At 37.8% G+C, this 121,896-nt stretch overlaps 1 protein-coding gene across 12 annotated transcripts; it reads left to right on the top strand.

The window, feature by feature from the left end:
* The first annotated feature begins 1,481 nt into the window (after positions 1-1,481).
* On the top strand, positions 1,482-93,396 carry LOC131693278 (uncharacterized). 12 transcript variants are annotated; one of them, XR_009306206.1, is made up of 17 exons: positions 1,482-1,549; positions 30,926-31,176; positions 42,045-42,260; positions 42,325-42,447; positions 42,508-42,786; positions 42,844-43,050; positions 43,112-43,222; positions 43,407-43,510; positions 43,651-43,709; positions 61,444-61,586; positions 61,655-61,748; positions 80,669-80,856; positions 81,164-81,467; positions 81,554-81,818; positions 92,144-92,296; positions 92,396-92,496; positions 92,741-93,396. XR_009306206.1 is itself a non-coding variant. In XM_058980987.1 (15 exons), the coding sequence occupies exons 1-15, from the start codon at positions 30,874-30,876 to the stop codon at positions 92,760-92,762; spliced, it is 2,571 nt and encodes an 856-aa protein (XP_058836970.1). In that variant the 5' UTR covers positions 30,558-30,873; the 3' UTR covers positions 92,763-93,396. The 12 variants fall into 12 exon arrangements, 1 of the variants encoding a protein (XP_058836970.1); XR_009306205.1 differs by having other exon boundaries at positions 1,525-1,611; XR_009306203.1 differs by having other exon boundaries at positions 1,525-1,891.
* The last annotated feature ends 28,500 nt before the right edge of the window (positions 93,397-121,896 follow it).

Raw genomic sequence — 121,896 nt, 5'->3', positions numbered from 1 at the left:
TTCGTGATTAATTCTCTTGGAAATAATTACGGAGAATAAAATCAAAGCATTATTTGGCGGCTTGGTATCTTCGGTAAAGTTGTTAATAAAGATGTTAAAAACAACTTTTTTAAAAACACAAAAATACTCATAAAACCGATCCTGACGTACTAGAAATAAACGGAAAACGCCATTTTTTCTTCTTTCCGATAATCAGTATGTGGTCTCAGTATACTTTTTTTCTGTTTTGTCGAGTAGTCTCATTTTACGAGCCTCCAGTCACTGCTATCGACCTTTGAAGTGTTTTGTTTATTTTGGTAAACAGTGTTAAGAAAAAGAACAAAAGGCATATGCAACATGGTTAAAAGACATGGCTCTACAAATGTCAAAAGTATAATAAAACTAATAAAAGCGCGTCTGTTAGTCAATATTGAAAAACTTAAGTGTGCAAAGTAGCCCCACTTATCCAAAGTAGCCCCGCACGACGGTACATCAAGTATTCCATCAGAAATTATAAACAGCTACGCACTTCTATAATGGGTATATTGTGGAGTATGTACATTGAAATTTTTGCTACTCTGGACAATGTTCCAATAATGAACGTTTAACCTACCCTACCTCAATATTTCTCCTTCTTGATGAATGCACTCATTATCTTCAAACAACAGCTGGCAACTATGAAGGACAGATTACACTGTCTGAGTAGACTATAGCATAGTTGGTAAGTCCATCACACTGTACACTGCTCACCTGAGTTTATGTTTATTACCTTCACCAACCAAATTCGAACGCATATAGTGTGTTAGCCCGTTTGCCTCTATCAGTCAAATAGGTCAGAAAAACAAATAACAGCAACGACACCTGGATGTAGAAATCCGAAATCATCTTTGTTGGCCATATATTTTGAATCCCACTTATCATTTTTTGATCATACTCATACTCGCCAACTTACTTGTTCAATTAAAGGGGCCCTGAGTTCAATAGTGCCCAGGGGCCCCGCGTAGTCTTAGGACGACCCGGATGAAGATTCCAGCGCGCCCTTCCTAAGATTGGCGCCCTTGGTAGAAGCCAACCCAGCGAACCACACTTCAGCATAACTTATTGACCCGAACCCAACCGAGACAATGAGCTAGGTAGTATGGTCTACAACAGTCGAAGGGTTCCTTATTCCTTTGGGAATGGAGAATTCATGCAATCCTTTCATGTGTACAAGGATATTCGAAAGAGGTCTTCTCATTTCCAGGGTACATACAATAAATATGAAGGATATTGTACAATTACATGCAATCCGGTATAAATTTGTCATTATATTTTAGCAGTTTTACGCTTCGTAAAGCATCCAAAACACAGCAAAACGTGCACCCATTGCCTCCGAATGCCTCTCATAGCAAAGAAATCGCGAACCGTACTGGTAAATACTAAAATTATCTCTCCCCAAAAGCCCCAACTTGTTTGTGCGCTCTCTCGCGCTCCTCATATCGTCCACGATCGCACGCAGTGGGGATTATTTTAACTTGGTCGTAGCTTGAAGCTCAGTCTCTTTTTCATCGACACCAGCAACACAAGACATGTGAGAAGAGCTTCTTACGATCAGCCGAGTATCGAAGTTCTTTTTTTTGGCTTTTTTCGTTGGTGAATTTATACTGTTTTTGGTAGTCGCGAAACTTTTCCTCATTTTTCATAGCGCCCATCAGCAACCTCTCTTCGAAAGTAGTTTCTGCGTCGTCGTTCGGGATCCACGCACAGCGCGCGTCTTGTTAGTTTTATTTGTACAGCCGGGACCGAGCGGGCACAACCTTCACGTGGAAGGACACCAATCAGCTGGAGCCGAACGGAGCTGCTATTTAACGGCTCTCCATCTCGGGCTGACTTCATCGCCCGTCATGCGGTCGTTGGTTTAGTGCCCTTTATAGTCAGTGTCACGAAAATGTGGAATGCATGAGCAATCGGTGGAAGTGGTTTTGATTTCTAACGTCGATGATGGTCGATTGTAACGGAATAATCTAGTTCGAACAAACGGCATCTGCCTCGGGAGGAATATGATTATTTCTTACGTCCGTCCAAGCAGGGAAAAAATTGTGTGAAAAAGTTAAAAATATGACTAGTACGAAAAATTTCCTCCTTGGTCACTTGTCGTGTGGGGACAGAGGAAATCGCTAGGAAAAGCGAAAAGCCGACGAGGAAAATGAGCAACAGTCGAAGTGAGAGTGAGAGCAAAATATGTGACAGAGGAAATTAAAGAGTGAAGGGGAAATGTGTGTAGTAGTAGCTGGTGGGACCGAAAAGGAGTAAAACGGGAATACTACTAACAACTATTATTAAATCTTGATTGAAGAGAAAACAAGGTTTCACACATCTGTACGAAGCGGAAAATTGCCTTACACAAACGAACGACACGAAAAGCGGACATTCAATACCGAAAACGACTAAAAGAGACGGGAAAAACTCGTGAAATGTATTGAAGATATGTCAACCGGTGAGGATTACACATGCCAATCGAAAACGTTATTCTGAAATGAGCTTCTGACCGAAGCAATATGTTCGACAACGGATTTAGGTCACATTGATTGTGAATTACTTCTTATCAGTGTAATAGTCAATTTCACAAAAAATAGCTAGGTGTAAGAAAAGCGTGTTTCGTCGCACCCTTTGAAGTACAAGCTTTCATTGAACCATTTATTGTTTACAAGTTATTGGAGAAGTCGGCGAAGATTGTGTCTTGGCCGTTCGGAGTTCGCAATGAAAAAGCGAGGTTAACCAAACCCCTTTCTATGAGTTTTAGTTTGCCAACCTTGTACAAAGTGTGTAAAATATTGAACCGCAAAGCACCCATACACAATCTACATACAAGTATTCAAACAGTCCGATATGATTAATCAGATGCACCCCTAACAGCAGTTCACCTCCTCATCACCATCGGTTAGTGTCTGTATAAGAATGTATGCAATGTTATTTGTTTATTTGTTGAGTTCTGACCTCACCACTCGGGTAACGCGATTCGTAATGCTTTCTTGTTGACGCTACTTTTTGCTGACTCTCTATGTAAGTATCTCTTCAGAGAGGGAGAGCAAAAAATAGATGGATTGAATGTGGTTTTGAACAGTGCTCTAACGAAGATAAAAACTACTAACACCCGCTAAGAAATAGAGTTATCTACCGAGTACAGTCTAGAAGAATAGTGAATAGAATATTCGGCCAGAAGTTTTTTTTTAATCCTAACCCTTAATTATTTGGCTCAGGAACCTTTCGGAGTTAATGAGTCGGGGTGTCAAATGCAATACATTGTTATAATATGTATATATCTAGTAAACTGTTGAATCTGGTATGCTCTGGCGAGTGGTAAGTGCAGGTGGTGCATCGGCTTGTGGAATCCTCGAATCGTTGTCGCTTTCCATCTTGTTGCAGTATCCGGTGCTTGCTGATCAGTGTAGAACATCGTTCGTTTTTTAATTTCGTTCATTTGACATAGCTCATAGCGGTAGCTTAACGGAGCCGTGGATCTTTCATGTGTTTACAATATGGAAAAATAAAAACAAATATTATCAAATATTATTGATTGTCCGTTGGGGTTGGATCTCGTGCGCGCAACTTTTTATTGCGAGCGGAGACCTTCTTTGGCGGCATGCCATGGGGACCATTTAATTCTCTCCTCTTCTCCACATAAAGGTTATCATCGTTAAAAGTGCCTTGGTGCTCGCGACCAGATGTTCTTTCCTGCTTCTTGCACTTACGGGTGATCAATGTAAATCCGTCGTCATTGTTATTATCTTCTTCACCGATGTTGCTTACAGTGTTTTTGAGATGCTGGATGCTGCTTTGGCAGTTGTCAATATGGACTGAACAGCTGCCACAAATTTGGCAACCGTTTGTGCTTCAGGTATTGGTATTGAAAACTCTTTTTGGGTCGGTTTACCGTGGATGCGTTGGCAATCGGTAGAGATGAATTCTCCTCTGTATCTTCCGCGCAAGGTGGTGCGCTGTCTGATTACAATACTTGCACGTAGGAGTTTGCCCCTCAAGGATGCATAACGTAGTTTGGTTAACAGTAGCTTTGTGGGTTTTTAGTTTTATAGTTTAGTGGGAGGGGATAGGTCTTTCGATCCGCATCCTCACCACAAGAACACCGTTGGGTGTACCCGGAAAGAAATTTCTCCACGTATCAGGTGTAACAGATTCTACTTCTCCGTATTGCGACTTTTATTTTGCAATCAGATCAGGAGGGGTAGTGGTGATAGGTCATGTAGCTTTACATCTACATAGACTTTTTCTATACACACGGGAATCTTAATTCCAACTTTATCACTTTCAGCCACGTGCTTCAAGTTGTTCTGCAAAACGAAACGTTCGGCTTGGGCGAACGTGTTGAATTATATGAGTACTACATTGCGAAGATGATGATACTGTAGATACATAACCTCCTCGAGCCTAAGCTGCGTCTTCACTTCACGAAAACTCAATCTTATTGAACAGAATTAAAAGTCAACGAACGCTGTGTTGGGTCGGAGCAGATATTTTTCGTCAACTTTGCTCATGATGGCAAGAATAAATAAAAAGTTTCCTTTGTTCTCGAGACAATGCACACTAGATTGAGAGGTTGCTAGATGTTGTTCACTTGGTTCGATTGTACCAACATCGTTCGTTGTTGATTCAAAGTGTTGTTGGTCCAGTGCAATTCTCTCGTGAGTGCTGATGCCGAATCTCGTCACAGATGGTGTATCTGTAACAAGGAGATCCCAGTTCCCGTTACAGATATGGCATCTGTAACGAGAACTGGGGTGAAGGGATACTAGTGTTGATATCTGCCGATGAAGTTTTTCTCAAGTTGTCAGGGCGTCCCGGATTGACATATCTGGCTGCCTTCCTTGCGCTTGTAGAACTCTATTAAGTTTTGCTCTGGCTTCACGATGATCGAAGCCAGGCTCTGAGTACGACCAAACGATATGGTCAATATCTTGGTAGCCTTTACCACAATCACAAAGGGCACTCTCGGCAAGTTCTATACGTGAGTGGTGATCATAACTATTGTAGTGATTTGACATTAGTCTTGAAGCGAAACGAATAAAGTCTCTTCATTTCCCTAAATTGAACAATGTGCCGGGACCCACACAAATGTCACGTGGGATGACTGGTCGACCAGAGCACAAAGAGTCCTTCGCATTTCCAACAGGAAATGCAAAAGGTGTTTGGCCGGTTTCATTGATTGGAGAGCCTCAATGGAGCTGAGACTGTCAGAAAAAATAAACTATTTGGCCGAAGGCAGAACCTTAACTATACCAAGAGCACAATGTATTGCTGCCAACCTTGCAACATGCACGCTACACTGCTCATCCAATTTGCGAAAGATACTATATTTTAAGTTGAATACTCCAAAGCCTGTTGATCCATCAATACTTGACCCGTCTGTGAAAAATTGCTTTTCTTGATCGATATGACTATAGTTAGCCGAAAAAATAACTGGTATAATCGATCGCAGATGATCAGGGATACCTTGTGGGAGATGTTTCATCGTTAGATCAAAAGTAATCTGTGAGTTGTTAAACTGCAGCGGGATGTTTTCTTCATGATTTAATATTGATGGGCTAGGTAGCATCAAGTAGTCATAATAGGGAGACATGCACTTCTAAGCTGTGCAGCACTTCGAAATTGTTGATTACAACTGGATTCATTACTTCACTACGTATCGGAGTGAAAGTTCATAGAACCGTTCAGAAAAAGGAAGCACCCACCTCACCTATCACCTCAAGGCTCATCGTGGGAGTAGAATGCATGCAGCCAAGAGCTACACGTAAATACTAGACTGTCCAGAAAAATGATTTTTTGAAAACTCAATCGGCCCACCCCTGACTCGATTCCTAGTCCCACCAGGAGTACTTGCTCCAAATTTGAGCAAATCAGACAAGTATAGCTAGCGGACCAACGTACCTCAAGTTTGTATGACATTTTTCGACAAATTACTTGGAGAAAACCCACTAGCTCGCATTTTCACCACTGGCACTGTATGCATCGTATTCTCACTGTAAGTGAAAATAAGAAAGATAATTTAATTGTCTACAACTTTGTCGAAGACGGCTAGTCAATTGGGCGTTGTTAAAAGAAGTTATTAAACTTTTACCGAAGTGATGTCTGAGTCAGTTTTGAATAGGGCCTAGCTGGCTGTGTATCAGTACCCGATTCCCACGAACTAAATATTTTTGTGAAATAGCGGTTAGATTTAGCTCAATAGCTTATTCAGAAGAATTATAGTAAATAATACGAGTCATATTTTGGTTAGAACTTTTTAGTTCCACATTATTCCATAGAGGGCGCCAACACTAATTTGTCAATGGAGAGAGATAAAAATTAGGTGTCTTCTGCAAAGTTGTAGAACAGGCATTTTGCAGCAATTCTTCCTAACATTACGACAGTCTATCTTTCTTCTATGAAAAGTTAGTGTTGGCGCCCCCTATGCGGTCACAGGTGGAACTAAAATTTTCTAACCACAACATGACTCGCATTATTCACTATAATGCATCAGACCATACTATTGAGCTAAACCTAACCGTTATTTCAGAAAAATGTATAGTTCGTAGTAATCGAGTACCGATACACAACCATACCCCCCATGCAAAACTGACTCAGACATCACTTCGTTAAAAGTTTAATAACTTCTTTTAACAAAGTGGAATTGACTAGCAGTCTTCGACAAAGTTGTAAATAATTAAATTGCCTAATTCTTATTTTCACTTACTGCGATAATAGGATGTCCAGCGACGAAAATACGAGTTAGTGGGTTTTTCTATGTAAATTGTCGAAAAATCCCATACAAACTTCAGGCACGTTGGTCCGGTAACTAGACTGGTCCGATTTGCTTCAAATTTGGAGTAAGTACTCCAAATTTCCCTAGGTATTTGAAAAAACATCGAATTGGTAATTGGATTGCCGCATAGCAGGATCGCGCTTTTTCGAAAAAATTACCATCTCTGACTTTATTTTCTTATTATTTTGATAGACCCAGACATTAATCATACTGCACTCGTTGCTGTGGGACATAACATCTACAGTATTAAGGATTTACACCTAAAAACTTATATGTTGCTTTTGCTTGAGTCTAAAACTGACTCAGTTCTGGAATTTGGGTTGGGTTCTACCCTGAAGTATATTACAGGTTCGCTCCCATCCCCGCTGTTTGCGAAAACCTAATTCAATTTCATCAAAAACATTTGTTTTCTGGTTTCGTTCCTAGATTCTCAGACGAAAACGTCGATAGATCAATTATGAGACTTCAAGGAATCTATGGAAATGCATTTTTTTTAATTCGGACTCTGAACAGCTAATACGATTTTAAAATATGTAAAGCCTAGGAACGCCCGTGTTATGAAATTATGCATGCTTGCGGAAAGGCTAAGATTGTTTCTTAATTCCGCGGTCTAAACCTGCGCTGAAGATGTCTTATTTATCTTATACGAAACAATCTGAAAAGGGGCCGGGATCACAGGCCCCCTCTTTTCTTTTCATTTTCGAACTACGTCTAAGTTAGTTCATTCAAAGGTCTCAAGTCTCTGCGATGAATATATTCTAATTTATTTAAATTTAAAATGCCGATGTCGGTGGCGCAGTGGCAGTGTTGATAGAAATAATGAATTTCCGCAACCACAAGTTTTAAAATCGTTATACCCAGTTGTGAACAAAGGTTTGAACTATTGTTTTATAAAGCTGGATTGCCGAGAAGCAATATACCACTCCCAAATTTTGCACGGGCATTTAGGGCTACAAATACAAAAGGAACTCAAAAATTGCTGTGCTGAAAAATGACATATGTCGAGCCACTCTAATATCCAGGGACACTTTCAATGGCCACTTATTTTTCCAAGAATTTACACTCCCTTCTGTTTATCAATGCAAATGAATATTGAGAAATATCTATCTGTCTCCTTCACGAATCGCATTCTCTCTTTCTCTGTCGCTTTCTGTTAAGGTGTTTGAAAGCACAGTAAATCATATCTCATCTTAGTATTTCAATTTTTGCGTTAAAATACTGAACGTCAGTACAAAAGCCCTAAACATAAGTATTTATTAATTATGTCATGTTTAAAAATCTTTTTATGAGTCACTTGTTTGTATGGAACCTTCCCATAGTGCGGTGGCGATTTGACGCTAAATTTATATTATTTTCAGAAATCTGTGACCAAAGAGACATCTTAGAATTCCAAAACAAATTTAGCGTGCCAGTTTTTTGATAGCTAGTTAGGGACCATTCATTAATTACGTTACGGAAAAATTGCCCAAAATTGACTCCTCCCTCTCCCATGTAATAAAAATTGTCACAAATTTCTTTATCCCCCGCCTTCCCTATTACGTAACAAATCCATTAAAAAATCTTTTTTTCTTCGGTAAAAACATGTTACATAACGTTCTAGCTTACCTTCTCTTCCCCATATGTCACAACATGTCACATTTTGTTTTACCCCCTCCCCCAATCCTCCTTTCTAATTCTCAAATTCGTACAATTCGTTTTATTCATTTACTTTATTTGAAATCATTTTTTTTTTCAATTTCATTCAAATTCATTTAGATTTTACTCCTTTTGTTTATTTTATTATTTTGAATATTTGACTAATGTTAAATATTTAATAATTTCATTCAATTCATTCATTTCATTCAATATTCGTTTCATTCACTTGGTTCGTTTTATTAATTTTATCTAATTTCTTCGTTTTATTCTGATCAGTTTATTCATTTTATGCATTTTATTCACATCATTCATTTAATTTGTTTTATTCACTGCTTTCATTTTATTGATTTTATTTATTTTTTAGTCACTCATCCAAATTTCTAATTCGACATAATTTAATTCAATCAAAAATTATTGCTATTAATAAGATTATAACCATATAATTATTAATGTCGTTTAGTTTTTCATGTTATTTATTTTTTTATTTTTTATTTTATTCAGTTTCTTAGTTATATTGATCCTTTTGATGTTCAGCTATTCCTTTTATTCATTTCATCCAATTTGTTAATTCTACTCAATTCAATTTTTTTATTGATTTGATATATTTTATTCATTCTATTTATTTAATGAATTCGATAACTTTTTTTATTACTTTGCTTTATAGATTGTTTCATTACCTTTGTTTTATTGATTTATATAATTTAGTTTATTCGAGATTTTATTCGTGCAGTACTGGAAACTATGTTCATCCCCCCTCTAGTTGAGTGTATACTTCGCGTGAGTTCTGCAAACTCTGCAATAATCCTACAGTGATATGTGTAAGAAATGTTTCATGTCACTCCTAGGTGTATTAAGTCGTGGTTTTGGTTAGGAATAATCTACTGTGAACTTTTCAAAACTTCTTTTTTCAGGCTTCACTGATTATTTGTTACATCAGCTGAAGTCGTAATAACTAATTATATTGTGCATTATATTATTTCAGACCCCCTCCGAAGCAAAATCTTGGCTACGGACCTATTCCAAGATCCGCTTAGCTTGCTTCATTCGACTTCATTCTTAGTAGTGCTTATTTTTGCAAATTATATCTTTTTGGCAAATAAACAAACAGGCGGGATGAAAAGTCACAACTTGTAACCCAATACACAGAATCAGAAATAATTTGCCTAGCTGCTCGGCTTAAGGGGTTACAATACTGAAGAATTTTTTAAACGTCGGGTTTTGCATTAGCCTAAAATATGTTCAGAAAAAATAATTTGGTCAAAATTATTTTCTTCATTGGGCAATTTTTTGTTAAGCAATTTTGTGTCGATTTTTAACAGATTTTCAGTGATTTTCTATAAAAAGTGTGTCAAACGCGAAAAATTAAAATATCGGAAAATCGTGACTTGCTATCATTTTAAGGAATAGAACAGACTTTGGTTTTTAGCTATAGGTTCAGATAGATGTCTGGCCGCTAGCCATAAACGTTAATTCGCCGCGGCGAATCTTGTGATGAAATTACCTGAAAACATTATTTCTTGCACATCGCAATTAGTATTATAAATCCCATTCTACAGAATCTTGATTCATCTCTTCAGAGCGTTAAGAAAAATTTCCGAAATACAGTCGTAATTCGCTGGTTGGACCCTTTTTAACTGGACCGCTTTTTAGTTGGACCTCCGCTAGTTGGACCATTGTCCAACTAAAAAGCACCTGAACGTCAAAATCTCATGTCAAATCGACTTTGACAATCTATCTAGCAATATTTTACACTACTAATGACTTCTTTGGAGAGTTGTTAACATTTGTCAGTCGGTCCAGCTAGCGAATTAAATTCGTTAGTTGAACATAGGCTGTGTTCCAACCAACGAATCACGACTGTATGCCTATTTTTCGTGCTCTACACTGCAGTGGTGTAACCCCTTAATGGCGTTCGGCCATAAAAGGCTGGATTCACGGAACCATTTAAGTAGAAGTTTTTTCACTTCTTCATTTTAAATCATTTATGGGCTTATGATAATTCTTGAATTTTATAACCCTATTCGTGTTTTACCTATCTTATAGGTATTATGTTTGAAATCTTAAACGGTCACTCTCGCGCACTTCTACATATTTACAAGCAATATATGTATAGAGAAAAAGACTCCCTCGATATGTGCATCTGACACTCTCACCTGCAATAAAAGGAAAACTACTCTTTCAGAGAAAACTTGGTGAAAATATCTCTCGGATCGCACTTCAAAACACACAGTCAATCTTTCGTTTGTTGAGCATTCATAAGGGACCATTCATAAATTACGTAACGCAAAAATTGCCCAAAATTGACTCCCCCCTCCCCCTATGTAACAAATTGTCGCAAATTTTTCCATCCCCCCTCCCCTGTTACGTAACAAATTCCAAGAAAAAAATTTTTTTTCTTCGATGAAAACATGTTACGTAACGATCTAGTTAACACCCCCTCCCCCCTATGTCACAACTTGTCACAACTTGTCGTACCCCCTCCCCCCCCTAAAAGCGTTACGTAATTTATGAATGGTCCCTAAACACATGTATTGTCCTCGTACACATATAACACCTGTCTGCAAACAAGTGTACCATATGTACGCCAGACGCCGATAATTTGGACCGCTCATACTATAGCGGTAGGCCAGCTTGTCTCTACAACGTGTTGATCGTGGAGGGCACAAGTTTGGACCAAGAACCACCCACCGTCTTCATCAACAAGTAGGTAGGCACAGAAACCACTCGCTCAGTCGTTGCCACGTGCACTTTTCAAAACATTCTGCCAAGCACGATAAAAGCGCATTTCATAAATTTTATTTTATGGAAACCGGCTTTCGATACAAAAAGACTATTTGATTTATAATTGTGTTTATCGAGAAAGATTAGAAAGAAGAGACGTGCCGGAACGACGGTAAAATCGTTTATCGGAATTGTTATTGCGCACATTTCGCACCGGTTTTTTTCGTTTCGGAACGAAGCGTTCGGGTGTTAGAGTGTCGGCTATAAATATGCTTCGAAATATCGAGCAAAGCAATTGAGCTAAACATTGACGATAGGCGAACTCTTGCTGATTTCGTCTAGGTTTTAACAAATTACAGTATGGTCCGTAAAATAATGCGATACTCTTAGTAACACTTTGAAAAGGCATTTTATTCGTGAATGTTGCTAAACACTTGACTTCTAGTACGATTATTTAACGTGTCTGCTTTAAGGAGTTTCTTTCGAACTGTCGCGTTAAATAAGGTGATATTTTTTTATGTCGCAGTATGTGAAATAAAGTGGCATATTTCGGAAACTTTTCCTGGCAGAGTAAAGAGATGATTCGAGGTTCTGTAGAATGGAATGATGAATTTCTGTCTCTATCACCAAACAATTCGTAATCACCTGAAATTGTTTTATTGCTTTATCGTTTATTTCGTTCAATGGTACGCTAATTAAAAACCCGTAAAAATGAATAGATCTCAGAAAACGTGAAAACCCTCCACGGTGTCTCTGGTAGAAAATATTTAAACAAAAAAATCAGTATCGCCAAAACACTCATTAATCGAAAGCTTGGATGCTCCTCTTTCATCTGAGCATAACTTTAAAATGTTCTATCGGGGGATCTAGAACATTTATTTTTTTTTTTGACATTTTGATGAATTTTTAGGTAATTTTTCAATGAGTAGCTCAAAACATACATCTCCCTTAAGGGGTAAAATCAGTGAGCACACACTGTCAGAGGAACGGACTTGTAACGTTAATGAAATGCTTCGAAGACACCATTTAGACAGCTTCGCATTTGTGTCGCATTTCGGGTCTTGAAATTTGCAAAACAAATCGTTTTCTTCAATTTATTTTTCTTCGGAATATATTTTTGCTCGGGGTTTCTTTGTAACTAATGTTACATTCAAAATTCTGTCATTGGTCTATGGTTTCTTCGAACAATTTTAGCACAACTTGATTTGTTTTAGTTTTTAGTTTCCTTGAAAAACACGATCAACAGACTCTCCCTTTAAAACACATCGGAGCAGTGGTCTACATTTTAGCAGAAAATTATATTTTCCGCAAAATCATTTCATACTATCTGATTTGGGGAAGGCGAGAAAATGTTTGATAGCAGTAGGGTGTTTAAGGGATTGTTTATTGGTTCAAAGTAGCAATTCTATTATAGCAAATATGGGATAATTGAAATTTTAAAGTGCACTTTATCAAGTATTTTGATTTAATTAGTCAACGAAACAAAGGATCCAAGTACATGAAATAAAGGTAAAATGTTCAGAGGAATCTCAAAATGATATAATTTTGACTAAGACAAGGGTCGGAAAAGAATTCCGAGTAAAAAATTCTATTATCATAAAATGAAAACAAAAGGGTTTTGTTTTGCGGATTTGAAGAAATTCTAAAAAGTTACTATAATTGGTTTAAACCCTATGTTGGCCCAAAAACTCAATTATTTAAAATAAATTTAAAAAAATTAATTTAAATATTTTCACAACTTGATAGATGCGAAAAATTGTAAAGTTTTCTATATTGTAGCATTTTTAAGGCAAAATATAGAAAGATGTAATGCATTGACGCAAATCCAAAAAAAAATCAAAATTTCAGCCTTTTTCAGAAGATTAATCTACAAAGACAGTTGCATCTCACTTACCATGGAAGTAGGAAGCAGATGTTAGTAAATAGGAAGCAGATATTAGGCCAATGTACTTATAATAAGTGTACTAACAAACACTGTAATCTTTGAAATTGGTACACATCAAAATGACTTCTCGCTCAAAAAAAGCTCTAAATTTAAGTATTAAACAATACTTACACATAACTAATTGAATTCAAAGAACACAAATAAATCATTATATAAGAAATTATTTACTGATACTAATTATTCATCAATTTTCAAAAAAAGTTAGTTTCATATATCGACATATAAACGAGTAATGAAGTATCCACATGTATATAAACATAGATATTTATTTTTCATATTAAAAAAAGTTCTAAAGCCTTAGGAAAAACAATTCAAAACTTGTCTCGTTTAAAATAGAAGCCAGTTTCCGGATAGTAAGTACTTCAATGATATTGGTTTGTTTGTGGTAATATTGTTCTGCCAGAGACAAAAAAATGCCCCGTGTAAAAATATTATTCAAATTTTAAATTTAAATCATCCCGAAATTGGCTAAATGTCGGACATTGGTGTCTTCGGAGGTATTCATTAACGTAACAAGCCCCTCTTTTTGATACTGTATGTCCAAAGATCCATCCCATAAAAGTGATATGTCTTCTGAAAGCTTTTCATTGAAACGCAATTTTCAAAAATAATCATCAAAATGTTAAAAAAAATATTGTTATAGACCCTCCCTCCCCCCGATAGAACATTTCAAATTTAGTATCAGATGAAAGAGGAGTATCTAAGCATTAAATTAGTGAATTTTGCAGCGATGCCGATTTTTTGTCTAAATATTGTTCTACCAGAGACACCGTGTCCCATATATGATTTAGTCTATTCCGGGCAGAGCCGTCAATAGGGAGCACATAAGTGACTCAATAAAATACGTGAAGTTATAAATAAAGGCTCCGCGTATCCGTTTCAATCATTCGTTACTCGCATGCCAAACGAGCAACATCATGACTACAATATCCGGACGATACAACAAGCGGTATGCGCTATGGACCTTTGGTAGTATTGGCATTAACCCGCGCGCAGCCAAACCGTGTACGAACCCGTCGGGTGTCAGTACTACTCGCACACGCCTCCCCGCTGTGTACAAAGTCAATCGTCATGCAGTTCGACCCATAACCTGGTATACACAAACGAGTATAGAAATGCGACAGGTTCGAGTTGCGAAGTGCAAAATGATTTGCAAAGTGGATGGACAGGTTGGGTTCAGATTGAGTTCAACACTGCAGAGTGCAATGTGTGTGCGCTGCTTGTGAGCCTACGTCGTGTTATTGTTATGTTGGTATGTGCGTTGGATTTGAATTCTCATGCCAAAAATGTTTTCGGAGATTTCTACGTACGAAGTGTAATGAGCACACATGTTTCATCTTTCGGATACACGTGATGCTTTTTTAATCACAAAGGTATCTTACACAATAGCGTAGCCAGAAATTTGGTTTAGGGGGGAGGGTTGCTAAAAATAGTGGATTTTTCGAAAATGTTCAAATTTCATGTAAGTTTGACAAATTATTTAAAATTCAGAAACAAAATTAGTCTAACAGATGCCTTTTACAATTTTTTTAAATATCAAGTCAAAGTATGAAAATACAAAGTGCACTTCTAAAGTGGAGTAAATGTTCGAAAACTCTTCTAACGGTCAATATCACATAATTTCGAAAGCATAAAGGTTGGATTTTTAACAACCTCGGAATAGCTCATTTCAACTTTTGTTTTAATTGTAAGCTTCAGAGACTGCCTTGAATAGAATGTGAATTAGGTTATTGTTTTTACAGAGCAGATGAGATTTGTCAAATACAGTAACCAGAATAACTTAATTTAAAGGTTTTCTTTCACATATAGTCTGATATATTTCAATATTCTGAATACACGTAGTATTCATGTGTTCAACAAAATTAGTTATGGAATGTCCTCAACAAAGTTTTTTGTTTATTTTGATTATAGAGGCTTTAACCTTAGTGCCTTTTGGCTCTTTTTTCGGTTAGAAAAAAATCTAGCCTGACGCGCTGGGGTTGGGAATCGAACTTAGGTGAGCTGCTTACAAGGCAATCGACTGACCAACTACGCTATGCACGTTTTATTCAATAAAGTTGTTTGAAATGGCGATTTTGAAAACTTTGCTGGAGATATTAAATATCGAACTAAATATGTTTGAAGAGTATTTTTTTATAATTACTTCTAGGAGGATTGGCCACCAATTTTTTTAGATGAGGTGCAGCTTTAGGTTGTATTCTTCAAAGATACTAAACATCCACAATTCATAGTTTCGAAATAGTGTGATTGTGACCGCAAAAAATGCGTTCGATCATTTATTTTACTTTTCTTCTGCTTAGAGGCTATTTACATAATTGACAATACAAAAAAATAAAAGCCAATAAAAACTGATCCCGATCTGCTAAAGACAAACGGAAAACGTCATTTTTCATAAATTTCTTTCTAATTTCTAAAATATTATCGTTAATCACACAGAGGATTTGTCTCAATTCTACGAATTCTAAAAAAAAAAAAATTTTTAGCAAATATCGAATTGCATGCAATTTTTCGGTGAGCAAATTTAGATTTATAAACATCAAACTGCGCTTTCCATTCGAATCATTGTCCTTAATCCAAACTTCTTAGCATCTCTTCGAAAATGAGCTCATGATAATTTGATAACTATAGGACCTCGGCTAAGAGATAAGTTACAAGCTGCGAATCCTACAATTTTCTAAAAGTCTTCATGATGCTTAAAACAATAGGTTCTCAATGCAGTGATCAGACAATATACATCCAAAATTATTATTGCGCAATATTTAATTAAATTAGTGAGCATCAGCAATATTTTTATCAATGCAACTAATTTTGGTTGGGGAGGTGTTTTAACCCTCAAAATCCTCCTGACTTCGCCACTGATCTGACAACATTCCTCTGTAGGTATTTTCATAGCACGGGCGGACTGAACCTAATTTACGCCTACTGAAAGGTGAGTGTTAGTTGGAGATTTTTGTGGAAAACGCTGAATCCCTCTGGTATAAAAATTCGCCATCTCTATCGTTTGTTTACCAACGATATTGTGGATCCCAATAGATAAATTTCATAACAGCATCACGAGAATGTAAACCAGGAGCTATCAAGATTTGTGACCAGATCGAACGCAGGTTCAAGCCGGACTGGTTGTCTAAGCGTGAAGTATATCGTTCTCGTTACTAAGAGTAACAACCGAAAACCAATACGATGTTTGAGCATCCATTTTTTCCAGTTTAGCTGCTAATAGAATAGTTTTGCACAACTCACGTGGGTTCGGTGCTCAAACCACAGACATGGGAATAGTCAGGTGCTTTTTAATTCAGAGAAAGGTATTAATAGTGCAATATCAAAATAGGCTCATCGCCATATCAGTACCGAAATTAAAAAAAAACATAAACTTTTATCGAAATGTCAAATCGCTCATCTACGCTAAATTGTGCCTTTTATAGTTGCACTTGCAATCACACACTCGGCTGAGCAAACTGAAAGAGATGCAGGCGGCTAAGTAAAGCGTAAATATAGGTATCAGGATGATATCATCGAACATCGAGTGCATCAGCCTTCCACCCAACCATAAATTGTCGATACTCGATTGGATGGCTGGCTGACTGCGTTCAAGTCAATAACGAAAGGTGCTAAATTACCATACGATGACGTGCGGTGAGGCAAGCTCGTAATAATCAAAAATAACCATACCTCACTCGAACTGATCAACTACACGTAACAGGCAGTGTTTTCATTCAGCTGATTAGAAATGATTTGAATTACTCTCGAATTATGTACCTTTCTAGATCAATCTATACTTATGGTATCACTGATATGTTGAGGTGCGGAAAAATAGGAAGAAACTTGAATTTTTTTGAACGTATGCAGCCTAGCCATTATTTTTTATTGAATCCTTGATATACGTCTTGCGAAGTACAATGTCTTATATGTAAAATCAACTTGAGAACATGAACAATCTTTTAATCCACCTAGTGGCGTGATTGTGCCTTTCTCATTTATCCAGTGGCGTAGCCAGAAATTTGGTTTGATGAAAATCGTTGATTTTTCGAAAATGCTTAAGTTTAATGTAAGTTTGATAAATTAGTGAAAGTTCAGAAACAAAATTAGTCTAACACATGCCTTTTATAATTTATTTATAATATGTCAATAAAGTCAAAGAATGCAAATACAAAAGCTTTTAAGGTGGAATAATTGTTCAAAAACTTTTCTAACGGTCAAGGTCATACAATTTCGAAACCATCAACTTTGAAGGTTTAACAACCTCGAAGAAGCTTTTCAACACAAAAAGTGCTTATTTTGATACAATACTGGTGGTGATTAAAGTAACTATCGAGAAATATTTCTTCAAAAATAGTAAGAGACTTGGTGTTTTCGGCAAAGTTGTTGATAATGTTGAAGGCTACACCAATGCAATATTTCGAAATATAAAACGATATTTAAAAACTTTCCTCAAACCCGTTCTTTTCAATGAAACTTTTTATTGTAAGCTTCAGAGACTACCTTGAATAGAATGTGAATTTTATTATTATATCAGAATAACTTGTTTTAAAGCTATTCTAAAAATAGTTCTTAAAATTCGGATCGTCCTCATCAGTAACTAGCACCATCTTGGTGCCAATTAGATAATATATTTAAACTAGCACCAAATTTAGCATTAGTTAGACGCTCAATCCTAAATTTAAAAAGTCATTCATCTTGCATCAACTAAGCAATTATCATGTTCCGAGTAATTTCTCGGAAGACAAGCACAGAAGCCTAGGTTTGCTGCACATTCTCATCAGCAAACCAGAGCTTTGACTTTTTGAATTTAGAATTGAGCGTCTAACTAGTGCTTATTTGGTGCTAGTTTAGGTGCATCATCTAATTGGCACCAAGATGGTGCTAGTTACTGATGAGGACAATCCGAAACACTAAAAATTATTTTTTTGTTTTAAAGGTTTTCTCTTATATATAGTCTAATATATTTCAATATTCTGAATACACAGAGTATTCATGTCTTCAATAAAATTAGTTATGGAATGTCCAGTTTTTTGGTTCATTTCAATTATTGGGGGTTTAACCTTAGGGTATTTCGGTTCTTTTTCAGGTTAGAAAAATTTGAATTCTATATGCGGAGAATCGAACACAGGTGAGCTGTGTACACCATGTCGACTTACCACTACGCTTTTCCTGCCCCATTCAACAAAGTTTGTTGAAATTACATTTTCGAAAATATTGTTAAATCCATTAAATCTCGAACTAAATTTGTTTGAAGAATGAAACTTTTATTACTTCTAGGAGAATTAACAATCGAAATTATTTTATTGGAAGAGGTGCTGCTTTACTTAGTAATATTCTTGAAAGATAGTACATCCAAAGTTAACTGTTTCGAAAATATGTGATCGTGACCGAAAAAAATTATTCTCGCGTTATTATTTTTCTTTTCTTCACTATGAAAGCTCACAACTCCAGAACGACTTCTCTGATATAAAATGTTATTACACCATTCAATTCATAACTCAAATATACATCAACAGCCACTAACTTGAAATACATCATTCAATTCATAACTCAAATATACATCATTACCCAAGCAGCACCGCTTGTTGACTAGCAGTTTCTACAACAAAATTCGTTGCAAAGAAGCATTCATAAACCATTATTCAACTGATTTAGCAACTAAAAAAGCGCACCAGCAAAAGTTTATGGTTATGGAACCAACCGCGGCCATTGCATGTTGCAAGTGTTGCTTGGGTAATAGCTACTAACTTGAAATATTTTAAAATCTTTATTATTTTCAATCCTGCCTAGAGGCTTTGTATATAATTGATATTACAACAAAAATCAACTGCTCATAAAAACTGATCCTGACCTGCTTGGGACAAAAGGATTTCATTTTTTGCGTTCCAAAATATTATTGTCGTTGTTAACCACATTGAGTTTTGGTCTCCACTCTACGCATTCTATAAAAAAATTTTAGCAATTATTGAAATGTATGCAATTTTTTGATGAGCAAATTTTTGTTTATAGGTAATCAACATAACCACCAATCGCCCCCCCCCCCCCCAGGCTACACCATTTATCCAAACTATGATTTATTTGCTGAAACGCTTTAAACAAAAAAGTATAATATTTAATTAGCTTAATCAGCAAGAGTTCAATTTTATCTTCATGTGATCATATTTTGAAATGCTGGAAGAATGGGTTTGAAAGGGGAGGAAGGTGGGGAATTCGTATAGGTAGAGTTAAGAATGCATCAGAAATCCTTTGTCTTATTTCAGTATGCGTGGTGGATGAAGGGAATGCGGGTATGTCCAAGAGGAGGGGGTGATGAAGGGGAGAGGTGTAAGGGTAAGGAGGAGGAGGGGGGGTCGATGCAATACCCAACTACATACTATACCTTCCATTTCAGACTTGATTTGAGTAAATCGGTTCAGTCATCACCGAAGAACGTATGTGAGTTTTATTATGGAATATGGCCGTAATCCGGGAGTACCGAAATTTTCAATTATGGACAATATATTCAAAGAATGTTTGATTGGCAATCATGGTCCTGCGAATCGAAGTAATCTGGTGACCATTTCAATAGAATTTTTAGCCTCTGAGGTGTTACGGCTGTAACGGTTTATATGGGAAATTTTAGTGTGACCTGACTAACCAACCTTTAACTCCGGAAACAAAAGTTAGAATTGAATTAAATTGAATAGCAGTCAAGAGGATTACTGCATTTATTTATTGATTTACTTAATTGTTTTTATTTTTTTAATTTTTTTATTATAGAGGTTTTAACCTTAGGGTCATTCGCCTCTTTTCGAACCCAGGTGAGCTGCGTACAAGGCAATCGATTTACCAACTACGCTGTGTCCTTCCACATTTTTTTTTTTTTTTATTTATTCGCTTATTTTTTTATTTATTTATTTATCATCTGACCTAGTTGGTCTTAATGAATATGGGTATGGGGAAGAGCCAATTTAACTCTTTTCAAATTGGCGTAATAATCCCATATCATTTCAATTACATGCACAATACCAAAATTTACAATGCATTGAAAAAAATAATATTATAGCAAAACAAACTAACACAACAAAGTAAACAAAAAAGTAGTAATATAAAAGAAAAGCAGCAAATAAATATACAGATTAAAAACACTTCCTTGAATGTAGCAGACATGAAGCGAATCGGATCATGATCACCATATAGGGGATCTTTCATTTGAAATCAAGTTTGTAATAATTGGTCAAGAATTCGCTAGGAAATAGGTGTTACATTTGCTTAGAAACTTGGTGAGTTTCCGGGGGCATCAGGAACCGTCATAGGTGGCCAATGTGGTCAAAGCTACTTTGGTTGATCATTAGTAATCTAGACCCACAAATCCATGTATTGTTGCACCTATTTTAGTATGTAGGGGAACCCGGGGCTATTCGGACCTACTTAAGCAAATCGCCGTTTTAGGTGGATAGATGCGAGAAAATTTACCGGTCAAAGGTCCTAATTGTTAGTTTGAAATCTCAGCTACATTTTGATGCCATAAAAAGTTCATTTTCACCTCTCAATGGCAGCGCTAGGCGACGATTTGCAAACCTCTACGTTTTTCCATTCTTTTACAATGTAATTCCGACCTCCCTACGGGGAAATTCAGACCGTGATTTTCTTTAATTTTTTTTACAATGGAATTATGTTTACCTATGAAATATTTATAAGAGAGACTCCTTAAGAAGCAAATAATAAAATAAATTGCTTTACAAAAACTTAATCTGGTATGTCACAGCTGTCGATTGGCGGCCCATGTATTTTCTTTGCTGTGGCCTGTGCAATGGTGTGCGTATCCGCTGAACGGTGGTTGACGGAATAGGGGGTTCAAATAGCCCCGTTCGCTCATTTCGCACAAATATTGTGAGCATCTCGAAAATATTTGTGTTTTCACCCAAACAAAAATCATTCCATAAAATAGGAGCCTTAAGCTTTCCAAAACACTTAGCTTATATTTTTTCACTTTTATTTGTAGCTTTAGTACAGTTTTTCCATTATAATGATTTTTGTTTTGAAAATGGCAAAAAACCGAAACACGTTGTATCCTTTCTACAAAGAACAAAGAATAAAATTCAGCTTTCAAAATTAATGTTTCAGAATAGCGTTTCCACGAATATGTACGATAGTCAGAAAGTCTTGCTATTTTCTAAGAAATCGAGGGGGTCCGAATTACCCCCACTGTCTTAACCCATTATTGCCCAAGTTATTTTTCATGCGCATCACAAATTGAGTTATCCGATCGGAAAAAATGATGTGGTCACTTCAGTAAAAAAAACTTTGTACGCGAAGTAGCTGATATAATGAGAAACAACTAGTGAAATTTTCAGATTGATCGATTAATTAGTCCCTGAGATATCGTGATCGCCGCGAATGAACTTTTCAACAAAATACAACTCCGAGATAGTCGAGATTTACTGTCAGTGCAGCGAGTCAACGGTTCAAGGTATCAAACACTACGCACCGACTACGTGTAGTCAATGGGTAGCGGTCTATGAATAGGTGTAACTCAAGTTGTAGTATACCGATCTGAATGAAATTTTGAGAAAATTTTCTTCAGCGTATGTAATTTCAGAATATCTAATTTACAAAAAATCGATTTTTTTCATCATGACAAAAATGTGTAACCCCTTAGAGAAAAATTGAATGAAAACAAAACACAAATACTACTTTAACTACTTTAACTTATCTAAACCTATTCTGCAAGAGTATATGAACAATATTAACTCATTGATAATGCTTGTTCTGAGTTTTTGCTTGAGTAATAGGAGTTATTCTTAGCACCTACTATATATAGTAGGTTGGGCAATAATGGGTTAATAGCCCCGAGTTTCTCTATTAAATCATTCGGACAACATGGTGTTACCTGTTTATATGAGAATTTGCTATGTGACCGCACTCTTCAACCCGTATTCAATAGCAGCTTATGGGAGCGGAATACCTTTCAGTTTAAAGTTGTGTAAGTTGGTTCAGCCATCTCTGAGAAAATTAAATGTGACACACACACATACACACGGAGTTACAGGTTGGTTGGGGGCGAAGCAGTAATCCTCAATATGAAGGAAGGAAGGACGTACGCTGAGCTCCTCCGGAAACTGTGAGATGATCCGGAGTTGAATCAGTTGGGGGAGAATGTTGTAAAAAACCACCCTCAAAAAGGTGAGACGCTCTTCGAACTGAAAAAGACCCGACGGTCTTGAGCGCGTAGCCTTTACAAAACTCAATGAAAAGTCACTACACACTTAATTTGAATTACTGGGTACCGTGAAATTTTACTGGAGTTTTGAAAAGCAAACCGTTCGGTAATCAATTCAGTGAAACAATTCGGTTACCCAACTCTCCACAATATTCCCGTTCTATTCAAACGTCAAAAAATACTGGTCAGTCAGCTAAATTTTCAGATTTTTGGCGGTATATTTCAGTTGAGGATTGCTGACTTGTTCATAAATTTAATAACTGAATTTGACGAATTACCGGTGAAAATAAACATTTTATGCCGAATAGAGGATAAACACTGATTGTTTTGGTATCATGCACCCCCACCCTCCCTCACACATTACACACCACCCTTCCCTAAACCCAATTTCCACTTACGTTCCCACCCCCATCTAGCCACCTCCCCTCAAAGCCCTTCAACAGATCCCCCTCAAACGACAACCTCATGCACCCTCTTCAGACCCGTCTCTCATTCCAATCACCTTCACCCAGTAGGCATACCAAGATAAGCTGGCAGGTGGTTCGATTGTTAGTTATTCATCCCCTTCACACACACCCACACATGATAAAATAAGATAGCCGACAGACAACATTGAGTTACTGCTAATTAACAGTCCAAGTAACAATTGAAGTTTTATAGTACGCTACAAGTGCAATCTTTAGTTTTATGACATGCTATAAAACTATCATAAAATTGTTACTAGGGAGTGGCAGCGCTAAGAAAGGGGCGAAGGGAGCAGCCGCCCCGAGCTGCAAAATTTGGGGGCGGCATATTCTACTCAACATAATTTAATTATTTATTAATGATTATCTTGTAGATGATATAGAGCGTATTTACGATCAGAAGTACGAAGAATCTAACGGAACAAAACAATATATATCTGAACCTGAACCTCAAACGTAATGATCTTAGCAAATGCAAACGGAAACGTTATACGGCGTTTTATTTATTTTCAATAACCTTTCCAAACTATTGGGATTTTCCAACACTAAAGATTGCAATTGGTTTTTGACAACGCCGAAATCTTAGCACTAACCCTTTTAACTCTCTTGCCACCTATCGTACCAATCAGTCTAATGTCACCATGCCCTTTGCTGCATTAATATATCGTCTCTAGCTCACTCCGTTCATTGCCGTTTGTCGCTAGCTTCGCAGAGCACGAGGACTTCTCAGAGGACTCCCTTCCTCATGCTCGTTGTGGCTGCTTGTGCCAGTTGGATTAGTTTTAGCACCATTTTTACCAGGTTGTCGTCGGCCACTTTAACGACGTGCCCAACTCACCACAGCCTCGTATATTTTGCTGTGTGAACGATGGATAGTTCTCCAAATAACTGTTGCAATTCGTGGTTCATACGCCATCTCTACATGTTTTTTTTTCCAACTGCAATGGACCGTAGATCGTTTGCAACACCTTACGTTCGAAAACAACAACAACAACAGCAACTTTGCCTGTATAGCCCCAGAGCCGTAACGTGGTCTTCTGGAGCCCTTGGCGGAGTCACAGTTTTGTGCCCTGAGCACCACTTTGATTTTCCTTTTCTGTTCGACTTTTGAACAATAATTGAGTGTGATATTGAAAATGGAACACTTATCGCGACCTACTTTATGATTTATTTCCACTTAGTTTATGAAGTAAATTAAAATATCGAAGTATGTAGACTTTTATAAAAAACACGAAAACTATACTTTTAGAAAATCCTTCGAAAATGACGCGGAAAATCGAAACCATCAATATAGAATACCAACAGATTACTAAGGTTTGAAAACATTTTAAAAATAACTTCACTGCGGATTTGTTTTCGAGGTTAGGTGCTTGATGCCGAGTGCCGGAGAATTTTTTCAGGAGAGTTTATGACGGACTGACAGCATCTAAATGTTGGTTTACACAGTTGAGATCGACGGTGTTGTTACCGTTTTAATTAGGTCATGCGTGGGGTGAAGCGGTTGGTTGTTTCAAGTACCACTTTCTGCAGTTAGTGAAGATTTTGAATGGCAATCACACAGGATGGGACAAAATTGTATGTCCCTTCAAACTCGGGTGACCTTTAGCAGCATAGTAGTTCTTCAACAAGGTTCGTACTGCTAGTCATCTTTTGCACTAAATAAACACAAATAGGCCATTGTAGTCATAAAAACGCGAGTGGCAAGTGCGCAGAGAATAAAAATCCGTTCAAAGCCGCTCTAAGCATTTTAACATTTTAACAGAAATACTAAAGAGAGCTACGCCTCACCACGACAAATCGTTATAATATCTTAGCTCAGGAATAGTATGACTCTGACGAGACATCTGTTACTGCTCCCAAAAACTGTAGTCGAACAATATAAGTTATAAAGGTAAAAATTTTCTCATGAGCGACCGAATATAACAGCTACAGGAAGCGCTGACACAAAGCCGAAGCAAACAGCTCCTGGTCGTGGAAATGTGAGAAGAAACATGGAGCTTCCAGCGTTTCAAGAAGCACCAAAATGGGGTTATCTTCTCGCTGATAAATGATCTAACTTTCTTCATGATCTTTGCTACAATTTTAAGGAGGTGGCATGCTTTACTGCCCATGATCAAATATTTGTTCCAATTTTGTTCGTGTGCAACTATGAAAACGAGCGTTAAGTTTGTAACAATTTTTGCTATTTTCGATTGAAAGTCATTGCAGCCCGTTATTTAATCTTCCATCAACTCTAGATTTGAAATCAACGCTATTTATTGTGAATGAATCTGAATGGGGCTGATAGGGTTGCAGCGTACTGTTTTGAATCTTTTGGTGGAATTTAGTTTAGTTGCCCTTTTGTAATTCGACTCACGAACAATAATTTAGCGTGTATAGCGCTTTTATCCTTACTTATTTTATACAGCAGATTTCAGCATCCCTCTAAACCTTTGGAGTCAACCGCACACTACGGGTCTTCATAACCCATTGGCCAACCGGTTTAATGAACATTTTGTAGCTTCGTACCGTACCGTACTTTGTTCGACCGAAAACCCGAGCCCAATGTACCTACCGGAATACATCTCTGAATTTCTCTGCTGGTGTGCTCATCGGTGGTCACCATGTCATATAATCCTCCCGTAAATCTCTTCCTCTTAAGTCTTCTAAATCACCCAGTGGAGTGCTCTAAAGGGCGAACAAGAAATTATTGCGACACCGAAAATGTCATGCCAATTTTCTTATAATGTTTAAAATCAAACCAAAATTTTAGGGTAGATTTATACATATATTTACTTCAAAAATCAAAAGAAAAGTTAATCGATGGAGCATTGAGTGTAAAATTGAACACATTTTCGCTTGATGCCCTCCATCAAAGTCTTTACAGTTTACATCCGGTACCAGTTTCTCAGTTTTTTTTTCCATTTTCTTAACATGTCCTTCTCGTCTTTGACTGTCTTCTTGCTCTTCCGAAGTTCCCGCTTCATCATTGTCCAGTACAGCTCCACCGGGCGCAGCTCCGGACATTTTGGCGGATTCATGTCCTTTGGAACAAAATGGACAGAATTGGCCTCATACCACTCCAGGACACTTTTAGAATAGTGGCATGATGTCAAATCTGGCCAAAATAGCGGAGCTTCGTCGTGCTGCCGCAAGAACGGCAAAAGGCACTTCTCGAGGCACTCAGATTTGTAGATCCTGCCATTTACTGTGCCCTTTGCCACGAAAGGCTCACTCCTCAGTCCGCAAGAGCAGATGGCCTGCCAAATGAGATATTTGGAGCCGAACTTCGACATTTTCTTCTTCTTAAATTTGTCGTCCACATAGAACTTGCTCTTGCCGGTGAAAAACTCCAACCCCGGAATTTGCTTAAAATCGACTTTTCTATACGTTTCGTCGTCCATCACACAGCAGCCATATTTTGTCAGCATCATCTCGTAGAGCTTCCGTGCCCGAGTTTTAGCCGTTGATTGTTGCCGCTCATCGCGGTTTGGGAAGTTCTGTACCTTGTATGTATGTAGTCCAGCTCTCTTCTTTGCATTCTGGACGTAGCTCTGCGACATGCCGATCTTTTTAGCCAAATCACGGCTTGAGACGTTGGGATTTGCTTTAATCATCCGCTTCACCTTTCCCTCCGTCTTTTTGTTCTCCGGTCCCGGTTTTCTTCCAGCTCCTTTGCCGTGGTCCAACGTAAACCGCTCCTAGAACCGCTTCAACACTCTGGAGACGGTTGAATGGTGAATGTTCAACATTTTTCCCAATTGCCGGTGCGACAGGTCAGGAAATTTCAGGTGTTTGGAAAGAATTTGTTCTCTCGACTCGCGTTGGTTCACCTCCATTTTCGTTGAATCGAAAAACACGACTTCGAGTTTGACAGCATGTAAACAATACATATCAATGAGAAAGTGTGCAAAATTTGGTTGATTTTTACCCAATGGTAAAAAAGTTATGCCCTGTTGAATGTATCGCAATAATTTCGTGTTCGCCCTTTACTCAATTACCTTTTCTGTCCCATGGCAGTTGATCTTTATTATTCTTCAACCATATGATTTCCTTCTGATCCTTAACTAGATTCGATGTTGGAAATCTGTCGTCAGCTGCGCGCGTCCACGGGTTGATTACCGCCCTACTATAATCGTCTACTGATTCGCTATTTAGATGTTTGTCATAATACTGCTTCCAACCATCGATCATTTCAAATATATCTCCCGTGACGCATAGCCTTCGCGAGAACGATTCGCCATCTCGTAAAACTTCCTTGTCTTATTATCGTCGTATATCTCCATTGCCTCGATATCTGGATTTACCATATTTTTCGTCCGAATACCGAGTTTTTCTGTATCATTCGCGCCTCTGCCGTATTCTTCTCTTCATCTCAGTAGTGCTACCTGTGGTGTTTCATAAGTTGCTACAGCCATCAAAAGTAGTCACTCGGAACTATTCTTCATTGGTAGTGCCGTCTCTAGCATCTGCACGTATTTCCGCAGCACGATCGTAGCTGCTAGATGTTGACCCTCGGCGTCCATGCTCACGAGTGTTATACTAACATTTCTGTGGCTGTGAAGACGACGAATCGTTGGCCGTTTTCGTTTGTAACGTAGTGCAGACTCTCCGATTCGTTCACCGGTTTGTACTTTCTGGCCTATCTGGGCGTTCATGTCGCTGTAAATCAGTTTAACATCCCATCGTGAGCAGCTGTCATGGAAACGCTCTAACTCAGCCTAAAATGCATCTTTGTCGTTCGCTAGTCTCACTTTGTGTGGACAAGTGAACGTTGATGATACGGTACTTGAAGAAACGGATTTTTGCTTCTCACTGCACACATTTTCTCGCTGTTACTTGATCAAGCATGGGCGAATCTTGTCCAGCACTATAAAAGCCATCTCGTTCGTTGTGCCGCCGCTCTGGTAGAATGTGGCTGCTCGATGCCCGCTTTTTCACACCTTCTGTCCTGCCGAGAAAAGTTTCTGCAATGCTACGACCCCGAACTTGCGAGTTTCCAGCTCGTCGTGCAGAATTCAGTCGATCCCCTGGAAGCCAAGCGACTTACAGTTCCAAATTTTCAATAGCACTCTATTTTCGTAGCATGACTTAAGAGCGCTGCGGGGTCAGTTTTATTATTATTCATTTTTATATCCCAGCATTGGAACTTTCCTCCGGAAATCCGAATAACCGGGAACCAGATGCATGTTTACAAATTCTAAAAGTGGTTGAGTTCCGGAATTCAAAACATCCAAATGTGTCCAGATTGGATAAAAATTCCATAGTTATGAGTATTTTGGTTTTGGGGGTACCCGGGTACCCTGCCGGCCTGTTACGGGATTAAAGAATTTCAAAAGCCCTTCCTCAGCACCCGATTGCTGTATCATTAGTTTTATACTTGGTATTATTCTAAGAGCTTGAGCTTGTGCGACCACCCCTGGCTGCTACTCCGTTATCGATCGGGACTAGCTGAAGTTACACAGGGAATCAGTAACATCTTTCAATGTACAATTCCTGGTAATCCTAAAGTGTTTCTTTTTTATCAATACCGGCACCGGCCAGGCCGGAAGGAAAGGGAAGGAATTGTTAGTCCACAACTTGCTTTTGCTAGAGGCCGTATATACTACTGCGCACTCCACAAGTATCACGGGAGGAGGATATTTTTGTTAATAAGAGTATAGAAGTTGGATCTACTTCTTCTTTACCGACGTCAGATAGGTGATTCAACTACCTGGACTAGATATCGATCAACCAATTTCATGGACCGGGGACCAACGGCTTTACTTCCCTTCCGACCACTGGCGCCGTCCTATTAGTTTTATACTTGGTATTTTTTTAAATGTCACTAAGTTGCAAGTTTCAGTTTGGGAAAGAGTACTGGAATTTCATGAATTTAAATTTGCAAAGGAGTACGCAGTCGGACACATAACGGTAAGGTGCGATCTTGTGAACAGAGTTGTAGCCTCACTTTGCTCACCGTGTTTAATACGTATCGCTGCTGCAAGGCTACTTGGTTAAGTTTGAATGCGTTTTATTTTGTTGATTCCAAATGGATAAAAAAAAACAAAGGAAATTCTGTCCTTTTAATTTGGCCCGGACTTTTGTACTATATATTCATTTCTTTATCGAAACTTCAATTAAAAAACCTCAATAAATCATTTTAGGTGCCATATATGTTTTATCGAGAAAATGGCTGAAAAGGGTTTCATTCCACAAGATTATAAATTGTTTATGAAAATTTTTCAAAGAATCTTCACGTCAAGTAATGTTTCGAGCAAATCTCGTTTTTTTAAATGAGTTTTCATAAAACGAATACATCCAGTGCAAAAAATAGATAAATTTCAAAGTAATCCTTGTTGTTGTTAACTATTTTGTAACAATTTTCATCAACATACGCGGAAAATGTATTGATGAGATAGTTTGGTTAGCCAGAAATAAGTAAAAGGAGGGCAAATTTAAAAAAAAACCTAGCGCCGTCACAGCTAATTAAGATAATTAAATATTATATATTTTTAAGTCATGCAGGGGCGGATCCATAATAAAATTTTCTTAGTTGGTCTGAAATTTCGATTTTGACATGATCACTTTACGAAATACACAATAACCTTATTTAAAAAAAACCGGACCCTCCTTCTGGATGCGCGGTTGGTTTCAAATGTTTCAGCATCGACACGTAGCAACTCAAGTTCGTGGCTGTCGATCCATTGTATGTATGTGCAAATCTTACTAAATATGTAATATACATCTCCGCCATTATATTGAACATAACCAACCATGGAATCGCAATTTGGACAAATGAGAAAGGCACAATTGCACCACTAGGTGGATTAAAACATTTTTTTGTAAAATAATCATAATAATCATTTTGAAAAGTAGTTACCTGGGGAATGCAATGAAGCAGAACTTTGCAAACTTTCAAAACGATTGATTCAGTAAATTTTGAGTTATGATGTACACAACGTTTTTCGGAGTGCCTTGCTGTCACTTGCCCAATTATCAACATGTCGCAATGAAAATTTAAGAAAATGTTGTTCAAATGTTACATTACTGTATAGAAATTGACTAACTATCTCTGTATACAAAAAAGAACCGTTTTATTAAAATGAATATATACTGAACAAAATTACGAATTTGTTACTTTTTATGCAAAAGACTCATATCATATCAACATTTTTCTAACATAACGTTACCAACTTTTGAATTAAAAATAATGAGAAGTGATACAAAGGTATAAAAAATTGAATAATTTGGTTCTTGTAAGCACAATTAAGCTCAACGCTCTTTTTTGCTCGTTAGTGTACTACAAGGTCAGCATCAAATCAAATAAACAATCAGGACTCTAAATAGAAAACTTTCATTTTTTATTCACCTAAACATTAGTAGGTTACACACACATTAACCTCAGTATCGGTCAACCGATATGGAACGCGCATTCTCTATTTAACACAGCAATTGAAATATGCAATATAATTAAACACAGGCAATGATCCCGCGGCTCTGTGCATGTTTAGCACCTGTTGACTCACACACACACATTTCCCCTTGACACAAATAGTAGTACGACTAAAAATATTTCCCGCCTGGCGAAGAATGCGTAATCCCGTGTAGCGTGTAAGCATGGCTTGTTGGCTTTTCGTCGCTCTCCCGCAAAACGACTGCATCGATCTCTACACATAGTCCCTGTACATATCATCGACTTTAAGAAATCAAAGCATTTCGGTACCAATTAGCGCTCCTGATCGTCTAGAGTAAGAAGAAATAAGGAATGCTGTTAATGAATGTGCGAAGAAGTATGTGAGAACTGAGAACGACCCAGAGAGAAATAACAAAAAGTTTTAGCGAAACATGCTTCTATCGTTTGTTTAATTTTCGTAGAGTAAATAGGAGTTCTATTTTCGTTGTTTTGGCTAATGGAAAACTCGAATGTTATAGTCTCATTAGGTTTACCATCATCATAAGTCCAGTTTGAGTTCCGCGCTGATTTAGCGAGACAGGCAAAAGTTAGTTTATACCACTGCATTCGCAAACAAAACCAAGAAATATTAAAAATAAAAAAAAAACAATCCTCCCAAACCACAAATCAAGCATATAAAGCGCCATCTCGAATTACTCACCCCAAATCAACTTAAAACCAAACACCATTCACCACTACCACCCATAAAACGGCGACTGTCGCTGTCCTCCAATCGCTATGGCCGAAGATTTGGCTGACCAAATTGACGATTATATCTGTGTTTTTGAAGGAGCCGGTGATCTAACGATGGACACGTTCGTCATGTTACTGTTCGCGTTAATCGTAGTTGTAATAGCGCTAGTTTTCCTCTCGAAGCTGCTGTACGAAAAGTATGTGAAAAAGGGCTCCCTAACGTTGGAAGGTGCCGCTGCGACATCCGGGTTAGTGACCGGAACGACGGTCCTGCTGCCAGGCGTTGCCGGTGCCGCTGCTGTCGGCTCCCGACTGTCGGAGCCGAAGGAGGTGCAAGCATCGAAAAAGGTAAGACTGGAGTTTTTTTTCTCTGTGATGTAAAATACTGTGTTATTGGTAAATAGCATCGCAGAGATTGGATGTTACAATTACAACTTGTTATTCAATAAAATTGTGTCAATAGTCAAATGTTTATAAGCACCAGTCACACTTAACGTGTTGTGTAAAAATCACCATTGCATCTATTGTTTACTGATGAGAATGAGCCTACCGCGAATCGTCTTGGATGGATTAAATATTTTTCATTGATCCGTATGACTCATTCAATTGAATAACGTAAAATAAAATTCATTTCAATAAATATCTTGGAAAATATATTCAAGCATTGGAAAAATACCAAACATAATAATTATTATCGCTTACAATGTTCCATAATACGCTCCGATTCTTTAAATTCGTTTTTGCTCGTACGTTTTGGTTAGTAATGGGAAATAAATTGCATTTATGAAAACGCGGTTGACGTATTCGATTGAATATTGAAGAGACGGATACGCAAATCCGATAGATTTTTATTCAATAACTATGTATATTTGGGGCTCTGACTGCTAATAATTAGTTTGTTTTCCGTGATAACATGTACCAAAAGATTTTAACAATTCAACCGAAAACGAATGTGAGTTGAAACCAATTTAAGTTCATACAATGAACTCATGCGATATCCAAAGGAGAAACTAATTTATAAATTTGAATTATGAAACTGGTTCGATAAGCAAGCCGTCATATGTTTGACCCTTTAGTCAGTAAATGTTAGTTGATCGTTTCTTGAAGTTGTGGCATACATTTCTACTATCTTATTTCAGTGATTGATATAAGTAGTTGAAATAAATGTTATAAACTGTTAATAGTGAGATGAGACATTTTTTACACATATCACTGTTGGATCATTCATTAATAGTATGCAGAACTCACGCGAAGTTGGCACCCAAATAGAGGTAGGATGAGTCCTGCACGAATAAAAAAATCGAATAAACTGAATAAATTATAAAACTAATAAAATTAAAAAAATAATAAAGCAAAGAAATGAAAAAAAGTTATTCATAAACTGGGTAGAATGATTAATATAAATCAAATTAATGAAATAAATAAATCAAATTAGTTCAACTCAAATTAAAACTAGATATGCAATACTAAAAAAGTTATAAAATAATAGAATAAAATAATTAATTTCAGACTAACAAATTGGATTAAAGGAATAAGAAGAATGACTGAACAGAATTAATAAAATTAAGAAACTGAAAAAAATATATTAACTGGAACAAATTAATAAAATTTTAAAATAATTAAAATTAATTAAATAAATAGTAGGAACAAAACAAAAAGAAACTAAATTTCTAAAAATAATAAAACAAACAAAATGAATAATATGGATAAAATAAACCCTTTAATGCCTAATTTTTTTCTAGCGTACATAGTTTTCAATAGGTCAATTCAGCGGAAAAGGCAGTAGAAGACAGTATAATAACTAAATGTCTCTGGCAAAATAGGAACAGTTAAAATAACCTCAGTTCTACGGATAATTATTGTAACTGTTAGCGCTCAAATAAAAGGTAATAGTCAGTCACTTGTTTTTGTGAGAAAATCTTGTTTAACTCTAAAGTTAGTTTTGAAAACTTTGTAAACAACATCGGCATGCAGGGATTAATAAAATGAATAATAATACGAATAGAATGAATAAAATAAACAAAATGAAAAAAAAAACTTGATCAAATAAATAAAAAGAAAAGATAATCAGAATAAAATAACTAAAATAAAAAATTAAACGATTTTAAAAAAGTTTTTAAATTATTAGAATGTATTACAATAGAACTGTGTCTAATTGCTATTCTAAATGAAATGAATAAAATGAACGAAAAGAATAAACTGATTTATTTATTTATTTATTTATTATTAATATCAACAGACACAGTGTGGTCCTAATGATAATTTCTTAATCTATTTAAAAAGTCAGATTGTAATCTATGTAGGGTTTCATAACTACCGTAAACCGGGGTGACTTTGATCATCGGGGTGACTTTGATCACTCGAAACTTTTTTCGTAGATCGCTTATTAAACCAGAATAGTCTACCGAATCATTTTAGTTTGAAATGATTTTTACTCTAAACTTATGAAATACTGGTTTGTAATACTTTTTGAGTATTTTGTTTTGTTGGTTTTTGAGCACAAAAATTACAAAAAACCGAAATTTGACTTTACCTTATTTTTACGAAGCTTCATAAAGTGTCTATTTTTTATAAAACAAATAAATCTCAGATTTGAGTAAGAGTAATAAATTACAAGCGAGATTTTATTTTCCTTTAGAGTGGGATGTACCAAATTTACTTTTAAGAGTTTGTTTATTTTAAATACAATTTTTTGTGAAACTAGTTGGCAATTATTTCAAATTTTTTTAAGCTAAAACTCGCAACTTTTTTTATTGTTCAATATTCCAATGTGTTAAAATGGATGAAACATTTGATACATTGGTAAAGCACTGAAATAAAACAATTTTAGCAGTTTTAAAGGTTTTCAGAATCTTTTATTCTAGTTGGAGACAAATTTTACGAATTTTGGTTACTCGAATTTTACAGTACATTGAATACTTTGTATAATACCAATTAACATCTATTTAACAATGAGTATCTTTCCAGAATTAGTTTAAACAAACATTTAAATGAAAAACATTGACATCAATAACTTAATGTGGGTGAACATGCAGGTTATCAAAGTCACCCCGGAATACGAAAACGGACATCAACTTGAAATCATTTTTGGAAAAATAGCTGCAAGCGCACAATTTTAGGTAAAACCATCCAATCTTGTTCTCCTTACATCAGTACATGGTTTAAAAATATTAAACTTGAAAAAAATGTGTTGCGTCTAAAAATATGTAATGATTACTTCGAAAAGTGATCAATGTCACCCCGTTTTACGGTATCTAAAATAGTTAGGTTTTCATAACTATCTAAAATAGTTATGAAACCCTACATGCACTAGAAAAAAGATGGGCATGAAGAGGTTAATTAGTCATCAGGAAACTGGATATTCAATTTGTTTTTGAATTCAAAGATGTCTTTTTGGTCACAGATTTATGAAAAATGATTTTAGAATAGAATACAATTTTAAGGTCCAGTATTTTAAGGCGTAATTAGAAATAGTAAACTGCGATAAGGTCACATGTGCTTTCTTGCCAATAAAACAGCGAGCGACAGAAAGAATACCATTCATGTATAGTAATACCTACCTACAAATAGTATTCATTTGCATTGAAGTAAATAAAATGTAGTTTGAAGTGTCTAGGCTATGTTGGCGATTATATTATCGTCAACAGCACAAAAAAGAAGGGCGTTCAGTCGATTAAAATGCAGTCTCTTTCCAGTCATCCTTATGGCTTGCGAACTGTTTCGTTCGGAATTCTCGCACCGGAGATATGGGTTAATGAGTCCGATACAAATCAATACCATGACAAAAGAGGTCAAAACGATAACTCCATAACAAATTTAGTTCTAGGTTTTGTAGCTTCTTCTGCGTGAAGAAAAATTTGTGTTTGTCTAAATTTTTCTCCACTAAGTAAAAATATAGCATAGACATTTACATTGCAACCAGGACCATAAACAAGGAAATGTATGTGCAGGTGTGCCGTCGGTTGCCTTTCCAGAAGCAACACAATTGTTCTTTTATTTTGTATTTATAATTCATGAAAAACATAAATAATTGATCTTGAGCACTATTTCCATAAAAATCACCGTAACAGTGTGATTTTTTTCTGATGTTTCTCCAAAACCCAGCCTAATTGAAACTATTGTAATTGGTGACAATGATTGAGACCATTTTCTAACTGATTTTATTTTATTTGTCTTGGTATTGAGGACAACACATAAAGTATCTTGTTTGATTGTTTGCCATTCTAAACCTTGTTATGTTATTTTTCTTAAAGCAAAAAATTTGTAGACACTTCAGCCTTTTGTGAATCTATTCAATATTACAATCACAATAGTGCTGTCCGTCATTGAGTATACGTTTTTTTTTCAAAAATTTAGGTGCGGATGTGAATAACTGCACAAAGAAAATATTTGTGTCGACGTAGAAGGAAAATCGCATTCTCTTAGTAAATAGAAAATTGAAGAAAAACGCTCCCTATTCGCCTACTACGAATAAAAGCAGTAAGAAACTTTTTTCGGAAGTACTACTGCATATGTATTAGACTGGTTCAATTTTTGACTTTTAGCTCCACCAGGCTCTACTGATTCCTTTTATGGTCCTAAGTAATTGTGCAAATTTTGGTACCGAACGGTTGTGTCTACGGACCCTCCAAAAATTTAAAAGTTTATATGGAAATTAGTATGGAAAATCGGCTAAAAATTGAAAATAAATTCTTAAAAAATCACCATGAGAACACTATATATTTCTGAAGGTATTCTTCTACGGAGCACATTCTTGGAACATTGTAAGGTTGCGAAAATTCGCTGAGAAAAGTTATTAACTAAAGAAGCAGCATGACTTCAAAACAAGTGGATTTTATTATTAATCATAGCAATCCTGTTTGAATAGCTGCATCTGCCATACGGGAGCGCCTAGTTTATTCTTGTATAATGATGGAGCTATTCAAACAGGGTAGCTTAATTTGACTTAATTCGTTAGCTTTCTTAATCGCGAAATAGTACTAAAACATAAAATAAACAACTGCCTTTATTTTTCAAAACATAATAGTTTAACTTTTTATTTCGATATGGCCAGTATTAGAGTAGTTAGAATAGGTCATAAACAATGCTAGTTCTTATTTCAATGCCACATGATGTAGAATATATTGAAGAATATTTAAAAAATATATTTTAAATAAAAAATTTAAAAAAAATCCCTATTTTGTCCAACTTTTTGTTCTAGCCATAGTGCGATGTGCTGTTTTCGTAATTTCATTTCGTGCTATCGTAATATTTCATTCATGAATTCATTTTTCGATTTTCCGCGTGGAATAATGTTTCAGAAACTTAGTCATGATTTTCGTAATTTTTATGAACGTTTCGATTTTTTTTTTTTGAATTGTGAGTGTCTGGAGAAAATTTAGAATAGGACATAAGAAACACTGAGACCCTCTCTTTGTTTACTTTCTCTTTCGATTATTACGATGTCATCCTAATTTACAAGTACACTGAAACCTCCATTTACGAACCAAACCGGGGGTTCGTAAATTGAATTAGTTCGTAAAAAAGTGTTATTTGGGATTTAGCTCGCAAAAAAATACCCATATTGTTGAGGTAATAGAGAATTTATCTAAACCGGAAGTCGCCATCTTGGATTGCAAAATGGCTCAAGACATCGATTTCCGTCATGCACTCGTCAACCCCATTTCGAAGATACCCAACTTATATTAGTAACAATTAACTAAGAATACATAAGTATATAATTTCACGCTGTAATGTGCGAACTCAAACTTTTCAAAAAGAGTTCGTTATTTCGAATTTGGTTCTTCAAAAAAGATTTCGTAATTTCCATTTAGTTCGTAAAAAAAGTTACGTAAATCAAATATAACGTAAAAAAAGAGTTCGTAAATGGAGGTTTCAGTGTACCCGAAAGCCGATGATTATTACTAGAATATTATGCAAAGAGTTGAGTACTAAATGTTGAAAAGACCGAGTAATTAAAAGAAGAGAAAGACCCCGAAGAAATTTTCCCATTGTTACTTACATCCTATTCTAAATTTTCTCTAGATGTAATGTATTTTTGGTGCTCAACGCACTTTCCTTTCTTTCCAAACAACTGGGCATCGCAATTTTTTTTCTCTAAGCCACCCCCTCCCGTATTATGACAAATATCAAATTAAGCTAAGATGCCAAATTTCACATCATTTGGACAATTCTAGACCCCTGCCCACCTCGCTTGAAATTTCTGAAATTGACGCTATGGAAACTCAGAAAATTACATTTTATACCTCTTTTTAAAGAAACTAAACTTAACATTTGAATGCATGGAGATATTTCTGTTTCTCGAAAAATATGGAAAATTGGAGTGCTGGGTCATTTTGTTCCCAAAATCACCTATTTAAAATTGTTTTTCTTATCCGTGATGCAAATCATACATATTTTGCAGTTTTTATAATGTGAAAAAAATTCAGAAATCGAACGGAACCTTTTTGACCTTTGTTCGAATACGAGAAGTTAAGGTTATGGGGCCCTTTGTCATTCATATTAAATTCTATCATTTTCTAGTCTATTATATATCTCTATTATTCTTCAATAAATTTTGCCGGTAAAATTCAGAAAAACCAAAATTTTTGACATTAACTCAACAAACACATTTTTTCATTAAATGTCCTAATACCTCAACTTCCTCTATTTTTCCAGGAATGAAGCTTTTTCCATGTTATCCCTAAGCGTATTTTACACTAAAAGTAGTAAATTAAATAAGAATTTACTTTTAAATGTAGTTGATATGTGCGATTTAATAATAAAAGTGTGGAATCGAGACTACATGTTAGGAAATTTGATATTTCTAAATTTTTCCGGTAACGAAATTATCTTTGTTTTATTCCTAAAAAAATTCCACGTTCAACAAGGTACGAAAATTTGATTGAAGAATAATAGAGGTATATGCAAGAGAAAATAACCCAAACTTCTCGTATTCTAACAAAGGTCAAAAAGGTTCTGTTCGATTTCTGATTTTTTTTAAATTAAAAAAATTGCAAAATATGTATGATTTGCATCACGGAGCATAAAAATGATTAAAATTATCCCACTTTCCCGTACAGAAGAATCTCCATTCAAATGATAAAGTTATTTTCTTTAAAAAGAGGTATGAATTGTAATTTTCTGAGCGGTCCTTCAAAAGTTATAGAATGTAATATATTTTTCCCCCATATTTTTCCATAGCACCAATTTCAAAAATTTTAAGCGAGGGTGACGGGGTCTAGAATTGTTCAAATGAGGTGAAATTTGGCATCTTAGCTTACTTTGACATTTATCACTATATGAGAGAGGGGGCCTTCAAGAATAAAAAAAATTGCCATGCCCTACCGGACAATTACACTGAACCTTATCAAAAGAATAACAAGCTTGCGGGTCTTAGTAGCTCAACATTAATTCTTCGAAAGGCCTAAGAGATGTTTGTAAACAAACTTATTTCGCTGGTTACTTCGCTGGAGAGTAAAATTTCATTTAAAAAACACCAAACCACATCTTTACCCGTCATAGAAGCAATTTAAAATATTTTTGCGTTGAAATCAAAGCAATTTACAACTGCAAACAATAGTCCACGTAAACATTTCAAGACCAGAGAGCAAAGTGGTATGCAATCGCACATGACTAGAAAGATCTTTTAAATTTGTGAACTTATTGAAAAGCGCACAAGATACAGTATATCATGAACTGTTTCACGAGCACGGCTGGTGAATCGTGACTAGCATATTAGGAATCATGAATCGGTTCAAAAATGCGTGAATAATACACTGAGCTCCGTGAAAATGTTCAAATTCAAATATCAAGAACATGCACAAAATTGCATATATAGTTAATGAAATTAACTATCTTAGTATTTTGAAAGTGGAAACGTATTTCATGAATTTGTGAACACGCACACATGGTGAATTTTATTTAATATCCTCGAAATCATAACCAGTTCACGAAGCAAGAATGGTACATGAGTAAAATTCCAAGTTTGCGTTGCGTTGCGTTGCGTTGCGTTGCGTTGTGACGATGATTTTGGCGGATTGCACACTGACTTCATCATGTTTGACTGCTGATTATCTAATAAGAGTTGCTTAGGAAGTGGTAAGTAGGAATTCATACCAATCCGACCCATATTAAAACCTCAACAGCATGATAGCCATCATTGCCGGCCGCCCCCATCTCCATCGTTCACGGGGAAGGATAAAGGATAAGGTAGACAGGAAGTGTTGATGCTCCACCTACTTAACGGAAGGACGACGATTCATCAGACTCTTCCATAGGTGTCGCGGAGTTGGTGGTTTGGAAGGGTATCAGGTCTAGGATTCGCTCCAAGCAAACGATGCGACCTGTAAAGCATATTTTATTAGGTAGTTGTTTAGTTAGTCTTCGAGTGCACGATCACTCGAAAAAGAGATGATCTTGTTTAGTTTTTGGTTATTTTTAAACTCTGGGCAGCCGGCTACCGAGAGTATACTATGTTCCCTAAACAAAAACAATTTGAACTCCACACAGCCGATCGTGGGAGTATTGCCTGGAAAAGCTAATCTTATCTGCGTAATGGGCCGGATCACTATTTATTGCAACAGTATTTGGACAGAACTCGCTACTTCTTCTCTACGATATATTTATTGGCTTGAAAACTACCAAGTGACAGCATATTATACTGGCAAAAATAGCGCGAGATGTTATAAATCAAGGAAAGTATTTCTTATTTTCCATATCGGATTGTTTGTGGAATACAAGTATACGAGCGATAATACCGAACACTGAAGGGAAATATAAAGGATTGTTAATCTGATGCACGGGCTTGTTAGCAATAACGGAGCTTTAAATTAGGTTCATAAAAACAGACGCGGCGAATTTTCAATACGTATTGAGCCGTGTTCATAGATACTAGTCAGATTAGTCGTATTGGGGCTAATTTCCGATCAACTATTCATTTTTACGGCAATGTTTTCTCGACTAGATCTGTTCGCACCCTCTCATTCTGTTCGCACCCTCTCATTCTGCGGTCTAAGGACCAAATGTCATCAATAGACTTAGAATCGCGTGGAGGCATGAGATAGGAAACTTGTAAGAATTTTGCTATCCCACCGTTTGACTACCAGAATGGATGGGAGAACAGTAATACTAGCAAATACCGACTACCATAAGAGCGGTGCAAATTTGAACGAGTGACGTAGAGTACTGCACTGAAAAAAGGACCAGGAGTGCGATTTTACGAAGTTTTAGCTTCCGATGGCCCTACATTTTCTGACAAAGTGAAGTTCTTGAATGTTGAGATTTTTATTACTGTTTAGAAAAGCAAAAGTATCATAAAGCTAGTGTCAGGCCTTCATGAGACCTCAAGAAGTCACTTTTGGAGGTATTCGTAAATGTAGATTTGTCGGTAGACGGTTCCAAATATAATAGAAAAATACCTAATTTAACACAACTACAGATCACTTGCAACATAAAAAGCTTTTTGTGAAATTCGACAGCTCCATCTTAGGCCAATTCAATAAATTTCCTGCATGAAAGTTTCCATTTTTTAAAAACGGTTTTTAAGCCAAAGCTTTGGAAGTTAAACCTTGGCGTGGAAGTGCCGGTATATTAATATATTCTGTTACTTAGTGTAGAATTAGATTTCGTCATTTACGGCTAATATACAACCGCCAGAAGAAACTTAAAAAGAAAGGCGAATCAGAAAAGGTATATGTCAGTGATTCACTAAATACAGACTGGAAAGAGGGTAATATGGAAAACCTTAAGGTCCGCCCAGATTAAGTCTTCGGTACGGAACAAAACCTCGGCCTAGGAACTCCTAGCATGTTGTTAGTCGCCTCTTACGACATGGGAGCAGTTCCCAGAGGTTCTATTCTTGGTTGAAATAGTGCAAAAAGATTTCAGCCCGCCGGACACCACACGGCTTGGTACATGAGTAAAATTCCAAGTTTATCGAAATAGTTCTCGGGAAAACATCAAGACTCTTTTAATTTTGTGTTCTAACTCTCAACCACTAAAAATATCAAATCATAGTCAAAATATGATAAATCATGAATCAGTTAACGTCGTATAGTCGGACCATAAACAATTGCAATGTTCTTAGATTTGTGGAAAAAATATGAGTCAACATAACATTCGATTGCAAAATTTAGGCTCGTTGAACTGTAGACCACCTATCAAATCACTGATAATTGCTACTTTTACAAAATCTTTATTGTAATTTATAGTGATCGTATCCTCTACGGAAGTGTTGAGAACAATTCCTAACAGGTCGTGCGAAAATCTATTTCTTCCGTTCAGTACAGCGACAATAATTGACATTGAAAAACTAGGGCTGGGTAATATCTGAGGTGTTGACGTAGGACTATTCATTGGCGTACCATATTATTAGAATACTTCTTGCATTTCTTTCAAACGGTTAAACTCACACAAGTGCGATTCACTGGCTTCAGTATAATTTTTCTGGGGATTGGAATAGTATCCCGTTCTGCAATCAATTCAGTAAAACAATTTTATTACCGAGTTCTCCGCAAAACATATATATATATATATATATATATATATATATATATATATATATATATATATATATATATATATATATATATATATATATATATATATATATATATATATATATATATATATATATATATATATATATATATATATATATATATATATATATATATATATATATATATATATATATATATATATATATATATATATATATATATATATATATATATATATATATATATATATATATATATATATATATATATATATATATATATATATATATATATATATATATAAACAATGTCAATGAGAGTTTAGCGTTTTCGGTAAATTTCTGTCGATAAAAGTTAAAGTGCTGACTAGTTCAGTAAATCAAAAATTAAATTTGGCGAATGATCAGTGAAAGTAGCATGGTTAATATATGTATTACATATATCCTTATTATTACTGCTACGGTTATGTTCTAGTTTTTTTCGAATCTTATTTACTTCCTTCTCATGATTCTACGTGGTCTATAAATGTCCACAAAGTGGGATTTATTATCAAACCATTTAATTGGAAGTGAGTCATACCCACCTGTCCAGTTTTATTACTCGCAGGGTATCAAAAATCGATTGATAGCTTGATACTAATCACTATGATAACAAGGGAGCGGCTAGATATAGATTATTTTTTCCAATTCTGTTCCTGTTCACTATTTTTTTCTTTTCATTCTCTTTATATTTCAGGACTCCCTTCTTGCAGCAAGGAATGGCAGCTTGGGTGGTGGCGCCCGAGTTGGTGGTGGCACTGGTGGCGGCGGAGGCATGGCCTTTGGTCAGAAATCTGGGGTCGGTGGTGCTACTATTGCTCGGAAGCGTATCTCCCGCAAGAGTCCCGGTCCAGAGCTGACGCAGAAAAAGCGAACGGTATTTCCACCTTCGAACATCAATGGATCGGATATGGTGAGGATAAAAGAGTAAGCACAATTGAATCTGATCTGTGACGAATTCAAATATCTTATCGCAGCAAGCAGTTCAATGGGCTATCCACATGTTCCGATGGCTTTACTCTGATTTGGTCGTTGTGAATAAGTTGCTGCAGGACTGGGTTGGGACTGTCAATACCGCCCTGTTATCATATGTAGAGCAGGTTGGTAGTGTTGAGCCTACGAATACCAAATTTCATTATTTATCATCGTTTCTATTATAGCACGAGATGATAGTCGAAGTGGTTCGAATTCTACCGGAGAGTCTACCGCCGAACATGTCCAGCATTCTATGCGAACCAGCCGAGCAGCAGAACGAGGTAGAGCTTCTATTTGACATCGAAACCACCCCAGTCCTGCAGATCAAAGCGTTCAAATCGACCAATCAGAAGACGGACGTCTCTCACTACAAGGCGACCGTTGTTCGATTGAAGACCCGAGTAAGTGTGATCATTAACTACTTCGCACTTAAGGGTGAAATGAAGGTGGAAGGTTTTCCCGATGTAAGTTGCATCTGATACAACGAGTACCAGGTCTTCTAATTTCATGCTCCGTTGCAGATTAAAATCCACCTCAATAGTATCGGTCCATTGAAAACTGCAAATGCGCAGGATGAAAAGAAACAAAGCGACCTCATCGTTGAACTGCTGGCGTCGTCCATTCGCGATGTCGTATATCCGATCGATTTCTCCGTCTACTCGACCTGTCCACGATTGATGGGCGAGGAACCGGAGGAAATGATGCCATTGGATTACTCAGGTTATGGGGTAAAGTGACGTTTTATGATCATATCCGGGCGAATAATTAATAGTAGATCTAAATTCTTAGCAATTCACCGACAATTACCGTTCGTACCAAGATGATGCGTTCAGCTCTAGTTTAAATACTTCACCAAAGAAACTTCTAGTCAAAGTTGTCAAAGCAGAGGGACTCTTGCAGGTAAGTGAGTAATGTCAGCGATAGTGTAGAAATGAAAATTTAGTTCAAACATGTAATGTAGAAATTAAAATTTTATGACAAGATTATTCAGTATCAAAAAGAGTTCCGGTCGTCTATTAATATACCAAGTTACCGTCAATTACCCAGAATATACAATCACTAACGAAAAACCTTTAACTTACAGTGTGCCCAGCCGTTCTGTGTTGTTGAAATGGATGAACCAGCTCAAAAACACCAAACCGCCAGTAAAATGGGATCAAATCCAATGTGGGATGATACCTTCCTCTTGTAAGTATCAGCGAAGTCGGTTAGTATGAAATACATTTCGATAGAAATTATATTCAAATGTTAGTAGAAACCCCGATCCACTATGTACTTATTTCTTGCCTACCAATATTTTCTTTTTCTCTTTCTACCAATACTTGTAGTGACTTGTCAAACCATTCTACCGAACTCCTATTCGAAGTGTATGACTCTGTAGCAGTAGGTAATGGCAATGCTGTTGATGCACTGTTTGATCAGTCCGTAGTCTGTGGCCGCAGTGCGCCACCGCCACTAGATGTTATTGAGAGTGCCGATCATGATGAGATTGTTGCGTTGCATGACAATAGCTTAAATGCCCTCACTAACAGCAATGAGCAAGCCAAAACCAACCCTAGCGCTGCTGTTGGCCGGGTCACTAATGGCGGCGATGAGACTGACCATGACCACTCGGATCCGGCTAAGCAGCAGCTATTCGATTCAGCTGCTGAAACGATTGACAAAATTAAACGTACTAAGTGTGAGTGACCCTTGGCTTGTTCTAACAATCTCCTTGATGTTTTTTTCCGCCCTAACAGTACCTAATCTGTCCTACTATTGCATGACATTATCTCTAAAAGACTTTATCATTCCTTTAAACGAGTATCGTTGTTTGTAGCAGTTTTCTGTTGACATGCAGTAGAGTTAATTTGGCATGGTTTGTGTTTTTATATGTTGTTTATTTGTGTCCCACAGTCGAGGGATCACTTTGCTTATGGGCTCGGTTCCCACTATGAAAATAAAGGGTGCTTATAGAAAGACGTGTTTTGTACTAGGGAAACCAGATAACAGACGTTTAGGCTCCATTCGAAATGTGTGTAAATACCCGCTATTGAAATTTCGTATAAATCAGATGTCTGAAACACGTTTGGTAAACGTTTGCAGATGACGCAGTGATCGATGCAATGCAGTTGAGGTGCAGCTGTCAAACGCTTGCAGCAAACAGTTGCGTAGATGGCAATAGCGAAACACGGAGTTACAACGTTTATCAATTTGAAAGTTTACACAGGTTTTTAATGAAATTTTATTCTAGCCCAAATGTCTGTTTTCTGTGGCATTAGAAATTAACTAACCAACAATGAAGTATATCACGAAGTATAGAAACTGTTACTATTTAGTATTATGTGCTCAAATTTGTTTTCAAAATATATTTCAGGTTAATAGAGGGCTGGCACGACATACTTGGTATGTCGATTGCCTTGTACGTGGCTATCCTGAGCTACGTTTCAAAACTCCGTACAATAAATTATTCTAAGTTCCAAATATTTAATCGAATCATCAAAAATATTTTCATGCATTTTTGACATTTTTTGATATCTTTGATTCTACCGAGTTTTTGAATGTGAATAACTTCCGTTATACTGTATTACATTCAGTTGGAAAATTTGGAAAATCTGATTGAATGTTGGCATATCGTTTTTGTATATAATTTAGCAGAATGTACAATTGCTAAAAATAACAGAAAAATTGATTTTTTGAAAGGAGTCATTATCTGCGGTCTACTTTTATTTTAAATTAAATAGCGCCGAGAAATTTTTGCATAATTTTGTACTAAACCAACAATTTTATTCTAGGGCCGGTAGTCGAACCCCGGTGAGCTGCGTATCGTGAATCTTAATTATTTGCCTACTAATTGAACCATACCATTCCAGTTTAAAAATTATTTAAATTTAAATGCCCGATATTTTATTTCGATTTCATCTTATCAGCAGGCATGGAACCATTCGTTCACTCCCACGGCAGTTACTAACTGTTAATCACAAAGTAGCCTAATACACTCAGGTTTTTTTTTTACGCGGGGGATACGAGCCGCGTAAATGAAAACCGCGTAAATTTCAAAATCCGCGTAAAAAAAAAACGCGTAAATTTCAAAATCCGCGTAAATGAAAACCGCGTAAATTTCAAAATCCGCGTAAATGAAAACCGCGTAAATTTCAAAATCCGCGTAAATGAAGACCACTTAAATTTAAGAATCCGCGATAAAGGGAACCTCATTGATGGATACCGCGTAAATTCCAAAAACCGCGTAAATTTCAAAAACCGCGTGAATGAAAACGGCGTAAATTTCAAAATCCGCGTAAATGAAAACCGCGTAAATTTCAAAATCCGTGTAAATGAAAACCGCGTAAATTTCAAAATCCGCGTAAAAAAAAACCGCGTAAAAAAATACCGCGCAAAAAAAAACCGCGTAAAAAAAACTTGAGTGTACTACGTTCACACTACGAATTAAAACGTGTTTTAACGCTATCTTGATGACATTTTTCTTGTTGCTAATTATTATAACATGTTTTAACTCTGTAGTGTGAACGTAGTATAAGTCTTATGCCCACTGATAACGATCAATAACATACCCAGCAAAAGAGATTGAAAATGCTTCCCTGCGGGTCACTAGACGTGCGATCTGCGAGCTAACGATGTAGCTGTAGCTGCCAGGAATATTAGGTTTTTCCAATATTATACTGCCATCGTAACTCAGTTTCATTTTAGAAATGTTACAATATTTCTGGAGCAAATTTAGAATATGTAAGTAGCAGTTTGCCCACTACTCGGGTTCTGATTTTCCCGGCAGACCCTTGGTCGGGGCGGCCTAGGTCTACATTTCGGATTTTCGTAACACAAACAAAAAAGGTAAACAAACATCTAAATTTACCGACTTTTATTTCCTCTCTCCGCTGTGCTGCACTCTGCCGATGGAATTGATCAGCTGCTTCTGACGATGGCGGGAAGGCGAAGATTTTTTTCCGATCGGCCGGGACTCCAACGGCCGTGTTCACCTGCTGGTATCGTTAGCTGCTATCGCAGCGGTCCTTTCCGATTAACTAGGGAGATGAGCAAGGCTCTTTTGTTGGAACCTCCCTAGCGACAGAGCGACTAATCGCCGGGTCCACTCACTCCCTGTAAATAGCCCAGGTAGATGCCGTAGCAAACTACCTCAGGTGGATCCGTTGTCCTACCTGCGTCGCCCTCCTTTGCGATCAACTGTGGAGGAGAGCTATGCTCGTTCGGCTGATCCTCCACAGTGAGCCGGCGTGGTATCACTGGGTCCTTTGTGTTTAGCCGGGGAAGCGAGCGGCTCCTTTACGTTTAGCTTCCCGTTTCGGCAACCCAATAGCACAACACTCGAGCACCCGAACCACGACCGACACTTTTCGACGAGATTACTTTTCGTCGCACGCGTGCACTCGATGTCTAGTGGCGGAAAACTCCCGAAAAAATACTATTTACGGACGTCTGTTATACGCCGTGGTTCGTCACTTTCTATCAAAAAACTCGATGGCCGCCTTCCTCACGAACAAAACAAAACGTTCAACACCAAAAAAAACCGCTCCGCCGCATAGCTATCATCGATATTGTACTGCATAATTAGACCACTATAACAGCGAAAGGAGAGCGGTAACATAACTAAACCCTATGTTACGTATACACAAACGTTTAACAAAATTTTCTACACCTATCTGCACGCACAAAACCGTCCAAAAACGCGAAACTATACAAAAATTTACAAAATAAATGTGAACGGTTTCGAACAGCGGTGAGCATAACTTTAAGTAAACAAATACACTCTACGGAGTGTATACACAAAAAAGGGTATATTTCCACCCAGTGCTAAATTATTACCCTGACGGGTTACAAATTGTACGTGAATAACAATTCTCGTTGGGGTCTTTCTCTTCTGTTCATTACTCGGTTGTTTCTACATTTAGTAGACTTTTTAGACTATTTGCCCAAAATTCTAGTAAAAGCCATAGGCTTTCGATATGTACTGGAAAATTATTTCAGTTTTAAAGTGACGTCACAATAATTGAAAGAGAAAGTAAACAAAGAGAGCTCTTACTTACGTCCTATTCTAAATTTTCTCCAGAATTTTTGTTAGCAGCGTGACGTCGCTAATATAAAAAACCTATTATTAAATTCTCCAAAAATTATTATATTGCGCGAAAGTACCAACGAAATTGGATTTTTTTATGAAAACCCAATGCAAACCGCGAACCGTTCGAGAAGAGCTTCACGTGTGAAGCCATTCATGTTGGGAAGGTAATTTTTTTGCTTTTTCATTTTTTGTCACAGCTTTGAGCCGCATGTGTTTGCGAAACCAGGTTGCTATGCTTCAATTTCTATGCAAGCATAATGATTCATAGGCGATGAAAGCATTCTTGCCAACGAATGGTTGATGCGATGCTTACTCATCAGTGGCCTAAAAGGCCGTCTTGGCCATTAGCTAGACACTAAATCCAAAGAGATACGTATTGTGTGATCGCTTAAACAAGAATAAAACATCATGCCATGTACAATAAAAATGTACTATAAACATTTGAAAGTTTACGATTAATATAAACAATGGTAAAATCCTAGTGCTCATAATTGAGACAGGCAAAATTGCACCGCTAGGTGGTTTAAAACAGGTTTTTATTGTTATAGTTCATAAATATCATAATAAGGAGATACAAAAGTTTTTAAATTTATTACCGACTGAAGCCAAGAATTAAACATTGTTCATGAATTCAGGGGCTTAGTTACGATTTTCGTAATTTTTTTTACATTTTATTGATATTTTCTTCGTGAGTTTAATAACGCATTGTTCGCGTGGAGCAATGTGATTCATGTTCATGATTTCAGGAGCTTAGTTACGATTTTCGTAATCCAACGTTATCCTGATATTTATGAATTTACTATCTGATTTTTTTGACAGAGTAATTGTATGCATGTTCATGTGCTCTTCGCGTTATGAGTTCATTCTCGAATTTTTGACTTGTAGTAATGTGACTTAAGTTCATCAGGTAAAGTGCTTAATCACCAAATGAATAAAAAGCTCGTAGTCCTAATGAAGGGTGCTACGATCAAAAATAGGTCAACTTCAACTTGGTTTCAACTTTTTTCCTTCGCGCATAATTACTCATTTTAAAAATATATGAGTGCAGTATCATCCTTATACTACGTTCACACTACAGAGTTAAAACATGTTATAATAATTGGCAACAAGAAAAATGTCATCAAGATAGCGTTAAAACACGTTTTAACTCGTAGTGTGAACGTAGTATTACTGTTTGATTTTGGCATTTGTTCTTCAATTGTGAAAATGGCCTCGTAGCAAGAGCAACAACGAAGCAAAATTTTGCGCGCATCGCAAAACTACGAACTACTTGCAAGCCAAGTTGGTGAAACTGTTGAATGTAGCCAAATCAATTGTCGCCAACGTTATGAAAGTGTGCGAAAACGGTTGTTGATTCGTGTGTCATACTTCAGCGATAGACTTCTAAACTACTAATGTTCGCCCATCTATCAATGAAGATTGGCGTAATACATAATATATGTTGTAATAATTACGCAGTTATATATAACCGAGAATATTGTTTACAAAAACATCTTCAAACGCATCATGAAATACGAAGAATTTTTTTACTGGCCTGGACAAGGGAGCCCGAACGGAAAATTTGCGGTAACTGTGCCCTACTCCATTATTCCTTCTTCTTGACCAAGAAACTTTTCATCCTCAAACAACGTAATAACGGGTGTTCAATAAAAAATGAGAATGATTTCAATACCTTTCTGTAATTAAAGTAAAGAGCGTATTTTTTTTCTCTCCAAGAGAATTGCTTTCTGGACTTCCTAGATATGGGTGGCATGTTTCTTTTCGCTCGGGTACTGCCAGTTCAATCGAAGATGGCGTCGAAGCAGCAAGCACTCCACGAGTGTGTTGTACGGTTTTATGAAACGCATGGTCATTGTGGAAAAAAGTTTACGGTAGACATTTTTCGAGACGAAAACGTGCCCGTGAGTACAGTTTACCGGATTCTGGCACCCCTAAGCGTGGAGCCGAAGCCGGTAGCGGCCGTCCGGCGAAGATAATGTCGAAAAAGAAGAAGGAAACTTGAAAAACCTGTTCGACAACAAGGACGGAACGAGTTTGCGTGACGCCGGCCGAACATATCACTGCTCCCATACCTTGATTCACCTAACCCTCAAGATGGAGGACATCATCTGTCGGAAGAATACTCGGTCCCCCAAGTACACGAACGAGCGGAACGTCGTTCGTGCTATTCAACGAAAGTTACTTTCCGCTCTCGAAGACCCACATCAGAGAAGAGAAGGGCCACTCAAAATCAAAACTTCTCACAATTCTTTTTAAAATCACTAGCGGCACGTGGTGTCGAAGCCCTGCAAAATACACTGTTAATCAACACATTAGTTCAAAATTATACGACGTTACCGGTATAAAATATCTAGCAAATTCATCCCCGATAATTCGACAAGTGGTCAGAATGTATTCTACCAAATAAAAATTGTCATGCAATAATTAACCCATCATTGACTGCGTTTTTGGGTTGCAAACGGATATTTTACTTTAAAAATTAACCTATCTTTTTCCATCGAAAAACGAAAGTTTAAAAGTTGAAGTATGTAAGCATACATTTACGTTTAAATATCGAAACTTTTGACTGCACAGTTAATTCTTAGCGCACTGCCCAAGAAAGATTTTCAATGGATATCTTCCCAATGGTTATTGTGTGTCCTTTCTTTTGAGAACCACCAAGCAAGGACATTAAATTCAAACGCAAACAGCATTTTGTTAGCCAGCCATTTTCCTTTTCCAGGATTCGATAGTTTTTTGGTCCTTATAAAAGTGGAGAAAATTAGTTTATAATTATTTTCAATCTTTAATATTGGAGGCTGCTTTGTATAAATTCTCATGAGTACCTTTTCAAAGATTTAACGTCGCATTTCAATTTTTACGAAATGTCACCAAGGTCTGTAAACCATGACAATCGTTCTGACTACTCTCCAGTGCTGCCACAATTAAACCTGTACTGGGAGTTGAAAATTCTTCGTATTCTGTACCAACACAATGACAAACAGAATCATTTTATATAATTATTTTTCATTCGAGATAGTGATATACTGAGTTGGTGCTGCCAAAAACCAAAAAAATCCGATTCGGAATCAGTTGTTTCGCCAGAAACCAGTCAAAACTACGAAGTGTTCTTTGAAATTTTCATGAAAATGTTAAAAATTTGTCTTCTGAAAAAAAAGAAGCTGTGACCAAAAATCAGGCAATCTATGAGACGTTTGTTTGACAACTCAGTGGAGGGTTTTGTAACAAGTTTGTTTTGCTTTACTACTGCAAACACAAACATCTTTCATTAGTTCCGATTCGTTTGATGTTGGATCGAATCAACGGTTTTGTCGGACGTTGTGCCCAGCAAAGCGGAGTAACGTCAGAAGCAACAATCAAGAAATAATCAACTGATCCGACACGTCTCATGGATTACCTAATCGTTAAATAAATCTGTGACATTAAAGAAAAATTTGTGAATGTGCAACCCTGGCTGGGGCTTGTATTGACATTTGGATGCGAGATGTGACAAACTTGTATTCAGCAAATCAAATGAAGCCTATGGGTGCTTACAGAGTGGCGGCGAGAAGCTAAGCTGGGGCTAGGGCTGACATTAGAATGCGAAAAACCTGCTTGCTGCAAACCAAAGGGATGCTGTCAGAGTGAAAGCCGAGCGGATCTGCATCGGCTACCTGCTTTTACACTGACAGGTTCCATTTGATATGCTGCAAGCAGGTTTCTGGCATCTCGCATCCTACTGTCAGTACCACCCAAGTAACCCAGAAGCATTATAACGTAGCGTAATATCTGCTTTAGATCCACATATAATGCTGTCTTGAAGAGCCGTGAAGCCTGATATTATGCTGGTATTATGCTAGAAAAGGAGAAATATAGTGCTATTACTGTGCATAGATTGACAGCTCGTTTCTGCAGTACTAATGCTATTAGCATTAGCTTCAGTTGACTGTCATTGTCCGCCATGGTTTTAAAATCATTTCTTATGTTTCCTTTCGGTATGATGAGCAAAAGGGAAAAATTTTAAAATGAAATGTTCTGTTTAAAACCGTAATTGACTCTCTTCTAATGTATTGTAATGAATATCCTTAATGTGTTTTCGTTCTCACATGATATGAATGTTTCACGGAAATTACGTATGTTTTAGTATGTCTCAAACTGAGGTACCTTGCCTCGTCCTTCACGGTAAGTGCGCTGCGTTTGCTCTCTAGACTATATTGCATATGTTCGATTGAAATGAAATATGCCCAATATAATCTTCAAGAAGAGTTGCATAACAAATAAACCCATAGCATTACAATAGTATTATATCGGCTGTTTATTTGCTCTATAATGGCACTAAATGCACTTCTAAAGCTTACATGCTTTAAAGATCCTTGTCGACAGAATCGAGGCCGTCCAACGCCGGTTCATACGCTTTGCACTCCGACATCTTCATTGGCAAAACAGATTTCAGCTGCCGAGCTACGAAAACCGTTGTCAGTTAATACAGCTCGATACTCTAAGCATCCGGAGGGACTGCTCTCGAGCCCTGTTCGTCTCGGACTTACTGTCTGCCAGGGTGGATTGCCCTACAATCCTCGGACGCCTCGATCTTCAAGCTCGCTTTCGAGCTCTGCGCAATAACTCTCTTCTGCGAGTCCCGTTCAGGAGAACTAACTATGGGCGCCAGAGCGCTGTTACCGGACTCCAGCGTGTGTTTAACAGTGTGGCGACGGCGTTTGACTTCGATAAAAACTAAAATAATTCGTATTCTGAAATGTAATTAGTTTAAGTAACCACCATTGGGGCCAAGGGGTCTGTTGGTGACGGTACAACAAATAAACAAAGCATGTACGCGTTATATCAGCTTTATATACGCATATAGAGCCAGTGATAATGCTATATGTCGGTTGCGCTATTATGCATTAGTCATAACAGTTTTTGCAACCGGCCGAGACGGTTGTGCCTCCAGGTGGAAGGTTTTGTTCTCGAGAGAGTGACGGGGTGCGAGACGCTGTATGCGTTTTTGTGGGAGAGAGAGAGACCAGTTTGTTAAGTGTGAGTCGACAGTTGATACGTCGGAGGCGTGGTCAACGACATCCTCGGTGTTTTGACAGCAAACCGCGGGTAGACGAAATTGCCTACCACGGTGGCAGAAATCGACAGTGATCGTGCCTGTACACACAGAAAAAATATATTGTATTGGTGTCGTCGGGCAATTCTAATCGACAAGAGGGGAAGCGTCACAGGTAGACTCATTCGCTCTATTCGTCTACCGCAGAAGTGGTACGACGAATAAGGAAAACAAGTGGCACCGAAAAGTGCCGCATCGACAGTGGGATTTTCGCAGCAAGCCACAGGTAGCCACATTTGTTTACCGCGGCGGTGGAAACGGAGAGCGCGCGCTTGTGGTGGTGATACCGACGAGCAGCTTAACCGGAGAGAGTTTTGAAGTGTTGCAGGTAGGCCTATTTCTCTACTGAAGAAGCAACGCGACGAAGAAGGACAGCAAGTGTCACATTGTCAAACAACGGGCACCGAGTTTACAACGTAACACATGAGGTGTGTTCTACAGGTATAACAGGTATATTTTTCATTCCTTTTTGTGATAGTTTTTCTTGCTAGGTAAAATGGATGAAGAGATGGGAGAACGAGTAACAGACCCTCCCCCTAAGTCTTATGCTGAAAATGTAAATCCGACTAGAATTAAAATTTACCCAGAGTCGTCAACGGGACCATGGATTGTATTTATTAGGCGTAAAGTAAAGGCGCTAAATATTATTCAAATTTCTAAAGATTTGACTTCGCGATTCTCGGATGTAAAAGAGATCGTCAAAGTCAATAAAGATAAAATACGCATTGTCGTTGGTAGTCTCAAACAAGCCAATGCAATTGCTTCTTGCGAGCTTTTTACGCGTGAGTATAGAGCGTATATTCCTTCAAAGGAAATTGAAATTGATGGGGTCATCACAGAATCGAGTTTGACTGTTGATGACATAATTAAGCATGGGGTTGGTCGTTTCAAAGACACCATACTTAAAGACGTAAAAATACTTGAATGCAAGCAATTGCATTCAGTATCACACGAAGGAGATAAAAAAGTTTATCGACTGTCTGACTCATTTCGAGTGACTTTCGCTGGTTCTGCGCTGCCCAACTATGTCATTATCGATAAGATTCGTCTCCCTGTTCGCCTTTTTATTCCTCGTGTAATGAATTGCCTTAATTGCAAACAGCTTGGCCACACAGCCACTTACTGTTCCAATAAGGCACGGTGTGGCAAATGTGGGGGTTCTCATCAAGAGGATATATGCAATGAAAATTCAGAAAAATGTATAATGTGCGGAGAAAACTCACATGAGCTCCCTGCATGCCCCATTTATAAATTGCGTGAGGATAAAATTAAACGATCCTTGAAGGAGAGGTCTAAGCGCTCCTATGCAGAAATGTTGAAAAATGCTACCCCTAAACCCATCTTCTTGGAAAACACTTACACATCTCTATTTTCGGAACAGTCTGACTCTGACGGAGCGTGTGAAGGTACATCATTTGTTTTACCCGGAAATTCCAGAAAAAGAAAACAGTCTTCTTTTCCCAAGCTGCCAAGAAAGGGCCTTAAAATTTCTCCACCAATAGATAAACTGCGCCCAAAACCGAAAAAATCCGATTCAAAACCGAAATCAATTCCGCCCGGTTTTGGGAACGTACAATCCAAACAGAACACCATTACTGGAAATAATAAAATTTCGACTTCCTCTGAGCCTCAGCCGGGGGTAGGATTATTGAAATTTTCTGAAATTGTTGATTGGATTTTTAAAGCATTCAATATTTCTGAACCACTAAAGAGTATACTTTCAGCTTTCCTCCCAACAATTAGAACATTTTTAGAGCAGCTGATTGCTCAATGGCCCATCCTTGCAGCGATTGTATATTTCAATGGGTAATTCACCTCCTCCAATGAAAGATTCCATCACTGTTTTACAGTGGAATTGCAGAAGTATCATACCTAAAATTGATTCCTTAAAAATTTTACTGCATAATTTAAAATGCGATGCTTTTGCTCTATGTGAAACATGGCTTACCTCAAACATTAATTTCAACTTAAATGATTTCAACATTATTCGCCTAGACCGAGACACCCCGTATGGAGGAGTGCTTCTAGGAATTAAAAAGTGCTATTCTTTCTATAGAATTAACATCCCCTTGTTTGCGGGCATTGAGGCTGTAGCTGTCCAAACGAACATTAAAGGCAAAGACATGTCTATCGCTTCTATATATATACCTCCCAAAGTTCAAATTGGACAACGTCAAATTTTTGAGGTAGTGGAATCCATGGCTGCTCCGCGTCTGATACTGGGAGACTTCAACTCGCACGGAGTATTGTGGGGTTCCCTCTACAATGATAATCGATCCTCTTTGATATACAATGTTTGTGACGAATTTAATATGACAGTTTTAAATACTGGCGAAACAACACGCATCCCCAGACCTCCTGCACGTCCAAGTGCATTAGATCTATCTCTGTGCTCGACATCACTTCGGTTAGATTGCATGTGGAAGGTTGTACCTGATCCTCACGGTAGCGATCATTTGCCAATCGTTGTTTCAATTAACAGTGAATTAGGCCTTACGAATTCAATCAATGTTCCTTATGACTTAACACGAAATATCGATTGGAAAACATACGAAACATTAATTTCCACTTCTCTTGCTTCGACAGAAGAGCTACCCCCTACCGAAGAATATGAATTCTTAGCGGGTTTAATTATTGAAGCAGCAGAACAAGCCCAAACGAAATGCAATCCTGGAATGACAATAAATAGACGGCCCCCTAATCCTTGGTGGGACAAAGAGTGCTCTGATGCATATGAAGCTAAACAAGTTGCCTACAAAGAAATTATGAAACAGAAAGGGGGTATACGTGAGAACTTTGAAAATTATTTCATTTTGCAAAACAAATTTGACAGTATACGTCGTGCCAAAAAATCTAGTTATTGGAGACACTTCGTTAATGGCTTGTCAAGAGAAACATCAATGAGTACTCTTTGGAACACAGCCAGAAGAATGAGGAATCGAAACGTGACTAATGAAAGCGAAGATTTTTCGAATCGTTGGATATTTAATTTTGCCAAGAAAATTTGTCCCGATTCTGCTCCTGCGCAGAAAATCACTCGCGATGCTCCCACAAGTAACGATTTCATAGATTCGCCTTTGACAATGATGGAATTCTCAATTGCACTCCTCTCATGCAACAATAATGCTCCGGGACTAGACAGAATTAAATTCAACTTGGTGAAGAATCTGCCTGACCTAGCAAAAAGACGCTTGTTGAATTTATTCAATAAGCTTCTTGAGCAGAACATTGTCCCGCACGACTGGAGACAAGTGAGAGTTATCGCTATTCCAAAACCGGGAAAGCCAGCCTCCGACCATAACTCGTATCGACCGATTGCAATGCTATCCTGCATCAGGAAATTGTTGGAAAAAATTATCCTACGACGTCTCGACAATTGGGTTGAGGCGAACGGCTTGCTATCAGATACCCAGTTTGGTTTTCGGAGGGGAAAGGGAACGAATGATTGTCTGGCGCTACTTTCGTCAGAAATCCAACTCGCTTATGCAAAAAAAGAACAAATGGCGTCTGTGTTCTTAGACATAAAAGGAGCATTCGACTCAGTCTCCATTGATGTTCTCTCGGAGAAGCTACATCAATGTGGTCTTTCACCGATATTAAATAATTATTTATACAATTTATTGTCAGAAAAGCACATGCATTTTTCATATGGCGATTTGGCGACATTCAGAATAAGTTACATGGGCCTCCCACAAGGCTCTTGTCTAAGCCCCCTTCTCTATAATTTTTACGTGAATGACATTGATAATTGTATTGTCAGCCCATGCACTTTAAGACAACTTGCAGATGATGGGGTGGTTTCTGCCACAGGACCAAAAGCTATAAATTTACAACAACCATTGCAAGATAGCTTGGATAATTTATCAATTTGGGCTTTAAAGCTGGGCATCGATTTCTCTACGGAGAAAACAGAGTTGGTCGTTTTCTCAAGGAAGCGTGATCCAGCTCAGCTTCAGCTTCAGTTGGTTGGTAGAACGATAGCCCAAGTCCTGACTTTTAAATACCTTGGAATTTGATTCGATTCTAAAGGCACATGGGGAGGCCACATTAGGTATCTAATAACGAAATGCCAACAAAGGATAAATTTTCTGCGAACAATAACTGGATCATGGTGGGGTTCTCATCCAAGTGACATGATAAGATTGTATCAAACAACAATACTTTCAGTAATGGAATATGGGTGCATCTGTTTCCGTTCAGCTGCGAACACTCACATTATTAAACTGGAACGGATACAGTATCGCTGTTTACGAATTGCCTTAGGTTGCATGCAGTCGACCCATACAATGAGTCTTGAAGTACTAGCGGGAGTTCTTCCTTTAAAAGACCGATTCTGGGATCTCTCTTCTCGTTTACTTATTCGATGTGAGGTTATGAACCCACTGGTAATTGAAAATTTTGAAAGACTTGTCGAGCTTCAACCCCAAACCAGATTCATGACAGTGTATTTCAATCACATGTCACAAGAAATAACGCCTGCTAGGTATGTTCCCACATACGTCAATATACTAGATATTCCTGAATCCACTTTATTCTTTGACACGTCCATGCAAGCAGAGATTCGTGGAATTCCGGATCATCTACGCTCGCGGGAGATCCCTAAGATATTCACAAGTAAATATCAACACATAGACTGCCTTAAAATGTTTTACACTGATGGGTCACGAATCAGTGAGGCCACTGGTTTCGGTATTTTCAACAATAATTTTTCTATTTCTCTCAAACTTGCAGAACCCGCCTCTGTTTATATAGCGGAACTAGCAGCAGTTCACTATAGTTTTCAAATAATTAATACTTTACCCCCGAACCATTACTTTATCCTCACTGATAGTCTCAGCACAATTGCAGCTCTACGCTCAAAGAGGATTGATAATCACGATCCATTCTTTTTGGGGAAGATACGAGAATCTCTGAGTAACCTGACAAGAAAATGTTATAAATTTACCCTAGTGTGGCTCCCCGCCCATTGCTCTATTGCGGGCAATGAGAAAGCTGATAATTTAGCCAAGATTGGTGCACTAGATGGTGAAATATATGAAAGACCCATCGCTTACAATGAATTTTATAGCGCTTCTCGACAGAGGACACTTGCTAGTTGGCAAACATCTTGGGACAATGGAGATATGGGACGATGGCTACACTCAATTATCCCTAAAGTATCAACGAAGGCATGGTTCAAAGGATTGGATGTAAGTCGAGACTTCATCCGTGTGATGTCTAGGCTCATGTCCAATCATTATACTTTAGATGCGCATCTCCGTCGTATTGGGCTCGCTGAGGGTAATCATTGTGCTTGTGGAGAAGGTTACCATGACATTGAGCATGTTGTTTGGTCCTGCACTGAATATCGTGAAGCCAGATCACAATTAGTAGATTCTTTACAAGTCCGAGGAAGACCAATCCATGTTCCTGTTAGAGACATCCTGGCGTATCGCGATCCTCTATACATGGAACTTATCTATCATTTTCTAAAAACAGCGTCTGTCAAAATTTAATTAAATTCATCTCCTCATACTCTCATCCAAGGCTAATCATTCACCAATTAAAGTGTCCTAGAATATTTAGTTTTTAAATTTAGACAATAACAGAAAAAAAAGTAAATAAATGCACCCGAAAATACTAGATCATTATGAAATACAACAATGTAAGGAAAAAAGCAAACAATAAAGTGATTTCAGTGTTAGTTTTAGACAAAGTACTAGTATAGTTAAAATTAGTCTTAAGGATTTTTGTAACGTGCTATGTGAAAAAAAGAAACTGGCGTAAAAAGCTTTTGCAAATGCCGTGTCAAATAAACGTATGGAAAAAAAAAATTATGCATTAGTGTTGCTAATATAGAGTTTTATTGCATTGTTAATGGTGTAATGGAGTTTCAATGCAACATTAGTGCAAATGTATAGCCAATATAGTGCAATGGCATAATGCTTATGGTTACTTGGGCAGCACATACACAGTTTCTCGCCGCCACTCTGTAAGCGGCCTATCACAGTAAACGCAAGCAATCCGCGCAGATCCGCTCGGCTTGCATTAGGTTGGTTTCAATACACGGTTCTTGCTCCTAGTTGCTCCGTAGCAAACAGCAATAAAAAAAACTTGCTAATTTTTAATTCGGTTTGCTACTAGAAGTAGAAAAGGAGAAGAAGTACTTCCAGTTTCTCCTGGTACTGTAACAAACCTATTTTGACATCAATCCTTTGATTTGCTGCAAGCAAGTTTCTCAAATCCCGCATCCTAATGTCAGTGCTAGCTCCAGCTCAGTTTCTCGCCATCACTCTATCAGCGGTCTAACTCAACATTTATAACCTGTTCACTGGTATGCATCGCACACGCAAACGAAAAACTACCTAAAATTGAGTTCTTTTGACTCAATCTCGGGGTATCGTGGAAGGTAAAATTAGGTAAACCGTGTTGAAGGTAGTTTCCATTTAACCACGGCAAAAAATACAACTCATTGATAGGTTTTGCCTTTCTCATATAAAGAAAGGCTATGCAATCACTGTAAAAATCGACTTTTTAACCGAGGCCCGTAGGGCCGAGTGTCATACACCATTCGATTCAGTTCGTCGAGATCGGCAAATGTCTGTGTGTTTTTTTTTTTTTTTTTTTTTTTTACAATGGAGAAGACCTTTATGTCCTAGCCCAGTACACGTGCTAACGGTAGGGTCCAATCTACCACACGGGGTGCACTGGGGGCGTGTCGGACTCGAATGGTGACCAGCCATTAATACCGACTAAACTCCATTGGGCTCCGCCATCATTCCTCCCAGGAACTACCTCTCGGTATTACTTCTGGGGGGATGGCTGTACTCAATGTACTCATTCACTCTCACTCGCGCGATCATACATCCTGTATGAGGCTTACTTGGGTGCTCTCTCAATCACACTTTGATTCACTCTCAAACACTCCCAAATTGAATTTGTATATCTAGGTCACCAACAGTCAGTCAAAGTCTCTTTGGCCACACTGGCTCCCATCGACGGATCCGGAAGCATCCAAATTCAGAATAACGATTATATTGGTTTCTCGAAAATGGCTAGACCGATTTGATCAACTTAGTCTCAAATGAAAGGTGGGAAACTGATATTAAATTCCATCTCCATCCGACTTCCGGCTCCGGAGTTACAGGTTGTGGAGTGCGATCACATAGAAAACTCCGAATCAAACCGATACCGCGATGAATGCAAAAACGTGCTCTTATATATACTTACCAAGTGTAATAAGAATGAAAGACATTTCCATAATGTTATATTGTACGAACCAGCTATTAAATCATAGTTTGGAGAAATGAGAAAGGCACAATTGCACCTCTAGGTGGATTAAAACAGGTTTTTATACTCAAATTTAAGTTGAATTTACCTAATTTTGAGTATAGCACAAACAACTCAAAAGTACCTTCCTCCACGGAAGACCTTGACTGAGTCGAATCTCTCGTTTTGTTTTTGACAACAGTAATAAGTGCGAAAACGACGCACAACTCAAAAGTAAGTTAAAAGAACAAAGAACTTATTATTCTCGAGGTTGTTTTATTTGACCGTGCAGTGTTAAATTATTTTACCTGTCGTGTTAAAAAAACTGTACCAAACTGTACTTTTTACAAAAATATGTTATCCGTATCGTACAGAATTTGTACCAAAAATACTCGAAAAATCTGTACCTTTCTAGATAAATATGTACTTGTGGCATCGCTGCTACACACTTTTCAGATCTGCGTACCGAGAAGCTATTATTAATCAGTTACTCAGCAGCCAAGTTAAAGATTTTTTCTAAAATAAATTTAAAAATAGTTAAACTGTTAGAGAAAACAACTGCTGTTAAGACCGACGATGGCGAGATTGTATACGTTCATTGGGTCATTAAGCCATATGCTGTTTTCGATTTTTTTCGATGCGGCTGACGTTTTATCGAACCTTGTTTTTCGAAAAATTAAAAATATTTTTTTACAGAATTGAATTATCACGACAAAACCTTCCATTGGATTCCCTAATATGTGCTAAGTGTTCTTGTGACCTTAAGTACTCACATTAGCTGTCACTGCATTGGATTGGAATTCAGAAAAAAAAGTTTACTTCTTCAGCTTAATTATCACAAGTAATGTTCATGACAAATGGAAAAATCCACCACCCATGCGGAAGATCACGTTCCACTAGTTAGAAAGAGGGCTCTGCAATCATGTGCTGCTTAGCAAAGGTTCCTTAAAACATTCCGTTGAAACTGGATGATTCTCCGGACGCCCCCCAAAAATAACAGATAATGTCGTTTTAGAAAACGAGCGTTCAATGATTACATACAGCAATAAGCATAATATCAATCAGAAAAGTAAAATCTATGATACGAAACGCAATAATACATTTTCTGTAATTTACTGTACGCTTTAGCGAAGCTCGACCTTACCGCCTGCAACGATTTATACGAGCCAGTCTCAAAAGTTATACTAGTTGAAACGTCATACGGGTGCACTCTCAAATCAAAGCAAGGAAAACCAGCAACAAATCCGATTAGCTTTTGTGAGAACTTTCGTAATTTTTTTGTTCGAAGTGGTACTTCTCTTCTCTGGTTATACCTTTCATTTGAAACTAAGCTTGTGTAAATCGGTTCAGCAATCTGAGAAACTTGGTTGAGTTTAAATGACCCACACACACATACACACACAGTCATTTTCCGATCTCGACGAACTGAATTGAATGGTATAGGAATCTCGTCCCTCGGAGCCTCGGTTAAGAAGTCGATTTTAGAGTGATTGTATAGCCTTTCTTTATATGAGAAAGACAAAAAGGAGCGGTCATTTAATCCAAGAAAAATCTGCTTTAAATTGCTTAAGGGTTGTTAATTGTTTTAGTTTAATTTCTGAAAGCACCCATTATTTTCATATAGGATACCACATGCCCAAATAGCTAGTAAAAAAGAAAGGATCAAATAATAGGTCTTGAATTACCTGGATATTTTCTATTGTCTTGCAGCCCCTGGAGGATTCCAGAGATTTTTGGGTTTGGGTCTAGTTGGAATCGATGAGCTAGCAAACGGCCCAGCTTTGATACAGGTTCTGGAATTACAACCCAGACCATACGAGACGGAAAACATCACCGGTACACTGACGGTTGAGGTAGGCCTGTTTGATAGTTTTACTTCCTCAACACCATGTATTTGATCGACTCTCAATATCGTTTGTAGTTTGTGTTCATCGACGCTCCGCCAGCACCGGCTCCTCGACGACAGTACACACAGCAATCGTTCCGGACCAATGGAGAATCGAACTTCGCTAGGGGTAAGTGGATGAACTTTACATTATCTACCTCTTCATATTGCTAACAACCTCACCATTTGTCGCTTCTGACTGGCAACACATTTGTGTAAATTTTCGCATTCTCGCCCTTTGCACAGTAGTTAGTTCAAACTTTGAGCACATATAAACAGACATAGCACTCTCGATTAATCAATGTAATTTATCACGCTCTCGAAAATGGCGAAGCCAGGTAGTTGATCAATAATCTCGTTCTACAGTGCGCAAGTTAGTATCGAGATTAGGATGATAAATAAGTAGAAAATTTGTGTTATATCTGTTTGTGTATTAGGGTTAGGTGAATATTCGCTTTTCAGCTCTGGGTCCTTGGTGCTGTAATTTTTGTTATAGTATGCAGACATAGGCAGAGTTAAAAATATTCAAATTCATTGAATGAAAATTGATCATATTCAGCCGCATGCATTTTCAATATTCAGTGACGCAGCTGAAAACGTCAAACGAACAAACCGTCCATTCATCCATGCAGATTATCATTCGGCTCCGATTATTACACGAAGCGACCGTACAGCAACGAATCAAACGCATCAAAGTAGGAATAAGATGGATAGTTGAATAAATATTTTTTCTATTCACCACGAGTCGCAACAGGTTCATTTTCAGCCGTCAAAAAAGAGCTTCGATTATTTTTAACTCTGATGAGTAGTTAACGCGTTCAAAAATTGGAACTTTGATTTTTAGTGTATAAAATTGTACGTTAATCTTACAAAAATTGAGGTAAAGTTTTCGTAGTATGTTAGATCGCGACATTTCGTCTACCAACAAAAACATAGTGAGGAAAAAACTAATAAACTGGTTCTTGAAATATTTAAGCCAATTCCGTGTTAACTTTTGATAAGGGTTAACCAGTTTTGTAAACAAACTTGTGTTTTGCTAATTTGTTATTAATTTAACGCATACATTTTTTTCTCATTCGCTTCTACTACTACTATGTTCACACTACACAGTTAAAACATGTTATAATAATTGCAAACAAGCAAAATGTCATCAAGATAGCGTTAAAACACGTTGTAACTCGTAGTGTGAACGTAGTATAAGGCCAAGGTTACAGATTAGCGTGTATTTTTCATGTAATTCCACTCTGCAGCGGAATGAATAATGAGCGAGCTAAACTTGTTTACAAAAATCTTCTAAACCCTTTTGAAGAATTTATTTTGAATTTAAAAATGACTGTCAACACTTTTTATATTAAAGTTTTAGTTTTATTCTATCTATAGTGGTTTACATTACATTCCTGTTTTCCTTTAATATTTTTTCTATCACTTTAATGAGTAACAATAATCATCGAAACTATGAAATCTAATTCTTAGAAGGACACTTTTTGTACAGAAATCTAATAATTTCGATGGCCGAATAGAGATATTGCGTTAAAAATTTGTTGAAACAGAAGTGTAAATTGCCTTTTTCGTTAAATGAATAATTTTTTAAATTTTCCATTTGAAGTTCAATTAGTATAAAATAGGGGAATGTCGTCAGAGTTGGGCCATGACCATGTTCTTGAATATAACACGTGCTACGTTCTGTGTTACAGCGTGCTATTATTATTATTCACGATGGAGACTAATAATTCCACGCTCAAACCCAGCTGCAACACGTGCCAATGACCCAACCCTGACGACAGTCCCCTATAGAAAAATATTCAGCTAAACTTCCGTTTAACGGAATCCGAAATGTCGGGCCTTTCGTTTAGCTACTTTTATCAGATTCTGTTCAGTCACCTCATCCTTTTTGTTCGCAGAAAAACTTCAGTTTACCATAAACTGCTTCACGCTCTTCTTTAGTTTCCGATTGACAAACAGCTAAAATAGCACAGAACAATAGTTCTGTTTCAAGAAAGGAAACAGATGTTTTTCTAGATAGTTTTTCACGTAAATTTTCTGCTTGACTGTCTGGGTTGCAAGGACAATGTCGCTTTTGAAGCAACAGGTACAGATAACTTGCCAAACCAGAAAATGTCGGTGTCGTATATTACCTCGATGTGCTGATATATACGACACTCCCAGCTTGTTTGCGACATGTCGGACGGAGAGGTTGGGATTTCACATGAAATCGCTGGCCACTCCTTTCGTCATCACAGCGGCTTCTGGCTTCCGATCTCCTACCGATCTAGACCTCGTGGCTGTCGACAAGCGTTCCCGAACACTTTTATTAGTTAGTGACAGTTGATTTTCAACTAAGGCACAAATCTCTAATTGAATTGGGGAAAGTGTCATTTGTGCCAGATTCCTGATTTTTAACTATTACCGAAATGTCGGGCAAATTACGCTAACTCGGCGTGTGAGTAGGTCGGATTTTCACAAAGCGCGAGCTAAATGTTGATGTGTTGCTCTACTTGCTTGGATGCACACTAGAGTGGCCCAAGGTTGTATGAAAAAAGTGCAAAGTTTGGAATTTCAAACCTTACCCCCCAAAATGATAGTTTGGGTCCCCAACAAGCTTTCCTGAAAATTTCAGCTCATTTGGTTCACTGCAAGGGGTTCCGCAAACTGCTCAAAGTTTGTATGGAAAAAAGAGACCAAATGTATGGAGAAATGCATCAGTTTCACATTTTCAGCTCTAGGTGGCGCCGTAATCGATGAAAGTCTTTCGTGTGAAAAAATAAGAATCTTCATGTAACAATGAATGGACTCGTGAAAACCGGAGGTCAATCTGATAACAGCAGACAAAGTTATAAGCGCGCTAAGTTGAGAGGTGTCATGTGCTGCAGTTGGGGTGGCTCTGTCGAAAGTGCAAAAAATCCCTTGCTTATGAACGCACGAATTACATGAGGTAGAAACACTCGATTACATGGATTACAACTTCTAATAACTCAAAATGCGGGCTATTTGGAAGAGTGGTATCTTCGGCAAACTGGACAAGTATGTCAAGGGCTTTCCGGTAAAAACATGAATAATTCAGAATTCTCTCACTAGGTGGCGCTAGGGCGACGGAAAATGCCCTATAGTTTTTTTTTTAAATAATGCTATAGCTCGTGATCGGGAACACTTGGCTGACCGTAGTCTTCTGCAAAGTAGATCATAAGGTCAAGGGCTTTTCGACAGAAAACAGTTTAATTCAAAATTCTTCCTCTGGGCGGAGTTAGAGTGCCTGGAAAATTTTAACACTCTTTCAATTTATATTAGGCTATATCTCGTGATGGGAATCATTTAACACTCGGAATACCAAGGGGGTAAAAAATGGGAACGCTTACTTTGACCGGTCATATCTCAGCCGTTACATAATCATCGATTTTAAATCTGTCTTCACCAATAGAAAGGTATGTCTTTTGTGAACACGTCGAATTAAAAAAAAATAGAAGAATAGAGTTGTATACCGTAAGTTACAGTAAAAAGAGTATAACAAAGTCAGTGAGAAAAAAATGGGAACGCTTCTTTGACTTGCCATATCTTAGCTGTTTGCTCACCAATTTTATTTCTCTCTTCACCATTGGATAGGTAAATCTTTTATAAATCAGTGAATAAAGAATGATGGAAAACAAATTTGTATAACCGAAGTAATTGTAAAAACAGTAATTGAGAGTCAGTACAGACGAAGTGAGTTTTCCTGTTCAAACAATCGTATCTCGATCGTTTGTCAACCAATTTCAATTTTCCTTACACCAATGCAATCCATAGAGCTTCTAGACTTGTAATAATTGCAATAAAAAGTAGATTTTTAAGAATTACTATACTTTTCGAATTTTTAGGAGATAGGATTTTTACAATGTTGATTGAAATTCTTTGCGGCTTGTTAGTTTTACGGTTTGAAAATTACCTGTTTACTCAATAGTTCTACATATTATACTTGGATATTATTATACCAAAATGTTTGCACAAACGTGGAGAAACACAATATTGTATGTAAGTTACTAAATAATAGAGTGTGTTAGGACGATTCAGTAAATACGAAGAAGTTCAGAATTTTAAAATATACGTCATATAACTTTAAATTTGAAGCGATGACCTATACATTTTAATACACCAATCGGTTGTAATTTATGGCGGCTACAATTTCTGAAAAAACACATTTTTATATTTTCTCAAAAAACAGCCAAAAGTACGTAGAAGTACAGAAATTTCATTTAGTTGACAAATAACGTCGAATTCAAAGCGATGGCCTATACCTTTTTATATACCAATCGATTATAATTGATTTTGGTTACAATTTCTAGAAGAACAATTTTTATATTTTTTCAAAAAATAGACAAAAATACGTAGAACTACAGTAATTTCATTTAGTTGACAAATAACTTCAAGTAATTAAAACTAAAGAAATCTGAAAGAATAAATTTTTATATTTTCTCAAAAAATAGCCAAAAATACGTACAAGTACAGAAATTTCATTTAGTGGGTAAATTACGTCGATTTCTAAGGGTTGATTTATACTTTTTTATATACCAATCGATTGTAATTTATGGCGGCTACAATTTTTTTGAAAGAACACATTTGTATATTTTCTCAAAAAATAGACAAAATACGTAGAAGTACGGAAATTTGATGTAGATGGCAAATAAGGTCAAATTCAAAGTGATGACCTACACTTTTATATATACCAATCGATTGTAATTGATTTCGGCTACAATTGTTGCAAGATAAACTTTTTATATTTTCTTAAAAAACGACAAAAATACGTAGAAGTACAGAAATTTGATCTGATTGGCACAAAACTGCAAATTCAAAGGGATGACCTACACTTTTTTATACACCAACCTATTGTAATTGATGGCGGCTACAATTTCTGAAAAAAACACATTTTTATATTTTCTTAAAAAATAGCCAAAAGTACGTAGAAGTACGGAAATTTCATTTAGTTGGCAAATAACGTCAAATTCAAAGTGATGAACTACACCTTTTTATATACCAATCGATTATAATTGATTTTGGTTACAATTTCTGGAAGAGCGATTTTTATATTTTCTCCAAAAATAGACAAAAGTACGTACAACTACAGTAATTTCATTTAGTTGACAAATAACTTCAAGTATTCAAAGCTATCGCCTATGCAATTTATACACCAATCTATGGTAATTGATTTTGGCTACAATTTCTAGAAGAACAATTTTTTGTATTTTCTCAAAAAATAGCCAAAAATACGTATAAGCACAGAAATATCATTTAGTGGGTAAATAACGAAGAATTCTAAGGGCTGATTCATACTGTTTTGTACACCAATCGATTGTAATTGATGGCGGCTACAATTTGTGAGAAAACAATTTTTATATTTTATCCAAATAAATAAATAAAATTTCCGTACTTCTGCGTATTTTTGGCAAATATTTGAGAAAATATAAACAATTGTTTTTTCAGAAATTGTAGCCGCCATCAATTACAATAGGTTGGTGTATAAAAAAGTGTAGGTCATCCCTTTGAATTTGCAGTTTTGTGCCAATCAGATCAAATTTCTGTACTTCTACGTATTTTTGTCGTTTTTTAAGAAAATATAAAAAGTTTATCTTGCAACAATTGTAGCCGAAATCAATTACAATCGATTGGTATATATAAAAGTGTAGGTCATCACTTTGAATTTGACCTTATTTGCCATCTACATCAAATTTCCGTACTTCTACGTATTTTGTCTATTTTTTGAGAAAATATACAAATGTGTTCTTTCAAAAAAATTGTAGCCGCCATAAATTACAATCGATTGGTATATAAAAAAAGTATAAATCAACCCTTAGAAATCGACGTAATTTACCCACTAAATGAAATTTCTGTACTTGTACGTATTTTTGGCTATTTTTTGAGAAAATATAAAAATTTATTCTTTCAGATTTCTTTAGTTTTAATTACTTGAAGTTATTTGTCAACTAAATGAAATTACTGTAGTTCTACGTATTTTTGTCTATTTTTTGAAAAAATATAAAAATTGTTCTTCCAGAAATTGTAACCAAAATCAATTATAATCGATTGGTATATAAAAAGGTATAGGCCGTCGCTTTGAATTCGACGTTATTTGTCAACTAAATGAAATTTCTGTACTTCTACGTACTTTTGGCTGTTTTTTGAGAAAATATAAAAATGTGTTTTTTCAGAAATTGTAGCCGCCATAAATTACAACCGATTGGTGTATTAAAATGTATAGGTCATCGCTTCAAATTTAAAGTTATATGACGTATATTTTAAAATTCTGAACTTCTTCGTATTTACTGAATCGTCCTAACACACTCTATTATTTAGTAACTTACATACAATATTGTGTTTCTCCACGTTTGTGCAAACATTTTGGTATAATAATATCCAAGTATAATATGTAGAACTATTGAGTAAACAGGTAATTTTCAAACCGTAAAACTAACAAGCCGCAAAGAATTTCAATCAACATTGTAAAAATCCTATCTCCTAAAAATTCGAAAAGTATAGTAATTCTTAAAAATCTACTTTTTATTGCAATTATTACAAGTCTAGAAGCTCTATGGATTGCATTGGTGTAAGGAAAATTGAAATTGGTTGACAAACGGTCGAGATACGATTGTTTGAACAGGAAAACTCACTTCGTCTGTACTGACTCTCAATTACTGTTTTTACAATTACTTCGGTTATACAAATTTGTTTTCCATCATTCTTTATTCACTGATTTATAAAAGATTTACCTATCCAATGGTGAAGAGAGAAATAAAATTGGTGAGCAAACAGCTAAGATATGGCAAGTCAAAGAAGCGTTCCCATTTTTTTCTCACTGACTTTGTTATACTCTTTTTACTGTAACTTACGGTATACAACTCTATTCTTCTATTTTTTTTTAATTCGACGTGTTCACAAAAGACATACCTTTCTATTGGTGAAGACAGATTTAAAATCGATGATTATGTAACGGCTGAGATATGACCGGTCAAAGTAAGCGTTCCCATTTTTTACCCCCTTGGTATTCCGAGTGTTAAATGATTCCCATCACGAGATATAGCCTAATATAAATTGAAAGAGTGTTAAAATTTTCCAGGCACTCTAACTCCGCCCAGAGGAAGAATTTTGAATTAAACTGTTTTCTGTCGAAAAGCCCTTGACCTTATGATCTACTTTGCAGAAGACTACGGTCAGCCAAGTGTTCCCGATCACGAGCTATAGCATTATTTAAAAAAAAAACTATAGGGCATTTTCCGTCGCCCTAGCGCCACCTAGTGAGAGAATTCTGAATTATTCATGTTTTTACCGGAAAGCCCTTGACATACTTGTCCAGTTTGCCGAAGATACCACTCTTCCAAATAGCCCGCATTTTGAGTTATTAGAAGTTGTAATCCATGTAATCGAGTGTTTCTACCTCATGTAATTCGTGCGTTCATAAGCAAGGGATTTTTTGCACTTTCGACAGAGCCACCCCAACTGCAGCACATGACACCCTCAACTTAGCGCGCTTATAACTTTGTCTGCTGTTATCAGATTGACCTCCGGTTTTCACGAGTCCATTCATTGTTACATGAAGATTCTTATTTTTTCACACGAAAGACTTTCATCGATTACGGCGCCACCTAGAGCTGAAAATGTGAAACTGATGCATTTCTCCATACATTTGGTCTCTTTTTTCCATACAAACTTTGAGCAGTTTGCGGAACCCCTTGCAGTGAACCAAATGAGCTGAAATTTTCAGGAAAGCTTGTTGGGGACCCAAACTATCATTTTAGGGGGTAAGGTTTTGATTTCGAGATTTATGCCATTTTGGGCCAGTCTAATGCACACACCTATATAAAATGAACGGTGCTCAGGTTTTTCAATCCTCGGTTAAAAAAATGCGCCTATCACCAGTTTAAAAAAAGAGTGTTATGATCAGCCTCGTGAAAACTGTTTGTTGTCTGAAGCTGCCACAAAATGCCAGTAGCGCTAGCTACGTTTCAAATATTTAACATCTGTTCACATCAACTGTACAACATTGTTTAAAAGTGAGATTCAAAATAAGTAATTATTAATAATATATGAGAAATCACGATTTTAATTATATCGCTTCTTCTCCATAAAATCCGAACGCTTTTATCACCTGAGTATCAGTTAAGCAAATGAAGTTTGTTTGCATTCGGCAAGTTTCAGGTCGAGTTAACACATTGGCTCGAAGCAATGTGAACGTTGCTTAAAGAGCGTTCGCTATCATTTTTGGCAACTAGTCGAGCCAGGAAGCCAGTTTATGTTGGCTTCACTCATTTTTCAAAGAAACGTCAAAACATTCACCCTCTTGGTTACAATCAAGTTAGTCGACTTAAACCCACTTTTGATCGTAAAATCTTTTATTCAAATTGACTACAATTTTGTTGCGAGCTGATCAAAAATTGCCTGTACGCATCAGGCATTTATTCTTTAAATATTTATTTGTTTATTTTGCAAGATCGTTAGATCTCATAAACGACTTTTTTATTTCGCGCGGAGATCTTCTTTCTCGAGGATCCATTTGGAAAGCCCGTTTTCTATCGAGCTGTGGTCCTCGTCCATACTGGCATCGCTGTTGTTGCAATGGGGCTAATGAGCCCTGGATATTTTTGTTTGTCTGTTGGACTAGTCCTGCTTGCCTTCTTTTTGTTTGGTGGTGAAGCTGTTGGTTCGATTGGAGAAACTAGAAACAATCTTAGTTGGGTGGACGTTTGTTGATGCCTGATATGCAGTTACTGTGACCGGACAACTGTTTTTGATTCAGCTAAAAATGTTGAAGGTTGTAGGTTAAGTTCGATTGCAGAAGATTCATGTTTATCAGCAACATCCGCGCAGGATGTATCATCTGATTACAGAAGTGATACGTTGGAATATGTCACCGATGAGTGCATAGCGTGGATTGAGTAATTTTACTACAATTGCTTATGAATTGTAGTATCAGGTAGAAAGGAATGTATCTTCCGCCCAGTATCCTCACGATAATACCACTTACGTCTTCTACCGCAGGAGTCAGAATGCTTTGACATCGGTGACGGCGCCAGGAAGAGGGATGCCCCGGGCGGCAAATTTTGAGAGCGGCTTATTCAGATGAACATATTCTGGATTGTTCCTGATTAAATAAATATTAATAAACCACCGACAAAAAGGTAAGTCACAGGAAGCCTCCCATTCTGTGACGTTGAAACTCTTGAATGAGCTAGTTTTCGTCCCTCGCATATTAGCTGCCGGAATGGTTAATTTGAACGACTATTGTGTTTGCCTCAACAGCAGCGACGCTTGTGTTGATTGTACATGCCGTCGGCAGCCAGAACTCGATGGCTACTAATAAATCTCCATCATGGTACATTCTTTTCTCCTTTTTTTTATTAACGTCTGTGAGTGAGTTTTTTGTGTATTGTAACGACATTCCATTAGCAAGGGAGTGAGTACTATACCTATTAATATTAAAATAGAATACTTCACACCTTCCAGTCCCTTGCTAATTGAACGTCGTTACAACATAAAAATAAAAAAAATGACTCAATCATAGTCGTTAATAATAAACGGACGGAAATGCCGTTAGAAATACATAAGAAAAGCTTCTCCAAGTATCAAACGTGATGGATTCCACTTCTCCGGATTGCGACATGAATTTTACAATCGGCTCACGGGAAATAGGTACTGTCATCTTTTGTATACACGGGGATTTTGATTACAGGACCATGACTCTCAACCACGTGGTTTAGCTTGTTCTGTGAAACCAAACTTTTTACTTGTTTCAATATGCAAAACGATATTAATAAAATGATAAAGTGAATCAAGACGATTTCCGTAATCCCAAATGCATTAAATGTTCCATCCTGAGAATACACGGTTGAACAGCACAAAATTTGATGTCTGCAACAACTTTTTTGGCCCGTCAACTTCACTCATGGTATTGCCTACGATTCCTTTGTTCTCGACACAATGCAAACTAGATGATCGAGTGACTGATAGTTATTGTTCACTTTGATCACTTATAGCTCTAACTCGTGCAGAAGCAGAATGCAACCTTGTGTGCAATCTTTTAGTTTATCCTAAATGTTATAATTTATTTATTTTAACCATAACAAATTTCACGTATATACAGAAAACGTGATTGCCATAAAAACCTGACCACCGAAAGGACCCAGAGCATAAAATTCAGGTAGATGCTGAGTGCCACGTAGTGAGCAAACAGTGTCAACACCAAATACAAGCATCATTAAAAGTTTTATAGCACGTTTCAAGTGCAATCTAAGTTTAAAGAGCGGCTTTAAGAGTGCAATAAAACCTAATTGCAATTAGTTACCATGTTACATTTTATATCGCTAGTTTTTCTACATTAGCATCTCATTATCCAGCAGCCCGCACAGAAAATATATTTTCTCACATTATCCTCACATATAATTTTCTTCTGTTTCTTTACTATTGTTTCAGAATACTGAAAAACATGCCATGATTTGATAACATTGTTGTAATGGCTACAAAAACAAAAAAAACAAAAAAAATTATCGCTCACATGCACAGATTTTATTTCTTGAAAACACTTTTTATTATTGTAACTGGCGCCAGAGACGAAACGAACAATTTTTAGGTTGCAATAGTGGTGAAATCGGATAAATTGGGAGGTATTTGTTTTGTGAGATGTTTAAGTTTTTACCGAAAAAAAACAACTGCACTAAAGCTACATCTCTTCGATTGCGAATAAACGAAATTCACTGCAATCCTTTCAAAGACTGGGCATTAGCGTTTGAAGCTTTACTACCAGGTTTTGGAAAGTAATTCGACAGTGATTTTGACAATTGTTGGTAACGATTGTAACTCGAATAATTTTAAATAAACTTTTGTAAAAAAATGTTGAATTAAATATTTATTGTAGATTTGAGCTGTACATATTTTTGAATACTAGTTCAAACAACTACTACCTACTGGTTTAAAAACAGATTCCTTTGTAAACGGGATAAGCTAGAAAAGAAAGTACATACATAAACTAAACTTTGTTCGTTGTCCAGAAGAGAGAAATTGTTTTTATTTCCCATTCGATTGTAAGTTTAGGGCGTTCTTCTATCTAGTATAACTTCCAAAGATGTTTTCTATATGTTACGATATGTGAGTAAAGATATTTCTATAAACGCACTGCTTATGAATTAACAGTACTAAAATAGAATCGCTCCGTGGATGACGTTTGGATATTTGCTTGTTTCTTTTAGTTTTGATTTAATGTTTGTGAGAATCTAACAACAGCTAATACCATTTTAACGCAATACAGATTTCCGGACTTGAATTTGCCTCGAATGATATAGTTTAATAGTTATAAGAACTAATTTTAGGACATGGAGTTATTCCATTGCTCAATTATTATATGACACACACACACTGTTACCACAATCTAGTGTTCAGTGAATTTTCTTCATCTGAAAGAATCAGCAATCCAAGCAGGGGGACGATGTCTAGCAAGTGTTTCGTACCCAACATCAGCTACTGGACCGGACCTGATTATCACGGGTAAACCGCAATAAATAATACCTATACTATCACTTTCACTTCCAAATTAAATGGCATCACTGTTTGCTATATTACGGTCGTCAGTAGAGCTGATAGTTTTTTTTTTTGATTTTTTAGTGTTTTACACTCGCGATCATTTTTATTCTCGTTTTATCTGTATATCGTTTTATTCGGTAGTACGTGTGCATTGAAATTTCGTGACTTCAAGCACGATTATATCTGCCGTTGTGATTCGTGAAAGTGATTGTTTTTGGTTGAGATTTTTGTTTTCACTTGTCATTATCACTGCACAGACGTTACGCTCAATTTTTTCGCCAAAAGCGACATCTGCTGGTGGGTAGTTGAGTTGTCACACGTTGCGTGCAAGTTTGCTTCCATTGACGCACGTTACGTCTCCTGCGCATATTGCATACCCGCTAGGCGTTATTTCTACATCAAAGCATGGCTTGTAACAACTGCTCGAAAGTGGTTAATGATTCTGATCGAATCACATGTCGTGGATACTGCGGAAATTCGTTCCACATGATATGCGTCAAGATGGATTATGATGTTCGTGACGTCCTGGGAACCCACCCACGGAATTTATTCTGGATGTGTAATGGCTGTGCTGATTTATTCTCGAATGATAATTTCCGTAGAATGGCTTCGCGTTGTTGCGATATAGTGCCTGACGACAATTCTCTGAAATCTATAAAGAACGACATAGCTGATTTGAAAGATGTCGTCAAAGCACTCTCGGTTAAAGTTGACTCTAAACCGCTATCCCCAATTATAACGCCTTGGAATCGAATTGCTGAATATAATCCAGTTTCAAACACGCCTAAGCGCAAACGCGAAGATGATTCGCCCAAAACAAAAATTCCTAATATTCGTGGATCCAAAGCTGCGTTTGAAACAATAAAAACAATTTCACCACCTGAGGAGCTGTTATGGGTTTACTTGTCAGCATTCGATCCCAGCACGACGGATGACGAAGTTTCTACCCTTGTGAAAGATTGTCTGGGGGAGAATCTGCAACCGAGAATAGTTCGTCTAGTTCCTAAGGACAAGGATCTCTCATCTTTGAGCTTCATTACTTTCAAAGTTGGCGTTAGCAAATCATACAGGGATAAGGCTCTGTCCAAAGATTCTTGGCCGGAGAACATCTACTTCCGTGAATTTGTGACCAATTCAAAAATCCAACGACCTATCATCAGGATTGCGGCGGAGAAGAATCCATCTGGTGGTGGACAGTAGCGCCAAGCTGTTCCGGATAAACTCATCTGTCCAACTTCTTGTATCCCGGCGAGCGATTCAGGTCTACCTGGCGAATCGGCGACTTCTTCTGTGTCAGGTAAAGCCAAGAATGGTATATGTCCTTCCGAAGCAATACAAGATGCTGCACCCCCTCAATGTAAATTTCACTTACAGTCTGCTGATGAACACAACTCTACCGCCGCTGTGAATCTTCAATGTCAAAAACAAAATTTGGATCCCATCGTAACGAGCTCGTCTCTTCACAGCACACTCGGCTCTACAACGATCACAGAAGGACTAAGCACTCTATGCTATGCTGGTATGACTCATCGCACCCTGGGACGCACTGCAGCTAGCACTATGGAAGCCCTTGATCCCCCTGCCACAGTCGAGCCATTGCAGCCAGCGTTCACCAGTCGTCACGGTCCTGTGTGCAGGAGTGGTGAAGGGGTCTTCCAAATCGATACCAACGACAATCAATCGCGGCATTCAAACCTACAAATATATTACCAGAATGCCGGTGGTATGAATTCAGTAATCGAAGATTATCTGGTAGCAAGTTCAGATGAATGCTTCGACATAATCGCCCTCACAGAGACGTGGCTTAGCGATAGCACTCTGTCAGTGCAAGCATTTGGTGCCAACTACGATGTTTTCCGAACTGATCGCAGCTCACGCAACAGTCTCAAGGCTACCGGCGGCGGGGTACTTGTGGCTATCCATCGTCGATTGAAAGCGCAACTGATTGACGATACTTTGGGGGTCTGTGTCGAGCAGGTGTGGGTGCGAATCAAACTGGCTGGCTACGCACTTTATCTTTGCGTGGTTTATCTTCCACCGGATCGCACTCGCGATTCGACATTGATTGATTCACATACTGAGTCACTGGAACGGATTTCCGCTCAAGCAAGCCCGGTTGATGAGATCCTGATTGTTGGTGATTTCAATTTCTCCGGATTAAAATGGCGCTCTGCTTCTGACGGATTTATGTTCGCTGATCCCGAAATGTCATCTTTTCATGCTGGAAACATGTAAGCGCTTTCTTAAAAATACTCTTGGGTCTATGCCTAAAAATTGTGCCCGTGCATCTTATATTCAGATGCAACTTCTCAAGTTTCTTCTCTGTAAGGCAGATTTATTAAGTATTTGGAAAAAGCATTTGTTCGAAAAATATACACATATCTTCTAAAAAATAAATTAAATCACCATAAAACAAATGTCATAAACATCTCTAAAAATTCAAATCATTTTGTTGTTGAAAGGCACAAAACCTAACTTTAGGGAGTCAAGAAATTTGCTTATATTTTATTTAGTTAAAAATTCCGAACTCAACCGTCTCAATAATCTCTAAAAGATCCAAGAATCGGTTGATATTGGATCACAATGCTGAAATTCGCATCGAACTCGTCTCTTTGGCAAGCAATACGTACTTGTGGTAAAATTGTAATAATTACTACTACTACTGCTGGATTGGTATGAGGCTAATGTGGTGCATTTTCTCTCCACTTCATGCTGATCTGCTGTAGGCACGGACCGTTTGGTAGATAAACTTTATTCGAAAAAACGGCATCTCTAAAATTTCAGCATGCGATAGAATTGATTTTGTCCTTCCATTTGTAACCAAAAGTAAAATATTCGGTTGGCGGCTCCAGAAAAAAAATTTATTTTATTTTTTTTGTTTGAAAACTTTTTACAATGAAACTGGTTCACATTTTTTGCCCCTAGGTGCTATTACATTCAAATATTACCAATAGTCAGGAATATTTGATTTCGAGAAAAACGAATTTAAAGTTTGAATCGCAGCATCCTTTTTACATTATAATTTGAAAGGAATTTTTGTCATAATTCTTGCTTATTGTAACATTTTTCAAATCGGATGTCGAATGTAGCTGAAGAAATTATTTATCCAGTGCTATCATTATCTCATTTGTTACGATTTTGCGACTTAGTCCGGTCTGACTTAACACCGACCAAATCGATCTTAAGTCAACCGAGAAAGCTCTCATAATTTTAGTAGGCGATTTCCAAAAAAACATTTTCATTTATGAAAAAACGGTTATTTTCTGTTCTCGCAGTCATGCTTGATTGATATGATGCCGAGCATCTTTGATTCTCGACCGAAGGGAATAGGCCTGTCGCCTAATGGCTGAGTAATATACTACCGCTATAAGCATAACTCTCCCATGTGCTATGGGATTGCCTATACACATGGTACAGTTATGCGGCGGCATACGTTACAACATTGGGCTTCATATTTTGAAATCCACTGTATTGTTGAATTTTTTACAGGCATTTATCGCGATTTGAAGTTATGCCGTCACATTCACTATTACGATAACGGCAAAATGCAAAGAGGATGTTCATACTGACGAGGAACAGAGTGAGATTAGAGATGGATCCTTGGGATACCCCGTTTTCTTCTAGATACGCACAGGACTGCAGACCGCTGATTTACTCTTGGATAACGCGGTCGTCATTAATGTTGTTTCCTAAGTTACCGATAACTCCCCAGGTAGATAACTGGCAGAGAATGCCCTCGTGGTAGACCGTGATGTAGGCCGTGGAGATGACCAGTGTAGCTAGGTCGCCGTGTTGCTTGCTGCTCCGGGCTTGTCGGAAGATTTTTCTGAGTACTCCGAGATGAGTTCCAGTCTCCCTTCGCCTTGCGGAAAGCGAATTGGTACTAGTACTGGTACAGATGGTAGCTTCCTTCGATGTAAATAATGAGCCGTTTGTTGGCCATCTGCTCTAGGGGTTTCACCACACACGAAAATGAACATATAGGCCAGAAATGTTTCATCGTGCAAAAATTATCACTCCTTTCCTTTATCCAAAACCATGGGATGAATTGACCACTACAAATGTGGATCAAATAATCCAAGGGTATACTTCTTCCTTCTGGTGTAACATACTGTAGCTTGTGACCAACTACGTCCAATCTGGCGGAGGACAGTGAGCAGAAATGTTTCCAAGCTTTTCGGAGATTACATGCGTTTCTTCTGTTGTGATTTCGTTATCTGCATGAAAATAGCCGATTTGTCACATTTTGCCGCTGAAGTTCTTTTTTGAGTGGCCAGCGGGGATCTTCAGGCGTGTACTAGCGACTTCCTCGTAAATGGCCCAGTCCGAGTGTTGGTATAACCAGCAGTGGCGATGAGTCGTAGCTGGTCATACATTATATGCTCCGGAAAATTTTGCTATTCCCGTTACCGGGGAGGATGAACTAACTACAAGCCCCTGGTGGTCCTTAGCCTAGTTACACTTAAGGATTGACAAAAAATTATTTTTAATCATATTTCTAGGCCAGTGAAAGTCGAAACCTGTGGCAACTCCATTGAAGACTCGTTGAAGTCCGGTCACATCGCTGTGGCGACCGTAGTTGGTTCTCCTAAAAGGTAGTCGCAGAAGAGAGTTAGTACGCAGTGTTCGAATGCGGGTTTGAAGATTCAGGCGTTCTAGAATAGTAGTACAATCCATTCTGGCAGAGAGTAAGTCCGAGACAAACAGGGCTCGAGAGCAGTCCCTTCGAATGCTGAGTGTATCGAGGTGTATCAGCTGGCAACGATTTTCATAGCTCGGCAGCTGAAATCTGTTTTGCCATGGGAGATCACGAAGAGCATCTCGTATCAGCGTATGAACCGACGTTGGACAGCCTCGATTCTGCCAATCCCGTTCTGGTAGTACGGATTCCAAACAGCAGAACAATATTCTAACGTTGAGCGGACCAACGCGCAGTAAAGCGATTAAAGACAGTATACGTCCCTGAAATTTTTCGCTATTCGGATGATGAACCCAAGCTGTCGTGATGCCTTATCCACGATGTATGAAGTATGTTCTTTGAACGTTCGTGCCGAATCCATGATGACTCCGAGATCCCTGATGTGAGAGTGTCTTGGAATGCTCGAGTCGAAGAAATGGTAGTTAAACTGAGTCAGATGGCGTTTCCGCGTGAACGTAACGATTGAGCACTTGCTAGGGTTTAATACCATTCTGTTTAGATCACACCACGCACTAAAGCTATCCAGTTCCCTCTGAAGAAGCTCGGCATCGGTTTTTTCCCGTATAACGTATGCGGAATAAAATTTGGACAAAATTCAAAAGGCAATTTTTTTGTAGAAAACCATTTATTAAAAATTCTCTCTGTATGAAAACAGTTGTCAGCTTATTAACTTAATGTAGAAAAAAAATTGAGCCCATTCGAGAAGCTTTATGATAGTTTACAGGAACTTTTTGCAAAGGATTCAAAAAAATTGATGTTGGCATATTCTTAATTTCTTTCTTAATTTTGATTATCACGTTTGTTTGTTTTAGGTCAAAAATTATTGGCATATGCTCTCTGCTTCAAATTATTCCAGAAATTCTCATTTGGGCGAAATTTTGGTACATTTGGAGGTTTATCAGCCTTTGGTACAAAAAGTATGTCGTAATCCTCCAATGCGCCAAAACTTTTTTTTGGCATAATAGCTAGGTGCCAGATTGGGCGTTCGCTGCCATTTCGTTCACATGGTATCTCCTAGCGGGTCGAAATTAACACTGGATGTTTAAAATAAGTGTGCCTAGAGTATGACGTTTAATATGATGCCTTGCAACCGGTTGCATTTTTGTTTTAATGCTGGAAGCGTTGTCCAAGTTTCATTCCGCATACGTTATGTCGAAAAATTTTCATGTCGTCGGCTAAAGAAAAGCGGGGTCCTTGTAATGTGATATTCACGTCATTAAAGTAGAGAAGGAATATTACTGGACCGAGATGGCTTCCTTGTGGTATGCCAGATGTAGCGAAGAATAGTGCAGATAGACCGTCCTTAATTCTGATTTGGAGTTGCCTTCCATCGAGGTAGGAACGAAACCAGCGCAGAAGTTGTCCATGAATGCCGAGTTTGTCCAGCTTCGCTATTGGGATATCATGGTTGATTTTGTCGAAGGCCGCAGATAGATCCATGTAAATAGCATCGGTTTGCAATCCGTTAGCGAATCCATCGATTACATATGTCGTGAACGAGAGCAGGTTGGTCGTTGTCGATCGTTTAGGCATAAAACCGTGTTGTTACTGTAAGGTGAGCGTAAGTCGGGAGGTGTAGTAATTGAAGATTTACTGCGATTATCGTGACAAGGATCGAGGGTTGCGCCCCATCCGGCTCCGATTCCCTTCAAACTAGATTTTGGGTTTGATTGGGGACTTGCGCATTCCGTTTCAGGCTCATTTCGGTGATCGGGGTGGAGTTTGAGCAGCACGCTTCCAGCATAGCAGCAACTGGACTTGTGGATTGGTAGTTGGTGGACTAACGTTAGTCTCTGACGGGGGCCATGAGCAGCCGGCGACGAAGCTGAGGCTGCAGTCCGAGGTTGACCGTATAGGGCCGGGCGGTTGTCACTTGAATTATCGGAAGGTTACATTTATAGAGCTCCATAGCCTAGGAATGGAAATGATGGAAAGGTGTCCTAAATTAAGTTTTACACCAACCGATATAACCCCACAAAATGAGCCGGATGAACTTAGTTTGAGAATTCTTGTTGGTTTGTTTACATGGGAGTTACGTGAGTTCGAATGTAACAGATGAGCACCCGTTGCACTTGCACTAACGCAACTGACAAAGTAAACAAACAACCAAGAATTATCAAACATGAACTTCATTCATCATGAGTTCATTCGTGTCGTCATCTTGTAGAACTTAATTCATTGGCAACCAACTCCTTTTTTCAAATCACAAAATGTTTTCGGAGGAGATTTTCAAATGAATATTCTCTGTAAGCCGATAATTATTACTATTTGTCATGACTCACTTCAATAAAACTGAAAAAATACTTTTTCCCTAAAGAGATCAAAAGATGATCTGTTCTCTAAAATTGCAGCTAAAGTAAAGAACATTGCAGAAGATACTGAATTTTTTGGACTGGATATATAATACGTTTCCCGTAGAAATCTTCTAAAATTTAATTTTTTGAAATCTACTTTGGAGATTCAAGACAATTGAGATATAAACATGAAATGTAACATACGAATTTCTAAGGGCGAATGACCCATCGAACAGGATTAGATTTCTTTTAATATCTAGTTTTAGTACTATAAAGCTACAAACATTTTTGCGTTTTTTGCGCATAACTATGAGATTAATGAAACAACATGAACAACAACCAATCGGTCATGAAAGTGACTTCCAAGAAACCATCCCAAATATTCACGAACTTTTTAAGCAATGAATCAGTCCGGGAATTTGCTTTTGTGTTTGAACCACTCCTCGATGATTTAGTCGTTCTATACCTAAATCATACGATCGAGTGCAATCAATTAATGTTCGATCCAACATTTCTAATCCACAGACGGCACCACTCTTCTGGCGTCCAGTGCTCCAGCCAGTACCTATCCCCACGCGGCCACTCTACCCAGCACCGGTAAGCAATTAGCATCTGCACCTACCTCACCAGCGAAAAAATCTGTAGGCCTCGCCAGTAGTGTCAGCTTCGCCGATCGCCACCAGCGCTTCCAAGCAGCCAACACCAACCGATTGGTAAGTATATTTACATGCCGGCCTAAAGGCATTCCGCATGACCAAATCCAGCTGTTAGAATTCAGTAGAACACAGCACAACAATAGCTAACTAGCACCAATACAACTCACCTACCTTGATCCGAACCTACACATTTTGGACAATGAAACACAAAATTTACACCACGCACTTCCACTGAAATAATTTAATGGAGACGTGTGGTACTTTGTAAATAGATTCTTTCGTTCCATCATCGCATGACTTCCTCGCATCAAGCGTGCTAATACCGGAACCTTTTTTCCCCGCTCTTCTTTCGTCTCATCTCCAGAACAACTCCTTCCTCAAGCCCCCATCGTCATCCGACTCTGGTTTGAATGGCACTAAGTTACACTCCGATTCCATCCCGGTTTCGCCGGCGCTCTCATCCGTCTCGCAAACCTACAGCGGTAGTTTTAGTACCGGTGCCCCGGAAAATGTCACCAAGTCACGGAACATATTCGGTACCCTGAGAAATAAACTGTCGCTTTCAAAGAAGTCTAAATCGGTGGATAATACGCAGTACAGTCCCACGCATCCCGGCCAGATCCACAGTGCTTCATCGACGCTCAGTCGCGGGTCTTCGATGGATCAGCGTAAGAAATCTCTGGACCGACAGTTTTTTTGTTTTGATTTTTGTTAGTTTCCGTTAGTAACCCGAATACTTTCTATTTTTACATAGGATCCAACCTCTTCCCGAACATCAAGAATCTCTCTCGAAAATCATCTATTTCGGAATCATCTGCCATATCCGGCCTGTCTAACTCTAGCGTCCGAACTTATCTACATGAAGAGTCAACACTGTTGCTAGAAACGCTGGAGAATAATATCCTGCGACACTATCTGGTGCCGATCGAAGTTGCCCTCCGGCAGAAGACGTGGAAACGCAAAGGAACCAAGCTGCACGTGTACAACGATCATACTTTCATCGCGAAGCATATTGGAGGGTAAGTGCGTTGCCTAAGTGAATAATATTGGAACCTTGATAAGAAAAAAATACCTCTTACATTGCCAGTCCGGCTTGAACCTTCGATCAATCCGGTCACAAAACTTGATAGCTCTTGATTTACCTAGAGTTTTTTTTCTAGACTACCAATTTTTTTCCTCGATCAGTCTTTCTCAAGACTCAATCTTTTTGCGTTTCTCAATAGAAAGGTATATATATATATATATATATATATATATATATATATATATATATATATATATATATATATATATATATATATATATATATATATATATATATATATATATATATATATATATATATATATATATATATATATATATATATATATATATATATATATATATATATATATATATATATATATATATATATATATATATATATATATATATATATATATATATATATATATATATATATATATATATATAGTAATTGCTCTGAAAATTACTTTTTAACCGAGACCTGGAGGGCCGAGGGCACGGCAAATGTCTGTGTGTATGTAAGTATGTATGTATGTATATGTTTGTATGTGACCAAAAATCTTACTCAATTTTATCAGAGATGGCTGAACCGATTTCCGCAAGCTTAGTCTCAAATAAAAGGTTCATTCATAACGTTCCTAATGGCTACTATTGAATTTTTAATGGGTCCGACATCCGGTTCCGGCATTACAGAGTGATGAGTACGGTCACGCAGCAAATCGCGTTTTCAACTTATACAGCGATGAATGTAAAAAGATTCAATTCAATTTTTTTCAAAGTGTGTGCAAAACTGGTTGGATTTGTAGTTCTGGGTCACTAACAACCATTAAAAGTCTCTTTGGCCACCATCGACGGTTCAGGAAGCCCCGGTGAAAGTGTCCGAATGCAGAATAACAGTAACATCGGTTTCTCGGAGATGACTAGGTCAAGGCTCGGAGGACAGAAATTCATATACCATTCGATTCGATTGTGTTTTTTTTGTAGTAACCACCTAACCACCTAGAAACCTAACCACCAGAAACAATTCTTACTATTTTCTCACCATTCTTTCCCACGGAACTACATCAAGGTACTACTTCATGGGGAACTCGTTGTATTTTCATCGCACCTGTTTCTTTTACTCACGAGTTTTCCGCAGCTATCTCGGAGACTCACTTGACCCATGAAATGGTTTGACCTTTGAGCCATTTAGCTCTCGACTCTTCTCTTGCTTTTCGTCTCCATCTATTACACTGAAATTTAGCTCTCGGTTCAGTGAGCCGTTTAGCTGATGTTTTCGTGAATCATTGAGCTCCCCTTTCCGAGAGTCATTCAGCTCCAAGTCTTACCACGATCTACTCGAATAGTCTCCGACGGTGAACTCACCCTACTCCCCGATGGAGGAATTTCTCCCGGCACCGTTACCTGCTTCTTTGAGCCACTTAGCTCCGAGCTTTTCGAGATCTACTCGGATATTATCCGGCGGTGGAAATATCTTACTTAGACTGAGAGTTCCCCAGTGGCGGATTTTTTCTCATTACCTATTTCTGTTTCGTGAGCCACTTAGCTCCCAGTCAATTAGAATCCACCCTACTGTCAATTCCTCGGCGTTGGATTAAGCCCGATATCGATGTTTGTTATTGTGAGCCATTTAGCTTACCGCTTCGTCCCGATTTACTCAATCCAGTCCCCGGCGATGGACCTAGCCTACTCAACGGGCCAGCCGATAAGTGCCGAGGTCTGTCCAGCGATACCGGGTGGAGCTTAGCTTCCGGTTCACTGGCGCCACAACGACCAACTTCTGGCTGTTCGACGATCTACTCGATCTAGTCCTCCGCGGTGGACTTCGCCTACTCACGAGTAACCCGGAAGGGTGTTGAGGTCGGTCCTGGCGTCTGGTTCGCTAGTGTCCCGATGACCAGACCAGTGCTGCGTCGCGTACTACTTAACTTGTTCCGGTGGTTGACTAGTCCACTCCGGCGGGGGGCTCCCCGGCGGCTGAATTTTTCCCAAACCCGATTCGTTGTTTCACAGTGGCTTTCTAGTCGGCGACGCTGTTTTGTTAATCCCTTCGCTAATTCCTCTGCAGCTTGGAAAGTTTACTCATCACTACTCTGTTGACCGCATCCCAGATATACCCATCGTGGCACAACTCTTCGACGATATTATCGACTGTCACGCCGGACATGCACTGATAATATAAATTCGTAAATATTATGAAATTGATCATGAAATACACGAATTCATTCGTCGTTTTCTGCAACGAAGTATTTTCGTGCATTGTAAATAGTAGGTTTCGTTCATTTCATGAACAAGAATGGCCGCTTGGTGAACAAAAGCTTTCGTAAATTTTACATATTTGGTATACACTGCACAAATGTTATTGTTGATATCGACATTATTTTTCGTGAATGAAACGAAATGTTTTGTTTATTTTAATAAGCGTTTGTGCGTATTACGAACGATTTCGTTGGTTTCACGAATTCATTTCGTTCATCACAGAAAAGTTTTCGTATTTATTAGCATATTATTTTTTCATTCGATCTTTTGGGATCGATGTTTGACAACAACGATTTTTGTTAATTTAAAAAAATCGATCTGGCCAAATCGATTTTATTGTGGTATGAAGAAAATGGTCGTTCGATGAACGAAAGTTTTCGTAAACGTTACTTATTTAGTGTACATTGAACGAATGTTATAGTTGATAGCGACATTATTTTTCGTGAATGAAGCGAATAGTTTCGTTTATGTATATTACGAACTATTTCGTTGGTCACACGAATTCATTTCGTTCATCTTAGAAAAGTTTTCTTACTAATTGAAATATTTTTTTTTTTCAATCGATCTTTTAGGATCGATTTATGACAACAACGATATTTTAAATTTAAATGATCGATCTGGCAAAATCGATTTTATTTCAATCTGCTCGCCTCTATAGAGGACTAGAAAGTTTGTGGTGTGGAGTAATGGCCGCTTGATGAACGAAAGTTTTCGTAAATTTTACATATTTAGTGTACGTTGCACGAATGCTATAGTTGAAAACGATGTTATTTTTCGGGAATGAAGCGAAATGTTTCGTTTATTTGAATAAACGGTTGTGAATATTACGAACGATTTCGTTGGTCGCATTCGATCTTTTAGGATCGATGTTTGACAGTAACGATTTTTTTTAATTAAAGGGATCGATCTGGTAACATCGATTTTATTTCAACCTGCTCATCATTATTGAGGACTAGAAAGATTGTGGTGTAAAGAAATGGCCGCTTGATGAACGAAAGTTTTCGTAAATTTTACTTATTTAGTGTACACTGCACGAATGTTATCGTTGATAACGACATTATTTTTCGTGAATGAAACGAAATGTTTTGTTTATTTTAATAAATGTTTGCGTATAATATGGACGATTTTGTTGGTTGCACGAATTCATTTCGTTCATCTTAGAAAAGTTTTCGCATTTATTACCATATTTTTTTCAATCGTTCTTTTAGGATCACAACAATGATCCATGACAACAACGATTTTTTTTAACTGGCGAAATCGATTTTATTTCAACCTGCTCACCTCTATTGAGGACTAGAAAGATTGTGGTGTGAAGTAATGGCCACTTGATGTACGAAAATTTTCGTAAATTTTGCATATTTAGTGTACATTGCACGAATATTATTATTGAAAACGGCAATATTTTTTCCGGAATGAAACGAAATGTTTCGTTTATTTCAATAAAAGAAAAGTTTTCGTATTTAATAGCATCTTATTTTTAGATTGCTCCAGCAGAGAAAAACTCAAACTTCTTCATTCAAAACCAACGAGCAGTTCGCGATAGCTCAGTTGGATCCGTACTGCTCCGGATTATGGATCAACTGGAAGCGAAAGAGGTTCAAGAAATCTTCCTGAAACCGGAGGACACGGATACGGTTACTAAATAGTCAGACCGAGATCGTCGTGATGATCAACAATTATTGACCCATATTCTACCTCTCTTTTGACGTTGACTGTTTGACTAATGATGCTCGTAAATATTACGAAGACTTTCGTATATAGCAGTGAACAATTCGTTTGCCTAATGAAGCCGTTTCGTAATAAGCCAACGAAAGTCGTTTCGTGATTTTCACGAAAAACTCGTAATAAAAAATAAAAGTGTTTCAATTGAACTACGAATGATTCATCATATGTACGAAAAAAATCGTATATTTTATGAAAATTGTCTGCACGAATCTAATTCGCAGCGATTTACGAATATTTTCTATCAGTGTGCCCATTCGAACTTCTTCGAACCTGTGCCATTCGAAGACCACGTGTTCGCTCGACTCTTGCTCGTTCACATACTTTGGGCGAAGGGGCAACGAAGCAAGCTCAAATCGATGCAGGTACTACCGGAAGCATCCGTTCCCGGATAAAAACTGCGTCAAATGGAAGTTTATCTCTCCTTGCAGATGAGAATCATCCCGACAATGACACATACTGCCTCAGATGTTATCCTTCTGTAGGTGCACGCGATACAATGCGAAATGTGCTTGTCAACTTCGTCCGGTTCCGCTTTGAGTTCAGAGCAGCACCCCAGTCCGGTACACCATACCTCGCCAAGAGACGCCTCGTGCTGCATATTACTCCTCCGTGACACTATATGTGTCACTCCAGCAGACACTAGATCCATGAGAAGTTCTATGAATTCTGGTAAAGTGTTCTTTAAATTAAAGTGAGTCAGTGCCGGATGCCCCGGAACACAATCCCGGGGCCCACACTTAGCATGAATATAAAATCATTCTAGACTATATTTTGAAAAAAATGTCTCACTCAAATCAGTAGCAGCTCAGAATCGCACATTGCAAAGTAATCCGCGTGATCAAGATTTTTAAAGAGCATCAGACCGATCGGGAACGAGGCATTGCATATTATTGAACCAATTCAATATTTGGTACACCACGTATACAAAGTTTGAAAGTCACCGGACCTTAGCCAACCAACAAAAAACCTTGCTTGGCAAGCGAACTGCGGATGTGGCCGGATTTAGCATGTTTCAATCTGCCCGGTCAGTCTTAGACTGGCGCAGAACCAATAATGTTAGTTTTGTGGTACACTCTGCCGTACCAAAAAAATAAGCCGTCATGAAAGTAAACGTTCGTGAATTCCAAAAAAAGAAGTTAAATAGAGCCCTTGTGAAAGTATCTCCACGTATCTATCCTAGCTTTACCTTAGATTTGACTAAATAGGTCATAACAAATGTGCGTGCATTTTAAGGATATTTGAAGAAACTCGGCCATTTGGTGGCGTATATATTTTTATAAATATTCAAAGTATGTTTTACACAAACAGAATATTCTTGTAGTGCTGAAATAAAATATATTTAATTTTTAAATTCAATTTTCTCTTGCTAAATTCAAAACTTCCGTTTATGGACACTCGGCATCTATTATAGTCCGACTGTTTTACCTTTCTGGCATTGAAGGGAATACTCCCGATCATACTGATAGATTCGAGTAATGTTTCGTTTTAAAAGTAATTTTAAACAAACTTTACGCGACAACTAAGGTGTTGACCTCTTCCAATATCGAAAAGTGATCATGTTATGGCTATCTTCGACACAATAGTTTGTTGAATAGGGATACTGTTATTATTATATAAAATTCGCCTATCTGTAAGCGAAGTGGAATATTGATTGGATAGTCAGATTAGGCCATCTGGGAAGAGCATAGTGCAGGTGATCGGTCAGCTACACTGTACGCAGCTCACCTGAGTTTGAACTCCCACCACCACATATAGTGTGTTAGGCCGTTTGGTACTATCGGTCAAATCGGTCCGAAAAACAAATAACTTTTTAAGATGCACTCAAATTAACTTTCTTTTTCGACGATTTTTAGACATCAGCAACGACATCAGGTTGTGAAAATCTGGAATAGCTATTCGCTGAAATTCTACTATATACCGAAGTGATCGATCGTCATAATCACAATCACTCAACGGTAACATAAACCTAGCTACAGAAAACATCAATGTTCGTACACGCAAAAAAGTTTCGGTTGAAATTACTATTTTAGAGGGTTAAATTAATTACATTACACCCACAATTTTCAGCTGATAATATTATGATTTCGCTGCAACCACATAAACAATCATTTCTATCATATTAATATCTTTGGTTTCTGTAGTGTTCACTATGTTTGTAGTATTTTCATCTCACCGTATGGTATTCGTTTTTACTACGAAAGTAGTCAAGTTGAGAAGTAATATTCTCCCGTGATGATTTAAGTTCATAGTAAATTTTACCATACACGGTATACTTTTTACTGTAAGATTTTGCTATACCTAACAAATATAATGTCACAAATAAGTGTGTCATTCTGCTAATAGTTATGAATGCATTGAGGGGTCTAGTTTTTTAGAAAATATACTTAATTCACGAGTACTTACGGATGACTATGATGAAGCTTGAGCTCAAATTCCTGACAGAATTCAACTAGTCTGGTTTATGGTTATCCTAAAAGAATCTATTACATCGACAGTTTGTCATAACACTATCAAAATTTCATTTTAAACTTACCACTAGACTTTCCAGTAATGTTTTCCGGACATGTGATTGTGGATGTTAAATTATATTATATATATTTGTAAAAAATTCGTTCTCGCAATAAAATAAGCAACACAAATAAACTTGTTGTGACGAAAAACAAAAACAAGTTAATTGGATCGAAATGTCGCACGCCAACATTCTCTTGTCACTTAGAAATACTATGTTTCTAGTACATTTAAACGGAAATAATAGCTGAAATTTATTGTAATGTTTACAAGAATATTGTTTTCTGTGTACAAATAAGTTTTTAATATTTGTGTAAACAATTGAATGAATATCCGTTAAAACAGTAGCACTGCCATGTCATCATATCGCTACTAGCTTATTGTTTTTTAATCTCTATGTGATCAGCTGTGAATTCAGTCAAGTTCACTAGCGCACCTGGTAGTGATATCCCAATCACTTTCAAATAAGCCGCTAAGTTTTACAACTACAACGCTCAACGTTTTGTGTTTTCTGTTACTGCTATTTTAAACTAATCGATTACTTCGACTAATCGATTATTTCTTAGGTTTTAATAGATTACGATTAATAGCGATGTAAAAAATAATCGATTATTGGAAAAATGGGACATCCCTAGTAGAATGTACACATGGGAGCAAAGCACATCGGAGTGAAGAGGTATATTGAAAAAGAGAAGAGCGGTGGTTCGAATGAAAAGGGCAAAGAGCGTTTTAATTTGCTCTTCTCTTAATTTGCTTGGAGGTGCATTCCATCCCTGGAAGTGAGTAGAATTTTTCGAATTTTGGGGATTACAATTTCACTGCTGGAATAATTCAGAATCCATTTAACTATCATATCGTAATCATAAAAATGCTGAGAAAAAAACAATGCTTTTATCGTTTGTCTCTCGCGGGAAATGGGTTAATGCGTGAAAATATTTTTTTTCTAAATTCCTTTTCTTATAAAGCCTCTAGACTAGTGCTTTTCAACCGGGAGTGAATTCACCTCCAGGAGTACGGCGTATGCTGAATTATGTCGGGCATATTTCGACTTGTTATCCTAATATTTCCATCGAATTATTAGATGTATTATTCGTTGGATATATTAGGATAACAAGTTGAATTTTGCCGGGCATAATTCACCATCTGCCGTACTCCTGGGGGTGAATTCACCCCCGGTTAAAACACTGCTGACACATTCTTTCGTGACGTTACAACGATTTGACGAATCTTCATTCGACAAATATATCATAACTTTATCAAATGAACACCTATACCAAAACTTATTACAGATTCAGAAAGTAGACAAAATTTCACGAAAGATTCAATCAACTAACTGAATATACTGGCAGAGGATTGTTTTATGACCGATAATGTAACCCCAACAAACATTTCGTGGCTTTTTGAACGTTTTAACAGTTGCTTTATTCAGCTCTAGCTGAACATTGGAGGTATACGTGTAATCATATATCGTTTATTCCACCCTTAAACATCCGGGATTTGGAGAATTTATACAGCTTGTCTGATTAAGACACATTAAAGAACAATTCTTCAGCATGTATACAGCCTGAAGAAAGCCACAGTTCAGCTTCATCAATAAACCTTTTCGTTACCGCTATTCAGCTGAGAAAATTATCATAGAAAAATTATTAAAAAAGACATTTATTTTAAGTTACACACACACTATCAATCTCTTTGGAAGCCATATATTTTATTAGTGTTACGTTACAATTAGAGAAAAATTGTATTACCTTGTTGGAAGTCATATCACGTACCTGGATCCGAACCAGCAACCTGTTGAATACTAAGCACTTACCTTACTGTCTGCACCAATCTTGCATACATCGAATGCTTAAGATTTCACCGATGTACCGAAAAGTCTAGGCTGCTGAATAGAGTCTGTACAAAGACTACACTAGCCTTTTATAGATTTGAGTGAATCTAGTTGGCTTGGGTTCGAATCCCAACCTACGATAATTTTTTATGCGATAATTTTTAGAACATTCTGAAATTTCAAATTAGACAATTTACTAATTTCAAAACTAATGTTTGTAGACGTTTTTTTATCCAAGATGAGGACTTTATTTGCCATACCATTTGGCAAATGGTCCATGGAAACAATTCTGCTGCCAAAAATTTACCGCATCGTTCGAACAAAAATTGTCTCCTGTGTTCAATAAGTAAACAGACCATTTTGAATTAAAAGGTAAATTTACGTAAACAAGGGCGCGTATGATTTGGCAAGCTTTTACATTGAAAAACTGTAAATCGTTGGTTTCACATGCTGAAAACTCAGTAGATATAAAACAAAATAAACCTAATATATGAAAACATTTCGATTGGAATATACCGAAACACTTAGAAAATATACTGTTTTCTCGCTTGAAGGATTTGTCGCCAATGTAATAATCATATGTTATTCCAGGGACTTTATAGTCCACAGATAGGCACTTACTTCGAAATAGGAATGGGAGATGCAGAAACGAATTTTTCGAAATCGATGTTGTTAACTTAAAAAAAAAATTGATCTGGTAAAATGGATTTTTGTTTCAAAATTGTCATTGAATCGAGATTTTTTTGTTTCTTACAATCAATCTTTTTGTCTCGAAAAATCGAGAATTTTCCGAGATATCAGTATAAAACATTACACATTACTCGACTGTGCGGAAATTTGGTTGGGTTCAACTAAATGTGTATGTATATGCAAGTCCTTGGTATGAATTATTTTTTAGGTTTACTAATGCATCGAACCAACTTGATAGCTTCTTTTTGTTAGCAGACATTTTTTCAGGCCGAAATTGAAATTGCAAATTAACTGCATGAAATTGTAAAAAACACTGTATAAATGTTACTAGAGCAAACCGTTGAAGCAACAAATAGAATAAGAAAAGGGTTCTAGGTGAGAAGTATTTCACTTAAAAGTAAAAAAAAAAATAATGTGCGTGTATTGGGACTCGAACCCAGGTCGATTACCATTCGTCATGGTTCGCTAATCGTGTCAATTTTTGGAGTAGGTACAATTACCTTTGTGTTTATGTGTTTAATTCAGCTAAAAGTCAAATGTGGTATAAGAGCAAATGTATAGGTAGAATCAACCTTTTGAAGAGTGCAGCTTAATGATTACAGGTAATAGTATTGGTAACAGCATCATTTATTCAACTCGTAATTCAGTCTAATTAAGATGGTTGAATAAAAGCATTAATGCTGTCGCTGCAACATTTGTTAGTAGTATAGTTCAGCCTAGTTTGAAGTGGCGAATACTGAAGATTAAATAGGCTGAATAAACTGTTAATGTTTAAATAGTTCAGCGAAAGTATTATTCAGTTTAAATAGCCTTTAACCTGCTTTTAATCAGCAAGCAGTCTTATAGTTCAGCTCCTAATGTTGGTTGGGACGTGACGTTACAACGCGTCACAAATTAGAACTTTCAACTTATTTCAATCACATTCAGATCATCAAATTCTAGTATATTCAGTCTAGGTTGATTGAATCTTTTGTGAAATTTTGTCTACTTTCCGAATCTGTAATAAGTTTTGATGTAGCCGTTCATTTGATAAAGTTATAACATATTTGTCGAATGAAGATTCGTCAAATCGTTGTGAACGTCACGAAAGAATATGTCTGCTGTAGATCATTAATTACAGGAGATGTCAACAAAAGATAATTCATCAAAAGGGTAGTTTATTTAAACGACAAATAATAATAGAATAAATATATATTGGGACTAGATGCATAAATAAAGTATGCACTTTACACGGAATGCCCCATGTATATAATACAAATGTCACATACCTCTTCACAGTATTGATATTTCTTTAAATTTCAGCGCTGTCCTCTGCCACGTGTGCAACCGTAGCATCGCACGCCGTCCCGGTAAACAGGGCTACGAGTGCCGTGATTGCCTTATCCAGTGCCACAAACCGTGCCACGTGCGAACACCGCAGGCCTGTCCGAATCCGAAGATCCTTTCGGTGCAACTGTGAGTGCCTCTTCCTACTAGGTTGTAACATTCCGTTAATGATTTTTTTTCCCTTTGCATTTCTTTTGAACTCTTATTTCTTATTTGAACCCCCCAAAGAACGTCATTGCCCCTACTGAAAGAATAAAGCGCAATGGTTTCATTTAATCTAAGTAGAATTAGCTTTCAAGTGCTTTATTGATGAAATCCTATTTCCCCAAGTAAGTTTCTAAGTGTGCGTGTTCCTATCGTATTCTCGTTCAAGTAGTGCATGAAGCATTTTATTGAAAACCGAAAATGTAATAAATCGTATGAGCATAGTTTCTTAACTCAAATTTGTCAAAGTTTTTTGTAGTGTGAAAACAATTGGTTTCTGCATTCATTAAAACTAATTCCTATTTATTTTAGGCGTGATGAAATATTGTTGTGATTTCTACATAATTAAAGCTAATCTCTATATTTTAGGTTGAAGTGGCCGTTCATATAAGTGGACAGTTCAGTGCAGTTTCACATGAGCATTTACGTGAAAACAAAACAACAAGCAAAAAACAACGCTTCAGGTATATTTGTTACCACAAGAGAAACAGAAACCGTGACATATTTACCAGTGGACGGAGTTCTTTGAACTAGCTATACGAATCGAATACTATTTTGCCGCTAAGCTAATACCGACTACAAAAAAAAACTGAATTTTGATGAGATTTTCCCTTGTATTTTAATAAATACACTATTATAACTAATAATATTGATCCGCCAAACATGTAAATAAAACTAAAATGGAAAGGGATACGACCTGAAAGCTTTAAACAATCTTAATAGTTTCCTGTCTAATATCAGCGATACATAAAATTACAATCTCTGGTGAACTAGGTTGTGAGACCAATCCAAACTGTTGCGTAGACGAAACAATCTTGCACCAATATGCGTCTCGTAATACATAAATAAATATTTAAAAAGCTTTAGCTGTGTAACTCTGCTCTTCTATTATCCTAATTAAAATTCTAACACTGATCAAACGTAGCAGGTTATTTTGGTCCACTAAACAGCAAAAGTAATTTATTTTATTGAAGAGGGAATAAAATCGAATTTTCGACGTCGTGAGGTTAAATTGTTACAAAAAACATGGACATTTTTTTTTCGAAGTAGAATAAAAGAAAACTTTTGAAAATGCAGGAATCTCGAGCGAGACAAATTGAAAAGCAATAGTTATTAGCACATAAAACAACTGGAGAATTAACTTCCCCCCTTCCTATAACCAACCAAAATTAATTGGATTGAAAAAAAAATAATTGATGCTGACTAATTTAATTAAATAGTGTGCAAAATATTTTTGGTAGAATATTGTCTGATCACTACATTGAGAACCTATTGATTAAGGGGTTACATACCTTTTTATTTTTCAAAAAATCGATTTTTTTATTACTTTATCTGAAAGCTACAGCGATTCCAAGCGCGCTTAGCCGAGATTCCATAAGTGTCAAATTACATCAATATATAATAAAATAACTGAATTATTATGAGCTCTTTTTTAAAGAGATGTTCTAAAATATGGATTAGGGGCAATTTTTCGAATGGGAAGGTAAGTTTAAATAGGTTGATTGTCTATAAAACATAAACTTGCATGTATTTCTACATTTGCCGAAAATGTATTTTTTGAGATCGCGTGAAGTTGAGACAAATCTCAATATGATTATTTATTAACAAGAACAATATTTCGGAAAGTAGATGGAAGATGATGAAAAATGACATTTAAAGTAGGTGTGGATTGGTTTTTATGAGCATTTGATTTTTGTTGTATTATCAATTTTATGAATAGAATCTAAACAGGTTTGGATTTAATATAAACATCAATACATTTCAAGTTGGTGGCTATTAAAGTTGCATATTTGAGTGCTGAATTGAATGGTGTAATAAAGTTTCGTGTTCTAGGTACTAGAACTCGTTGTCAAGTTGTGTGCTCGAATAGTGAAGGAAAGTAAAAGAAAATGCTCGATATCCTTTTTACGGTTACGATGACATTCATTCGAAACTGTCAAATTTCTATGTTAAGTATGATTGTTGAATTTTACAACGTAAAACAGCACATCTTCTGACAAAATAATTTTGGTTGTGAATCCTCCTAGAAGTAATTATAGAGAATTTACACATCAAGCGAATTCAGCTCGAGACTCAATGTTTTCAGCAAAGTTTTCGAAAATGCCATTTCAAACAACTTTGTTGAAGGCCTGAATACTCCATCTATTCAGAGTATAGAAATATAGTAGACTATATGTAAAAAAAACCTGTGTTAATCCACCTAGCGGTGCAATTATGCCTTTCTCAATCACGAACATGAGAATGTTTGCGTTGCTTATATTCATTATAAGCTTTCAAATGCATATATTACATTTTATTATTATACATGATATGACAAATATACAAGAAAAGAAATCATTATTCGAGTTCTAAAATTTTGTAAAAGAAAAAACGGCCACGGTAATATTGGACTGAAAAAAGGTGCGAAATCGGCAAAGTCCCAAAAAGTCGATTTTTATAAAAAAAAAATTTTTCGAGATAACATAAAATCTCGACGTTTCATGCATTTTAAAGAAGTTTGGCATCAAAAATACGAATTCGATTTCTGAAATTTCATGGGGTCCCCCCTTTGAAAAAAAAATTGAGTTCCGGCTTATATGGGAATTTCATATGTGACCGGACGATTTAGTCTATATTTCCGGACCCATATAAGCGACCCTTACGAAATTTTATAGACATCTGTGGGGATAATATAGCTATCATTTGGGACTAAGCTTGTGAAAATCGGCCCAACCATTCTGGGAAACTGAGTTCGTAAATTTTGAAACGTGACCGCTTTTCCCGGGCACTTCCGGAACCGTCTATGGTGGTCAATATAGTCAACGACCTTTTTTGCTTTCATCGGAGTATTGGTTTGAATCACAATTTGCTATGTGATCGCACGCCACAACCTGTAACTCCGGAACTGGAAGTCGGATCTGGATGAAATTAAATAGCCATTTACGGGGACACAATACCTTTCATTTGTGACCAAGTTTAGTCGAATCGGTCTAGCCACCTCCGAGAAACCGATGTGACTGTTATTCTGAATTTAGATACTTCCACCGGGGCTTCCGGAACCGATGATGGTGGCCAATGTGGCCAAATAGACTTTGGATGGATGTTAGTGACCTAATACTACAAATCAAAGCAGTTGTGGTCATATTTTGGATAATTTTTCACCTTTATACATTCATTGCAGAATTTATTAAAATCGACATTTTCTGCGTATTCGTACTCATCACCCTGTAATTCCGGAACCGGAAGTCGGATCCATTAGAAATTCAATAGCACCCTTTGGGAAAGTTGCACCTTTCATTTGAGTTGTTTGTCAAAATCGGTTCAGCCATCTCTGAGAAAAAGTGAGTGACATTTTTGGTCACATACACACACAGACGCACATACACACACATACATACACACACACACAGACATTTGCCGAACTCGACGAACTGAATCGAATGGTATCCGGGCCTCCGTTAAAAAGTCGGGTTTCAGAGCAATTGCAATACCTTTCTATTGAGAAAGGCAAAACCGTTAAAATAAGTTACGTATTCTGCTTTCGATAAATCAGCTTGGATTAGGACGTAAGAAAAATGGGGATGTCCCTATAACACTTCGCACCAATTTTTCAGTACATATGGAAAACCAACGGTTTTTACTAGAATATTATACAAAAAGTTGAGTGGTAAATGTTGAAACGATCGAATAATGAACAGAAGACTTACGTTCCAATCTAAATTTTCTCCACGTTACTTACTTCCTAATCTAAATTTTCTCCAGAAATCTCTTCTGCAGTTTATAAAAAATAAAATTCACATTGCATTCATGGTATGAGTCTCTGAAGCTTTCAAAAAAAAATATATTAAAGAAAACTGGCTTTCCTAAATATTTTTTTTATATCTCGATATGCTGCATTACTGTAGCTTTCGTGTTATCAACAAATTTGTTTAAAGAGACATTACAAACAACTTTGCTGAAGGCGCCAAGTCTATTATAATTTTTAGAAAGTTAATTCTCCATAATTACTTATAGGAGAATTATTCACTAAAATATTTATGTCAAAAGATGCGCTGTTTTATGTTGAAAAACTTCTTCGAAGTTTTTACATCCGAGAGAAACATCGATGATCACTCTTTGGGGAACAGCCCGACGTATGCGAAACCGAAACAGTACTAATGAGAGCGTGGAATATTCAAATCGTTGAATATTCGATTTCGCCAAGAAGGTTTGTCCGGATTCCGCCCCGGCACAGAAGATCTACCGCGCCGCGTCCCCTCACGATAACGCGAACGAAACGCCTTTTTTGATGGTGGAGTTGTCACTTACTCTCTTGTCGTGTAACAATAAAGCTCCAGGGCCAGACAGAATCAAATTCAACTTGTTGAAGAATCTGCCAGACTCTGCCAAGACACGCTTGTTGAACTTATTTAATAAATTTCTTGAGGCTGTCCCACACGATTGGAGGCAAGTGAAGGTCATCGCCATCCTAAAACCAGGAAAACCAGCCTCCGACCACAATTCGTATCGACCGATCGCAATGCTATCCTGTATTCGGAAGTTGTTCAAGAAAATGATCCTATCCCGCCTCGACAATTGGGTCGAAGCAAATGGCTTACTGTCAGATACACAATTTGGCTTTCGCAAAGGCAAAGGAACGAACGATTGTCTTGCGTTGCTCTCAACCGAAATTCAAATGGCCTATGCTAGCAAAGAGCAGATGGCATCAGTGTTCCTAGATATTAGGGGGGCTTTTGATTCAGTTTCGATCAACATTCTTTCAGAGAAGCTGCACCAGCATGGTCTTTCAGCGACATTAAACAACTTTTTACTAAACCTGTTCTCGGAAAAGCACATGCATTTTTCGCATGGTGACTTATCGACATCACGATTTAGCTACATGGGTCTTCCCCAGGGCTCATGTCTAAGCCCCCTTTTATACAATTTCTATGTCAACGACATTGATGAATGTCTTGACAATTCCTGCACGTTAAGGCAACTTGCAGACAATGGCGTGGTGTCTGTTACGGGACCCAAAGCTGTCGATCTACAAGGACCATTACAGAATAACTTGGACAATTTGTCTGCTTGGGCTATTAAGCTGGGTATCGAATTCTCCACGGAGAAAACTGAGCTAGTTGTATTTTCAAGGAAGCGTGAACCAGCACAACTACAGCTTCTATTAATGGGTCAAACTATCGCTCAGGCCTTCACAGTAAAATATCTAGGGGTCTGGTTCGACTCGAAAGGTACTTGGGGATGCCATACTCGGTATCTGAAACAGAAATGCCAGCAAAGGATCAACTTTCTTCGTACAATAACCGGAACATGGTGGGGTGCCCACCCAGGAGACCTAATTAGGTTGTATCAAACAACGATACTGTCGATAATGGAATACGGATGCTTCTGCTTTCGCTCCGCCGCGAACATACATTTCATCAAACTCGAAAGAATTCAGTATCGTTGTTTGCGTATCGCCTTAGGGTGCATGCAGTCGACCCATACGATGAGTCTCGAAGTGCTGTCGGGCGTTCTCTCGTTGAAAAATCGATTTTGGGGACTCATATCGATTGCTCATTCGATGCGATATCTTGAACCCGGTGGTGATTGAAAATTTCGAAAGGCTTGTTGAGCTCAATTCTCAGATCCGTTTCATGTCCCTGTACTTTGACTACATGGCGCAGAATATTAACCCTTCTTCTTACAATCCCAATCGTGTGTATTTCATAAATACTTCTGAATCTACTGTTTTTTTCGACACATCCATGAAAGACGAGATTAGTGGAATTCCGAACCACATACGCCCACAAGTGGTTCCAAACATTTTTTATAATAAATTCCGAGAAGTCGACTGTTCTAAGATGTGTTATACTGACGGATGAAACCTCGAAGGGTCCACTGGCTTCGGTATTTTCAATCAAAAGTTCACCGCCTCCTACAAACTCAGTGACCCCGCTTCAGTTTACGCCGCAGAACTAGCTGCTATTCAGTAAACCCTTGGAGTCATTGACACAGTACCCGCAGACCATTACTTCATCGTCTCGGATAGTCTGAGTTCTATTGACGCTATTCGCTCGATGAAACATGGAAAGCATTCCTCGTATTTTTTGGGGAAAATACGGGAGCTACTGAGTGCTTTATCTGACAAATCTTTCTAGATTACCTTGGTGTGGGTCCCTTCTCATTGCTCCTTTCCGGGCAATGAGAAGGCGGACTCCTTAGCTAAGGCGGGTGCCATTGAAGGTGATGTTTTTGAAAGACCAATTTGCTTCCACGAATTTTTCAGTATTACTTATCAGAGAACTCTCGAAAGTTGGTAAACTGCGTGGAGCAGTGGGGAGCTAGGAAGGTGGCTACATGCGATAATCCCTAAGGTATCGACGAAACCTTGGTTCAAGGGGATGAATGTGGGTCGTGACTTCATTCGTGTGATGTCTCGACTCATGGCAAACCTTTACACGCTGGATGCACATCTCCGGCGTATTGGGCACGTGGAGAGTGGTATCTGCGCTTGTGGCGACGGCTATCACGATATTGAGCACATTGTCTGGGCGTGCACCGAGTACAGTTCCGCCAGATCTCGGCTTATGGACACTCTCCGGACCCGAGGAAGACCACCCAACGTCTCGGTTCGAGATATGCTGGCAAGTCGCGATGTCCTCTCCCTTATATACCTTCATAAAAACCATCAATATAAAAATTTAACTGCCCCTTCTTATTTCCTATCATTCTCAGAAACGCTCTCTTCCACCTGTACCATACACCCACGAAGGTTTGATGGGACTCCAAGGCGACACAAAAAATCTGTGTAGAATGAGCCAACAAACACGGGACCTACAGTACGAACATCACACGCGCAACTCGAACTCTTTCCGATCTGCATCTGAGCCGTCTGGAGGAACCCCTGCCGACTCGAGGAAGAACACCCTGCCTCCCTGTACATAATTCTTCTTGATGAAAGCCATCCGAATCTACATCCTATGCCGTTGATCTCCCGATGTCTAAAACTGAAAGTTAATAACTTTCTTCCCAGCCATCTTTGTCCACCCTCCCTCCCCTGACTATTATAGCCAGAAGTATCACCCCTCCCCCCATTCTGTCTTTTCTAGTTCTAACTATTATATTATATAATCTCATTCAAAATGCCCAACTTTACTACCACAAAAAATAACTCTAATTAATCTCTCCGAATCTTTACAAAATTAAATCACGCTCTCTAGTTATTCCCAGTTTTAAGATAGTTATAAAAATTGTCCCCCTTAGTTAAAACTTATTTGCTTCAATAATTTTCCTGCTAAAAATGTCAAACCATATTGCCATAAAAACTAAATGACCCCCCTAATCTTACGAAAATTATATTACCCCCTTGTGTATATGTATACCTAAAAATTCTCCTTAGCTTAATTTAAAAAAAAATCAATAAGTAATCCCCTAGTTTTAAGTAATTTGATATGTAAAACAAACCAAGATTGGCACCCTTAAACTAACGCAAACCTGCCTTATCAAATAAACAAATTGAATAAAAAAATTCGTTTTTGATATCAAAATACATTAAAAATAAACATTTACTGTTCATTAGCATGGGTCAAAAATATTTTTTTGTTGAAACTGTTCATAAATTATCTTAAAAGTAACTGTTGTACACCAGATTCGTTTTTGATATTTAAACATGTAAAAAAAGAAATTATGTCATCGTTCATAAAATTGTTGAATTGTAATGATCGTGTGCTGAGTTTGTTTTTAATATCAAAACACATTAGAAATAATCCCCTCTCATTAGGGCGGCTGAAAATTTTTTATTTTGTCGTGGCATTTAATATTTTTAGTAGTTATGTTTATACACTCGGTTTCTTTTTGATACTAAAACATTTTCGAAAAAAAACACTCGTTAGCGGGGCTAAAACAAATATTTTGTCGTTAAGGCAGTACCGGAGCGAAAAAAATCGGATGGCGACCTTGTGCAGGTTAAACTCATTTTTCACAAAAAATATAGCAAATTTCTTCTCCAGCATGACTCATTCCCTAAGTTAGTATATTGCGCAATTTTTGAGATCTTTTCCGCATAGATTGGTTCAGTATAAGTCTCGGCGTGTTGTCGCGAAATTTGAACATCAATAGTCAAAATCCAAAATTCTGATTTTGTATGGCAAAACAGGACAGCGCTGTGTTCCGAACGCCCTAGCTAGTAAATGGCAGCTCAGATCCACACCAAAATGCTTCATTCCCTAATTGAGACATTGGGGAATCCGATAGAGTGAATATCACATCGATATATTGTTCCGAATTCAAGATTTGTTGTCGCGAAATTTTGTAATCAAAAGTAAAAATCTCTGCTGACATTGGCAACCATTATTTCAACAGATTTTGTTGCGAGCACCATGCGTGAATTGCGATAAATTGGTCAAAGAAGTAATCAACCAGAGCAAGTCATGCTTTTTATCGCTTATTTTAGTCATAACAATGCACGTTTATTTTTGATTGTATGCAACTAGTAAAAGGTGGGATACGGCATCCATTACTGACTTGAGAAACATTGATAAAATAAAGAAACAGAAAACATTTTGGTTTGGCCAATTGTACAGAATTAATTTTGGTGTGCATATTATGTCAGATTTCATGCGTGCTACATTGCGGAGTAACATTGCGCAGTTGTTTATGTCGTATTGTTATGTAGTTGTTGTGCATATGACTAACTTTAGGAGTAATTTCTCGGCATGAACGATAAATAAGAAGTCATTTAGGATATTATCTGCGTTTACATAGAATAGTTTTATAGGTAAGCAAGATTGTTATTGTACTTTATTTTTTTACGTTTTAACGACATTCAATTAGCTAGAGATTACTGGGTAGGGAAAGTTATGAAACTTAGAGCCATAGTACTCAAGTGAGAGCAAGGATGTGAAGTAAACAGATCGGAAAACTAGAAGTGGCAGGGTCATTAGAACAGGCTTAATATCGTGCGGGCTTAATTTTTGCCTTCTGATAATGAGGGTCGAGCTTAGGCAGAATAACTACGAATCACCCGAGTTCACTATCATGTGTCCTTGATAAAGGTAGACGTATCTATCTTTACCGTGACAACCGGCAAAAATTAAGCCACGCAAGATCACCACTGAAAACCTGTCGACGATTAGCATCAATCTGAATGATGATTGCTGCTGTTCATCTGTGTATGCCTTTTGCATGCCGGGATAGATTTTTATTAGACTATTGTCACTGTTCTTACAGTCGTGGCGGGTTTGCTACATTGTGTAAGGCAATGGCTGTGTCTACAGCGGCTACCCACCGCTGCATAACATAGTCGAAATAAAAAAAGGAAAAAAGAAAAAGAAACTGATGGGAATCCATCGGCAGCGGTGGGTAGCCGCTGTAGACACAGCCATTGCCTTACACAATGTAGCAAACCCGCCACGACTGTAAGAACAGTGACAATAGTCTAATAAAAATCTATCCCGGCATGCAAAAGGCATACAGAGATGAACAGCAGCAATCATCATTCAGATTGATGCTAATCGTCGACAGGTTTTCAGTGGTGATCTTGCGTGGCTTAATTTTTGCCGGTTGTCACGGTAAAGATAGATACGTCTACCTTTATCAAGGACACATGATAGTGAACTCGGGTGATTCGTAGTTATTCTGCCTAAGCTCGACCCTCATTATCAGAAGGCAAAAATTAAGCCCGCACGATATTAAGCCTGTTCTAATGACCCTGCCACTTCTAGTTTTCCGATCTGTTTACTTCACATCCTTGCTCTCACTTGAGTACTATGGCTCTAAGTTTCATAACTTTCCCTACCCAGTAATCTCTAGCTAATTGAATGTCGTTAAAACGTAAAAAAGAAAATGTGACTAACATAGTCGAAATAAAAAAAGGAAAAAATTGTACTTTATGTTGTACATATCAGTAAGTATTAAATAATAGCTGCCATTGCTAAAGACATTTATTCAAGAACTATTTCAAAAATTCGAATGTGATTATGATGAATTTGTTATACTAATACTGCGCGGTGAAATAAGTAAAAATAAAAAGCAGGAACAAAACAAAACTATTTATAATATTATATAGCTATTATCACTAACACATACATTGTATTAGATTTTGGCCACTTCCGTCAAGCATTTTGGAATAACCTGAAGTAGCTAGGGTATAATTAGCTGAAGTAGGTAATGTTGAATATTTTTTAGGGATTTCCATAAAGTAGAAATGGTAACCGACTGCAATTTTTTTGACTAGGCTTAGAAATTTATTGATGCAGTGTGTTGATGACGCATTGCTTCGCAAATTTTTGATAAGGGAAGTTATGAATCGATCTGACAGACAGCAACCCAATCGGCTCTATCGATTACATACCCGCATGCCATACTGACTATTACATTGACTTACGGCAAGAACATCGATAAAAGCCGGAGGGCTGTGCGTTCATAATGCTTCCAAAGCGGCATGGCAGTAGTAGGTTGGTCGGCCGAAGTACGAATGTTAGTCCTTCGTAATGGTTTTATTTTTTCATTGCAAATCAGACTATTTTTCATCTCTGGTTTCATATACCAATAAGATGATTGTATCCTATTGCCTTTTATTCCCCTACCTATTTGATGACATCTGTTAGAGCAGGTCGGTTCAACGCAGAACAAATTTTCGAATCAAACACGAATAAATATCTTACATTTTTACACCAGTTTTATTATGGCGTTTTCGTTTCCACCTGGCGATACATAGACATAGATGCAAAAAAGAGATAGACTACACCGGTGCAGTGCACTGTCAATAACGAAAGTGCCATTAGATTTATACTATGTATACATTTCACCGAAAATATGCTATAAATCATCATCAAACTACATGCCCGCCGATCGTAACGCTAGCTAATTTTAGATTGCTACTTGTTGCTGTTATTTCAAAACGACAGTTATATTTCTTACACTTATTGAAAACATTAGTCCTTAGTATAACTTATACTAGTCAAAAAGTCTGGGTTTTTTTTCGAACAATGCTCGAATGCATTGCGCATTTCCAGATCTTGTGTCACCACTCCCTGCATTCCTGCTTGCACACGCGACCTTCTGGAGACAGTGAGTTCAGGAATGAATGGTAGGAAGCTTCAACACTCCAACGCTTACTCAGTCGAGCACGGAACCAGTGGAGCACCATGGCACACTCTACAGTATCTTTGCCTTTACCCTTTCAAGTGGGGCTCTGACGTGTTTTTTTTTCTTGTTTATTTGACACGGCTTAATGCATTAGCATAACATAACGTGGGTCTTTTTTGATTTTTACAATATGTAAAAAATAAAAATTAATTTTCACTAAGGCTATCCATCGGGTCTTGTTCACGCAGCTTGCTGCTGCGTGTTGAGATCTTCTTCCTAGGCGGTGAAACAGCTGCATTGTCTATCATAACTAGAGTCATTCAGTTCGCTTTCTCTCGCGTTTTCGTTCACGTCCATGTCGTCATCGGTACTACATTCAAGTTGCTCACGGTCGGTTTTTCTTATTTGTTATTTGTGCTTACGGGTCTCTGTTGTAGATCGGTCTTCATCGGAATCTGTTTCATTTTTGGTGGTGTTGGTTGTCGGTTTGGAAGCATCTGGTATAATCGTTGTAATTTCACTGTTCGTAACGGTAGTTGGTTTAGTGGTCCTGGACCATATCGTTGAGTTAGTGTTTGTTAATGCGCGGACCGCAGTCGTCGGTTTACCAACCGGTTGTGGTTTAGCATACGACAACTGTGTACTGGTCTTGGTCGTAGTATATTGACTTTCTTTAGCAGCCTCCAAGCAAGGTTTTCCGTGGTGTAGCGGTTGATCATAGAAGTGGCACGTAGGAATCAGCCCTGGGCACGTGACCAATGTTCGCTGATTAAATGTAACACCTTGTGTTTTGCCATAAATGGTCAGATATGAGGGGATAGGTTTTGTCGGCCGCATTCTCACCACAAGCACTCCGTTGCGGAGACCTGGGAAGAAGTTCCTCCGTGTGTCTTCCGAAAAGGATTCCAATTCACCGTATTTTGACATGTGTTGTTTGATAACAGCAGGATTAGTACGTGGAGCCAAGCCATGCATTTTAACTTCAATAGTGTCACGGTCTGAGTATGTTGGGATGCTGTATAAAATGTCATTACATTCGACAACGTGCTTCAAGTTGTTCTGTGTAGCAAATGATTCTGCTTGTTCTATGTTTTGGGACGTAATCAGTACCTCATGACGTAGATGATGGAATTACACATCATTGACTTCTGCTATGTTGAGCTTCATGTTCACCTTCAACAATTGTTCCACGTCACGGGTCGCTAGTCTTACCGGACATTTCGAAAAGTTAACAGCAACATAGTTCGACCGAACTAGGCTATAAACTGGCTTGGCATTGTTACTCATTATTTGTTCACGTTTCACATACTAGGTAGTAGATATCGAATTTTGTTTTTGCAGCGCACGGGTGAAATTTGATTGCCTGTCCTGCTATAGCAGCGGAGCGATTTTTAGCTTCTGAACTGAGATGCGATCAAGCCCTGGGAAGGCGTTATGTTAGAGGTTGTTGAAGCTACTCAGATTCCAAAACCGGGGCATTATTACATTGGTTATTTCCCGGTAGCATCGACTGGTCAGACTACTGAACAGAAGCGTAGTCCTCAAAACTGTAGAGGTCCTGTTTCAGTACCACTGGTAACTTCCCAGAACAATCAGCTGAACTACGTTTTGGGAAGAATGCGCCAGCTGAAGGGAGCACCGGTCTTCGCCGAACTAGACTACACTGGTGGCCAAATGCGGACAAACCAGATCTCTGCTCATGGCAAGCTTGCTTCAACGGTGAGGCGTGTATCCTCAACAATCGCATTACGCCTAATGGAAAACTTCACCTTCCTCTTGTAAACCATAACGATTTTATTCATTGTGCCATTCGACTAGCAGCCTTCCCTGCAAAACCGATAAAGCTCCTCTGCATAGGTTGATCCATTTAGCTACCAACTTTGACGGATAATTCCCGGCGGCGTATATACTCTGAAGTTGAAAATTTCTTTGGAGACCGATAACAATTTTTATGAGCCTAACTTGGTATCAATCTACTCAGATAGTTCTCGACGACGTATATTCGACTTTGTGTTGTTCATTCGTCTATGTTTTCACTCCTCGTTCATGTGTCCTTGTTAGTTGAAGTTACTATTTCTGTTCGTTTCGCCATTTCCGCTGGAGTTTCGATAGTATGAGTGTCACTATTCTACACGAAAAAAATGTTCCCAAAATCGCGAATAATGTACCTTCATTCTGGAACAATCACGTTTTTACGTTACGAAAACAGGATCATGAACAAAAATATGTATTTTATAAGTTTGTTCAGTTTATTTTCAGTAATGCATAACGCCTTTATTAGTGGAAATATTTGTTTTTATATTGTAAACTGCAGTCACGGTTTTCTGTACATGAACTAGTTCACAACTTTATTAACATTATTCGTAAACCAAAGGATGACTCGTGATTGTATTCATAGATTTAGGAACATCATTCCGAGTCCAACTATTATTCATGAATACTTACATTCCTCGTGAACATTTATCAGTCCTAATTTATTAGTCATGATACAATATCGGTGCTCGTGAAATAGTTCATAAAATATTATTCATAGATTAGTGCATTAGTTCATGATTCCTAGCGTATTAGTCACGTCTCACCATTCATGATAATGAAACAGTTCACATAATCATAAAATATTAATGAATTAGTGAACTGGCTCATGATTTATAATACGTGATTCACGATCTATCTTGTGTGCTTATTTTGTTTAGAAAATATTCCTAATAATTTTCAATTTCATGCAACTTTGCACATGCTCATGGAATTTTCATGTGAACTATTCCCCAAAATTTGGATTATTGTTCATGGAATCATTTTTGTTCTAAAAGCTTTTTCGTGAAATATGATATACTTGTCTCCAGTTACAGCGACCAGTAATAAGTACGAGCAGCAGATATAAGAAAACTGCTAGAACCTCGTTATTCATTTAATAAGGTTCGGTGTGATGTCCGAAAGAAAACGAAAACTGTACTGAACACCAAAGATACATTAAAGAACCACAAATCGTGTTCGTGATAAAGTGTACAAAACAATATGCAGTGAATCAGTCAAACTTCTATGATGTTCATAGTGTCAAATTTCTCCGAGTAAAAAATCCGATAATAGCAATTAAATAATATATGACGATAAGGCGGAAAGAAATTGCGAATATCATGATAAACCACATTCGTACTATGACTCTCGGAACGAGCATTCGATCTTTCCAGTCCGTGCGGTGTAAGGCGATAAAAAGTGGTGCTAATCCACTTTTATGGTTAACTTGTGTATTCTTTGCCTCTTCGAGGTTTTGAACTATTTTCTTCTTTTGTGTGTGCGCGTTAACCGCCAGTGGACCAGCAGAGCATTTGCAGTGTTTCGTTTCTTGTGAGCTGCCTGGATACTAAAATCCAAGATATGTACCGCTATTAATTCACATTCTCATTTCTTGGTTCAACTACTAACGTACACTGGGCAGATGGCTTCCCCTGACAATGGTGAGGTGAGATGGATGCTGAATCGTGATCTTCTTCCGGGCCAAAGACTTCAGCCTTGCTTCAGCCAGTGAAGACTCTTATTGGGTGACCTTCGTGGGTCTGCCCCGCTAACTACCTCCTCTTTATTAAGGTTCGTCTACCTTTTCGCCTTTTTGTGCCGTGGGTTATGAACTGTACTGTTTGCAAACAATTGGGACACACAGCATTCCATTTTAACAAAAAGGCTTGTTGTGGGAAATGCGATGGGAATCATGTAGATGATTCCTGTAGAAGTGATGTTGAAAAGTGTCTCTAATGTGGGGGAAATTCACTTGATCTCCCGACATGTTCCACGTACAAACAGCGCGACGTGAATCCCTTCAGGGACGCTCTAAGCGATCTTTTGCAAATATGCTAAAGATAGCTACGCCACCGGTTTCTACGAACATCTATACTATCAGGAATCAGTAGCGACTGGCTCAAATGTTACGTTCCCCATGTTGATCGGAGATATGTGCCTTGCCAAGAATCGTCTTTTCATCATTTTCCTAATGCGAAGGATTGGGGAATTGGTGAGTTTATGGGTAAGGAAAATAGTGACACAAAACAATAAAAATAGAGCATTCTGCACCCCCGGAGGAATACTGAACGATCTGCAGGTGATACAATAGCAGGAATGAAACATCCAACCCCCGGAGGGATTTAGAATTTTTATTTAAGCAGTGAGTGGATATATCAACACTCCCGAGGGGATATTGAGATAACAGAACGATAACACCCCCGAAGAGATATTGTCATTCAAATACGGCTAAAACTATAGCTCTTTACCACACTGGTTTGGAACAATAGCATATCACTCAGTTTCAGCTCTCAGTACATAGGTTCATCTATGTATGGAGAACCAAAAATCCGGATACGTAATTGCATTACTACAGGGCAGTTGCATATCAAATGATATGATGTACCTTAATCGGATTCACAAAGATCACATGAATAATACTCAGCGCCCTGAATAGTAGCCATGTGATAATTGAGTTTGCAATGTACAGTCAGTGCCCTGACTAGAATACTGCAGTTGTACTTGGAAAAATGCAACAAATTCTTTGACATTTTCGGACTCACATCCGGCAGAAAAGTCTTTGTTTGAACGCAAGTTTGCAAGCTACGCCAATGGTTGGCATGTTCGGATGCAGCCCAAGAACGAATTTTGTGCTTTATCTGGACCAACGAAGTCAGTCGCAACACCAGCTCTAACCAATTCGTCAGCCCACTCATTTCCAGTAATACCGGAATGACCAGGTACCCATAGAAGGTAGATAACATTTGAAAGGCTAAGTTCTTCGGTTTGAGTTCGACATGCGATTACTAATTTTGATCTCGAATCTGCCGAACTAAGTGCTTTCAGGTCAGCCTGACTTTCAGAGCAAAAATAGATTCTTTTACCGAAAATTCCCTGTTGAAGTGCTGATTGTACGCCACACAGAATCGCAAAGATTTCTGCTTGGAATACGGTACAGTATCTACCAAGTGAATGAGATTGGTTTAATCTCCTTTCATGACAATAGACACCAGAACCGGCTAGGCCCTCCAACAAAGAACCGTCAGTATAACAAACTACGTATTCTTCAAGTTTTCGCTCTATACAGCCAGACAGCCATTCCTCGCGAAGAGGAATTCTCATATTGAAAGTTTCAAAAAGAAAACTACATGTGAGTGTAAGGTCACTGGGAGCAAGTGTTTATGCATCCCATGTAACCATTTGGGGCCACAATCTTGTGTGGCTAGTTGCACGATCTATTGAGTAACTGTTCCAGAGCACAGTAACCTTGGAACGGTATACTCCAGAAAGTGCTTCATGTTGCAGAAACACATGTAGCGGTTTTATGTTCAAGAGTTCCTCTAGAGCAGCAGTAGGTGTTGTCAAGAACGCACCAGTCATTGCCATAAAGACCATCCTCTGAAGATGGTTTAACATTGGTTGTATTTGGAGTCCCCAAGATTTGCCGAAAGCCTGTCTACATTGGCCGAAAGCCCGTCTACATTGGCCGAAGGCCATGCAAGCTTTCTTGATCCTGAAATCGATGTGAGCTGTCCAATTAAGTTTTGAGTCAAGAATTACCCCTACTTACTTCACTTGAACTGCAATAATAACTTCAGAGTCAAAGAACTGCAATGGACGAGCTCCGGTTGTAATCATTGCGTGAAAAGCACCATTGATGTTTTATTTGGATTAACTTATAGTCCAACATGAAGACACCATTGCTCAAGAACACATAAGGCTTATTGCATGAAAACAAAAAGTGAGTTAATGCAAATACCGGTGATCATTAAAGGAGACCGAGGAGGGTTGAAACATTTTTTTGTTTTTGCTAGATAATTCGACAAAAACTGTCATTCGATGATTGCTTATTTTTAAATTTCTTGCTTCTGTTTATGCTTAAACAAATTACATCAAAATAACTTGTACAAATCAATAACATAGCATCAATATATTGATTTTTGTAACAGTGTTCTCTTTGTTTCAACTCTCCTCATACCGAGGAAAGTTGAAACAGCAATTAATGTGAGTTGGAACAAGTAACCAATTATTTTAAATATTATCAAAACGTTTTCTAAAGCATCAAATGTAACAACTGTGATTTTGGTTACAAATGCAGAAATTTCTGCAATTATCCCAACAATATTAACAGTAAGATACTTTACCTAACCACTAATTAACTATAACCGTAAAATTAACCCATTATTGCCCAACCTACTATATATAGTAGGTGCGAAGAATAACTCCTATTACTCAATTAATAACGTAGAACAGGCATTATCAAAGAGTTAATATTGTTCATATACTCTTGCAGAATATGTTTAGAGAAGTTAGAGTGGTTTAACCGGTGTTTATGTTTTGTTTTTAATCAATTTTTCCTTAAGGGGTTACACATTTTTGTTAGGATGAAAAAAATCGATTTTTTGTAAATTAGATATTCTGAAACTACATACGCTGGGGACAATTTTCTCAAAGTTTCATTAAGATCAGAATACTACAACTTGAGTTACAGCTATTCATAGACCGATACCCATTGACCACTCGTAGGCGGTGCGTAGTATTTGATACGCTAGACCGTTGACACGCTGCACCGACAGTAAAACTCGATTATCTCGGAGTTGTATTTTGTTGAAAAGTTCATCCGCGGCCATCACGATATCTCAGGAACCGATTAACCGATCAATCTTAAATTTTCACTGGTTGTTCCTTATTATATCAGCTACTTTGAGAACAAAAATAATTTTACTGGAGTGACTACATCATTTTTCTTCGATCGGAAAACACAATTTGTGATGCGCGTGAAAAATAAGTTGGGCAATAATGGGTTAAGAAATTTGCAACCCATTTTTCATACATTTAGTTATGTATTGTTTTCCAACCACTTCCCCTAGAACATTCTGCATTCATTAAAATGGTTGATATGACCAGTGATACTATTTATGAATACAAGTGATACGAGTTTATGAAAACAGGTAAATTGGTATCCATGTCGGTAGTATTTGATTCATTTTGAATTATGGTCACTTCACTCCAAGCTTCAGAAGCTGATAGGAGTAAACAATTAGAACAAATACATATTCCGTCGCTATAAATGACCAAGATCTAATAGATTGAGAACGTTGATCACTGTTGCCAATTCAGGAAAGCAGAATCTTGATTATTATTATTTGTTCAGGAACGTTAACGTGATTGTAACATTACCATAAGACTACAAGTTCATCATCGAGGAGAGTTGAAACAAGGTGTTTCAACTCTCCTAGGTCGAGAAGTAAGGATTGATCCACAATTTACAATTTATACCTCGCAAACATAGAAAGAAACGTATACAATTCATAAATGGTAACGCTTAGACTATATAATAGTGATATTTTCATGATCGAACATTACTTAATATCTTAATAAAATATTAAAAACTTACTTTTGCTCATTTTTTGTAGTGTGTTTACCGTAAATACTTAACCACTTATTTAACGTAGTTGGCTTGCATTGGAGGGTTTATGGGCACGATATAAAAAAAACAAATGCATTATTGTTTTATCCGTAACGGTACTGTTTCGCTAGTAACTGTTTCAACTCTCCTCTGTTTCAAATCTCCTCGGTTTCCCCTATATGATAACTACCGGCCAAACTATACGTTGGAAACCCAAGCTCATTAAGTTTCTCCAACAAGCAATCGGCGACAAGGTTCCATAGAAGTAGTGACAGCACACCACTTGGAGGACATCCGCAGACACTCAGTTTCCTTATCTCTACTTGTCTTAACGATGAGCACAGATGTCGGTTGCTAAGCATTGCGTGTATCCAGTTCGTGATATATGAAGGTACTCCATGACCTCGGGCTGCTTCCGAAATGGATTCGAAAGATACGATCAAAAGCACCTTCAATATCGAGAAAAACTCCTAAACTTGATTACCTTTGTGAAAAAGCTTTTTCAATGTTGTATAACAGGGTGGTAGTAGACTTTCCCCGCTGATATGCGTGTTGCATTGCATGCAACGCCCAACCTAACATCTCGAATATAGTGGTCGAATAAATGCTCCACTGATTTGAGAAGGAAGGAGGTCAGACTGATCGGTCTAACGCTCTTTGCCTCCTCATACGTGAAGCGGCCACCTTTGGGAATGAATTTGACAGTTATTTCCCGCCGCGCTAATGGAATGTATCCTGTTGTAAGACTATAAGTAAGAATCTTTTTCAAAATATGCTTGAAGCGTTCATATGCTCTTTATAGTAGAACTGAAATGATTCCATCCTTTCCAGGCGACTTATACGGAGCAAAACTTTCAATCTCCCATTTGGTAGATTCGGTTGACATGGTTGGTTGTCGAGTAAATACCCAAGAATCAGAACTACCTGAAAAGAACTCAGAGGCAGTCGTCAGTGATGGCTCTGTACAGCGTGGAAAGTGTGTGTCAAAAAACAGCTGAGTACTACATCTTTGTCAGACGAGTATTCACCATTAGCAGTTCTAATCGAACTGACATCAAAGTCTTTCGATTTCGAAAGTAACTTATTTATGCTACTATGAGTGAGCTTGTTTTATCCACGACCTCATCCAAGTCACTTGGAGATAACGACGGTTTGAGCTCGTTTGGTACAAGCCAGTTTGCCAACTCATGCGTAATACCGTCAGAGCAGAGAGGTACATCTAACACCTCTTCTCTGACAGCTCGTGCAAAGGTTTGGCGGTTTCATGCATTAAGTATGTGCAGATTTGTGCTACTTAAGTATTCCATTAATTCGGTGCATCTCAAATTGATATATGAGCTGTCCCAAATTATGTGGTGGGTGATTATGAAAGGAAACCCATTTCTGCCACAATATGATACAACCCTTATATGATACAACCCTTTTGAAATCATCAGTAGGCGATGGTTCATTATGCGGCAAATATGCCGAACAATAGACGTATTTCTTTTTTATGTTGTCAACAGTCGTATTTACCGTGACAGCAAAAATTTGCGAAGAAAAAACGTCGACTGTGTCAGAGATTCGCTTAACACAGCAAGGGTAAGACCCGCGACACTCCGTGCGCGACTGGCATATTTTAGTACTGCCAGCCATTCAGTCCGCGACACGGAGGAACACCTTGACTTGACGACTCTTGTTTTCAGTCTCCTCTTACGACATGGGAACAGGAACCCAGTGGCTGGCTTGATTCTCGATACTGGACATGACTGGAGGAAAGTGGAGGTCCGCGCCATCAAAAAATCAGGAAAACCAGCCTCCGACCACAACTCGTATCGACCGATTTCTACTGTCCAGCATCCGAAAGTTGTTCGAGAAAATGATCTTACTCCGCCTTGACAATTGGGAAGCAAATGGCTTACTATCAAATACACAATTTGGCTTCCGCAAATGCAAAGGGACGAATGATTGTCTTGCGTGGCTCTCAACGGAAATTCATATGGCCTATGCTAGCAAAGAGCAGATGGCATCAGTTTTCTTGGATATTAGGGGACTTTTGATTCAATTTCTATCATGATTTTTTTCTGAGAAGCTGCACCGTCATGGTCCTTAATCGATTTTAAACAACTTTTTGCCAAACTTGTCGTCTAATAAACTCATGCATTTTCCGCATGGTCCCGAATTAGTTACATGGCAGGGCTCATGTCTAAGCTCCCTACTCTGCAACTTTTACGTGAATGACATTCACGAATGTCTTGCCAATTACTACACGCTTAGGCATGTTGCAGATGACGGCGTGGTCTCTGTTACAGGTCCCTAACCTGTCGATTTGGAAGGACTATTGCAAGATATCTTGGACAATTTGTCAATTTGTTTAGAAGTAGAAAAAAATCGTTCTCATTTACGCTGTTTTTTATTGTTTTGATTTTTATTTTTTATAGTTTTTCGAAACAATGGTTCGCAAGTATAATTTGCGCACAGTAACTGCTGTAACAGTAACGGTGCGTGTTACCAATGTATTACTGGTCAGAAATATTTTTTTCATTTCAATTTCCGCTCCATTTCTTGGTATTTTCCAAAACCCGATTTTTCAACTTTCACTCTTCCAAATAATTGCACTTTTTCAGAAATATCGAAATTCCATTGTATACCGTTATACTAGAAACATTTGATTTTTTTCAAATCGGTTGAAAATTCGCAAATTTATAGTATTTTTTGTGAGAAAAGTCAAAACCAGAAAATTTTACTTTTTTTATTCGATCTAATTTATGTATCATTGATTCAATAAATTCCGATTGATTCAACAAATTCCGTACATGACAGCGCCGGTGGTTGAGTAGTAAGCGTGACCGCCACTCATTCCATTTGGCCTAGGCCAGCTTATGTCGTTGAGATTTTTCTAAGGTGCACAAATATCTGTGGTCACGTCTTCCTTCGGAAGGGAAGTAAAGCCGTTGGTCCCAGGTCCATGAAATTGGTGGATCGATGTCTAGTACAGGTAGTGGAATCACCTCTCTGACGTCGGTAGAGAAGAAGTAATTCCACCGTCTACACTCTTACTAACAAAAATATTCTCCCGTGATACTTGTGGAGTGCGCAGTAGTATATACGGCCTCTAGCAAAATCAAGGGTCGGACTAACCATTCCTTCCCTTTCCTTCCGTGATCTACGTTCGGGCCTGGCCGGCGTCGGTATTGATCAAAAACACTTTAGGATTACCAGGAGTTGCACATTGAAAGATGTTTCGCTACTCCCAAGCATAATTATCTGCTGATTCCCTGTGCAACTTCAGCCAGTCCCGATCGATAACGGAGTAGCAGCCAGGGGTTGTCGCACAAGCTCAATCTCTAGTTCATTGATTCAATAAATTCCATACATTCAATTTCACAGCTATTTTCGCAATTAAAAAAGAATAAAATTATATATATTTCTTTAGTTTGCATTTATACCTGCGAAAATTGCAATCAAACGCGTGGGGTACGTTTGTACCCCAGTGCAATGTTCTAAGGTAGAAAAAGTAAGTGTAACGTTCTTGTGTTAAAGATTTGTAACAGATGTGCCAACAAAGGATCAACTTTCTCCGTACAATAACCGTTACAATGCGGGGTGCCCATTCAGGATACCTGATCAGGCTGTACCAAACTACAATATTGTCGGTGATAGATTACGGGCGTTTCTGTTTTCGTGCCACTGCGAACATACACTTCACCAAACTGGGGCGAATTCAGTATTGTTGGTTGCGCATTGCTTTGAGTTGCATGCATTCGACCCATACGATGAGTCTAAAAGTGTTGGCGGGCGTCCTTCCGCTAAAAAATCAATTTTGGGATCTCTCATATCGAATGCTCATTCGATGTAATATCTTGAACCCGTTGGCAATTGCAAATTTTGAGACGCTTGTCGAGTTCAATTCCTACACCCGATTTATGTTCTTATACTTCGAATAGATGGCACAAAATATCAATTCCCAAACGTGTCAATCTCTCTCATGCTTTTGATTCAACTGTATTTTTCGACACATCCATGAAAGATAAGATTCGTGAAATCCCAGACTACATACGTCCGTAAGTGAACCCAAACATCTTTCATAGTAAATTTCGAGAAGTCGACTGCAACGATATGTTTGCTTTATTTATTTATTTATTTATTTATTTATTTATTTATTTATTTATTTATTTATTTATTTATTTATTTATTTATTTATTTATTTATTTATTTATTTATTTATTTATTTATTTATTTATTTATTTATTTGTTTATTTATTTATTTATTTATTTATTTATTTATTTATTTACAGTTAATATCAACAGACACAGTATGGTCCTAATTATAATTTCTTAAAATAGTTAAGAAAATTGTTTGTATTCTACTACATGGGATGTGAAAGTCAAATCCGGATGAAACTCTGTTGAATGTCCGCTGCAAACCAATGACGGCACCGTTGGCTCCATAGTTAGTCCGGCGAAGAGGTAGTCGGAGGAATACATTATTGCGGAGAGCACGAGGACGAGCGTTCATATTTATAGCACTAAGAAGCTCGGGGCAATCATTGCACAGGACAGGTCCCGCCGCACTTGCAATGTATCGAGTCCGATAAGCTGTCCGCGACTTTCGTAACTTGGCAGCTGGTGTGGGTTGCTCCAAGGCAACTGGCGGAGGGCAAACTGAACAAACCTGCGCTGTACTGACTCAATTCGGTGGACACCGTTAAGGTAATGAGGGTTCCACACAACAGAGCAATATTTCAATGTTGATCGAACGAGTGAGCAATAAAGAGACTTCAAGCAGTAAATATCTGAAAAGTTCTTAGATATTCTCATTATGAACTCCAAACAGCGTGATGCTTCTGCGACAATACAGCTGATATGCTGCTTAAATGTCAATTGTTCATCGAGAAAAACTCCGAGATCATTGACACAATTTGCTCTGTCAATCGTGGATTCTGTTAGACAGTATTCGAATCGAATTTGCGTTTTTTCCTCGAAAACGTAACGATCGTGCATTTTTTAGGATTTAGGGTCATTCGGTTGATTTCACACCAATCCGCAAAGTTTACTAATTGACGTTGAAGAAAAGCTGCGTCATCAGTATTCCGGATTTTGTGGTATAACTTAATGTCATCAGCGAATGACAACCGTGGTCCTTCTAGGAAAAAGTTAACGTCGTTGAAATACAGGAGAAAAATCAAAGGACCGAGATGATTGCCTTGCGGAATACCAGATGTAGCGAAGAATTCTTCGGATACACAACCACCTATTTTGACAGCCAGACGACGATTACTGAGATACGATTGCATCCAACGGAGTACATTGGTACCAAAGCCAAGTCCATCCAATTTTGCCACTGCAATAGCGTGATTAATCTTGTCGAAAGCAGCTGAAAGGTCCGTATAGATTAAGTCAGTTTGAAGGCCATCAGACATGGCATCTGTCATATAGGACGTGAACGACAGAAGATTCGTAGATGTTGAACGTTTCGGCATAAATCTATGTTGAGTTTCAGTGATGTAGTGTTTGCAGTGATTGAAGATGGGTTCCAACACGACCATTTCAAATAGCTTAGGAATTGCGCTTAGCGTAGTAATACCCCGGTAGTTGTCAACTTCTTTTTTATCTCCTTTTTTGTAAACTGGCAACATGAAGGAGGATTTCTAGAGGTCGGGAAATACTCCGGTTGAGAGCGACAAACGAAATAGATGTCAAAGAGGTTCCAATACACCGACAGAGCATTCTTTAAGAATAATAGCTGGTATACCATCTAGGCCTGCAGAGGTTGAAGCCTTCATTTTACCAATCGCCAGTTGTACCATATTATTGTCGATATTGACAGAATTCAACAACTGATATGACTGTGGAACATCAAGTGCCGCACGGGAAACCTGGGACGGTGCCAATTTCTCGTTGGAAAATACGCTCGCGAACTTTTCAGAGAATGATTGACAAATTCCTTGAGAATTAGTGCTCATACGCCCTCCGTAGCCCATCGTTTAAGGTAACCTGGACTCCTTTCTTTGCTCGTTTACATGCTTCCAGAATGTTTTAGGATCGGACTTCAATCTGCGTTGAACGTTCCGCAAATAATTAGCATGGCACCGCTTAGCTGTCTTTTTATACACTTGGTTAACATATACGTAATGTTGTCGTAGCACGTAACCCCCATGCTTAGAGTACTTTTTCAGTGCGGCCATTTTGCTCGCTTTTAATCGTTTCAGCTCGGCCGTTTGCCATACTGGGTGCCTAGAGTGATGGCCGGTACTTTTGGGTATATAGCGATCAATAGCATAGCTCAACACGTTGGAAAAATTCTGGGCTGCTGCGTTGACATCATCATTGTCCAGAATTTCGTTCCAGTGAATATTCGACAGAAAATCAATAATGCTATTGTAGTCCACTCTTCTAAAATTATAGCTGACTGTGTCGAAAGTGTCACAGTCATACTCCACACGATTCGTTTCAAGTACAATATGCAGGAGAGAGTGGTGTCTAACAATCTTCACCAGGGGGAACGGTGCTGCGGTTAATGTTGGCGCATAGTCAGATTTGCTCGAAAAGCAGAGATCGAGGATTCTGTTGTTCTCGTTTACCACGTTATTCATTTGGCGCAGAAGATTTAGGCTGTAGCAGTCAAGCAAACTGGTAATGCCAGCATGGAAAAATGGCAGTTCGGGATCCGCGAACATGAATTCGTCAGTTGCGGTGGACCATTTCAATCCGGAGAAGTTAAAATCACCCACGATCAAAATCTCGTCAAGAGGGTTTGCCTGAGTGGAGATACGATCAAGTGACTGAGTATGAGTATCAATCAATGATAGATCGCATGTCCGGTCAGGTGGAAAATAAACCACACAAAGAAAGAGTGCGTAGCCAGCCAGTTTAATTCTCACCCAGACCTGTTCGACACAAGCCACTAGAATATCCTCGAGCAGTTGACTTTTAAACGACGATGGATCGCGACAAGCACCTCGCCGCCGTCAGTCTTGTGACTGTTTGGTGAGCTACGATCAGTACGGAAGACGTCATAGTTTGTGCCAAATGCTTGCACTGAAAGAGTGCTTGCACTTAGCTACATCTCTGTGAGGGCAATTATATCGTAACACTCATCCGAACTTGCTACCAAATAATTATAGATTCCTGTGCTCATACCGCCGACGTTCTGATAATATATTTGCAGGTTACAATACCGCGATTGGCTGGAAGCAAGGAGCGGATCAGTACTCGCATTGAAAAAATCGTTTTCGTACTTGCCGTTTGCATCGATCTGGAAGATCCCTTCACCGCTCCCGCACACAGGACCGGGACGACTAGTGAACGCTGGCTGCAATTGCTCGACTGTGGCGGGGGGATCCAGGGCTTCCATAATGTTCGCTGCGGTGCGTCCCAGTGTGCTATGAGTCCTGCCATCATAGCATAGAGTGCCTCGTCCGTCTGTGCTCGCTGTCGAACCGAATATGCTGTGATGAGACGTGCTACTTGATATTGCAGATTCCGGGTTACATACTGAACGTGCTGGGTCATTCGACCTCAAGCTCCAGTCAAATAAATGGCTATGGGGGAAGCACATTTCATTATTTTTTTGATGTTCATTAAAACAAAGTAACATAACATAACAAAGTCCACCGGTGGTTGAGATTTTAATCTTCTTGCGAGTCCGTCACAAGCAGTGCTGAAGTTGCTGCCGTTTGGGATGATAACGGAGGCTCTATTCGGGGTACCTTCGATGCCCTCGGTCCCCAAATATCCTGAGAACGCTGTCCATCATGAAATGCACGAAAGTACACCCCTTTTGGCCAAATCGAGGAGTCCAGAGCTTTGTCCCTATATTTCAGATCGACACCGACTTTGAAAGACACAAACGCTAATGTTTTCAAATCAGTGTCCTTTTTTACCAATTTCTTCACAACAGGCTGGCAGTCAGGTAAACACTCGCGAACCAAGGCAGCAATATCATCCTATGAAACCTTCGGTGCAATACGGGATAGGTACACCCAATACTTGTCCGCTGGTTTTGGTACTGTTTCGATGACTTTCGGTAGATTTTCAATTAAGCGAGTTCCACTAGTAAGGATAAGCGCGGGTCTTCTCTCCGGCAAATCCTTGGTGACAAGTTCACGAGGGCGCTTTATATTCGGATAAAGTGATCTTGGAACACTTACACTTTTACACCGACGAGTCAGGTTTCGACGGCTCTTTGGCTCCAGTATATTCAATCAAAACCTCACCGCCTCATTCAAACTCAATGATCCTTTTTCAGCTTACGGCGCATAACTCGCTGCTATGCAGTATATCCTCGGGATTATTGATACTTTGCCCACAGATTATTATTTTATTGTTTAGGACAGCCTCAACTCAATAGAGACTCTCCGTTCGATGAAACCTTGAAAGCACATTTTCTGGAAAATTATGAGAGCGTCTGCGTGCTTTGTCTGTAAGATCGTATAAGATTACCTTAGTTTGGGTTCCCTCGTATTGCTCCATGCCAGGTAATGAATATTTTGAAGGAAGGCGAAGATTTTCGGTTCAAGAATATTTCCAAAAGGAAATCTGCAGTAGCTTGCGATATTTGGGATCTTACGACAGTTTGACAACTTGACCCTTTTCTGATGGTGGTGTAACATTCGCGCAAGACTGTCCAGCAACACCAATTCCAAGGACTATTTGATGGTTGAGTCGCCAAGTAAAAGGCATGATTCCGTGCAATCTCATGTGTAAGTTCGGATTAGTTCTATGTTCCTCAGACTTATTGATAAGGGATAAAAAAACATTCCAATATTCACTGAACATTCCAATTTTCCATTTCCAGTGTCTATAGGTAGTTCCGGTTCATGTTTTATATGTGACCGCAATTATAAATTCTTATTCATGTAATAAGGACTTTCCTATAAAAAACAATTGCAGCTTTCGGGGTTGTTACAAAACTCATTTGTGGATATATTTTATTGAATGGAAATACGCGCTAACGTACCTATGTAACATATTTCTGCATGAATTGGGTTATAAAATTGAGTTTTGTATTGATTGCATAGCCGTTGTAGTACAAGAAAGGTATGAAATAAATTTGAAAATACTACGGAAAAAAAACGAAACGTAGGTAGCAACAAGTATTTCAAATAAACTTCCTCAGCCGCTTCGCCCACTTTCATGGGCACACCATATATGATATATAACATGCGGTCATAACTGACTGAAAAATCAGCAGATGTTCATCAACAATATATATTTGAAGTTCATCTTTTGTTCCATAAACCAAACGAATTATCTATTTCGTTTTCCAAATCAATGTAACAGCTCACAAGTAAAAGTCACTAAGTAAAGTCTACATTTTCAACAAATATCATCCATTGACCGTTTGGAAATGATTTCTCAACAATGTGCTTGTGCAGAGAAACTAGTTTGTCTCTTACAGTCGTTCTATACTAAGTCATTCCATACTAAGTTGGGTCAATGGACTATGGAGTGCCACAAATTTCTGACCAAAGGCTATATTTCTGTGAGGTATATAATATATTTTATATTGTGTTGCGAGCTTTCGTAAAAAATATTCAGATTGCATTTTGATATTTTTGTACAGGTACGAAACATTTGCATATTTCCGTACAATCATTGGCCAAACTAAGTGCAAGCTTATTGCATTTCTCACTGCGCACGCAACATTAGCGCAACATGTGCTGAATATACATTTAGGCGTTTATTGTCAGCAACATTTTGTTTGAAGATTGTTCTGTATTAGCATATTCCTAGCGATCTGAATATGTAAAATCTCTGAAGAATTATGGAGATTTGATAGCTTCAAATCAATATGAACATAAATCATTCATGATGAATGCAAAGTTTTCCAAAGTTTTTTTTTCTTTTTACACAAATGCATCTCCTCTTCGTTGCAAATTTTTGGGTCAAACTGAAAAGTGGGCACATGACTGTTGGTTCATTGAGCATGTTTACTCATTCGGTCAATCACGAAGTGAGACTACGGGCAGTATACCGAAGCTAACCTAAGCAAACTGAAAAGTGGGCACATGGTCTTCAGAAATGAAATCTTCTATATTCGATGAGTTATTTATAGGCAGTGTAAAACGATACACAGCCTATAATCGCAAGACAGTCCCATGTTTTACGAGATCCCCTATCTACATGGGACTGACTTGCGATCATAGGCAGTGTATCAATATACTTACTAGGACACTTAGAAGACGTTTGGGTGCTAAACGCTTCCTGGTCTGATGGTATCAAGGAAAAATGGTCTCATATTGCCACGAGGCGAAATCGCTATGTGTTTTTAGTACAAATAGGATTGTCAGGAGAAGATTGGAGTTCCACAATGAAAGTGGTGAATCAAACCTTTGCTTTATCTCCGTGATTGTTCCAAATTTGGTAGATCAACTATTTATCTGACCGATACACCATACCGAATTGTTTTTCCTGCTAGCAATAATGATTTACTTAGAATCGCTACTGGAGTAGTTCATACATTGGCGGATTATTTGGGTTCTGTTATAATATACTATGTAGCAGATGAACCTTGTATAATAAAGCGACTCTACAAAATCGATGAATCTCGCCTGTTCGTTGCATATATATAACACTCGGTTTGTATAACCAGTGGTTTACCTAGGAGCCAGCACTGATAGGGCGCCATCATCACAATATTGATCCCTAAATAACATAACGACATACTTTTTGCAAGCAATTCAATTCATATTTCATAAAATCAGAAGCCTGCTGGCGTATTTCTGAATAGTTGAAACTTTGCAATAGGTGAGTATTTTACTGATTTGTTGTATAGAAACATTATAAAATAACGCTAATCAGATCTGATGAATGAAACTATGTTATCGAGAATATTGCATTTATGGAAGAAGACTATTCATGGGTCTCTATATCACTGATAAAAATGTGTTATACTTGTTGCATTCTTGCTCTTTTTACTCACGACATACTCTACAACATTTAGTATGTTGCGCAACGTGTCAAGTGATGCTGGTTTATTTTATTACTTTTTATGCTCATTTCCTACTCCGGTACTCCCTTAAGGTTCTTATTTTTGCCTTTCTCAATAGAAAGGTATTGCAATTGCTCTGAAAACCGACTTTTTAACGGAGGC

Source organism: Topomyia yanbarensis, chromosome 3 (assembly GCF_030247195.1).
Source record: "Topomyia yanbarensis strain Yona2022 chromosome 3, ASM3024719v1, whole genome shotgun sequence".
In the NCBI taxonomy this organism is placed as follows: domain Eukaryota; kingdom Metazoa; phylum Arthropoda; class Insecta; order Diptera; family Culicidae; genus Topomyia; species Topomyia yanbarensis.
Note: the sequence above shows the minus strand (reverse complement) of the source record. Positions and strands in the feature narration are given on the sequence as shown.

Excerpts from the sequence above, each read along its gene's own strand:
- LOC131693278 (XM_058980987.1), top strand. The coding sequence starts at position 30,874 with ATGGCCGAAGATTTGGCTGACCAAATTGACGATTATATCTGTGTTTTT. Across the intron at positions 42,261-42,324 it reads ACATCAATGGATCGGATATG|CAAGCAGTTCAATGGGCTAT; the intron begins GTGAGGATAAAA and ends ATCTTATCGCAG. Across the intron at positions 80,857-81,163 it reads CAGCCAACACCAACCGATTG|AACAACTCCTTCCTCAAGCC; the intron begins GTAAGTATATTT and ends TCTCATCTCCAG.